The sequence below is a fragment of the Micromys minutus genome (genome assembly GCF_963924665.1).
Source record: "Micromys minutus genome assembly, chromosome: 1".
NCBI lineage: Eukaryota > Metazoa > Chordata > Mammalia > Rodentia > Muridae > Micromys > Micromys minutus.
In genome coordinates this window covers 60278239-60417279 of record NC_137969.1, presented here as the reverse complement: position 1 = coordinate 60417279, position 139041 = coordinate 60278239, and the positions used below count along the sequence as shown (strand labels likewise).

Below are 139041 nucleotides of genomic sequence, written 5' to 3'. Positions count from 1 at the left end.
ATTATAGCTAGAAAGTAGAGATGTGAAAAGACATCAAGGTAAACACATAAAACAAACAAGTTGGCAAAAGAAGGCTGAAAACACTTCTCCACTAGGGCTTTGTGTAGCAAACAGAATATGCTCAAGCATAGCGTATGGCGTCCATATTCAAGAGAAAGTAGGTGCCATGCAAATCACCTACGAGAGTCAGGAGATTGTTGAGGCAGGGCTTTTGAACATGCCTTTCCCAGCGTATTAGCCCACTCTCGAGTGTCTTTCCTTTCCTTAATAAATTATGTCTATGTCTATGACCAACCATCTGTCCCTGGTGCAGCTCTTTCTCCTGGATCACAAGAACCTGGACATTTCAGCCCCTACCCCTGGAGTCTGACATACTCAATAACACTCCAAAAGAACTGAAGCAGAAAAGCACATAAGAGAATTTTAATGTGCGCTCTTGCTTTGGTGTATGTTTAGTGCTCTGCTCTAGGTGTTTCCTGGACACCAGCAGGAACAGGGTAACACTGACAATCACTGATGTTACCTGGTGTATGTTTAGTGCTCTGCTTTAGGTGTTTCCTGGACACCAGCAGGAACAGGGCAACATTGACAATCACCGATGTTATCATCGGGGACCATCTTGCTTTGTCCATGGAACTACAACATTTCCACCAAGACAACTTAAGACAAACCTTTACCTTAAGATACATTTTTCTGCCCCCCAAATCTACTCAATTCCAAATAGAATTTTGTTTGTACTACTTTACCTTGGCTTACGTAGCTGGTCAGCCTGAGGACAACCCTGAAGAAAACATAAAAGCTTCCAGGGGGCGGGGCGGGGGGCAACCACTTCCATGTAAAGCATTCACTGTGAATGCTTCACAGTTCTTTTTCCAGAAAATCATACTGCCGACTCAAGATAAATGAGATACTAGAACCAGCCCACTGGAATAGAGCCTTAAATAGTGTGTTCACACTGCACTGCGGATAGCATCACTTGCTCCGGGAGGCCTGCTCTTCTTAGCCCTTTTCAGGACAAGCCATACAAGCTAAGAAACTGGAATTAAGATAGAAGACTCTTGCAAACTCACCAGGCATTTCCTGTACCTACCAAGGCCCTCTCCCTCCCGCATTCCAAGCATTCACTTGTAGTCTCTGATGAGGACTCCTAGGCCTGCCTTTTATCTTCTTATTGTTCCAAAGTAAGCTGGACAGGGAGTTTGAAATGCATACTGCATTCTACACACTTGCAGTTGATCTTCGAGCAGACTGAACACAGGCCTGGGCTTTTCTTCATAAATATTCGAATCTGCGACGTCACCTGGTGAGCCAAAGGGAGCCAAGATGAAGGGTTCTGCGTAATACTGGAAGAGTGTGAACACGTTTAAATCTAAGTCGAGTGAAGCAACATAAACAGAGCTCAGAGCTGTTCTGCATGTGACGTCATGGGAATGCAGGCCAATGGGCTGGTGTGGTAGTTCACTGCGTATGGTAGTGGTAACTTCCTAATGCCTGTTGAATGGCAGTTATATCCATCAGAGTTCTCCAGGGAAACAGACTCAAAGGGATTTATTTGGAGGCACTGGCTCATATACACATGGGCCTGGCAAGTCTCAAGTCTAGACAGCTGGTTATTGGGCTGAAGAAACAGATAACGTTTCATCCTGTAGTTTCTGGGTTTTCCATATGTGTGTCTAATGTATTTTGATCATACCTAACCCCATTATCTTTTCTTACCCATCTCCCATACCTCCCTCTGGACCCCTTCTTCCAAAAAGGAAGGAAGAAAGAAAATGGCCTCCTGTTTTCTTCATTATGGCCCACACTGAGTCTAAGTAGGGTCTACCCCTGAAGAAAAGCCATCCCCGTCACCATAGCAGCCATTGATTTCTAAGAGCTCCTTGGATAATGGTGGACACTTAAGTGTCTCTCCCCTATCCATGTTAACAGGCTTGATTGTGTGCAGGCCTTGTGCTGGTGACCAGAGGTGCTGTGACGTCGTGAGTGCACTACCCATATCCTGTCTTGAAAACAACACATCCCAGCACTCCTCCACGTTCTCCAGTCTTTCTGTTCTTCTGCCCCCTCTGCCATGGGACTCTCTGAGCCTTGAAAACAAGGGATGCTCTGCCTGTCCCAGTAAGGGCTGAGTGCTCCACAGCAACTCGTTCTCAGAATTTTGACTAGCTATGAGTTTCCTCATTAACTGACACCCACTGCAAAAAAATCAGCTCTCCTGCTCAAGAGCAGAATCAGCCTGTAAGTATAAACATAAACGTTAGAGGACTGTTTGGCAACATGTCTGTTTACATGCTACAGTGTTGAGATACACTCCCTCCACCAAACTCTAGCTTTGCTCCTCAGAAGCCTCCACTAACTGTCTGAGGCCCACCCAAACTATTGAACATGACTGCTCTTACCTAAGTCAACTGACTGTAGATCTTAACCATTATCTATAGAACGTCTCTACAACCTACATCAGTACCCCAAAAACCTGGGTTCTGGAGCCTGTCAGGGTGATGCATGGAACTATGTAATGGGTGGCCAACACTTCGGAAGCAGAGGCAGAAAGACCTTGAGTTAGAAGTCAGCCTAGACGACTTGCTTGGTCATTTCAAGAAGAAAGATGTATCAACCATCCCAGCAGCCAATAAGGAAACTAGATATTTTAGTCAGTTGCTCCAAATTTGCATTAGTATCTCCATATACAATTTCAGGAATCAATTTGCTGATAATGTGAAGAAGAACCAGTATCAATATATTCTTAGGAGCCAACCTGCCCATGGGAAGGAAGATGCCATTTTACTCAGACAATAAAATTATGTTTCCTTCATCATAACCAAAGACTATCATGAATATTTAATATAGGCTATATTTACAACAAAAGCTTACCCAATTCTGAATAGAATTACTAGCCTATGGGCAGCCTTGAAGAAAACAGATAAAATTCCAGAGAGAAATGACATCTACTTCCTTTCAAGTAGTTTTTCCTAATAAATACTGCCCGTCTGAATCATCAAGATCATTGGGACCACCCTCCTCCCCTCGTGTTCTTAAGGGGAAACAATGAGATGTTTCCCTAGAGAGCTCCATGCTTTCCCATCTCTTGCTTGAAAGAGCTGTCTACCCTGTGTGCTAGCTGGTGACAAAGCTCTATAGGGAACTTGGGTATGAAAATGGTTAAAGGTATGCCTGTCTTCACTCAGCTGCTGGTAAAAGAAGTAATTATATCTTACAGTTGGAAATGGTACAATTTGGCAGGGGATAGAAAATTTTTATGGGGATAATTGAAGGGCATCGTCACCAAGCAACCTGCAAAGATGAAAAGGCTTAGCTCTTCTTGGCAGGACTGCTCATTCTGGGAAAGGCACTTGAATGATTTATGTTGGTGATAAAGAAAGGATGCCTGTCAAGGAGCTTCTCTGATCACCTTAGGCTTTCTGAATCGTTACTCTGAAGGTTAAGGTTTGGGTTGCTCGATCATTGGCAAATTAACCTTGATTTGACTATGTTGCACACAATAAAATATGTTAATAAATAATCTAAAATACCAACAATCAGTCACTTAAATTATGAATTCAGAAGACTTAGAAGCATCAGAAGTGTACTTCTCACAATTCTGGAAGCTAGAAATCTCTAAGTATCAGTGTGGTCAGTATATGGGACAATCCACATGGGCTGATTCTGGCTTCTTATAGAGACACAAATCTCCTTAAGAGAGACCACTATGGCAACCTAATAATCTCCCAGGGCCACACCCCTAAAACATCACACTGAGATTGAAGTTTTAACATTGAGTCCACATGGAAGCTGGATTTGTGGGAGAAAGGCGGAGGCACATCAGTCCCACAGTTAACTGACCTGCAAACATTCACTGACCTCATGGGGAAGCATTCTCCCCTCTTTCATAGACAAGAAAGGTAGAGCGTGGGGATAATGTTTGCTAGGCAGAGCTCACTTCTCCACCGAACACATGCAGGCTTGTGTCTCGGTTACTTTTCTACTGTTGTGATATAACACCACGATCAAGTTAACTTACAAAATAAAGCATGTAATTGGCTTACCGTTTCAAAGGGTCGGATGTATAGCAGCAGCAACAGCTGAGAGGGAATATCCTGAGACACAGCCAAGAAGCAGGGAGAAGGGGTGGGGAGGGGGAGAACACACATGCACTGGGACAGAAGTGGGCATTTTAAACCTCAGAACCTGCCCCCATGGCATACCTCCTCCAACAAGGCCATACCTTCTAGACTTTCCCAAACAATTCTACCAACTGGGGACCAAGCATTCAAGCATATGATTCTATAGGAACTAGTCTCATTCAAACACCCACAGCCTAGTTCCCTAGAACCATCCACAAATCTTTATCTGGTAAATAGATAGTTTTATTAGAGAAGTAAAAAAAAAAAATTACTAGAGCTTATTCTGAAAGAATAAGAGTAACTAAATCAAGTATAGATTTTTGCTTTGATATGACATCTGAGGCATATGTAACTAATGCTTAGCTGTGAGATGTAGCCCCTGCTGCTATACCATAAAACCCTCAGATCTACTTCCCTTAAAACAAAACAGAGCATGTTGGATAAAGAACTAAGGCTGCCTAGTGAGGACAAACTATTCAAACCCACAAAAAGAGGATTTCATTCAGCTGCCTATTTATCAGTTTCTCTAGTGAAATGAAACCAATGGGGTGAAAGGATAGGTAGGTAGGGGATATGTATGTATGTACATATGTATGTACGTATGTATGTATGTATGCATGCATGTATGTATGTATGTATGTACATGAGTGGGAAAGTAGATAGGTGGGTATGTATGTACATATGTATGTATGTGAGTGGGTAGGTACATAGGTAGGTGAGTAGGTGGGTGGTGGGTAAGTGGGTAGGTGGGTGGGTGGGTGGGTAGGTGGGTAGGTAGATGTTATTATAGGGAACTGAACATGTATTACTATGGAGAAAGGGCTCACTTGATCACAGAAGCCAGGAAAGCCCACAGTCTGCCACCCGCATCCTGAGAATTTAGGAAAGTTAGTGATAGATCAGGTCAATCTGAGTCCAAAAGCTCGAGAATGGTGTGGAATATGGCAAGCAGTGACCTAAGTCCTAGTTCAAGGGCTGAGAATAGGCTGGGGTGGGCAGTGAGTGACCCAAACCCTGGGCCAAGAGCACAAGAAGAGAAGAAATCAGGTCTAAGATCAAGTAGGGAGACGTCAGAAAGGAGAGCTTCTCCATTCTGGACATTTTATCCCACTCAGACCTTTGATGGAATTATGGGGGTCCGCTCCCCGGGACCCTGCTCTTATCTAAGTGCTGGTCTCACTGAAACAGCATCACAGACAGTCTTTAACCTGGACTCAGTCAGCTTGGCACATCACAAATATTAAAGATTATAGTTGTCACAGTGACTTCAGTGTCTAATCATGGCTAAGTGGTTCTCCTCAATTTTCACACAATCCACAGCATTATCTGCTGGAATCATTTTCAGTTCCCTTTCCTGAGAATCACCTTCACAGAGAAAAAGGTCCTACAACTGAATTACTACGGTATGTCTCTACCTCCTCGGCCACAGGACCTGAACTTAGGGATTGACCGAGGAGAGCTATTCAGAATCTGTTTCCTGTATGTTTAGAGCTGGAGCTGAGGTCCAGAACAGTCACTGGTAAGAGGAATTGGAAAAACGAGTTGAGCATTCTTTTGCCTCCCTGCGGATGAAAAAGGGAGGGCATCTGCTTTGGTAGACTGTTCTAGACACTGTCGGGACTTCTCCTAAGAGTCCATGGGATACCTTAGTGTCCTTCCAGAAAGAATCCTGTTTTGTTATACAAGTTAGTTCAAATCGACTTTCCATCTTTTGGCAAACCTGTTTTCCACAGGAGGACACTGAGGTTAAGTAACTTACACAGGGATGGTGGGTCATAGGGTCAGTAAAAGCGGCCAGGATCATATTAATTCTGTAACCTAGTGCCCATCTGGGCCATCAAAATAAAATGCTTCCCTTTCTGGGCTCTTTGGGGGGAAGGGTTGTCCCTCATATACAACTAATCACAACGATGTAGAAGAAGCATAAGTAGAGGAGACAGACAATGGAGTCCCTGAGAAAAAGAAGGAAATAGTTGTCACTGAGGCCTTGGAATCATCTGCTTGTGAGTTATCATGGTCTATTCAACTCACTACAATGTCCATTCCCGCTCCGTCCTTGATTTCATACTTAATTAACTCCAACTCCCTGCTGCTCTCCGAGCTCTGCGTAACCTGTGAGTTACCCAGGTTCTGCTGTCTGGTTCATTTGCTCCATGTAAGAACAGAAGGTCAGTCATGCGGCTACATCTTGCTGGGATCTTGGTTGGAGCTAAGCTTTGTAAAAAACGGTCAGTGTTTCTTTCTCAGAAACCTCTTTTCATGTGGCTTCTCATAACTCCTAAGTCTGGCTTCTTAACAGTCTGGAGCTTTCCAAGAGGGCAAGCCCTGATGTGCGGTCAGAGCTTCAGTTCACCTCCTATTTGCTGCTCTTGGGCTAAAGACAGTCACAAGTGTTGAGTCAGTGTAGGTGGAGTTATCCAAGGGGAGTCAGTGTGGGTGGAGCTATCCAAGGGGAGTCATTGTGGGTGGAGGTACCCAAGGGGAGTCAGTGTGGGTGGAGGTACCCAAGGGGAGTCAGTGTGGGTGGAGGTACCCAAGGGGAATCAGTGTGGGTGGAGGTATCTATCCAAGGGGAGTCAGTGTGGGTGGAGCTATCCAAGGGGAATCAGTGTGGGTGGAGGTATCTATCCAAGGGGAGTCAGTGTGGGTGGAGGTATCCAAGGGGAATCAGTGTGGGTGGAGCTATCCAAGGGGAGTCAGTGTGGGTGGAGGTACCCAAGGGGAGTCAGTGTGGGTGGAGCTATCCAGGGGGAGTCAGTGTGGGTGGAGGTACCCAAGGGGAGCCAGTGTGGGTGGAGCTATCCAAGGGGAGTCAGTGTGGGTGGAGCTATCCAAGGGGAGTCGGTGTGGGTGGAGTTATTCAGGGGGAGTCAGTGTGGGTGGAGCTATCCAAGGGGAGTCAGTGTGGGTGGAGGTACCCAAGGGGAGTCAGGGTGGGTGGAGCTATCCAAGGGGAGTCAGTGTGGGTGGAGCTATCCAAGGGGAGTCAGTGTGGGTGAAGGTACCCAAGGGCATGTGTCCCAGAAGACATGGATGTTGGGGAACTATGGGTAGTTTACAGTAGCTAGTAAGAGTGAACAGCAAATATTTATAGTATCTGTTTTCACGTGTATTATCTCATTTTGTCTAACAATGGCACACAAGGATATAAACGTGTTTTCCAAAGAAGGAGGCTATAAATCATACATCTAGACACCTAAAATCACATAGCCAGCTAAGTGAAGAGGTGAAGTCACACTCAGAACCACTGGAAATTCTATGTTTAATCTTCTAGGATTTGAGTTTTGTTTTTTGTTGTTTGTTTGTTTCTGGTGTCAAGAACGGAACTCGAGACCTGTCCTAGACAAGTGTTTCACTGATTAACATTCCTAGCCTCTTTTTCCAGACTACAAAAATTCACTGATAACAAATTTTAAAAATCTGTTTAAAGGGGTTGGAGAGATGGCTCAGTGGTTATGAGCACTCACTGCTTTTCCAAAGGTCCTGAATTTAGTTCCCAGCACCCACGTGGCAGCTCACAGCTGTCTGATGTCATCTTCTGGTATACAGGTGTACATGCCAGACAAAGTACCCATATACCAAAAATTATGTTTAAAAAAATCAATCATTTTAAAAATCTGTTTAAAATGCTGTGACTAGTTTTAATTGTTAGTTCAATGCAATCTAGAATCGCCTCAGAAGGGAGTCTGTGAGGAATTATAGGTTAGATTGGCCAGTGGGCATGTCTGTGACACAAGCTCTTAACCTGCCTAAGTTGGGGAGACCCACCCTCAAGGCGGGTGTCATGTCCATGGGCTGGTTCCCAAACTTATAAAAAGGAATCTGTCATGCCTGTCTCCATTGCTCTCCTCACTCTGAGAATGTCACATAACAGTTCTCTCAGACTCCTGCTGCTGTGACCTCCCTGCCATGAAGGACTGTAACCTGGAATTGTGAGCTTAAATAAATGCTCTTACCCCAGCTGCCTTGGTCAGATGCTTTCCTACAGCATCAGGAAGGAGACTACGGCTCACACTTCTTCCCAATTGCTGGTTTCTAGTGGACCTCTCAAAGACTTTGCTAATGTAACAATAAAGTTGCCAATTATAAAATAAGCTCGTCTGGCATCAATGGGAGGAGAGGCCTTTGGTCCAGTGCAGGCGCATTGTCCCAGTGTAGGGGAATGCCAAGGTGCTGAGGTGGAGAGGGTGATTGGGAGAGAGTGCACCTTCATGGAAACAAGTGGAGGGGGAGGGGGGATGGGAGAGGGAATAGGATAACATTTGAAATGTAAATACAGAGAATATCCAATAAAATAATTTAAAATAAAATAAAATCAGCTCCAACCAATTTAGATACCTATATGGAAATATACACATTTAAGGGGAAATTATAAATTAAATTTAGATTTCTGGTTTCTACTGCACCTCAGCACCAAGAAAACAAAGAACAAAAAAGACATAATCCCAATCTTCCAAATCCAAAGTTCCATAAGACATTGCTGTTGTGCAAAGCCAGTGCTGACAGAATTTGTATCACTGGAAGGGTGTCAGAATTGGAGCTTACGATTAACATTTTATATTGCGAGAGTAACTAAAATCACTTTCCTTGTTACATACAACTCTTGAATCCTTTGAGAATTTACTCATGAGCTTAGAACCAGATCAAGCTCAGAAGTCCTGCCTAATTGTGCTGTTGCCATGGTAACCAATAGCCAAGGCATGGGATGTGGTGGTAGCTTCTGTTGTTCATCATGAGCTGGACCCAGCCACTAGGCCTTCTCTGGAAGAGATCTTGGCTACCAGGTCCCAGGTGACACCTTTCATTAGGAACCTCGGCATCCTGGACCCATGGTCCTGGTTGAAAAGAAAGAAGGAAATGCTTTACAGAATAGCCAAGTATCTCTGAACCTCCTCTTATAGATACACTCGTGTGAGAAGCTGGGCTTTTTAAGCAATGCCAAGCTTCACACTCAACCTTTTTGCTCCTTGACTTAAGAAATTCTGATTTCGTAGGAATGAGGCAAACACTAAAGAGTGTGGCAGGCCGGACAGGAGGCTTTGGAAATGTGAGCCAATCTCACTTCGGAAGCTCAGTGCAGTCACATGTCTTGATTACCTGGAGGGGGGGGGTGGATATTCCCTACAGACTTCCAAATCTGAACAGCTGGCGGTGCTGGATCGGGTGGTTGTGGGAAGTTTGTGGCCATAGGCCTAGCCTGAGGAAGTCGGTTGCAGGAGGATTAACCAGCTTCCTGTTCCATCTTCCTGCTTCACTTGGTTGTAGACAAACATCCCCACACTCCCGCTGCTGTGGCACCACGGGCCACCAAGCCTTCCTGCTGTTATGGGGCCATCAACCTTTCCTTCCTTAAATTGCTTCTGCCGGTGTTCAGTCATAGCACACAGAAATCTAACTGGCAAATACCCTCTGGTCTCAGAGCCCTAGGTGCCCCCAACAGGACTTCACCCACCTTGGTTTGTGTTCTGTGATACACATTTAGCACACACTGGTGTTTGGATTCAGTTAGCCCAAAGAAGGCAGCAAATCTTCCACTGAGGATCTCACAAGCTGGAAGACAGAAAAAGTGTTTGGGGAAATGGAATCAATTGCCAAGGTGCCAAGAGTCTAAACTAAATGCTTGATATAAAGCCATATTTTTCTATATAAGTTAGCTTATATAGAAATATTTATCTTATTTATCCCCCTCCTCCCGCTGCTACTGACATGCTGAACTTCCAGTGTCACGTGCTGAGTTCTTCTCCTCTCTGTCTTTGTCTTCCTCTGGGTTGCATTTTTCCATGATGCCAGCAAAGTACATAATCCTTTCGGGAGTAGTGTTTTTAATAAGATCCACTCATTTCTGATTCTTACTGCTGGAAATGGTCTTCCTTGACAAGGGTTAGCTGAAAACAGGATGCCCTAAGACAAGTTGCCCAGAGAAACAAGAGGTTTCTGGCTGCTTTCAGTCAAGGTAAAAACAGAATGCAAAAGTAATTGTGTCAGCAATCTGGATTCTTCCCATCTGAGAGGAATGTTGAGTCTGCATCAGAATCAAAAAGATTCAATTAGTAAAAATGGGATATTGGATATTTGGTGACAATGCCCGTGCTGTCACTTGTCACCGAGCCTTGGACAGAGGCCTGGGGGATTGAAAAAGAAACACACATAGACACATACATGGGTCACTCAATAATCGGTGAATGCTTTACTTTACTCAGGACTCCTTTTATAAGGGGTGAACAACAAAGCCCGGGGAGGCCAGGTACAGCCACAAATGTTCAAAACAGGATATTTTCAAGGTAAAGATAGCTCAGCAGAATGTTCTGGGGTGTGGTTAAGAACCACAATGGATACAAGGAAGGAGTTCTTTAGCAAAACAAGTGGGGGAGGGGAAAATAAGGCCCGGCTCCAAAGGCAGGTTACAAAAGTTCCCCCTTTTATATTATATAAAAGACAAATTTGTAGAGGGAAAGTAGAGGCTCAAATGAGTAAAAAGAGAGGCATAACTTTAATTTTAAGCAGCGCCTTGTCTTACGATCAATCTGGGAGTCCAAGACTCTTGCCCGTCTCTGGGTATCCTGCCAGTCTCCAGAGCCCCTGACTTAGGTGAGCCTGATCCCAGAAGGTTGCCTGTCCTTGGCTAACTGCTTGTCGTTATGGCCACAATTTTCCTGTAGTCTAAAATGTTATATTGGCCTCGACTGGCGTCAAGAGAGCGTGCTTCACAGAGGATCCAGGATGGCTATAACAAGCCCCTCTTGCAGTCTCAGCTGCACCTCATGACCTTGTCTTATATGAAGAAGGGAAGGAGCATGGCACCCAGCTCTGGACACTCTGGGTGCTCGAAATAAGCTATGGAGCACAGGCATGGTAAAGGAATAGAGAGTAAAGGTCAAGAGGAAAAAGGTTCTAGCATGTGGTATCGACGAAATCTCTTCCTTCATGAAGGACGTGGTACTGTTGTCTCACTATCATCAATTGAAAAGCTGCAAGTCGACTTCGCAAAATACCTAGAAACCTATTAAAAAGAACTGGTCCAAACATAAGAATATGATAAATGCTGGTCACATTAAAGTTAAGAGAAAAGTCATTACAACTTTTTCTCTATTAGATTAATTTTTTTAAGTCTGTTTCTACAGTTCCCATGTTCTCTGTCCCACAAGGTCTAAAAGCTTGAGGTAAAGCTGCTTGTCCAATCTGGGTTAAAGGCAAGCAAAGGTGGGTCAGGAACAGATGTCCAATACAGTTTCTTGGTCACCATTGTCAGGGAACTCAGCAAGCTCACGGGTCAGCATAATTTTTTGTCTCAACATCAGCAAGTCTCACCAACCACTCTGACAGCTAGCATGCTCTTGCAGCATCCTATGGGAAAAAGCAGAAACACACCCCCTTCCCCCATATTAATTTGTCCCCTTGATCAGGACCATACCATATGCCAGTATATGGATCCTTTCATTTCACCTGGGCATAAGTTTGCCCAGTTGTAGGAGGCCATAGACATTCTTTGACATCCGAATTTTAAATTTTTTTAAATAAAAAAGTGTATGGTTCAAATAAATGGGGATTTAACTCCCCCTTTTAATTTATGAAAATATTATTTTAAAGTTTTACAGTATTTGTATTACAATATCTTGAGAATTATAAGGAATTTCAATAATAAGGGTAATATTAACTTGTCAACAAAGCATCTCAAATGCTTGACTGCAATAGCCAGTTCCATTATCTGTTATAATCTGATTTGGAGCACCAACCATAGAGAAATAAAATAGGGCATGAAAAATTATACCTTTAGTTGTTTATTCTGTTAAAGCAATTGCAACTAGAAAGCTTGAAAAGGTGTTAATATTTAAATAAATATTTTCCATAATTGGTTAGGTATAAATCCTCCAGGGTTAACATAAGAAACCGAGGACATTTAGGAAAATTTTTATAATTTGACGTGTATATTCTCTAGAAATATCAAATTGTTGTCTCAGGCCATTACTATTTTGATGGTAAAATATGAGATTATAATCTGCCTGGCATACAAATCTTTTGTGGCATTGCCTTTATGAAGTGATCCAGGCAACACAGTAACTCTTAAATATCTAAATATGGAACAGTAAGTTCTCCTGAGTTGAGTTGTATTTGAATAAATATTGCAAAACTCAAAAATTGGCACTATAAAAAAGGAATAATTTTAAGCAATCACAAACTATGAGCTATATATTGGCTATCAATTCATAAATTTAAGGTTTAACTAATTTAACATTTAAAAACAGTGGCTACAGCACGTAATCCAATAATCTCTGCTGCAGCAGGGGGAAACTCAAGAGAATGAACATGCGATCCAATTTTATATATTTATTTTCCATAGATGAACCATCTATAATTACATTACCTATAGGTTGCATGCATAAATTTACAGAAAATAAAAAAGCATGCATAGGGAAAAGAATTAACAACTCATCTTTTGAATAATGATTATCAATTGTCAATTTTGCCTGAAAAGTTTGCACATGCAATAGGCCAAATCATTTAGCAATAGCCAATTTAATTGCTGTTTGGAATAAGGAATAGATATTCCATCAGGTTAAGACATTACCTTCAAAAAAGATGTATATATGTGTATATATATATATTCACTATTTTATCATGCAATTCTGTTTTAACAGCAAAGGTTTCATAATAGTATGCTAAAAACTTTAGTCCCCAGTCACTGAGCCGCCGCCGAGGACTCAACTGCCTCCCCCTTGATCCCCCTCGGTTCCCGAGGCTTAGTTCCCCCCCTCCCCCACCTTCTCCCGCAGCCGCCTTCCTCAGGCCATTTCCACCGAGGAAAAGGAATCGAATCATATGTCCGCTATCCAGAACCTCCACTCTTTCGAACGCTTTGCTGATGCAAGTACGGGTGATGACTCGCTTCCTGCTGGCACTGAGGACTATATCCATGTAAGAATTCAACAGAGAAACAGACCCTTACAACTGTCCAAGGGATCGCTGTTGATTACGATAAAAAGAAACTAGTGAAGGCGTTTAAGAAGAAATTTGCCTGCAATGGTACTGTGATTGAGTATCCAGAATATGGAGAAGTAATTCAGCTACAGGGTGACCAGCGCAAGAACATATGCCAGTTCCTGATAGAGATTGGACTGGCTAAGGACGATCAGCTGAAGGTTCATGGGTTTTATGTGCTTGAGGCTCTCTGAAGCTTAAGTGAGGATTTCCTTGCAATGAGTAGAATTTCCCTTCTGTCCCTTGTCACAAGTTTAAAAACCTCACAGCCTGTATAATGTAATCATTTGGGGTCCGCTTTTAACTTGGACTAGTGTAACTCCTTCATGCAATAAACTGGAAAGAGCCATGCTGTGTAGTCTCCGAGTCCCTCATTTAAACAGGTTAAGCAGTAAGCCCTGGCAGTGTCCACCCTGAGACAAAGCAATAACAAGGTTTCAGCCAAACCAGGAACCCCAAAGTCACAGGAGGCTATGTCTGACCACAAGTTCCTTCAGACCCCCTTTCCAGTGTCCCCTGCCCTAGAAAAGTGTCACCACTTGAACAGCCCAGGTGACGGAGAGTATGGGTAACACGGCTCCAGTGTCACTAGAGACAGTCTCCGCCCATAAGAACCCCTGGTGTCTGACCAGGTAGGCAGAATTCAGGAAGAGCCACCTTTCCAGAGAAGTCATGGACATCAGCTCACCACCAGGGTAGTCTTTTTAAGCAGATCTATCCTAGCCAAGGGATCTCGGATCTGAAGGGTAAGGGAACAAATGCATTGGTCGTGTGGCTATCTGTGGAGGCTTCAACTCAACATGAGCCGCTGCCCAGTGCCATGTGAAAGAACAAACTGGTTTTTTGGTTTTCTTTTCCCTTCCAGTTTACTGTTATGTAATGTATTTAAGTTCTTATTTAAATAAAGCTTGTTTTCAGAAATTAAAATAAAAAACTTTACTTTAAAAATAAAAAAAGATGAATTCACATTAATGGTTTCTTTTGCCAAAAGAACTGCTGTGGGTGTGAGGCAAAAATACAGACAGCCAATTACTGATTATAATCTATATAATATCTGCTCTTAACTCATTGCTTTCTCTATATTCTCTGCAAAACTTTTCATCTCTCAGTTAACTGTAGAGGAGACCAGAATTTGTATCTCTGGAGAACAACAGAGGTTTAAGATCTGTGGTGAGCTTAAGGAGAGGTTTTAGTCAGTTAACATCCAATGACTTTTGAAAAATTATATAAAGTAAATTATCTTTATGAATTTGCCTTGCCATGCCATAATTTGACTAGGAAGACTGATAACCCAACTATTTGGCTCCTTTTCTGGAGCAATGACCACTCTCTAAAATTATAAAGCTCATTGTAAAAGCAAAAACTCCAGTTAACAAAACATGTAAACATTGAGGATTAAGTCCCAACTTCCTGCCACTGAGGCAGCAGCAAATCTCTGACACAACACAAGGACATCAGCCATTCCCTGAGGCAAAAAGACACCCATTGTCCCAAGGGCTCTCAAAACCACAAGCTGACACGCCAAAAGCAAACTCTTTACAATCATGAAAATGCAAAGGAATAGTATGGAAACAATCTTTGAAAATTTATGATAATTCTTTGGAATAGCAACTGAAGCAGTAAACCAGGCTGTAAATTCCACAGCCTCAACCCTTCAGAAAGCTGCAGCAATTTTTACCTGTTTGATTTTTACTTAATTACAAATACAGCAGAATTCTAGGGGGAATTAGAAGGCTCAATGTGACCAGCTTTCAATTGCTCCTGCACTAGCTATTGAGTGGCCAATTTTTTTTTCTGAAGCTGATTAACAAATATAGGGACATCACCTTTTAGAATAATTTTATCTGCATGGTGTGCAGGCTTGTCAATTAAAAATATCTTAGACCTGTTTTTTCTTTTCTAGGGGTAACTACAATGGGCTCCTATTTAGCCCTGATTTTGTTTTCTTAACCCTTGGTTAGGCAAATAACCACAATCAAACACTTGTAACATAACTTTATCACTTGGACTATATAAAAGGACTCCCATTAACAGGCAAATTAGAAATATAAGGCTCAAAATATCTTTGGTGATCTTCCTCATCTTCCCAATGCAAGATATCCCTGCTTTGCTCTGGACTCTGACTTTGTAACTGGGTAACACTAACCATTTTAGGCCAAGATTTTCCATTTATATTTAAGGCTAATTCAGGTCTTTCAGCTTTTATAGCTTGCACCCAATATAATCATCTGAAAAGCCAAATCCTTTTCTAGTAGGAAGAGCCTGCATCCCTGTTTTTGGAGTTAATACTGTGTAGGCAGAGACCAAGGTCCGATCCTGAGCTGCCTGGGGTGGCTCTGAAGAGGTAGATCTTTCTATAAGGCCTTATGGCAACCTGACAATGTTCACATTCTCATAAGCCAATTGTTTCACCAAAAGCATTCCAACATTAGCAGTTCCAAACACCTTTTTAGACATTTTAATCAGCCTATCAACGAACTCTTGTAAAAGTTTAGAAAGCAAAACTTAACCCCCAAACAACCTAGTCTCTCCAAAATCCACACATCTTGCACCAGAGTGTATTAGCTTTATGCTACAAAGTTTGGCTGCCAATTTTTCACACACAAACACACAACACTGCAGCTACCAATACCTCAGGAGATACTGTCTCAAATTCTATCTTATTACATAAAATACGACCCAATTTAGAGGTATTTTAGAAACCTGTTTCCCTGGGTTGGTTTATGCCACATGGTGTTGTCTAGAGTGACTTTAACGAAGTTACTAGTTTAAAACAAATTTTCTGTTACTAATATTGCATTTTCAAAATCATACCCAATAACTTATAAGCAAATAATTTACTACCAAGACATGATGAGAATATTTATACCTTTCAAAACCAGTCAAAAGCAAACATGAAGTAACCACACATCTTATATATTTAAACCAGATAAAATTCTCACTTTTTAGCTGAAATTTCAAGGAATGAGCACCTTGTCACCTTCTGAGCTCAGTAAACAGAGATTTTTCTGGGAGAAGCAATGGAACAGCTCTAGACAGAGAAACTGCCAGCACCTCTATCTAGGAGCAGCCAAAAAAATCAGATTCCAGCAGGCCTCCAGCTGAGCTAAACTATTGACTTCAGGTGTAGGGCCCCAAATGCCTGCTTTCTATCTTTAATTTTCCCCTTCTAGACACGAGTTAAAACTGAATCAAGAGACAAACAACCAACACAAAATGTTTTAACCACTTTTTCTTTTGAACGTGAAACACGAGTAACACTCAAACAAAGGAAACATGGACACAAATTGACACTCGTGGATGGATAGACAGCTTGGTGGGCCAAGAGACAAACATACACAAGAGAACTACATGTGTCCACAGGACCCTGATATTTTTCCTAAGGGACCCAGAACCAGAACTAGACATTTCTCCAGTGAGAACCAGACAGCGTCTCCTGACTCTTCGCTCCCGCCTGAAGAACTCTGGAACAGTTTACGTTCTTTTCTTTTTTTCCTCTTTCACCAAACCACCCCAGAAAAGGGAGAGGACTGTTTCCCTGTTGTTTGAACATAGGCTGGAAGGGCTAAAGGAGCGATGATCCTCTCTGGAGAAAAGCCCTTTTTTATTTTTTAATTTACATTTGTCTAATTTCTTTTCTAGGCTCCTAATTTCTTCTTCGAATTTAGATTCTTCCTTGCTTTTGCTTTCACTGTCTCCCGACTCATCAGAGCGACAGATTTCTTTGTCTGTTCATCTTGAACAGTCTCAAAAGATCTTTCCATTTCAGCCTTAATTTCTCTTATTTTAGCATTATCACTTAGGAGAGTATCTTTCACCAACCTCTAAAGAAAGAAATTGGTGACTGCTAACAGTACGGAGGAACTCGTCATCCACATTTTAGTTTCACTTTAAGAAGATTAGAAAATAATAATAACCTTTTAATGGTTTTCCTCCCCCAATATGTCCCCCCTTTTACTTACAATTGCTGGTTCCCAGGAACGATCCTGTCAGGTTTTCCTCAGTTTCCAATCTTGGTGGGACCTCCAGATGACGACGCCAGCGCCATCACTGTCACCGAGCCTTGGACAGAGGCCTGGGGGACTGAAAAAGAAACACACACAGACACATACATGGGTCACTCAATAATGGGTAAATGCCACCCAGGCTGAATCAGACACAGGAGAGAGGATGTTCTGTTAATCAAGCATGTGAAAGGACCTGTGATGAAATGACGTGTAATTGTCATTGCTAATGACAAAATTGGGCTGCATTTGTCGGGAAGCCATAGAGAAAAAGGCACCAAAAAACTTCTGGAGGTGTGCTGCCATTTCTTGCCGCTTCAGTGGACTCGGGCTGATCGGATGATGTGGAGGACATGTGGATGGAGTGACAGAGAGTTTGGCTTGCTGGTACAGCTAGTTGTGCAACACTTGTGGGTCTCCAGTCTTTGCTGCTCTTCACTGATCTTTGCTTCTGGAGTTCCTGCTGGTCCCTCCTGCTGACTGAAGCCTAAGCTGAGGCCTGGCCTGTCTCTGTTTGGTCTTGACACCACTGTGGCCATCCTGACTCCACTGAATTGGACTGCTGGTGTGTCCGTGAAGTGTTTGCCAGTGGATCGAGCTGGGGTGGGGGTGGGGTATACCACGGTATGGAGTGTGGAGGTCAGAAGACAGCTTTAAGGACTTCATGCTCTTTCTCCTTCCATATTGCAGATCCCAGGGGTTGAGCTCAGGTAGTCAGGTTTGGCCACAAGCACACTGAGCCATCTTGCTGTCTCTAATTTTATTATATTTAAACAACGTCTCAACAAAACTGGAAAGCTTTGGTGCTCAGTTACCTCTATTTAAAGCCTTATTACATTATGTACCTGTGTTTATTAAATAATAATTTGGAATGATATAGTACCAAGTTTATATAGTTATTATAAAGACAAAAAAGGTAGAACAATTCTTAGAAAGCAGTGTTTAATAAAAGCTAGCTACTATTAAATATCTATCTTTAGCTTAGTGGTATATATGGCAGGCACCAATGCTGTAAGCACAGTTGTTTTTTTTAAAAAATAATGTTTAATATATTTTAAGATTATATCAGCAAATCCTGAGTGAGATAACCCAGTCACAAAAGAACAGACATAATATGCAGTCACTGATAGTGGGATGCTAACCCCAGAGGCTTGTACTCCCCCAGAAACAACTCACAGACTGTATGAAGTCCAAGAAATAAAGAAAACAAAAACTATACATATATTCATAAAACAAGAGGACTTTGACTATTTCCATGTTGCGTTTTGTTTTGCATGTACTTTACGCTTATTGCAACTAGTACGTTTTCAATGCATACTGTCAAGCCCTTGAAAAAAATCAAGTACTGACTAAAAAACATATTCACATGGTTTTATGTAAAATTTATTTTAATGTCTGAAAAAGCAGTACTGACAAAAATGTATAATTTTAAGCAAAAAATGTTTAAAATCTTTAAAAAAATAATAAGCTGTTAGTCTTTTGTGTAGATGGAAATATCTCAAGAAACACTTCTTGTTATGATTAATAATTTGAGTCTTATTTGTAACAGATAAGAGACCAATGTATTTTCCATGTATTTTCATGTTAAAAAAAAATAAATCTTGTTTTGAAGACAAAAAAAAAAAAAAAAAAAAAAAAAGATTATATCAGCAAATACAGGAAACTAGGCTGATTTGGGATGTTCTCTCTTTTGTTCCTAACACACAGAAATCCTGGATAAATTTAGAGACGAAACATTACATCATAGCTGCACTAAGAAAGGGTGAGGAAGAGGAGGAGAAGGAAGTGAAGGGGGCAGACAGCAGGTGGGAAGATGGACAGATGACAGATGGGCAGGCAGGCAAGCAGACAAACATGCCAGCAAGCATGGACTTAAGTATCAGAAGCAGTAGCTGAAGCCCGGGCAGCTCCTGTAGGTTTCAAAGTGAGATGCTGGCCTTAGGCTGAAATGGTAACAGCACTGAGAGGCCCCTTCAAATCATGGAAGCCATGCTTACAAGGAGCCAGAATGAAGTTACACATGAAAAACTAGGATAGCAAAAGACATCTGCATCTATAACTAAGGAACTGAAAGAACTAGCTCTCCCATGGTCTGAAAAGTAGCAATTTTCTGTATCCCTGGGATACTCTCCTGGAAAATAAACAAAAAACTGAAGAAACAGAACAAAAACAACCCGTCCCCCACCCCCGAACCTGGCTCGTATTACACACCAGGCTCAGAGTCATGGTGTGCCTGACGTCCTATGACTAAACCAAGGAATCAAAAACGATTACAACCCTCAGAACTCTGCCATAAGCCAACACAAATTCAGCCTGAAGTTATTCTTCAATAAGACAGGTATCCCCCTTTCCCCTGACTGGCAGAGGATACTTGGAGTTACTGTTAACCAGCAGGAGTTCATTAGAGCGCTGGCAGCCTTCCTCAAAATGTCCAGGAAGCTGAAAGTCCCTGAATGGGTGGACATGGTTAAGTTGGCAAAGCATAAAGAACTTGCCCTGTATGAGAACTACTCTAAGAGTGTGGCCCTCCAAGTCCTCTATGCCCTGGAGGGGCTGAAAATGGTGGAAAAGGACCAAGATGGGGGCCGCATGCTAACACCCAGGGACAAAGAGATCTGGACAGGATCACTGGACAAGTGGTAGCTGCCAACAAGAAGCATTAGAACAAAGGATGCTGGGTTAACAAATTGCCTCATTCATAAAAAAAAAAAAAAAAAGATAGGGTATCCTGAATCTATGCTAAAAACAACCTCTGATAAGGATTCACTTGTAGAAACTTAGAAACCTTGTGAAGAAGCAAACCAACGTGAGGAAAAATACGAGAGCAGATAAGGAAGCACCAGTGTCTTTGTTAGTCATCTTCCTGTTACTGTAACAGACTATTTGTGATAGTCAACTCAAAAAGATAAAAGGTTTAATTTAACAGATGGCTTCAAAGGGAGAAGAAATCGCTTGCTTCTTGGTGTTCGGGAAGCAAAAAAAGGGAATATGCAAGGTTGATGAATGCTTACAGTGGCCTAACTTCCTTCCACTGGGTTCTACTTCATAAAGGGTTCCACCACTTCTGGACAGCACCCTTGGCTAGAGACTCTATTTTCAGCAAATGGGCCTTTGGGTGACATTCAAGATTTGTGAGCAGACCTGATCCAAGAATGAAGAAAAATAACTGGTTTGATGGTCATGCTTGGTTGTCAACTTGACTACCTCTGGAACTGAAACCCAACAATGGAGGCCACCCTGTGAGGGCTTGTTTATTCTGATGTAGAAAGATCCATCCCTAATGTGGATTTTTGAGGTAGAAAGACCTCCAGATCTAATCTGGGTCACCCCTTGTACTGGAAGCCTATATAAGACATAGAAGAAGAAAGCTTTTGTTTTCTGCCTGCCCGCCCTCACCCTGCTAGCAAGTTCAGTTCTTCACTGGCATTAGAGCCCAGTTCTTCAGGATAATGGCATCTCCTGAAGACCAGCAGAGACATCCAGACTCATGGACTAAACAAATATTGAATTCTTGTGCCTTCCTTTCACGGTCATTGTTAGACTAGCTAGACTGCAGCCTGTAAGTCATCATAAATGTATGTGTTGTGTGTATGTATATATGTATATATATTCATTCTATAAGTTCTGTTACTCTGCAGAATCCTAGCTAATACAAGTGGTAACTTTAAAATACACCTGTTCATATCTGCTTTGTTCAGAAAGAAAAGAAAAACATCAAAAGAACAGGTTAACCTGAAAAGGGACCAGACAGAAATTCTGGAAATCAAGTATGCATTCAACACAGGAAAGTTCTGTTGTAAAGTAATGAAGAAATCTAAGGAAGCTCTCAGAGGATGGAATAAATCTATGCATGTTTAACACCCAAAACAAAAGTTGTGAGATATAAAAACATAGTTAAGAAAGTATAAGAAATGTCTACTGAGAATTTTGAAAGGACTGGGCAGGAAAGGGGCATGTAATCGTTTTCTAATTAATTAAGATATGAGCTAATAATTTCTAAGCATTGTTTAGGAATAGGTTAGACAGAACATGTTGCCTGCTTGGCACAGATGTGAGCAATGTAAAGATAACTAGAAAAAAAAGGAATAAGACTTCATTATTTTATAACTAACTAACTAACTAACTAACTAACTAACAACAACAACAACAACCCCCCAAAAACCCCCAATCACCCTAAAAGAAGATAAGAAGGCCAAGCACAGTGGCTCATGTCTTTATTCCAGCACTCAGGATGCAGAGACAGGCTATCTCTGTGAGTTCAAGGTCAGCCTGGTCTACCAAGTGAGAGTTCCAGGCCAGCTAGTGAGACCTTCTCTCAAAACAAAACAAAACAAAACCCACAAAACAACAAAACCACAAAACAAGACGAACCAAAAGAAGAGGAAAGCCAATGGAAAGCTTGTGGATGAAAATACAAAGGAAAGGAAGGTATTATAAACACACCAGTGGCAGAAGCCAAAGTCACTCATTCTGAGCATCCTTTTTTAAAAGGCTGAAAAACCAGATTTCAGTATGTTATGAATAGTGCTAGCATGATTGGATACACATGTGCGCACACATATGTACTCATGTACAAATCTACCTGTTAATTTATTACTCTTGGTGACTCAAGTAACCATATCTTACTGTTGCAAGGCTGAGTCTATGCCACCAGCAAGGTCAGAGATCTAGAATGTGTGAAGACAGAAGTGTTAAATTCACCTTCTGAGGCAAGCGTCAGAATACTGAACCTCTGAGGATCACTGAGGAGACCCAAGGGGTGTTCCTGTTGTTCCTGACTTAGTGCCAGGGTGTTACAAAAGAGTCTCAGGTAAATGGCAGGAAGGGAGGCTACAGTGAGCACCAGAGAAATAAGTCACCATGTAAATTCGTTAAGACCAACAATATATAAAGCATGACAGTACTGAACACATAAAAATGTGTGCCATGAGAAAAAAAATATAGTCCATGACAATCCAAAGAAAATAAAAAGTAGTTCCAGAAATTAACTCACATGCTCTGTTTTTCTTTCCTCTGTAACTAGTTATCTTTTGTGTTCTCAGCATGAAAACATTTGATGCTAGAAGCTGATAAATTAATCACACTCACCTGAGGCCAGGCTGAGGCCCCGTGTGCACTGACATGTAGTGTTCTTGTGTTTATCTAACAAGGTAGGGCATGTTTGAATCGTGGGAGAGATGCTATATTTACATGGTCAGCATTGACCAAACCTGGTGGCTCCCAAACTCAACTTTGTATTAAAATCTTTTGGGTCTTGATAAAGGTTCCAAAGAGATGCTCTACAGGCCTCTTGGATCAGGAGCCCCCGGGGCTCAGACGCCTGGATTCTGTGAAGCTAGAAGGTAGGTGATCCCAGCTTGCAGGCCAATGTGATGACCAGTGTGTCATAAGAAAAGTGAGCAAAAAAGTAAACAAAGATGTGTGAGAATCATGAGGTGGTGGATTACAGACAGCTTAAACTTCAGGCCAGTTCTAGAATGATCTGTGCATTTTTTTTCCCTTAGCTTTTACTTCTAAGCCTTTCAGCTTCATCCCAAACTAAAAATTTAATATGAAGGTTTAAATAGGGCTTAACGGTCTGTTCGTAGTTGACTCATTCCCGTTGAGACCACCCAAAGACTGATGATGCTGATCACGCATACAGCCTATCTTCTGCTATCACAGCTTGTCCTCTGTGTATGACAGGCTGGTAACAGCTATTGACTCCGTAGAAAATGCCACTCTGTGACAAGAGTGTTTGTTCTGCGCTCACCTGACAACTGTTGGTTTTGGTTTGTTTGTAATTTTTATTAAATTATTTTATTTATTTACATTCCAAAAGCTGTCCCCCTTTGTTGTCCCTCCTCCCCAAGTTCTTCACCCCACTCCCACCTCTGAAAGGATACTCCCCGACCCAGCCACCCACCATTGTTAATTCAGAGGGCTACTAGAGAGACTAAGGTTGGAGAGAAGATTTGTCGTTCACAGCTTACTTAGAGAAGGTTTTTTTCTGCCACCTAGTGGGCATTTGAAGACATGCCACACATAATTCACCTCTTCGAACACTGCCTGTCTTACAGCTTAACACTGATTTTTGAACATTGTGGCAATACTTCTCTTTACACTGATTTCTAGGTCAAATACTTCATGTATGAAACTTTTTAACTCTTTCAGTCCTTCTGAAGACCTTTAATTGTTTCTTAAAAACCTGGCTCTAGGTGATTCAGGGACGCTCCCAGACGCAGGATGTAAGCAGCAGACCATATCCTGTGTCCAGACTTTCAATGGTAGGCTGCCTCTTGGTTATCTCCTTTGGCTCTGTGGCTTAAATATTGTGTGAACTCAGATGACTCTGGAGTTTATATATTCCACATCAGGCTTTTGCTTTGGCTGTATTTCACAGATCCATCTCCTTGCCATCTTTTCTTGGATGTCTAATAGACTTCTTAATCCTGGTTAGACTGGATCAACACACACACACACACACACACACACACACACACACACACAATTTACCCTGGTTGTCTTGTTATCTCAATATATGACAATTCTATCCCTCTAGTATTAGTCAAACTTGATTCTTTAATCAAACCTCATATTAAATATATCAAGAAATTATCTTGTATATTTCCAAAATCCCAAGACTTTCTGCTATTCAACTGTCCCACCCTGGAATAAGCCTGTATTATTTGTAAATGTCTCCTTAGGCTTCCTATATAGTCTAGACTTTAAAAAAGCAACAAAAGCAGTTCAAAATTATTCAACTCTCTGGTCCTGCCACTCCTGTACAAACCTATCCAGTGGATCAGCCAAGTCAAAGCCCAGGCCGTTACAGTGGCTTCTGGGATTGTGATCTGACATCTTGTGCTTTTGCTGTAGAGGTCTTGTTGGGGCATGAGCAGGGTTGTCTTGAAACCACAGCAAGTATGATCACCTGCACTCGACCCTCACATGACTGTGGAGAGGGTGAGGGTAGTCATTGAAGCCCATGCCTGAGACTCCATCCCCACTGAGATGCCCACAGCTGCACACAGTCCTGCCCTGGCTGCACATCTGGGAGGTGGAAAGCTGCAGAGAAGACTGACTGACCTGAGGGCTCCAGTGGTACAGCCCCCTTGAGGTGTCACTCATGCAGAGTCAGCTTTTCGGGGATGAGTCACCCCCTTTCCTGATCACTCCAAGCTGACTTGGATGAAACTGTCTCTTTGACCTACCTTTATCTCTTCCATCTGTGGTGAACAGAAATGGACTACTGTCCCTCAGATCCTGCCCCCAGCCTTGAACTGCACTTCCCTGATGAGTCTTCCACAGCCACAGCTGGCCGCTCTCCCCACTCTTTTCTTTCGACTTGGTACCTTTTGCTTTGGGTCTTTGACTTAAAACACCCTATTGAAGGCTTCTGCCCCACCCCCCTATCTTTCAAGGAAAATTTTCATTCTTTTCACTCAGCCTTTATTCAATGTTGCCTTGGTTTTTTTGTTTTTTGTTTTTTAATATGCTCATTTCATACACATTGCCTCCCTTAAATATTCCTCAAAAGAACAGGGGCATAGGTTATGTTTCCATTGCTGTGATCAAGCACTACAACCAAGGCAACTTAGAGTTTATTGGGCTTATGGGCCAATGGGGGGGGATAATAGAGCCTTTGATAGTGGAGCAAAGGTATGATGGTCTATGTCTTGAGCAGCAGTTGAGATCTCACTTCTTGGCTCAGAAGGAGGCAGAGAACATACTGGGAATAGCATGGGTCTGCTGCACCTAGTGAACCCTTCTCCCAAATAAGATCACAACTCCTAACCTTTCTCAAAGAGTTCTACCAACTGGGACCAGGAAGCCAAACATATGAACCCTACAACAGTCATTCTCATTCAAACCAACACATCTTACTCCCTGGATCCGTGGGTTTATGGGCATATCATAATGTAAAAACGCATCTAGTTCAACTTCAAATGGCCTATGGTCATTCAGGTTCAACACTGAACCAAAGTTTAAAATCTCTGAGATGTCTCTTCACTAACTTGTTGTAAAATCTTATAGCAAATTACATACTTCCAACATATAATGGTACAGAATATACATTACCATTTCAAAAGGGAGAGAACACTGAACCAAAGCAAGACCAAAACTCAGCAGGGCAAACTCCAAATCCCACAGCTGATGTAATCTGATGACACAGGGTTTAGATGGCTCAACTTGCCTGTCTATTAATACTTGTTTTTCATGTGCTGATTTGCCTCATATGTGTCTCTCCCTCATAAATATCCCATCGCTGTGGCATCTCAAGGTTTTCAGTGCAAGCCAGGTTTCATGTCACAGCTACCTGTGTACCCTCACCCTAAATAGTGGGACTGCCCATCACATAGTCCTACAGCAGCTCTCCTTAACCAGAGGACAGTCTACAAACCTTTTACTCATGAGTCCTTCACGACTCCAAGCCAGAGCCACATGGACAAAACTTTCCAGCCCAGCAGCCCACGTGGAATGGAGCCCACTCCTCCAGAATCACATTTACAGCAGCTTCTGTGTGTTGTTGCTCTTTAGGAGTTCCATTAGGCCTTTACTTTCCCAGAGCTGAAGGCTTCTCTGGCTGGGGTCTTGGCGGAGGGGCCTCGTTCTTTATTTCATTGCAGATCAGGCTTCCCCTTAGTTGGCTTTTTTCTCAGCACAAACCCTGGTTGTTTTCCCCCTTCCTTAAACTGTATATTTTGTATTTCTTTCTGTTCTTTCACTTTCTGATAAATTTGCATTAAGGATAAACTCTAATAACCATACAACAGAGTAAATACTAGGTCATCTTGAATCTCCTCCACCAAAAATTTAGATAAAACATTTCAATTTTGCCTCAGGCAAGTTCTTAAGACAAGGGCAGAAAGCAACTGTATGCTTTGCCAAAATATCACAAGAATGCCTTCTAACCTAACGACTTCTATTCTCCTTTAAAACTTCTTGAGCTGGACCTTTATAGTCCAAACTGTCTTCTGAGCTCCTACTCACACGGCCAGGTTCGTGAGAGCAGTAGCCCACTCCCGGGTCCTAACTTCTGTCTTAATTTCCTATTACTGTGACCAAATACCACAGCCAAAGCAACCTACAGAAAACATATCAATTAAGATTCCAGAGGGTTAGTCTGTGACGTCTTGGTAAAATGCTGGGGAAGTAGCTGACAGCTCCCATCTTGATCCAGTTTGAAACCTCAAGCTTGTAACGAATGAAATGCCACCTTCAAGGCCACACCCTTTAATCCCCAAGTTTCACCAACTGGGGACCAAATATATAAACAAACCTATGAGGGCCATTCTCATTCAAACCACAGTTGGTTATGTTTTTCCTAGTTTGCTGCTGTCATGTCTGCCCAGTGATGTTCTTGTCCTGATGTATGGCTGGAACTCAGGATTCACTTATGACTAAATCATGCAATTGGTTAAATTTAATGAGTATGGGAAGGAACTATGGAATGGATTATAAAATATGAACTTGCAATAGTCCTACTTTCTATTTTTAAACAATTTTAGTATTTTTCTTGTTATTATCTCTAATCATTTCAATTATATACCACATACTGGCTTCTAACTTGAAGGAGGAAGGCATCTGACCTACAACCTTACTACTGTTTTCACTTATCATCACATTTGCAAATGGATTGGGTTACAAAAGCAAAGAACCATCATTGAGTAATTTAATCAACCCTCTTTCAGCTTCCACTGTTCCCAATGCAAGACGCTGTGCAGAGGTCTAACATGGGCTGAGCACAACCTCACAAAAAGAACTGGAGCTGTGTGTGCACAGCAGCAGTCAGTGAGAATGTACAACAGGGACATATCCAGTCTAAGCCAGCCATTGTCACTCCCCAGGACATTGGTCACCTGGGATGATCTCGAACCTTCATCTTTAGTTTTAACTATGTGCCTGTGTGCAGTTATGTGACTGTTTCTGGGCATTTCCAAGTTTACATCATGGTAGACAAAACATTACATTGCTTGAAATCCTGGAAGCTCCTTAGGTGTGGCTCAGGTAGCCACAGCTCACAGAATACTGCTTGAACTGGTCATGTGAGCTAGATGAGCTGATTAAAACTGTGCTTGTCACATTAAGAGGTAGTTAAGCACCAAACACAAGCATAAACTGAGTATGCCAAGGGAATTAACTCAGGAAGCAAAGAGCTGACACAAATGTCATTTAAAGTGTCACTGTAGGAAAGAACCTTTACTGTACCAAATTTCTTCTAGCAGACATTGTCACACAAATCCAGTGAATATGTAAGTAAAATGGCTTTTATTTTCATAAATAAAAAGATAAATCATATAAACACTGTACAGAGTAGCATGTGAGCCGCCCTTCCCTGGTATGAAGAACATGCAACATCAATGTCCAGTTTCATCTCTCCACAACCTTCATGCAGTGCTTTCTAGTCGGTGTCTCCTCACGTTCCCAATACTACTTCAAAACCTCATGTTATGGGGTATGTTAGGGTTCCGGGTTACCTCTGCAGTCAACTGAAGACTGCTCATTCGATCATGTGAATATTGCCAACCATGGATTTAAACCACTATATTACTGCCCTTTACAGAAGCGCCGGACATACTACGTGTTTCCATGTCATGAATGGCACCTTAGTCCATAGAAACCGCAGTGTGACCTAGTTAATGAGCACATGGAACAAGTCCTGCAGGCAGAGCAGAGACAGGCAGCAGCAAGTACTAGTTAGTTTTGTCAGTAACTGGCATTTAACAAGTGACTCTGTAGGAAGGACAAAAACTTAAGTACTCTTTTTCTATAGGCAGCAAAATAAAACTTACTGCCCATCAATAGTTACTCCAAGTGTTCTGAAAGCTATAGCCTCAACTATGAGAAACTGCAAGCTGTGATCAACACTGTAAATTATTAAAAACCCTTAGTGATTATATGTAGCTTCTCAAAGGAGTATAAACTATGATATATCATTTATTGACTACAATCTTGATTGACAGGTATAATCTGTTCATTCTTCATCATGAGATATATATTCCTGTTTCAATATTTTATGCAGATTGATGTGTTTCTCACAAGGTTGCTAAGGGGATGCAGTGGTCTACGTATGTGCTCATACACTGTTTGGCACACAATAAGTTCTCACATACATTATTATTCTTATTACGTGAAGCATCTGTCACCTAGAAGAGGAAGTTAACACCCCAGGAGGGTAACTATGTAGGATACACCCACATCTGTTACTTGGTAAAGTATCACACAGCCACCATTCCCACTTTGTGGACAGAACCAAATCCTTTAAGGGATACAATCCACTTTGAAGATCCTAGTTTGGGTGTCTATATCCTAACCTGTTGCTATGGCCTTCAGCCTAAAGCCAAACAATTCTGATAGAATACATATTGAAGAAAACCACGTTAAAAACACAAGGTATACCCAACTCAGGTAACAAAAGACATGTTCTTAAAAAGCATCTAACAAAGCAATTACCAGTGTGATCCAGGACAACCTATCTTGGTTGAGCTTGCAAAGGCTTTCTTTACAACATGCAACATTTTACTTCTTCAAAACATACTTCCATTCCTTTTCTCTCTTTACACAGAAGCACTCTAAATGATAGTACAAAGCTTTACCCCTTAAGTAAAAAATTCATTAGAAAAGGTACTAACAAAAAACAAACAAAAAAACGAACAAGCAAACAAACAAACACCACTGTCTCAGTACTGAGGGTGCCAGGAACAGCGTGGTACTGAGCTGGTAAGTGCAGGGGTTGAGGGGCACAGGCCCATACTGTAGATTTCCAAGTAACTTACACATTCTTGAAGACAGTGATTTCTAGTAATTATAGATTCTGGTTAAATGTAAAGAAAGAACTTGGTCTAAGGTTTTCTGATTTTAACTGTGATTTTGTTTCCCTACCAGACTGAGCTAGATTCAGATCTAACAAGTTGGTGATGAGAGGCGAATTCATCTCTTTTCAAAACATTCTTCTGGTATCAAACAAGAAAAATAAACATTTTTGTGAAAGTAGAAAAACATTAACATGAAACTTACTATCTAGAGTTCAAAAAAGGTCCAACCTCCCATAGACAATCATTAGAGGCATAAAAAACAACCCTTCCAAATGTCCTGATTAAAAAAGCAGAGCCCAGAAACAAAAGCATGAAATGCCTCTATGTTAAAAATCAAGAATAAATAAACTAAAGGCCAAGTCTCTCTGAAGATGACAATTATCCTATGGGCCTCAGAGAAGTCAGAAAAGGTGAACTGACGTCCCGAGGTTTCTCTTATGGACCAGCAGAAATTTCTAAGTGAGTGACAGACATTTTTATGAGACAGAGCACCCAGTGTCTTTCTGAGGTTTGATATCTGGTTCTTTTACAGGTTTCACTTCCTCTTCTGGTTTGGGTTTGATCTAAGGAGAAAGAAAACAAGATAAGTATGCAAATGACGTAGAGAAACCCACAAAGATCTGCTCTACCTCAGACCTTCAAGGGTGCTCCATCTATCTAAGGACATCACTGCACTTAAAATGCAACATCCAGAGGACTGGAATGTGAACTGTGGGCTCCACATCCAGCAGGTACTCTATCTAGTACTATCAATCTTTCTAGGAGGAACAACTCGGTAATGGGACCCTAGCATGTGGAGATAATTTGGGACAATGCAAGCTGTCTTTAAAGGTACTATTTTAGAGGCTTCATAGGGAGCAAAGATGGCTATTTTAAGGAGCAGTTGTATGGGGAGGAAACTGCATAACACATGCAATTTCAAGGAGTACCAGGGCTGTAAGCCTGTCCCCACTCTTTCTGTCACGAATCCCTAGTCTTTTGGTAACTAGGCCTAACACTTGCCATGTGAGCTACCCTTTACCGTGCGTGGGTCTCAGTGAATGTAAAAGCGTCTGCATTACTCCTGGAAGACTGATGGAAGGCTGAAGTTAAATCCAGTCTTCAAATACCCAGTGTCAAAGGAACATATAGCAACATCAACACAGGGCCTTTACTTCTTAGGGAAAGCACTGACAAGTAGTGAGAACAAAACACTGTTGAAAACAATGTGGGTGAATTATATAGAAAACCAGGACACTAATGGCGCAGGGCTACTCCTGAGAACAATCACCAGAGTAGATCGAGCACCATCGTTAGCTCACTGAGAATGTAGACAAATACATAGACCTGCTCTATATGCTTCTTCTCTATAGTCTAGGAGGTAAGGAAAAACCTGTTCTCATACACTGTCATCCTTGGGTCTCTTGGTGAGATCAAATGCAGCCAACGCTTCCGGTGTCCAGTGAGCACTCATAGGAGGAAATTCAAAAGGCACAGGCTCTACCAGCCCATAGTTTGCTTTGAGTTCCAGTTGTGGGGCTTCTGTTGGAATTTTTTGAAAGTAACTGTAAAAGCAATTTCAATAGTGATTTATTCATTATTCAGCAACTACTTGAGTACCTAATAATGTTCAAGGCCTCCAGTGAGTATGACAGTTCTCTCCCCTGAGGCAGTCACATGTGGACAGCTGGTAAAGTCAGGAAGCCCTATCATTCACAGCACGATGCAACGGAAGCTTCCAAGGACAGAAAGAGGGACCATGGCCTGGACTTGGAGGCTCAGTCTGTTTTCAAGGGAAGTGATTAAAAACTGAACCAGACAAGTGAAAAGTTCAGTGTGACAGGAAAAATACAAAGAAATAGGCAGGGAAAGGCACAAAAATACAGTTTGCACACTGATTTACTAACAGTCGTAGTCTCACTGTCTGAAAAAAACAGTAGGAATTATGGGAAAAGTAAAATTTCCTGCTTTATAGTTAACTCAAACCAAAGTGAGAGAGATATGCAAAAGAAGCTGAACACACACACACACACACACACACACACACACACACACACACACACACACACACCTTCTTAGTTAGGGCTTTACTGCTAAACAAATACCATGACCATGGCAATTCTTATAAGGACATTTAATTGGGGCTGGCTTACAGGTGCAGAGGTTCAGTCTATTATCATCAAGGCAGGAATCATGGCAGCATCCAGGCAGGAATGGTGCAGGAGGAACTGAGAGTTCTACATCTTCATCTGAAGGCTGTTAATGGAAGACTCACTTCCCAGGTAGCTAGAATTAGGGTCTTAAAGCCCACACCCACAGTGACGCACCTACTCTGACAGGGCCACACCTCCTAATAGTGTCACTCCCTGGGGCAAGCATATTCAAACTATGACACCCCCAAACAAACACATACTACACTTACATTTCACACCCTGCACACAGATGTAACATGGAAACAAAGTTAAAAGAAAATGAAGTCTTTATGGGAGTGAACTGATGAAATAAACTTTATGTTAACAATCACATTTACATTTAAACCCTATTTTACGACATCATCATATACAGAATAAAAAGCCTTACAAACAATTTTAGCACCAATTTAAAAAGAAAATTAATACTAAATTTAAATGCAATTTAAGACACATCTTTTGGGACTAGAGATAAGAACTGTATTAAGCTGCTACTATTTTAACAATGTGGTCCTAGAGTTGAAGAGTGAGCAATACTCACATGAAGCCATTTTCTCTCTGACATTTGTCCAGGGTGTTCTTCACAAGGCTTCCGAGCTTCCGAAAGAACAAGTGTCCTGATGGCTTGGCCGTTGGCCCTGGCCCTTTGGTTTCCCCATACTCTTTGCACAGGGCTTCTGCCTCTGCATACACTGCCGAGAGGACAACAGTCTCAGAATAATCTGTCCTGCTAGTGACTACTAAAGGGCTTTAAGTCAGCGACATCACTCCAGCTGAACTCACACACCATAAAAGCAACAAAACGACACTATCGAAGGTGGCGTTTTCTCCAGGCTCCAGGGTAAGATTTGTTTTCCTCCATCTTGCCTATTTCCTTTCAAGAACTCAGCCAGAATCTACTCATTCCCTTTAGAATGAAAGCTTTTCTTTTCTTAAAAGGGAGTTAAAATTCTAATTCTAAAAGTCAAACTTACATTTTTCTGCTTCTTGGAGAGATCTGATTGCTTCTCCACATTTATCACTCGCCAACAGAGTCTGGCCATGGTAGCAATACGCCTGGTAAAAGAAACACGTTTTCATATGTTCTGTCTGCACACTTACATGTCAGCTAGGCACTGTTAGTCACCGTTTAGATTATTGATGTAATTCTTTCTATCATTTACTTGAGGTAAGCCCCACCCCATATCTCTGCCCAAACAAAAGGTAGAACTAGGTCCAGCCCTCAGGCCAAGTAGATTTCTAATCATGTTCCAAGAGTAAAAACAGCTAGCTGAAGCTTCTTTTAAAAATCAGGACAGAGGTAAATAAAGGAATAAATTATTTGTTATGCATATGTAAAAGGAAAAAAGTGTTCGTGTGTGTGTGTGTGTGTGTGTGTGTGTGTGTGTGTGTGTGTGTGTGTGTGCGTGTGTCCCCTGCAGCAGTCTGCTGGAATTCAGACTGTGTTCAGGACCCTCCAGCCTCACCTTCAAATGCCAGGGCACGCATCACTACTCTTAGCAAAGACCACAGGTTTTAAGAAAAATGCAACAGCCTGAAAACCTAGTCTTTAAAATCTGTTGATGCAGATACATGGTTTTTGGCAGCAGTAAGTGGAAAACATTATGACATGTAATAGATAAAATACTCAATTCTGAAAAAATGTTTAACTGCCTCTCCCATGCTGACAATCTTGGAACAAGTTTGGTGGTTTAATTAACTAAAAGGCACATACTGGTGGTTTTCACCTAGGTAATATACTCTGTATGGTATACCTTAAGTCATAAGCCAATGACAGAATTAGTGTGAGTACAGAGGGGGTGTGAGTGAGGCAGGGCATTGGAGGTCAGTCCCTGCCTTCCACTGTCTGAGGCAGGGTGTCCTGTTGTTTGCTGTGAGGTATAAAAGGCTAGCTGCTGGTTTCTCTGCCTTGCAGGGCTGCTGGGATTACAGATGTACACCAGCTTTACATGGCTTCTCGGGATCTGAACTCAGGTCTTCACACTTGCTGTGTAAGTACTTCGCCTACAGAGCTATCTTTAGATCATTAAGCGACTTTGTTGTTGTCCTTCCAAATAGACAGGATAAAACAACTGAGAGAATTCTCAGTCTCCAGCCTTTGTTTTAGATATAGCACTTCCAGGTCTATAACTCTACCATTTCCTTCCACCCACTCCTGCTAGTAAACATTTACTGAGCTGTCCCTCACTGGTGAGGCCAGAAGGGGCTGGATGGAGCGCGCTCACTGTCTGCAGGGTTACTGGCACTTACATAAGCCGTGTAGAAGCACATCTTCAAGTGAAGGTACTTTCTCCATTTAGCAGAGTGTGCAGGTTCCAAACTGGACAAAGTATGATCTAAAGTTACATTTTAAAAAGCAAAGTATCATTTCACCCCGTTTCACTGGACTTAGCTCCTGTGTTCTGGTGCTAAAGCAGAATGCTGTCTAGTCTAAACTCAAGCTTTCAAACATAGAAAACAAAACAAAACACTAAATATTTAACAGGATTTAGTTTCCCATAATTACATATTTGAACAATTTAAATACCTCTTAAATTTGATGGCTAATGTAGCTTTAAGTTAATGACAAATGAGAGAGAACTAAGGATTTCAAATGAAGCATTTATATCATAGCTTTAAAGTTGTATATAATATAGCTAGGCACATGGCCAGAAACAACTAACATCCATTCAACCATTACTGAACCTTGCATGAAAAGTACACATTCACTCACTCACATGTCCACATGTGTTCACATACTCCAAACACTTTTTGTCTTTCTTAATTTTAACTCTATTATAACTGTCAAACCTTTCTTCATTTCCTCCAAAGCCTGTAAATGCTGAGCCAGCTCATTCCATCACAGAGCAAGCCCATGTGTGAGCCTGGGAATTTTCTTTCAGAGTTATGATCCAATCAAATCAGACTCAGTATGTTTTGAAATGAGACTAAAAACCACCTTCCTCTTGCAAACCTTCACTAGCATGTCCATACTGTTCAGCTCTACACGACTGATGTCATGTATCTTACATCATGACCTGACTCCTCCGCCAGACTGTGAATTTATTCTTATCTACTCAGCAACTAAAACAGCAACCAGCCTCCAAACAGAAACCTAAGCGTGTTTCTTACATCGCAGGAGCCAAGTCTGGTTCCCACCCTCAACATGTCCTAGTCAAGTTATAAGTAGTCTAGTAATACTTTACTGTCATTATATAATCTAAATAACGTTGAGAATTATGAAATGTTTATAAAGATCGGGGCAGTTGCACACCTTCAGTCTCAGTACTTGAAAGGCAGAGGCATGTGGACTTCTGGAGTTTGTGGCCAGTTTGGTCTACTTAGTGAGTTCTAGGACAGCCAGGACTACACAGAAGACCTAGTCTTAAAAACTAACAAACTAACTAACTACCTATCTACATACATACATATATACCTATATAAGATAGTTCTAAAGGCCATAAAAACCAAAGGCTACATGACTGGATATTACTGGTGAAAAAGTCTATTAGAAGTCATCTAACACATGACGCTCTGGGGACGGATCCAGTGCTCTGCTCCTAGCTATATTTCAAGCTCCTCTTATATTAACTTATAACATATTAATTAACTCACAGGTGTATGTGCATGCTCATGTGTGTGCTATCTATGGAGGCTATTTATCTTGTATGTTGAGACAAGATCTCTTCATTTTTACTTGGAACTAACAGATGAAGTGAGGCTAGCTGGTTAGCAAGCCAGAGATCTCCTTTAACCACTTCTCAGTTCTCAGACCACAAGCCACTGCACTTGGCTTTTTTATGTCCTAGTGACTGAACTTAGGTTCTAATATTCATATGGCAAGCACTCTACCCACAGAGCTGGCTCCCTATTTTTTGAGACAAATTGCCCAGGCTAGCCTTGATCTTACTTTTTAGCCCAGACAGGCCTTGGTACAACCCTCCTACCTCAGCTTCTAGAGCAGCTGTGCCAGCAGGCCTGGACTCTTATTTTAAAAAAGGCCAAAAGCCCAAAGACTTTATTCTAGTGTTGTAATGGGAAATAAGAGAATCTTTTTTCTCCCTAAGGCCTGAGAGTTTGACAACACAGTAAGCTCACCTGCTTTCTGGTAGAAGCTGGCCGTTTCGTATGCAAGTGCAGCGATCAGTCCTGGAGCATGCTTCAGTTCAATTGCTCGGGCGATGGTTACTGCAACCAACACACAGTAATTACATTTTCTGAGTTCACAGCCATCTATGGGGAGTTCAGTTATAATGGCAAAGGCAACCTGATGGTCTTTTTTTTTCAAATTTTCATAGGATTTTTAAAAATAAGTTTTAATTTGACAATTTATAGAAAATATAAATACAAAAAGAAGACACTAATTTTGAGTATCTTTAAATAACTAGCCAATTATTAGCCAAGAACACATGCCACACTATAAAATAGCTTGGCATAAAGAAAAATACTTTCAAAGCACTCCATTTTAGAATATAGAATAACTCCAAAGCTTCGTCAGTTATTGTTTCCTTCAACTGAAAGAGGAAGGCCTCAATGTAAGTTAATGGGTGGGAGAAGAAAAGCAATAAGCAAAAAGTAAGAGGGAAGATGAGTTAAAGAACCAGTGTCTGGGGCCAGAGCAATGGCTCCCAGAGTTAAGAACACATCTTGGCCTTTCAAAAGAACCAAGTTCAGTTCCCAACATGCACTATGGAAGACTTCAGGGGATTTGATGTCCTTTTCTGACCTCCAAAGGCACCTGCATACATAACATACCCCCTACATATGCGCGTGCACATGCCTAAAAATAAATTAAAAAAAAAAAAAAAGAAAGAAAACCCGGAGATTAACACTAATGCTGTCAAAAAGGTATGAAATCAAAAGCCTTTAAGGAGCACTGGCTATAAGGAACTCTCCTGCTGACAGTAAAGGGAATGTTAAAAGCAATAACCTTCACAATCAATTTTTAAAACCTGAAACTTAATATGATTACATCCAAGAATTAAAAACCAATATAAATATTCTTAAAAACAAATAAGCCAAAACACCTTAAAGTATTTAGGATACCTTCTTGAGCCTCGGCCTGGCACTGGATGACATATGCATCGATGAGCCGAGCCTCTAAATCCCGGCCCTTTTCTGCTGGTGTAAGAAGTTTGGGTATATGACTGTCCTAGAGGAAAAGAACAGAAACACTGTTGTCAAAGGTGAAAGAACACCTGATAGGACATTCAAATTAGACTCACTGGGAAACTAAGTGAACAGACCAAGCAGTAGCTGTGAGCACACAGGCAAGGTGAGGTCTTGAGTATTCAAAGTGAACTTTATAAGAACCCAATAGCAAAATTTAGGTTATGGGTAGATTTCTTTGTCAATACAATGTAATGCAAAGGACTTTTATCTCAGAAAGCACTTGGCTGCAATAATAACCGAAATTCTCTTCTGCACCAGTAACTGTTCATCACAGTGAGAACTAATGGAAGAAGAAAAGACTCCAAATCCCACATCTGATCAGGATGAAAAGACACCATAAAGGTGGCTCCTCAGTGGTCGGTAGTTGTAATCAGAAGGAATCAGAAGGGCAGTCTCACAAGAAAACATTATGTTTCCTCCAAGTTCCCATCCCATCTTCACGCTATCTCGCATAAATAGCATGCGATGGCTGGCCGGGCAGGGAGAGACCTGGAGTGCAACCTCAGGCCGGTTCTGTGGAATGTGACTGCTCCTGGCAACTGCAGAGGGCAGTGTGCAACAGCGCAGACATTGACTTTATCTGTTTCGTTCTCACCCACGGTGAAGAGCCGAAAAAGGAAGCAGAATATTATAACTTAAAATTTTCTTTATGAGTCAGCAACGAGCTACTAACACTCAGCATTTGGCTGTAGCTCCCCAATAAGGCAGTGAGTATATAACATGCAGTTCGCTCAGATGTGAGCACTCCACCTCCACGTCTGCACACAGCCAGCCAAGACGGCATCCGGGCTGAATCTGTACAGACATTTCCCTAGACAATGCAGAAGAACAAGTACTCACACAGCACTACACTGTGCTACACAAGCGATGCTTTACAGTGCTCAGGGTGTGCACGGCTTTCCCGCAGAGACCCATCATTTTAGAAAAGGTGCTTGTGAATCCAGACTTGGCTATGGAGAAGTGGAAGGGGCAGGCAGTCTGTTCTTGAACTAGCTCCTGTGACACAATGAGCTCCTAATTCCACCACACAGTTCAAGAGTAACGTCCCACCCCTGCTTTACCTTTAAATGTTTAAAAATCCCAGCTGCAATTTTTAGGCTGCGGTGAACTTCTTTTGCTTCATCTTCTGTTATGCTTTAAGACAGTAGTTAAGTTAGAGGATGGATCTTACTTCGGGAACTAAAAGCCAATACGCTATCAGGACACTGGGGCTGGAGAGAAGGCTCATTCGCTAAGAGCACTCACTGCCCTTGCAGGAGACTGGACTTCCGTTCCCAGCACCCGTGTCAGGCGGCTCACAGTTACCTTTGACTCTAGCTCCAGGGTGACCCCATGCCTCTGGCCTCCACAGAGATGTGCACACACCCACACACAGACACATAATTTAAACGCATTAGAAAAAAACACATTAGTTATTTGTGTTTATTATTAGTTTTCTTACTTAAAAAGAAAAAAAAAACTAACTTGATATTGGAAAAAATAAAAATTATGTGAAACATATTTCAAGACTCTACAAATGAATAGAGACCTTGCCTAGAAATAAATGCTAAACGATCTTCTTTTCTTTCCAGATTGTTCTGTCATAAACAAATACAAATGATTATGAACTTAACACACATTTCAGCCACAGACACTAGCCTGGTCATTTGTATCATTTATATCAGCAAACATGATTCATTTTGAATGGCTGTATACCAAATTATAACTAATTTCCCAGTTTCCTAATTCTGTATCCCTGTTAGTTACTACAACAGTTGTCTCATTTAATTTTACAGTTCTTAAGAAAATATTGTATTTCCTCTGTGTGCATGACTGGAGCTTCCAGGACAAGTGTGTGGGCTCAGTTCTCCCCTTGCATCTTTTGATGGGTTCTGAGCCACACTGGGGCTTGTACTGTCAGGTGGGAAGCACCTTTGCCATGGAGCTCCCTCACAGACCAGTGCTCAGTTCTTTAGTCTTCTGAGCATCTTCTATATGCTTCTGAGCCTCCACAACTGTCTTATGAACTGCCCATTTCCGCCCTTCCTTTCACCCGACTTGATGGTATTTGGGATTATACATCAAAGCTGGAAAGCTCTAATGACCTGCATCTTATTAACTAATTGTTATTGTTTTAGTCTTTGTTTATTGTTTACAGTAGTAATTTAGTTAGTTTGCTTGGTTTTTCAAGACAGGGTTTCTCTGTGTAGCCGTGGTTGTCCTGGAACTTGATCTGTAGATCAGGCTGGCCTCAAACTCCTGGGGGCTGGGATAAAAGGCGTCTGGATACATGCCTGGCTTTGTTTATAGATATTAAATATAGTCAAATATTCACATTTTAAAAATTACTTCTTGGTTTGGGGCCTTAGGTCTACCATGTAACAAGATGAAGGTTTTCATCACAGTGCAGAGGTGATGAGAGGGCTTGTAGCACAAGCTGCCAACCTGGGATCGATCTCTGGAACCACGTAAAAGTGGGAGGAGAGAACATATTCCACAGAGCTGACCTCTGACCTCCACATACACTCCTGACATGTGTGTCCCTCTCCTACTCCAATAACAATAAATAAAAATTTACAAAACAAAGACTAAGCTTCATAACTGTAGTACATAGTATGAAACAATTCTTCTACTAACTTAAACGGAACCTCATAATAGATAGCCCAGACTTAAATTCGGTATATTTAAAAATAACACAGACACATATGACTTTTGCTTTCTAACTTACTTTTCTTTTCCAGCCAATCTTGAAGCATATTTTGTATACCACAGCGCTACATTAAATCCCATGGAAATCAGTTCAAAAACAGCGTCTTGCTGGGCACTGGAATTACAAATGACATCGTTAAGTCCTGTAAGTTCTGATGACATTGCTGGACAAAGCTTACTGTAGAGGAGATGAAGGGTCTTGCTGCCAAGTCTGGTATCCTGAGTTCAATCCCTGGGAGCCCTGCATGTTATTCTTCACATTTCACACATGCATGGTGACAGGCAATCACACACACACATACACTTGAACACACACACCTAATAAAATGCAGTAATTAAAAAAAAATTATGAAGACAGAAGCTGGGGGAAGTCATTCACACCTTTGATCCTTGCACTGAGGAAGCAGAAGCAGGTGAAACACTATGAGTTCAAAGCTAGCCTGGTCTACACAGTGAGTTCTGGGACAGTTAGAGCTAGCTAGCTACACGGTGAGACCCTATCTCAAAAAACCAACAACAAACAAACAAAAATGTGACTGGAACACACGATATAGATAGCTGACAATCTAAATACAGTGGTCCAGCATTGTCTTAGTTTGCTTTCTTTTTGCTAAAATATGCATGCACACACACACCACAACCAACCACCAACCAACCAACCAACCAATCTAACAAAAAAGCCAACTTGGGGGAAAGAAAGGGTTTATTTCATCTTATAGCTTATGGTATAGAACAGAAACTCAGGGCAGAAAGCTGGAGGCAGAAACTTCAGCAAAGGCCATGGTGGAACACTGGCTTGCTCCCTGTGGCTTGCTTGGCTTCTTTTTTATACAACCCAAGACTACCTGCCCAGGATGGTAACATCCAGAGTAGGTTGGACACTCTTCACATGAATCATTCATCAAGAAAATGCCCCACAGGCCAACCTGATGGAGGCATTTTCTCAGTTGAGTTCCCTAGTTTACATCAGGCTGACAAAAGGTTAACCAGCACAAGTATGAACTATGTACTTCACAATAATAATCATGAAAAAGTAGTTCCCAATGCTACACAAAATAGCTTTAGAATGATGTATTTCTGAGACTCATCCTTAAAAAGTCAGAAAGCTTAGGATGGAATCCAAAACATGTATGCGCGTGTGCGAATGTGTGTGTGTGTCCACATCATAAGCACATGTGGACATGATAGGACAACTTGCAGAAACTGGTTCCCTCCTACCATGTTTGTCTCGGGGAGCAAGCTCTGGTCTGAAAAACAGACTGATTACTTAGAGAAACACAGAAAAGGTCCTGGAGAACATTGGTACTGAACATTACTAAAATCCACGTAACATGTTCAAGGACAAAAGAAAGGAAAGTAAGGACAGACAGTGTCTTAGTCCCTGACATTACATCATTTATCGAGCCTACATTGTCTCACTGTGTCCTTCAGTGTCCTTTCTCCTTTACATCGAAGTCCAGTCACCATGGCTGTTCTTGTCAGAGCCTGCATTGTGTCTAGCATGTCTAAACCCAGTATCCATTCTTCCTCTGGCAGCAGCACTCTGCATTTGTGATCTCCAGTCCCTCCCTTCCTGTTTTTACTTCATCCCTTTACATTTACTTACCTACATCCTTATTTATTTGTGTTCTACATGTGCTACAAGACGTGTGTGGAGGTCAAAGGGCAAATTATGAGAGTTGGTTCTCTCCTACCTTTATGAGGTTCTGGGAACTAAACTCAGTTTGTCAGGCTTGGCAGCCAGAACCTTTAAATACTGAGCCATTTTGGTGGCTCCCTTCCTATTTTTTATTAAACAAAGATCTATTGACATTTTAACAATCTAGTTCTGTTTTTAAAAATAAGGTTAACAGCACAATGACCAATTAGTACTAGCCGAGAAGTGGAAAAGCTGTGAAGAGAAGTTCTAAGAGCAGAGACACAGCTTGAAAGGGGACAGAAATGAATCTGGTTTTGGACTAAAAACTAGATGCTATTTAAGGTGTTTAAAGTTAATATTCATATTATCTCAAAAATAAATGTTTGTTTGGTAGAAAGGCTATTTTAAATTTAATAGTATATATTTTAGTTTAAGTCCGTGTTCTAATTAATTTCCCAGCAAGTGAAAATGTTTGTCAGTCTTCTATTTTTCTTCTAGCTAAATAGTTAAAAACAGACTTGGATTTGGGGCGTCATCAGCCCTGCTTACCTTGGAACGTGTCCTTGTAATGTGTCAGTCCACTTGAAATTCTGAATGTATCGTAATTTGCTTTCCTGGGTAGAGTCTCCCACTGAATTTATGAAACCTATACAAAGATGCAATATATTTTAGGGTGGAACAAACATTATGTGTTCTGGTTAAAATATTACTCACTCCTACCATGTGCACTTGGGACTCAGAGGCAGGGAGCTCTGTGAGTTCAAGGCCAGCCAGGACAGAAAGCGAGTTCCTGGATGGCCAAGGTTCCATGTACAGGGAAATCCTGTCTCGAACCATTCCCCCTCTACCCTCAAAGTGTAGTCATACAATTTTACTTTTCCAGGTCCATAATGACACTTCTGGTACCGTTTTTTCCCTTTTACATTTTACACATTCTCCTGGTAACAGAATATAAAACGTGTAAATATCCAGTTTTTAGAATATTAGAAAGACCATGTACCACCACTAAAATGTCACATTCTGAGACCCATGCATTCCAAAAAAAATAGCCTGGGAGATTAATCTGTCTGAATCTGAAAAGTTAAGCGTCTAATTCCACATGGTTGTTTTTTAAAAATGCTTAAGTTTATAGTTGTGACTAACCTTGTAAAAGAGAGAAATACAAGTCTGCCGCATTCTTCATCGTTTCTGGATTACAGCTCAAATCAGTGAACAATTCAAGGAGCCGAGTCCTGGCGGATCTCAAATCACTTACATCAACAGACAGTAAAGTAAGTAAGTCATGTTTCCAAGACTATGCAAAAACAGCCCAGAGGCTACAATGCAAGAACATTGGAACAATACCCACAGATCCACTTAAGTTTCTAGTAACAAGTGATTCAGAAGTTATAAAAAAAATAAACTCAGTCTAATTAAAGGGGCAATGCCAATTGAGCAATAAAACCCAATTGTACAATAAAAATATACAGCAAGTTTGTAAAACTGACAAGGCTGGCAACGCCGCCTGTAATTCCCTGCAAGAAGGAGCCTTAGCTACAGAGCAAGGCAAGTTTCAGTCGCTCAGTCTACTGAGACTTGTCCCCACTAACACAAACAATGAGTGTATTTACTATTCATTCTTCGCTACTTAGCCAATAGTTCTGGGAAAACAAAAATTTAATGTATGTATTATAATTTTAAATAATAATTATTTTGAATTTTTAAATTTGGCAATACTACAAGAATATATATACACCCAGAATATAAAACCATGACCATAGTATAAAATAGCTGAGTTTTCCCCTGCACACTTTCTTTCACTGCACAGAGAGTGTAGCACATCTGCCTTTCCTTCTTGAGATTCCATTACCTTCAGTCACAGTGAGCGCTCTCTCATTTTGTGATGCTCCTCCCGGGTAACGTTTCTTCTCTATGTCTCAAGTTTTCTCTCACCTATAAACTGCTAGTCTTTGGCCTTCTGATTTTCACTTTTGAGATTCCTATTCTCTCTATGTTCAATGACTTCCTCTACTAGATTTATCTACACCATCTCTAATCTACATCCATATATAATCCAGGAAGCAGTGAGTTCCAGAAACCCCATTAGACAGCACTGAGTTAAGACATTTAAAACTGGTGCAAACTGCTGAAGACAAATTTAAACTGTAAACACACAGAATGTCTGGCATAATATACTCTATTTTCAAAGCTGTTTGTAAATGTCCTCATTCTAAACACAAGTCAGTGTGCATGTACAAATGTATGCCTGGCATGTGTGAAAGCCAGGGGTTGGATGTCTGGGTCTCTCACTGAACCTAGAACTTGCTATTTTGGCTAACTTGCTGACCAGGGAACTCTTGGCTCTGCCTGTCTACTTGAACACCTCGTGCCCCAGTGCTGCTGCTCAGAGGTGTGCTTCTTGTCTAGTTTTTTATGTGAATTTTAGGGATCCAAACTCAGGTCTCATGCTTATGCCTAAGTCACATATTTTAAAGGCATGCTTTCCTTAATTTGAACCATTTTAAAATGAATTTACGTTTCTGCATGTTAAACTGTGGGTGAGGGAGCACATGCGCACACACGCACACACGCACACATACACACACAGAGTGGGCATATTTTGCCAATTCCCAATCTAAGGTAAACAATTATGTGAACCTCAGCTCAGTTCAAGTCCTTTCTTCTCTATCGCTACTTTGAAGCCTATTTCAAATCACAGGAACCTCTCCCTGCTAGGAACATAAAACATTTACTGTGTGGCCCATTAACAAGACTCATATCCAATGTTAAGAATCTGTTAAAATATAGAGTTTGACTTTGATTATTAGTGTGTTAGCCCTTCTGGAGTTCACTTACTGATCTAAAATTAAGCATGCAGCCTAGATTACTATCAAACCTTAAATAACACACGATGTGATCTCCATTTGTTAATGATAAAATAAAAAATGACTATAAGCTAATGTTAGGAATGTATAGTATACATTTCTGTACTGACCATGGAACTTGATTCCTTGCACAACCAACAATTCCCAAGCTGCCCCGACACTTACTTGCAAATCTTTGAGGCAGGAGGACCAGCGATCATGCCATAGTAGTTAAAAGACACGGGGGCTGTGGCTTTTAATGGGTTCCTGTGAAACCAATGTGTCATCTTCACGGGATGGGCTCCACAGCCAGAGAAGACAGAAAAGACTAGAAACATTAAGGAGAAAAGAACAACTGACTATTTTACAAGAAATGTACATTTTATGCATAAGCCATTAAACATAAAACATATCTATAAATATAATACACGCCAAGTAAATTTTGTCTTGATAATCTACACTTAGATTATGCCTGTATAAGGAAATTGAAAATTGTGTTTATAATAACTTCAGTGGTAAGATACAGAAGTACAATGATATTTAAACTTTAATCCTCATTAAACAAAAATCATCTGGAGGTCTTGTATGTGTTCTTACCAGTCTTGGGAAGAGCCTAAAATGCTGACCCTTCAGGGCTCCAGACTAACCCTTCTGTGAAGCAAAGCCTTGACTTTGGTTGAATGGCTGCAAACAGGAAGGTACAGGACCAGATGAGTCTTATTTCCTTAACAGAGTCAAATGGATGCCTTCATTACCACTGTCTACTTGAAAGAAATATGTTTTTATATTCATTTTATTTTCCACATATTGCTGGCTGACCTTGTAGAAACTTTCTGTCTCTAATAAATGGATTGGGTGTAAAATTGTTAAGAGTATTTTTATAATAAAATGTAAATTGCTCAGTAGTTTTCATTGTGAATGCAAAAACATTTATAAAACCTCAATGAAATGTCAACTTAAAAAATTGTAGCAAAAAGAAACAAAAAACACATACAAAACAGTGATGTGTGTGTGTGTGTGTGTGTGTGTGTGTTCTTCTCTGAAAGTTCCTGGGCAATGCATTTAGTAAGACAGGAAGGCTCCAAGCCAAAGCCTCACACATCTCATTAGGTTCCATAAGAAATGCAGAAGCAATTCTGATATATGCTATTTAAAGGCATTGCACAGCTTTCCCAGCAGCCTTTGAGGGAAAGTGTGGGGATGGATGGGTACAGTATTCCCAAATACCTACATTATGCACCAGTCTGGTTAGGCTTACTCATGGCAAAACTGGTTTGGGGAAGCACCAGGTATTTAACGAACAGAGAATGCATTGTTCTCTCAGTGAAAACATGAGCAGATTCACTTAAGACTCAAATCATTAAACAAGCAAACAAACAAACAAACCTTTCAGAACGGATCACTAAAACAGCATCTATACAAACCACCTTCAAACCTTATACAAATTTGACACTGGGTGAGCCTACCATACTCTGGAGAAATGTGTGAAAATAAAATTTCCGCGACTGTTTCTTTCAATGACAATACTCTGCTCCATCCCTCAAAAGCTCTGACGACCTAGCACTCCTCGGGTTTCAAGAACTCTGAGGATGGGGGGAGGGGTCGGAGAACAGACACGCCCATCCTCCGGAGCCTGCAGAGCCCCAAGGGCAACCCCGACTCCAGAACGTTACCTGCCAGATCTCCACAAGACTATCAGGCTGGCTGACACAGCCCCTCCACATTCAGGAACTCCCTGGTGCCCCCAGAGCCTACCTGTCGTCTAGACACTGCCCGCACCCACTTCCTGTTTACTGCCCGGCCTCTTCCTCCCGGTGTACTACGGTCCGCCGGCCGCGACCCCACGACCCGCCTTCAGAATCGCGATCAGGCCTTAGGGTGACATTCCGATCCTGTCAACCTCGGAAGGACAGGCAGATAATTGCCAAGCCACTGTCCCACATGTAATAAGCCCTCTAACAGCAGCCAAAGCAGACGCCGGGGAGGAGAATCGGGCAATCTAGCTGCTAATACCATCGATTCTTCCACTGACCATCCAAGGGTGATGGGAGTGAAGGGGATGACCCTTCCACTGAGGTTCAGGAACCAGAGGGGAGGGAGATCACAAGCTCACACGCTTCCTGACAAGCTTACCGGGGACCTCAGAGTCCGTAAGGCCACTCTTCCTGAAGGAAAGGGAAGGTGGGACGGAGACAGCCAGTGAAACAAGGAAGGCGCCGGTAGCACCGAGATAACTGGGCTAGAGCGGCCGGAAGTGGGGCCAGCCGAGATCAAGCGTCACGTGACAGGGGACAGCGACAGCTGCGGAAGCGGCCGAGCGTGTCTCTAAGGGGCGGGTACCGCCGCGCTGTCGTGGCCCTGTCGGTTCTCTCCGTCTCCCTACCCTTTCTAAACTTCGTCTGCGCTTACCTCTCGAGCTTCTGTCTGGGCCCTAGAAAGGGGAGGGATGTGGCCTGGGGTTCCCAAGTCAAGGCCAGATGCCACTGGAGCGATGGCGGCCCCTGCAGATTGGGGCGGCCTCAACCTAACTGGGGCGTGGCTTGGGGCGTGGCCTCGGCAGGGCGGCCGCCTTGGAGCTGCAAAGTTTGGCTGTGGCGGCAAATGGGTTTGGGCGGCTCCTCGGCGGGTGGCGGTGGTGGCCTTAGCGGTTCCTCCTGGCCCTGTTAATGTCAGGGCCAAGCCCGGGGAGGATGGCGCCCTAGAGCCTGGCTTTGCTGGGGTAGGGGCGGGAGGGGGCCGGGGCGGGGACCGGCCATGTCGGAGGTGACCCGGAGTCTGCTGCAGCGCTGGGGCGCCAGTCTTAGGAGAGGCGCCGACTTCGACTCTTGGGGCCAGCTGGTGGAGGCGATAGACGAGTATCAGATGTGAGTGACTAAACGCGGGAGCTGGCCAGGCGGGTCGCCTCCCCTTGTTTCTGCCCGGGTCTCGCATCCCCGCGTCCCGCAGCGCAGGCTTCTTGGGGTGGGGCTCCCGCAAGCACAGGGCTGAGATTCCACGGGCCCCGCTCTGGCTGCTTAGGAACCACCCGTCCGCCCTCCGGGGAAGCTCTCGCATCTTTTCTTTTTCTGAACAGGGCCGGGTCCATTCAACAGGTAGGGGCCCTAACTGGCTCTCTCCTTACTTCCCATCAAGCTTCTCACGGGTCTTAGGCACTGAAGGCAGCCTCCTTTCCTTCTCGTCGCCTCTCCCAGGTTGCCACCCCTCCAGGAAAAAAAAAAAAGATCTGTCTTTGAAAATCTCTAGGGAATACTTCTGTGCTCTCCGCCCACGTTCCGGGGATGAGTGGCCCTGTTCTGCGTGTGTGTCTTCCACTCTCCACGTGTAGGAGAGGAAGGATGTGCTAGCGCGGGAGTAGCGGTTGCCCCTGGGAAGGGCCAGGGATCCATCTCCTATGAAGAGGAGGGTCCCTACTCGATACACTATTGCTCCTTCTCCACCCCTCTTTCTGGTGAGCGGTGTTTTCACAATTCCAACCCGATTTCGTTTTCGATTTCTGGGACTGTTATTTGCTAGGTTGTGAGTCCCACCCACCCTCTCGCTTGACTGCTTTGGGTGGAGTCCATGCAGGATATGAATAGAGGGGAGCAAAAATGTGAATTAATAGACCAGGCACAGAAGCCACCACTCCCTCTTTGAGTCCCTCCCCCTTTTCCTGTGTACAATGTATAGATAGGTAGCTTCAGGGTAATGTGAGGAATGGTTTCCTTCGTCCATCCAAGTCTCATTTTCTCTTTCTGTTGCCTCCCACTAAAGCTTTAGGGATGCTTTTAAAATAAAAACAAAACAAAAAACTGTATAAACATCTTGCTTAGTTTCTTGGACTTCCTACTAAAAGTAACTGCCCATTAAAATGCTGTTGTTTGCGAACCATTATCATTTATTTTCAGTTTTAAAGTAAGTTATTGTTGGAGGTTTCTCAAACTGAAACCATTTTCATCTCCCTTTCTGGAAAGAATACAGGATTGGTTAAAAAAAAAACTCCCATCCCTACAATAGCTACTTGTCTAGTCTGTAAGGGAATTTGGGTATATAGCTAATCTCTGCCCATCTTAACTAATAGAATGGTCTATAGATTCAAAAACCCAGTGCTCTGGGTATTTTGCTATGTTAGAGAACTACTAACATATATTTTGGATTCTCATGTGATTTAATAGTGGCCCACTAGGGATAGAATTTCTTTTTAGAAATTTAGAAAACTGGGGTCACAACGATTGATACCTTTGAAATCTGGGGTGGAGGGTTGTTTGGTTTTGTTTTCTAACTCCAGTGCCTTTTTTGCTGGTATATGAGTTAATAATAAAGTGTTTTGTTTGATAAGACATTGATTGAGAAATTCTGTAAATAAACTGCTCAAATGTTAAGATTCCCTCCATTGTTGGAGAATGCAATAGTCTATACCTTGGTCAGTTAGCTGGTGGGCATCTGTGAGTGTCACCCTCTATACAAATGAAAGCGTCATACGCTGAAATGCAGAGCCACCTCTCACTTGCGATGCAGTGGGACCTAGCAGCTGTTGGTACTGGACAGCAGACCTCCCATTGGAAAGTAAAGGATACCATGTCTAATTGAAATTACAAAGGAGAATTGAATGTGCAGGCTGTTTAGTGGGAATGAGAGTAACTGGCACATGAAATCCTTTGCTGAGTCTCCACACTGACCACTGTACTAGAGAACTGCAGAACAGTCTCCCAATTATAAAACTAAAATATATATATATATAAATATAAAAATAAAAAAAAAGAACAGTCAGATAGTAGAAATGTGGTGATTGGGCCAAACTTTGTAACATTCAGGCTACACATAAGCGAAGCCAAGAATTTACATCTAATTTGCCAGAAATAGGAACATACTGCCTTCTCTCTCTCTCTTTAAGCACACTCTTTGGGAGGAAAGACAGAAGCAAAGGAGGCCAGTTGAAGATTATGATAATGTGAACAAGTAGTCACTAGCCAGATATCAAGAATGAAGGGAGAGCCTTATGATAATGAGGCCTTTTGATTGGGTGGCCATACTGTCTTCATAGTCAACATGTGGAGGCTGGTTTATGGGGGAAATGTTGGAGGGGTTGTTTGTGTACTCTAAATTTAAGAATACTATATTTTGTTTTTAAACTCATATGTATGAATGGTTTGGCTATCACATGTGTGCCTGCTGCTTATATGTGGAAGCCATGTCTATTCCAGGGATTGACTCAGGTAATCAGACTTGGCAGCTTTATCTATTGATTATCTCATCTGTCTGTTCACAATTTTTCTTTTATTTAAAGAACTTTTGTTGTTTATTTTAAATTTTGGTGCTTGGGAGGAAAGGCAAGTTGGAGGTTAGCATGCAAGTTGGAGGTTAGCATTTTCTATACAACCAGTTCCAGGCCAGCGAGAGAGGGCTCCATAGTGAGACCCTGTCTCAAAACACAAAACACTACCACCACCAACTAAAAACTATCGAGACATAACTTGGACACCAGAAAAGTGACACATTTTATGTGTATAATGTAAGGAAATTTTAAGTTGAATTTACCAGCTTGTAGACCTGTCACTACCCTGCATTTAGACCATTTCCATCGCCTCCAGAAGGTTCCTTGTGCTCATTTGCATTTATGCTGCATCCTTGTGTCCCTGACAACTATTCATCTGTGATCTGTTTTCATGGGAGAATCACCGAACTCAGCTTTGTAGTGGCTTATTTGGCATGCTTTTTAAGATTAATTTAGCATGTCTCATGTTTTTTGTTAGCAAGCAGTTATTTTGTGTAAGTGCACCCCATGTTCTGTGTACCCATTCACTACTTAGTGGACATTCAAGTTTTGATTATTATCAGCAATGCTGCCCTAAACATTTCTATGCAGTTCTTTTTCAAAGTTATACTTTATTGCTAATGGGGTGTGTGCACAGGTGCGTACAGGGGCCTGAAGTCTGGGGAGCAGAAATTTGGATCTCCTGGAGTCGGAGTTACAGGAAGCTCGGAGCTGCCTGGCATGGGTATTCAGTACTGAGCTTAGAGCCTCAAGAACAGTATGCACTCTTAACTACTGAGCCATCTTTCCAGCCCATGTAATTCTTTATGTGTGCATGCATTTTATTCCTATCATGAAGATAGATACCAATTAGAATTGCTGGACCTTATGCCAAATATGTGACTTTTAAAAGAAACCTGCCAAGTTATTGTCCAAAGTAGGGATATCATTTCATGTTTCTGCCAGCAGTGGGACGTTCCCTCTGTCCACATATCTAGCATTTGTTACTGTCTAATTACAGCCCTTATAAGAAGTTGTATAGCATACCTCACTGTGCTTTTAGTTCACATTACACAAATGACTAATACTGTTGAGTATCTTTTAATATTTATTTTTTTCTCTATAAGTCTTTGTGTATCATCCAGATCGTTTGCCTGTTTTTTAAACATTGGACTATCTTGCATGTATGAAGTTCTAAGGGTTCCCTGAAGAAGGATAATGGCCATACTAGTTTTTCCATATATCTTGTCTCATATAAAGTTTGTGAAAGCTTATGAATAACATTTTGGGGAAAAGCTTTGGGAGGAAATAAATATGTAGAAGCAGCTACTCTTTTTTTTTTTTTTTTTTTGTCTCAATGGGTTTGTTACTCTGGACTTCTCATGTGAATGGAATCATAGTCTTTTAACATGGCTTCTTTCATTTAGCATAATATTTTTAAGTTCATGTTATAGCATGCTATTTTAATTTCAGTCTTTCTTTTGACTGAATAACAATTTCTTTAAAGATTTTTTTTATGTGTGTACATGTTTTATCTATATATATGTATAATAACACTTGAGTGCCTGGTATCCACAGAGGTCAAGTAGAGGGTTGCTTATCCCTTAGGACTGGAGTTAAGATAGTTGGGAATTGCCAAGTAGGTGCTGAGAATTGAACCTGGCTCATCTGCAAGAGTAACCTGTGCTCTTAACTGCCAAGCTATTTTTCTAGTCTTAGAGACAAATCCCTCACTGAATGGTGTCCCACATTTTATTTATTCGCATATTAGTCATTGGACATTTTAACTGTTAGTATTTTTGAGTTGTGAATAATGCATGTGTGTGTAAAAATATTTCATTTGAACATATATTTTGAGTTCTTTGGGATGTATACCTACTAGTTTAAAATTGCTAGGTCATGTAGTAAGACTGTAGTTAATTATTTGACAAACCACCAATCTTTTCATACGACTGGTACCATTTTTTGTTTTTATGTTTTTTTTTTTTCTTATCAGCTGTGAAGGAGGGTCCTGTTTTTTTTTTTTTTTTTTTTTTTTTCCACACTCACCAATACCTGTTATTTTTTAAATCATGTAGCTACATCTCTGGTTTTGAAAGGTTACCTGTTATTTGGTATGCCTTTTATTATGACCAGTGATATGGATCTTTTCATGTTCACATTGTCTGTTTTTTACATTTCTCAAGAAAAATCCTTATTCAAATCATTTTCCCCAAACTGGACATGTTTGCTCTTTCTCTCTCCCCAACTTTCTTCCCCTCCTCTTTGTCCCTCTCAGTATCCTCGTGTGTGTGTGTGTGTGTGTGTGTGTGTGTGTGTGTGTGTGTGTGTCTGTGTGTGTGAAATGTCAGTCCCTTTTTTTATGCTCTTTAACAAACAAGGTAGTAACATTGATCCAACCTTGACAACACTCAGAGGATCCACCTGCTGTTTGCAGGCATATGTGCACCATGTGTGTGGAAGTCAGAACAACTTGGGAAAGTTGTTTCCTGTGGGCATTGGGAACTGAATTTGGGTCACGAGACTACATGGAAGTCCTCTCCCCAGCCCATAGCTGCTGTTTTCACAGTATGATGATAATTTGGCAATCAGTGATTCCTGGTTTTGAAAGTTGGGATTTTTTTTTTGCCTTCACAGGTAGATTTTGATAAAGTATTTGTACTTTGTCATAGATGTAATTTGGATTTGGACTAGTCAGCAAGTTGTTGATAAATTGGTAAAGCATCTCCATTCAGTACAGCTAGTGGTGCTCAGCTGTAAAGTCTAAATTGGATATCTAATGGTCTTCTGGCTAGTTGCAGAAGGAACTGTTCATGCTGAGGAACTCTGGATTTGTGTTGTGAGACCTCCCCAGCCCCTAGCATTTTACTGTCTTAGCTCCATTTCTGCTCACTGAAATGCTCTGCAAGTAGCATATTTAGAGTTTGTCTCTGAGGGTGAAAGACACTGACATTACAACAAAGCATTGTGCTTTGCTGTATTTGAAAGATTGAGTTGTATCATCTTGCTGCTGTTGAGATAGCTTGCTCGCTTTCAATTCTAAACAATGTTTTCTTCTTACAGATTAGCAAGACACTTACAGAAGGAGGCCCAAGCTCAACACAATAATTCTGAATTCACAGAAGAGCAAAAGGTATAGAAAGCAATCTCTAGGTGCATGTGATTCCCACTGAAAGGAAAGGGCTATAATATTGTATATATGTTTTCAGGGCTGATCACTTGCTATTGGATAAACCAGTTGGTGGGCTCCTCCGTGGGCAAGACTGCCTTGCCCTCAGTATTCCTTAGCTGCCTTAGTACTTCCTGTGGGGCTGGGACCTCATGGGCTTTCCCTTGTCCATTTTGGCATGTCCATTGTTGGTGGGGATGGGTTTTTTGGTTGTTGTTTTTGAGACAAGGTCTCACTATGTAGCCCTGATATCTTGGAACTCACTGTGTAGACCATGATGGTCTTTCACCTGCGTCTGCCTCCCCAGTGCTAAGATTAAATGTATGTGCCACCATGCCTGGAAAACTTAGGATTCTTACTTGAGCCTGTTTATGGTTAGTTCACTGAGCATTCCTTTTAGTTCTCAATAGTCTTGTTATCGTGACAACTGACTGTCATAGCCAATGGAAAGCTGCCAATTGCTTCACTCCTTGGGACTCCCTACTTTGTGGAGTAGGTTTTTTCATGTAAGTTTCTACGTGAGCATCCTGACTCATGATACTTAGAAATCTTCTCCCTGTTTGGAGTCAAACTTAGTGGTAATGAGAATTCAGTACTATATGTTTGTTATATTTTTTAGGGTCCCCTTTCTTTATCTTTTCTCATAGTTGATCTTTTGAGCTATTTTCCTAGGCAATGACAAAGTAAAGTAGCATTTGCCTAGATTTTCTATAGTGTACTAAGTATAAACAATTACTTTTTGAGTGAATGTTAATAATTTAAGTCTAAAGTTAGACTTAGGTTACCTTCAGAGCTTAGTCTTTTTTCCCTTTTTTGAGGGGGGGGCTGGGTGAGGGGTAGGAAGGTTTTGAGGTAGCCCTGGTTGTCCTAGAACTCACTCTGTGGACCTGGCTGTCTTTGAACTCAAAGATCTACCTGCCTTTCCCTCCTGAGTGCTGGGATTAAAGGCGTGCGCCACCACTGCCTGGCTGCTTCATCTTTTTTTTTTTTTTTTTTTTTTTTTTTTTTAAATTATTATTGAGGTGTGTGAGAGAGAACAGTCTTCAGGAGTTGGTTCTTTCTTTCTATCCTCGCCTCTTAGGTTGGCAGGCTTGCACAGCAAACATGGCTATCCCTTCTATTCCCTGAGCCGTCCTGCTCCTCAGTGCTTCGAATTACTGTATCTGGAGTCTGGCATGTCTGGACTTGAGCTACTTTCTCATGTTTCTGCACCGTTTGAGTAGTGCCTATCATTCTGACCTCAAGAGCAGCTGAGGTTAGGCATCCTGCCTTAAAACAGTTGTGAATAACGCCTGTTGTGCGGTAGTGCAATGGTTCCTGCATAAAAAGCTCTTGGTTCTACAAGAAGAAACGTTTACATTTAAGAGTTTGTAATAAAAAAACAAACAACACAATCAAACAATAGGTCCTGGGGGAAGGGGGGACAAGAAAAAGAAGTGGATGCTGTCATTTGAAAATACTTAGTGTATTGATATATCTCAGTACAAGTAGAATTATTTTTTTAAGATGTAAAAGACAGTTAATTTTGTGTCTGTGTGTTTTGCCTGTATGTGTGTACCCAGTGCCCAGTGCATGCCCAGCTGCCCATAGAGGCCAGAAGAAGTTTACATAATTAATGTATCGATATGTCTCGGTGCAAATAGAATTTTTAAAAAATCTTTAAGAATAGTTTTGTGTATAGATGTTTTACCCATATGTCTGTCTGTCTGTCTGCCATTTGCATGCCTGGTGCTGCACAAGTCAGACGAGGTCGTTGGATCTCTGCACCTGAAGTTACAGGTGGTTAGGAGCTGCCAAGTCCTTCCTGGATGGGCCTTGAACCCAAGTCCTCTGCAAGAGCAACCAGTCCTCTTAAATGCCATCTCTCCAGCTCTTGGGGTTTTTTAATATGTAAGAAGTTATATCTCAATATATAACTTTACTCTTTCAAGCCTTTCTTTTGCTCTCAGGACTTGAAGCAGGAGGGTTGTGTCACTTTCCTAAACTGTGGTTTTAGACCGTCCTTGGTTCCTCAGCGGCTCTGACTGTGTCTGACTGAGTATGGCTGTGTCTGGGTGAGGCTGCACAGCTCCCTCTGCTGGAGCATGTAAATGCTCGTGCCCATGCTTTGTACCACGTGGGACTGTCTCATGTCACAGAGGAGCTATGCCTAGTCATTACTGTCCATTTTATATCCTGCACACATGCTCCTTACTGTTTATTATAAATGCGGCTTTGCTCAGTATTGAGTAAGTAAGTCAGATTTGCTTCTGTCAGAACTGCATTATGCTAGGATATTACTGACTTCAGAAACTTTAAATGCTTTGGTAGATTTTGGGATTAGTGGCAAAGACATAAGACAGTGTGGAAGGGTCCATGGAACTGAGCATTTTCATTGGCATTCTTTTTGAAACATTTGTAGTTATTCTTAATTAGTTAATTAATTAATCTATTTTTGTGACAGGTTTCTTTATCTAGTCCTGGCTGTCCTGAAACTCTGTGTAGACCAGGCTAGCCTTAAACTCACAGAGATCTGCCTGCCTCTGACTCTGAGTGCTAGGATTAAAGGCATGCAACCATGTCCATCTATTTACATTTAACTGATGCATAAAGCCAAATCGTACATATTAATGGGCAACCAGATGATTAAATTGATTGATTGATTGATTGAGACAGGTTCTCATTATGTAGTCCTGACAGTGCTGGAACTTGCTACATGCACCAGGTTGTGAGATCTATAGAAAAATAAAGTTTAATCTGTTTTTTAAAAAAATTTGAAGCCTTTTATTGGTAGAAAAAGAATTACCTGATTTTATTTTACATTACAATGTTTTTTTAATTTTCCTCCCTACAGAAAACCATAGGCAAAATTGCAACATGTTTGGAATTGCGAAGTGCAGCATTACAGGTAAGCAGAAGGTTTGTTGTTGTGAGTTTATTTTTAACTTTCTAGTATGATTGTTCTGTGGAAACATTAGGCATTCATGCCAAAAGCTGTGTCATCTCAGAAGAGTTTTACAATTCTGGGAGTTTATCAGTAGCATGCATACTTACATGAGTTAGTTCATTGTTTGTAAACTATAGAAGTCAAAGATAGAACCTTAATTTTTTCCTATTACATTTAGCCTGAATGTTCCAAAAATGCAAAACAAACAAAACCCAGTTTAGCACTTTTCATTTTCTACTTTGAAAGCAAAAAAAAGATTTTGAATAATTTTAAATATTTGGTTTTTGCCACTTAAGAGACATGGGATACAGTGAAATCATTGTAGTAAAAAGTTGTAATTTTCATATTTTAAATTTAGTCCACACAGTCCCAAGAAGAGTTTAAACTGGAGGACCTGAAGAAGCTAGAACCAAGTAAGTTTCATTTTCTGATACTCTTGTGGTCTCTTTTAGGGAAATAATTCATTGTAAATATTAATACTATTTAGCATAGATGGTGATTTTCTCTTAATATCTAGTTATATAGCATCTTTTGAGTCCTTTTTAAGTTCCTGCAGTATTTGTAGTAGTTACAACTTGATGTAAGTATATGTTCGCCTTTATTTTGTTTTGGTGTCTTTTATGAAACTAGCTTCTTTGGAAAGCGTTTACAGCAGAGCCCAAGGAAGAATATTAGCTGTGGTTAATTATGCCATCCATCCTGCATGGCACGGAACTCTAGACTGCTGTGGGCCTTGCTAGAAAATACTCCTTTGCTTAGTCTATTTTTCCTTCCTTTACAACTTTCTGAAGGAAATAATTTCTTCAAATATTTTGGTGGCTAAGATGCTGTTCAAAAGGCTGCCAATACTTTTTTTCCTCTTTTTGTTTTTGGCTGGTTCAGATCAGATGAATGTTTGCTTTCTTGAAATGTCTGCAATATGGGCAGAGATGAATATGACAGTGAACCTTAAGTACCAGTGAGATGGGAGTGCACAGGGCACCGAGTGTTTGCACACACGGAGGAACAGTTTTCAGAGCATTGAGAACGTGAAGGGATCTTGCAGCGCTCACATTCTCTCACTGTGTGGCTGAAGAATGGGATGAAGGGACTGGCCCTGCCTTTCTGCAGCCCTTAGGAGCTGGGTGGGGCCTGAATCAGGGGAGCAGAGTTCCTGTTAGTGCAATCCTATTGGTCCTCACACCTTGGGTGAAAGGTAAAAGACCTCAAAAGATAGTTCCGATCAATTTCACAAGCTGCCAACTCCCAGCTCCCAGGGAGTCTGAGAAAGGCAGACAGATGTAAGGTACTACAGGAGGGCAGAGAGCGGACTGCAGAGTCTGTACTAAGGGATCGGGTTTCTGTTGTTCTGTTTGTTGGTAGAGGAAACAACAAAGAACACAGAACAGATCTGCGGTAATTCTGGTGGCTTTTCTACAGTTGTTAGCTGACCAGATTTCATCTCTTCAGAGCAAGATCCTTCTCCATATGGCAAGAATAATGACAAACTGTGTCATTTTAATAGTTTTGGTTACTTTATTTAATGCAGACCATAACCTTTTTGGTATGAGAACTGTAATTTTATACTTTGTACCTGTACTCAGTATATAAAGAAATTCCAATCAAATACTGTAAAAAGTTTTAATTTTTTCTGACCACATTTTCTCATGTCTGGAGCTTTTAGGATTTCTTTAAAAAGCATTAACAAATACTTTATGAAAGCTTTTTTATTAGTAGTTTCATTAAGATGATATTTAGATAGTATAGAAGCGTATTTTCTACTTTGTATTGTCTTGACGTTGCAGCCATCAGCACAGTCAGTTTTAGGATATTTTCATCCCCCTCAACAGAACCCCTGTACTCATGAGCATCATTCACTTCCCTCTCCAGTCCTGAACTTCTCCAATTTCCAGTTCTAGGCAACTACTAATTTAATTTGTCTATAGACTTGTCCACTGTAAACATTTTATACAAATGGAATCATATATGGCCTTCCATAACTGGCTATGTATAAGATATTTTGGAGAAAACCACATTGGTGGCTTTAATAAGAAGATTGTAAGTCTGAGGCTGGTGTTGTTCGTGGTAGAGCGCATACCCTGCATGTGTGAAGCATCCCCCAGAGCCACAAAGAAGCAAACAGACAAATGCACCAAGGTCGCACCTCTCACCAGGGTGAGGGCATCTTGGTCTAAGGAAACCAAATAAGGAAAAGAAATAGGATTCTAGCTTCTTACAATTGCTATTTTCAGTTAGGATTTTTGGGTTTCATTTGCTTCAAACACAGTGTAAAAATCTTGCAGAGGGCTGGGGATGTGGCTTATAGGGATAAGGCCTTGGTTAGTCCTCTAGTGTTGCGTGAGAGGTGAAGGGGAGGGGTAGGGTAGGTGGGATCTTTGAAGATGGTACACTGTTTCCCAGTACCTCTCTGTAAGCATCTTCTGTACTTCAGTGCCTCAAAGAGCTTTGATTGGTTGGGTCTTTTCTTTCCTCCTCTCTCTCTCTCTCTCTCTCTCTCTCTCTCTCTCTCTCTCTCTCTCTCTCGTTCCTTTGTTTGTTTTTAAGAGTTATCAACAGTATGACTTGGCATCTGGAGAAATTCTCTCAGCTGCCTTTTGCTAGTAACAGCTCTGACACTTGTCTGTGCTCTTGTGCTTATGAATATCAGGAATGGGTTTGGGAAATATTAGTCTTAAATGCCATAGCTTTCTATTGAGTTCAAACTCCTGAGACACTATTGATTCGTGTCTCAGTGGAGTATTAGACTAAGAGTGGCTTGTTGTTCCTCTTGCTTGCTTTTTTTGTTTTTAAGGCTTTTGTTTATATTTTAAAGATTTATATTAGATTGTTGTGTAGCTCAATCTTGTTGCAACTTAGCTTCCCAAGTACAGGAATTACAGTAATTTACCACTAACTTTGCCTTTATTTTATTATATTTCGAATTAATATAATGCTTTTTATTTGAACTTTTTGACTTAAGAAGGTTGTTTTATGTCTATCTATCTTATCCTATCTATGTCTATCTTATCCTAAATCTCTGTCTGTCTGTCTGTCTGCCTCTATCTACATATCTATCTATCTATCTATCTATCTATCTATCTATCTATCTATCTACCTACCTACCTACCTATCTATCTACCTATCTAGAAGAGTAGAAGGCTCACCATCTGGGTAGACATCAGGGGATAACTTCTGGTCGGTTTGTAGGAATTGGTTTTCTCCTTTCACTGTATGGGTCCCTGGACCTGACAGCAATCACATTTACACACTGTGATATCTGCTGGACCCCACTTCATACTTCTGGATGATTAACTTGCTGCTTCTCTGGAAAGAGCATAGTTATGTCTACTTTACCTCAGAAGGACCTAACTCTAATTTTTAGTTTATCAAACTTAGGCACTTAAGAGTTATTTCTATCAAATATTTTCTGCATCTCAGTATTTAACTACATTTTAGATAAAATATTCTGAGTCAAGGTTTCCTTTGATTATGCATCTTCTATGGAAAAATAATGACAGAAGCTTTCAATGTGCTGGACTAAGGTGGTTCATTTTGCTAATGTTTTCTTTCCTTAGAAGTTTTTTAACCTCTTGAAGTTCCTGTCTGAAGTTCATATTAAACCTGTGATTGTAGTAATTCTAGTAACTTTTTTTTCTTCAGAACATACGGCTTACTCCAACCTATTTTCTTCCACCCCCAAAACTTCCTTTCCAATAACCCATTGCACCATTCCTGAAAGTTTTCTGTGCTCTCCTTAGCCTCAACTAACCAGCTCCTCATCTTGTTTTGAGCCGTTTTTTATCTTCTATCAGTCTGCCCTGTGTTACCCTAGTTTCTCTTTATTCCATTCTTCAGAGTCACTACAGCTTCTGACTTCCCTGTGCATAGTCTATGCAGTGCTTTGTTTATAGCATAAACTTGGCAAGTTTGTGCTGTATTTCATAGATTTGAGTGTCTTAGGAGGGAATCTTCTTACATAGCCTAAGAAACAACCACTCGGAAATGAAAGTAGGTTTCTATCTTTGCCTACCATGAAGAGCTACGTTGCTACAAGAACATGTGATGAATTTCCAAGTGTGTCAAGAAGTACAAAGTGGTGGCAGGTCCATTCCCGCAGTCAGAGGGCTGGGGACACTGAGTTTCAGTAGGAGAGGGCACCAGGGGGGTCAGAGTGCTTGTGAATGCATGAAACTGAAGGCCCTGTGAGTTGTCCTAACTACAAGGTGGAAAACACTTAGTGAAGCCTGGGAAGAGCAAAATGGCTTCGAGTGCAAGACACTTGCCATGAAGCCTGACTACCAGAATTCAAGCTCCAGCACCCATAGTGCAAGGAAAGAGTCTGTTTCCAAAAGTTGTCTTCCTACCCCACAGTGCATGTGCACAAAGTACATAAGAGGTCCCAAGAGACAAATCAGTGAGGCCTGGCCTGTGGAAGCAGCCTGTTGGGAGCATTCAGGTCAAGGACCACAACAGGCTCCCTGGAACTGAAGTTAAGGTGGTTGTGAACTACCCCGAGTGGGTGCTTGGAACTGAATTGTGGTTCTCACAAAGAATAGTACATGCTCTTAAATGCTGAGCCATCTCTCCACTCTTAAATTTTTACTGTCCAAAGCACTGATACCTGAAAAAAGTTGACAAAATGCAAAATATTTGCAGTTATGGTAACACATGCCTGTTAATATTCCACTCTGAAGGATCAGGAATTCACGTCTAGCCTCAACTATGTAGAGAGTTGAAGGCCAGCCTGATCTACATGAAATGCTCTGTTGTAAGGGAAAATATTCTTTGTAACTAATGTAGCATTCAGCTTCTTTTATATGCTTAAGGGTTGGTTTTTTTCTCATCATTATAAAATATGATGATAATGTCTGTGTTATATCTAATATACATGACAAACTCTGCCATCCTTGCTCCTGTTTTTAGTGTTTTCCCATGACACTAAGTGAGTACTTGTTGGTTACTGAGGTAAGCGTTTACTGTAATCATCAAGTTCAGAAGAGCTCTTATTATGTTTTGAAACGGCAGAACTTCTCTGTGAGGCAGGAAATGTAGGATTCTAGTTAGTCACATTGAAAATCTGGGCTGCATATTATTCCCACACAGCAGCACTGGTTTCTGCTTACTCTCTCTTCATCTAACCATCTGGAAGGAAGTAGTGTTCCCTTTGTAGGATTGGGAAGGTGCGTTACTTAGCATAGTTAGACAAGCCTTAATCGCTGGAACTGTAGGGCTGGGTTTTATTTAAACCTAGTTTGGTCTTCTGATAACTCTATTTTTTTTTTTTGCTTGTAAACTTTGAATTGTTTGAAGAAGCCAGACTCAAGCTGGATGTGGTAGGTTATGTCTATTCAAGAGGCTGAGGTGAGAAAATTGTCATGAGGTCGGGGAGAGGTACTATCACATAGTGAATTCTAGGTTGAGATACTGAGTGAAACTCTCTCTCCCTCAAAAAAAAAAAAAAAAAAAAAAAAAAAAAAAAAAAAAAAAGGAAAGAAAGAAAGGACACCCCCCCCCCCAAAAAAAGCTCTGCTTCCTTTCTGAGCCACTGTTGCTCTTGCTTCTTCTAGAATACTGGACAGCTCTGACCCCAGAGTAGCTGTGGACAGTGCTCTATCCTGGGTCTCGGTATCAGTGTCTTCTCACAGCTTAGTTTTGAAGCACTGTCCCTGTGGACTTTGGCTGCTCCTCTGTCTATGTGTGCATCCTGACAGTGACCACATCTGTCCATGAGCTTCTTCACTAATTGCTATTCATTGTCTGTTTTCCTTGAGTTTGGTCTAAGGTCCAAATGGGAGTTTTTGATGAATGTACGTCTCAGTCTAAAACCTGTCCACAGCCAGGATTCATGTTTGAAGAGTTCCCTTAGGGATAAGCTCTACTGAGTCTAGATCTGCAGTGTGTTAATATATGTAATACAGTTTTATCCTAAGAGAAAAGGATAACTTTTCTACCACAGACCTTTGCAGTTTTATGCCATCAAGGGGCCAGTTTTATTCAAGACAGAATAAAGCATGGTGTGGTGCTCTTCTGCTGTCCTCTAGCATCCTCTGATTTATATGACATCGGGTCTGTTTGTTGATGTGTTTGTTGTCTGCTTCTCTTGAGTTTGGTTTAAGATCCATTTATGAGTTCCTGATCACTGTGTATCCTAGGAGAGTCTAAAACACTGTGGGCAGTAAGTACACAGTCACTAAGAAAAGAAAGATGGTAGAAAGGTATGGGTGAGAGCTAAAGAGAGAATGGAAATCAGTGGGAACTGTGGCTGCTGACTGATCACTGGACTCAGCACACATAGAAGAAGTTGGATAACAACTGACAGTCACTGGAATGTGTCAGGCCATTGCCACTGGTGCCCTCTGGAAGGTAAAGGCTGTGTGTGCTGAGCACCAAGACACAAGAGCCTTTGTATAGCCCATTTCATGCTGTGGATTCACCTACATATAATTTGCAGCGTATGGGAAGCTGTAAGGTTGGGAGGAAAGCACTGAGTTACAGATTTAGACACTCTGTACATACAGCAGCGCCACAGCCAGGACATAGGACCATGTTGTCTAGAGACTTCTCTGGAAGATAAACACTACTTTGTCTGTATCTACAATGTATGGAGATGCACAGTAAGTGTTATCATGAAAAGGAATATAAGTATAACCGTGATAACTCAAACCATACCAGTTTGGTAATATCGAGGAGAAAACTTAAGACAGAGTAAGATATGTTCCTGTGTCTCTCTGGTTGTCATCTCTAATGTCAGTCCTTTAATTAAAGCAGTACAGGGAGAAGGTACTCCATGTCTCTCACACAGGACCTTGTACATAGTAGAAAAGGGTTTGGGGGGCTAATTTTCCTCAGACCTTCTGCAAACAAGTACATAGTGGCTCTTGAAAGATAATCTGGAAATTTAAAAATATATTTAAATGTGCTCGGCAAAATTGACTAAAAGTTAGCTCTCTGAGCTAAAATGTTTGGTTTTCATAGAAAAATTCATGCTTCTTTATCTTTTTATTATAGTCCTGAAGAATATTCTTACATATAATAAAGAATTCCCATTTGATGTTCAGCCTATTCCACTAAGGTATTCATATTTATCTTCTTCCCTTACTGTCTTCTTTATACCTACTTTTCAGATACATCTGCTGTTGCTTTATATACTTTGGTATCATTGATAATGATTGATATCAACATTGGTAACAATATGCCAGCCTCTTAAAATACTTAACGTCCTGTGGAGCTGTTTCGAGGTTTTGTTGGTATGCTGAGCATATATACTGAGCTCATTGGTTAAGGTTTTTCTTTTCTCTCACTCTTTTCCATGTAGACGGATTTTAGCACCTGGTGAAGAAGAGAATTTGGAATTTGAGGAAGATGAAGAAGGTGGTGCTGGAGCAGGACCTCCTGACTCTTTTTCTGCTAGAGTTCCTGGTGGGCCTCCTTACACAGCTCCTCTGATTTGGTCCATGTGCCTTTGCCTTTGGCTAATTTTGTTCCTGTATTCTCTTGTAGTACCTTTTAGTTGTGAATGCCTGTGAATCTTTCAACACAGATTTTAAAACCCCTCTTCCTGTGCAGCCAGCCACAGAGGCAGCATTTAATTCCCATTTAAAAGGTTGTGGCAACGTTGTGAACAGTGAGATGTGTACACAGAGATTCAGTACACACAGCTGCTATTGGGAACTGATCATAGTTATTTTCTACCCACCATACACCAAAATTAGAGGTTTCAGAAGGAAAAAATGTTCACCACAAGCATACTGCTCACACAGACAGTTGAGGTATCAAAGGATGAACAGGGGCAGATGGAAGTCCTCATCAGATCCAAGATCCCAAATGCCAGCCACAGGTCAGCCTGCATTGCAAGTAGGCTTTGCCTTAGGCCCACAGTGTCAGCCTGTGTCTGTAGTACATAATCAGCCTTTAACCAAATTGTAGTTGGTGCACCTTTACCTAAGAGGAATAAAGGGTACACACAGAGCCTTTTTTATTTGTGGAAAAGCTTGGATGAAGATCTTCCTTCCCTGTGAATATAAATAACTTTAGGGAAATCACACATAGTAGCTCTTACTGCTGGTGGTTCTTTTAGGTACAAGACATTAATTAATTCTAGTCTGTTTTGCTTCTGAAAGCAGCTGCTTCTTTCTTTTTTAAAATTTTATTAGATTTACTCATTTTTAGAATTTCATGTAGCGTTTTGCTTGCAAGTATGCGTGTACAGCACATGCATGCCTAGTGTCTGCCGTGCGCCAGCCATTATTATTGTTGTTAAACACAGCTTTACATAGACATTCTAAAAGCACCAACTATGAAAGAAGGATTAAGAAAGTTGACTATCTTAGCATGAACTTTCTCATAGAAGACACAGAGACCAGAGTCTGGGCAGCCTGTGTGTGGTCTGTGTTAGCAGCAGGGCTTGCCGTCTTCTGGGACAGTCATTAGAGGCCTCAGGGGGCAGAAGGACCACGGGGCTCTAGCATGTCAGTCGTGCCTTTCATGTTCTGGCACTGCCAACAGAGGTGTGTTCATGTTGTGAAACTCAGCAAGCCGTATTTAAAATTTAGGCATTTTGGATGTGTGCTGTGTTTTGGTACAGTAGTTTAAAGGAAAAACCCTGTAGAGCTGTTTTCTCTAACATATTAGAGATGTTATAATTTAATAAGGAGAGGACATTTCAACGCCCTCTTCAGAAAGGAGAAAACCTGAATGCATGATTTAATACAGAATGTGTGCCGCCCTGTTGACCTTCAGAAACCAAATGAGCTGCGGCCAGATCAGTGCCTCGCCAAACTTAAATTAATTCTCATAAAGCGCCAGAGAAAACCAAGTGTCTAAGGACTACACAGCACTCCCTGCAGGCGCAGCCATGAGCAGCTTTTTACTAAGGTGCTAAGTTTCAGACTCAGATGGAAGAGAAAGCACACTTACACACTGAGCCATGTTCCGAACCCAGTCTTCAACACAGTCCTGTGTTCCCATTCCTTCTAGTTCTAATTTCTAAGACTAGATCATCCAGAATGAGGAGACAGCAGCATCTTAGGCTGTAGTAACCTACCTAGTAATTGGATCTATGAATATTAAACTATAAAGCAGTAGTAACTGAAAGATTTCCTGGTCTCTGCTCTCAACTCCACCCCTCGCCCTCTCCCCCATTTTTGTTGTGGTTTTTGAGACAGGGTTTCTCTGTGTAGCCCTGGCTGTCCTAGAACTCCACCTGTAGACAAGACTGGCCTGGAACTCAGAGGTTTGCATGTTTCTGTCTCCAGAGTACTGGGATTAAAGGTGTGCACCACTCCTGGCTTGCTTTTTTTTTATGTATATGAATATTATTTATTTTCTTTTCTTTTCTTTTATTTATTTATTTAATTTTTTTTTTTTTGGTTTTTTGAGCTACATGCATGTGTACCATGTTCATGCAATGCCCTCAAGGGCCAGCAGAAGGCATCAGATACCTTTAGACTGGAGTTACAGAAGCTGTGAGCTGCCATGTGGGTGCTGGGGCTTGAGTGTAAGTCCTCTGAAAGAGCACCCACTTATTTTTGTTGCTGATCTATCTTTTCAGCCTAACAAACTTCTCAAGCTTCAAAATAACAGGATTTTTTCTGTGGTTTGTTTTTCTTACAAGTTTGCATTGAAATGTAATGCGTGTCTTTACAAGTAGCACTGAATATATGTTTTATGTGGGTTGCACTTTCTTACTGATTTTGTGCTAGCTTAGTATTAGTCTTCTTTAGTAACATGAACATTTAATGAGCTTGCCTTATTAACTGTGCTTTATGGTGTTTGTGCAATATGGAGTGCAGATTTACCTTGCATATAATTGAGAATTCACAGAGAATTACACCAAGCGGGTGTGGTAGCATATGCCTGTAGTACCAGGGACCTAAGGCCATCCTAAAAACCAGAAAGGAATAAAACCTTGTTTGAGATTGCTAGAAAGCACAGTGTTAATGCCTGCCTGGTTACTAAGTTACAAGGGAGCCTGTTTCTCTCTTCTGCCTGCTGAAAGTAATTTTGATGCATTTTTTGATAGCCTAATTGTTACTGTGGTTCCTTTGTTGCCAGGTACTTTATTGCCTCGGTTGCCGTCAGAACCAGGGATGACGTTGCTCACTATCAGGATTGAGAAAATTGGTCTGAAAGACGCAGGGCAGTGCATTGATCCCTACATCACGGTCAGCGTGAAAGGTCAGAGCTCCGTGTGTGGGTTTCCTTCTGCCAGACACCATGCTGCTTTCCCTTGGAACCGTGGTTTCCAGAGCCGTGGCTGCTGTCTGCAGCACCTCACTTCCATTCATTTACCACATGGGAAGTCCCTGGGAAGGGCTTTTAGTCCTCCAGTGAGTGCTTCTGATCCTTTCATAAATACAGTTTTTAATGTATAGCTGAGACTCACTTTTGCTTTTGAGCTTGCCTTTGTTTCTTGTTATACTTCATCCTTCAGACCCATCTAGGGAGCTGGTTAGCCATGCACACTATCTTAGCAGCAGAGACAGTTGCCAGAATACAGAATTAAGAAAATATCCTCTTCCACAGGTATGTCGTTTGAATCGCCCTTTGATTCCTATAGCAGGTTTCCGTAGGTGAACGCTGCAGCGGAGGTGGAAACAGAGATCAGAGAGAGGGTCTGTCCATAGCATCCAGACGGCAAAGTATGTGATCAGAGTTAGAAGGTGTGACTATACTGGCCGTTCCCCCCACATCACTACCAGGGAAGCCACATGGCTGAGTTCTTTGTTGTTGTCATACATATTATTCAGTACTTTGTTGTCAGAGCACTTGGTCTTTAGAAATAATTAGTACGTGCCAGGCACAGTGGAGCATATCTGTGGTCCCAGTTTCTAGGAGCCGAGGCAGAAGAATTACTTGAGCCCAACTTTAGAGAACTTATAAAAAGACCCTATTTCAAAAAAAATTACTAAAAACATTATTATTGAATCAGTAAGAGTCAAGTCATCATTGTCAAGAAATGGCTGCACAGTTAATACAAGTGGAAAACATGATGCTGCAGTTAAAGCTGACCAGACAATCAGATGTGAGCTGAGATTGAGTGCAGGCAGCTTTCATCACTTGTAGAAATAAACCCAGACCCGTAGCTTCCTTAGTAAAAATTAAAAGACATGTAGCCACAGAGAAAATATTAATAAGCAGAGACCATGATTGAGAGCAGTAATGATGGTTCTCAATCTTTCTAACGCTACGACCCTTTAATGCAGTTCTTTGTGGTGTGCTGACCGCAGCAGTCACATTATTTCTGTTGCTATTCATAACTGTAATTTTGCTAATGTTACCAATCGTAATGTAAATATCTGATATGCAGATGTCTGATAAGTGATCCTCAAAGATGTCATGACTCACAGGTTGAGAACTACTGCTTTAAGAGCGAACCAGTTGTCGAGTGTGAAAAATAATCATACTCTACACATTGTTTGATAGACCATTTATAGAGTGATACAACTTATTCAGGAAGGTATTTGTGAGCTAAATATGGAATACTGAATGATATATATAGTGAGTGTTAAGTCACCTTTGCATGTATGTTGAACTGAAACATGAGTTTGTGTAAATATCTTTAAGAACTGAAATAATCGGATAGGTCTACCAAATTAATATCTTGGGGAATAATAAATATATAAATACTTATTTGTTAAGCTTAATGCAGAATGTGATTATGTGGGGTTTCTGGATCCAGGAAATTAAAGCTATATCCAGTAACTTAGTATACCATCTTGTTGTGGTAAAGTACGTTTTTAGGCAACATAGAAGCATAACTAGAATGTAGGTACAATATGTAAATTTCTTCACTGATGAAACAGGTTTTTTGCATGTTTGGCTCTTTTGGTTTTGCTTGTTTTGTTTGGTTTGGTTTGGGTTTGGCAGTTCTCAGGCTCATCTGACTTGAATACAGCTGAGGGATTCTCACTTAATTCTAGATTTAAGGCCTTTCCAGCCATGCTCTTGATTATTGTTGCAAAATAGCACCAAAGCCCGGCCACATTGCATCAAAGTATATAAGGTCCAGATTTGCTGCACATAGGTGTCCTCCAGAAACAGAGAGTTCTTTCCCTCTTACAGACACGTTTGATCTCCTGCAGACTTACTTTCCCAACCCTGTGGCCTCCCGTGTGGCCTCCTTTGTGGCCTCCCGTGTGGCCTCCTGTGTGGCCTCCCGTGTGGTCTCCGTGTGGTCTGTGAATTTGATTGCCCCTAAGAGGAAACTTGTTTCTCTCTAGATTTGAATGGCATAGATTTAACTCCTGTGCAAGATACTCCTGTGGCGTCAAGAAAAGAAGATACTTATGTTCATTTTAATGTGGACATTGAGCTCCAGAAACATGTTGAAAAGTTAACCAAAGGTTTGTGACCATAATCTTTGTCTTCCTATGGACAGATCTCATTTGAGTATGTATACACAGTGGTCCTGTCATAGTCCACCTCTGCCAGAAGTCAGTGTCACCTGGTTAGTTGAAGAAATCCAAAAAGTAATGTTTTTTAAATGTTGAAAATGGGTGGTGTGTTATCTGGTTGTACAATGGCACTAGAATATACATTCTTTACTATTAACACATTAGGCCTGGGAGATGGCTCGTGGGAGGACCTAAGCTAAATCCACTGCACCCATATACAAACCTGTGTGACAGCCTGCCAGTGCTGGGACATGAGACAGATGAGTGGTTCCTGACGTTTGCTGACCAGGCTCAGTGAGAAACCCTGTCTCAAAAAGCAATGTGGGGGAGCTGGAGAGATGGCTCAGTGGTTAAGAGCACCAACTGCTCTTCCGGAGGTCCTGAGTTCAATTCCCAGCAACCACAGCAACCACATGGTAGCTCACAGCCATCTGTAATGGGATCTAATGCCCTCTTCTGGTGTGCCTGAAGACAGTTACAGTGTACTCATATATATATAAATCTTTAGACAAACAAAGCAATGTGGAAAACCGATGGAGGAAGATACAGACCTCTTGCTTCTGCACATGCACACTGGAGAACTGTGCTTGGCAGCTTTTCTCATGCTAATGAGTGGGTGAAGCTAGAACTCTCTAATCCTTCCTTCCTCGGGCACTGAATAGAAAACTGCAGAACATGCAGCTCCTTAGAGGGAAGATGGAAAAGAGCCACCTCTAGCACAGTTGTATTGCCAGCCCAGCACAAATCCTTACAGTTGTCATTTGCCCACAGACATCAGTGTTCTCTGTAGACAACCTGAGGCTCAGCTGCAGTTTCTGAGATGCCTGGCTCTGTAGGATGTTGTGTGTGAAGTGAACACTTTAGAGAGCATTCCTGCAGCCTCTGTAGAGGTGATGCTTTACCTCTCAAAGCTGGAACTCTGGCAGCAGCAGCCCCCACACTGTGAGAGATAAGCATGGTGCAGTACAGCAAAGTGTTTGTTAAAGTCCTCCAGGTCGTTAACGGACTCCAGAACTTGAAACTCCCTCCCTTAGAAGAGTGTCAAGAGTGTTCTGGGCTAATAAGGAAGAGACTGCAACTCCAAGTGTGCCGTGAAGGAAAGACCGTGGTGGTCCTCACTGTGCTCTGTCCTGCTGATGAACCGTTGAGCCATATCAGGACTTTACTGTTCCTTTGATCCAGTTTTGAACTTAATCTTTAGTCACTGTAGGTGTGTCTGCTACTGGCATAGCAATGAGAAGAGATACCACAACTCTGGATCTAGAAGGGCCCTGTGCTTGGGGAGCCTGACTATTGTCATACTTTGGGGTGAAGGCCAGTGTGCCCATTTCTCCCTCCCCCTCCTTCCAGTGTGTCCTGAGTGACTGGGCTTTTTTGCTTGATTTATGAGGTGCTCTGCTTGCACCTAAGTGCCAGGACCCTTCACACATTTCTGAATGTTGTTAAACATCAGTTAGAAGCAGTATGGTCACTAAAGTAGATGTCTGTTATAGTTTTTAAAGAGGATCCAGCACCACTCTGGCCAAAGCAGAATTAAGTGGCAAGTGAGATAGTTTGCATTATTTTCCATGCTGTGCTTAGATATCAGTTTTGTCTGAGCTGGTGAGGTAACTCATTTCCCTAATCTTAGCTGTTTTTCCCTTCACATAGAGGACATAACTGCCAGTCTCTGTCGATGTATAACAGTGTAACTTCCTCACACTTGATTCACTCAGTGCTTGATTACTGCTGCCTTTTACCCTTCCTTCTACAGCAGCTCTTGATGTAATGTCAGCAGTGGCAGGGGGTAAAACACACCGCTGTGGACTCTGAAGCAGGCATTAGGTGACTTTGAACATCGTGTGACTCTGTTATTTAGATATCAGGGTTTGTTTTAGGAGGAAGCAAAACTGGTCAAGCTTGAATATTTTAAAAGGAACCTTCACTGCCAATCTGCCCAGTACTCATGCACTTTAATTTTAATCTCTAAGACCGTGTTCCTTTTCTGGGATTTTTTTGTTTGTTTGAAAATTTTTCTATTTGTGGTTGGGATTCTATTGCTGCAGTGAAACACCATGACAAAAAAGCAAGCTGAGGAGGAACGGGTTTATTTGGCTTAGACTTCCATATTGTTGCTCATCACTGAAGGAAGTCAGGGCAGGAGCTGATGCAGAGACTGGAGGGTGCTGCTTACTGACTTGCTTTTCATGGCCTGCACAGCCTGCTTTATTACAGCACCAGGACCATCGTCCAAGGATGGCTCCACCCACAATGGGCTTGGCCCTTCCCCGTCAATAACTAATTTTTTTAAAATGCCCTATAGGCTTGCTTGCCTTACAGCCCAATCTTTATGGAGGCATTTCCTTTCTTGAGGTGCCCTTCTCTCAGATGGCTTTATGTCAAGCTAACATAAAACTATCTAGCACAATGGTATATGTGAGTTTGTAATGTGTGGGTTTACATGTTTATGCAGGTATACCTACACTTGTGTGCACATGTACATGGAGGTCCAAGGCTGGCATTGGGAGTATTCTTTATTCTTTTTTGCTCATTGAGACACGTTTCTCAGTTGAACTCAGAGCTACTGATACAACTAGTCTGCCTAACCATTTTGTTCCAGAATTCTGTCTCTTCCTTCTAAGCTGGAATTGGAGGCAGACCACCATGAGTTCTGGGATCAGATGGATTCTGGGGAATCTGGACTCCAGTCCTCACACTTTCATGGCAAGTGCTCTAACTACTGGGCCATCTTACCTTACTCAGTATTCCTTAGTGATTTAGTCTTGCTCAGGAAGGTTTGCTAGACTTTGTAGAATTAGTTGATGTGGAGAAATGTTAGATACAGCAGAGATTGCGGTGGTGTCCCTAGAAGCCAATATCTCAACAGACTATATTTAACAGGTTACTTTGCAGATTATGCAAACCACTGCTTTTTCATAAGCTTCTGGTGAGTAAAGAAAGCTAATTAACATGGAAGGTGCTGCCTGTGGTTTACGTGTCTCTCAATTTCTTAGGTGCGGCCATCTTCTTTGAATTCAAACATTACAAGCCTAAAAAGAGGTTTACCAGCACCAAGTGTTTTGCCTTCATGGAGATGGATGAGATTAAGCCTGGGCCAATCGTAATAGAGCTGTAAGTTTTGGGCAGAGCACATGAATAGAACGTGGGGTCAATTGAGCAGGATATTTAAACAATAATCTTTCTGTTGTGGTTACAGATACAAGAAACCCACTGACTTTAAAAGAAAGAAATTGCAATTATTGACCAAGAAACCACTTTATCTTCATCTACATCAAAGTTTGCACAAGGAATAATCCTGCTACAAATAACCAAGGACTTGTGTGAATTTGACCACTCAGAAACCATCACAGCTCTGTGTAGCATAATCACCCTCCAACAGGCAGGAAATGGGCCCTACCCACGCCAGTTGACCAGCAAGTCTGTTGCACAGCCGGACCCCAGAGCAAAGGTTCAGCGTCACCTATCACTCCTTTGGATACAGGTTTATTGTAGATTTTGAAACCATTTTACTATTCTATTAATTGTGCAATTAATAGTCTATTTTCTCATTGCCACTACTACACTGTTTCCCGGACAGCACTGTTGTGTAGATGTGCAGAACTTCAGACAATGCAGCAAAAAGAATGTGCTAGAGTTTACATGTCTGCCCATTTCTGCTCCAGTCTGCTCTTCTGGTTGAAATGTCACGCTGTGAGCTGAGGTGGGTAGACCTGTTCTGAGGAATTGGACTAGTTACATTGCCTAGCAAAGACTCCTTAGAAGAGACCCAGCCCGATGCCATGGGTCTCCTGCGTAGAAAGTGTGACCCGGCCGGAAGAGAACCCACATTGAGTGTTCCCCAGATGACCAGATTGATTTCCTGGAGAGAGCACATGTATAGTCAGGTGGATTATCTGTTCTTTTCTATTGTACTGCTAATTCTTTCTGGTAGATTCTAGGGTTAAAGTCGGAACCATCTCAGAATAATTACGGATTTTAAAATGTGTTTACAGTATCTTTGACATCGTATCACTTAGGAACAGTTGAGTCAGATGTTGAGATGCTGCAGGGTAACTGCTGCTGTCCTGGCCACCGTGGTGAGACCTGAGACGGCATACCTCTCCTTAGTATGCAAAAATCTGGAAAGACTGTCTATTTTTTTTAATATAGGTAGATAGGATTGTCATTTATTTCCTATTTAGATATACAGTCATTCATCCATATGAAAATATGCAGGCCATTAGTTTATTTTGAATTGACTATTTACTTTTGGTGTAGTAAGGCATAAATAAAACTCTGAGAGCACATGAGGGATGGTTGTTACCCGGAACGTTAAGATTGTGAGGGTCTTTGTATGGGTTGGACATGCCGTGTACTTTAATATTCACTTGTCCGTGAGCAGTGCGTGAGGGGGCCGCACCATCAATATCCGGGCCTGGTTTTCAATAGTATAACCTCATTCACACCATTCAGTAGTATATTTGCTTTTTCAAGTAACCACAATGAAGATGTTTTAAACTTGCCCTTCAAGAGATCTAGTGTTGACTTTCAGCACCTACTAGGTCACTGTGTACTAGATAGATCTTAATAAAAACTATTTCAAGTTCAACCTGAAAAAATCCACAACCAAATTAATCTTGATTGAGCTAATTCTGAATGCTAAAATAATTCCATCTATAGTAGCTCTAGGGGATGGAGATTTTTGCCTTAAGTTAGCTCACTGTCTAACTCAAGCTTTGAGTTGTAGATCCCCTGACTATAAGCTCCTCAGAGGCAAGAGCCACATCTCTGTCATGTAAGGTTTTAAGGTACTTGGCAGTACTCTGCTTGAGGAGTACTTGGTACATTCTGTTTGACATTGCCGACTAGACCTAAAAAGTAATTCCTTAAAAGCTATTATTATTAAAATGCAGCAAAGACTGTCATCGTCCTTTCTCCTTTCTTATAGGTCAGAAGACAAATAGCAAGGTGGTAACTGCACTGATCCTTCACATAAGCATGGCTTATATGGACTACAGACGCCTGCCGTCAGGGTTAAAGCACTTTAGGGAAGCATCATGTGATAAGCTCAGCTTTAATTCAGATCTGAATGACAGGATTGTCTTAAAGCAGTTAACACAGAGCACCCCGCCCCCCATGTCACGCGTTTCCACTGTACTGAGAAATAGCCTTGTCTCTTGCAGAGGTGCTTTCAGGCCGAGGTGCTGCCCCTTCCTAGTGAGCTTTAGTCATTCAACCCAGAAACAGCTGGAGGGGACTTCTGAAACAAGAACTTTTGAAATGGGAGAGTCCGAGTCATCTGAGGTATGATGTCCTCTGTGCCATCTGTGGAGGAGCAGGCTTCTGTAGCGCAGGGTGTCTGATCAGAGGGGGCTAAAGAAAGGCAGTAATAGACTGGCTCAGAAGGGGGCAAAAATGCTACAGCTGGGGTTTCTCCACATATTTCTGTTGATTTTTATGATAAATTACAAGATAACCAAAGGGCTTTAGAGGGCAAATATAATAATTCCGATTATTTTTTTTAAAAAGGCTTAATTTACCTTAACTATTTGTCCGCTTAGCTTGTATAATTTTAATTTTATATGCCCTCTAAACTAGGTAGCCAAGATAGCTGAGGCAGGAAGGTAGAAGTTTGAGCAAGCCTGAACTATCTATATAGGTGAGACCCTATTTTAAAAAAAAAAAAAATGCAAAAATTACAAATGGTATTTTTACTATTTTGTGACATAAAGGGGTTGACAGATACTTTCAAGAAGTTGTGTTTGCAATTTACTATTATTTTTCTGTGGCTAAAATGGCATGTTTTAGGGGCTAAAGAGATGGTTCAGGGGTCAAAAGCACTTTGTTCCTGCAGAGAACCATGGTTTAGTTCTCAGCACCCACATGATGTTTCTCAACTGCCTGTAACTTGAGTTATAGGGATCTAGTGCCCTCTTCTGGCCCCATGGGAACCAGACATGACACATGTTACACATACATACATGCAAGCAAAACACATATGCATCAAATAGGAAATAAAGTTTTAAATTATATACATTATCCTGTGCATTTTCTTTTAGATATAAAATCTTCTGTAACTCTGGATTAGGACCAGGCAGGTTGAACTCTTACTGGAGGATGTACAGGCTCTCTTGGAACTCCTGCATTCAGAGAACCCGTCTTTGTATGGCTTCAATCATTGAAAATTTATTTCACATTGAAGCTTTTGCTCATTTTTTTTTTTTTTCAAAATCTCCAGATTTAACCTCCCAGCAGTGATATGATGCCCTAGGTTTGTCATTACGTCACAGGACTTTATAGAGTACAGTGTCACAGTAAGGTGTTTCACTTTTTATAGCTTTAAATCACTGCAGCTTATATGTAACGTGCAGCTAAAGGTACTATAGTCTGAACTGTTGTTTTAAAGACAGCATTAAAGGGGTGGAAACTTTAAGTATGACACAATACCAGATTCCTAGACCTACCTGACGTATAAAGCAGCAGTAAGGTTTAAATACTAAGTTCTGAAGAGTTATCTGTTAAAGAGTTGTGCCAGGCAGAGTAAGTCAAGCCTGAAATTCCAGCCTCTGAGGAAGCTGAGACAGGAGGGCCATGTTGGGTACAGAATGAGACCCTGGTTCAAAACAGCCATGTAACTGAGCTCAGGCTGTAGTTGTGGACTGAGGATGTACATTTAGTTTTCTGATCTTTTTGCCTCATGGCAGCTTCCTGATTCTTTGCCATATTAGCTTGAAAATTAGCTACAAGGTGAAATGAGAGAAAATAGAATATGCATTTCTAAAAAGAAATGACCTTATAGTCATAGCATATGATTTTTATCGTTTGCCACCCTTCGTGAAAGAATGGCTTTAAAGGCAACAAAATACCGGGTCAAATAATTTTATAATGTAAAAATTTTCTCCACATGCCACAGCAAGTGTGTGTGTAAGTCAGAGAATAGCATGTGGGAGTTGGTTCTCTTCACTAGGTGGGTCCAAGGGACCAAACTCAAGCTGTCAGGCTTGGTAGTGTCTTTACCTGCTGAGCCATTTTACTGGCCCAAGTTTTTTTTTTTTCCTCCTCAGTTTTTGAGATAGGCTATATTGTAGCCCTGGCTGTCCTGCAACTTAGATCTGCCTACCTTTGCCTCTCAGGTGCTGGGATTAAAGGTGTGAGCCACCATACCCAGCTCTAAATAATTCTTGCTAGTAGTACAAATTCATACTCCAAAAATCATTCTCAGGCAATGAGCACCAAGAAAGGGCAGACATGTATAATGAGTGGGGTCTCTGGCTTATTTGAAATAGGAAGAATAGAGAATTCCTTGTAGAGCTTACTGATGACTCTGAAAAACATAGTGTTGTCGCACGGAATGTACAGAGCCCACCACTTCAGTTTCAGAAGTACAGTGTCAGGCTTCCCAAATGATTCATGTCTCATAGCAACCCAAAGAATCAGCAGACACTGGAAAATATTAATAAACCAGGTTTATGAACTATTACTACAAAGAGCTTTAACAACAGGGAACAGTTGATGATCCTTGAGTAAACCTTTTTTTTAGCGTAACAGTCTTTGAGACACGTGGAGCTGTAAACACCTTGCTCTGAATTGGCTGGCATACACTAAACGAAGGCCATGGAAATACGTGTTCTTAAAGCATTTCCACAGGAAATGTTCATACTTTATGATCTTCTAAATCATTTAGCAATCATTACATATGCTACACAAACTAAACACAGGTATTCTTTATTGCACATTTCAAAGTTGGGAGGATGTTCTAGCTTAAGAGGTGATTTTTACTTATAAGGGAAAATAATATATTTTTGTTTGGCTCAAAAATGCAAACTGCCAAGGCAGCTTAGTACTAAAAACAATCTTTGTAAAACAAACTTTTAGGTTTTGATGCCAATGAAATCCTTTCTGTAATGAATAATGCACTGTCCACTTCCTGACTCAGCGATAGAAGTCAAGTTAGGGGGTGGGTTTTGAAGCCTGTGAGTGGTCCTGGACACCGCTTGGGGGGGCAGGTTGGGCTTCCTCTCTGGAGCCTGAAGGCAGTGAGTCTCTTAGAACAGGTGGTGGTGGCGGCGGGTAGTCCTGAGGGCCATGGGCTGGAGGTGGTAATCGGGGACCAGGAATAAAAAACTCTCTTGGACCAAGAGAACCTGGAGGTCTAAATGGTGCATGTCCTGGTAAAAATTCCCGAGGATCAACAGGCAGGTCCCGTTTCCCAGGCAGAACACCTGGTGCATATTCTCTTATGCCTAGTGGTGGACGCATGCCTGGAACTAGAAAACAGTCATATAAATACCAAGTAACATATTTAAATGAGCAATCATTCCAAGTACAGTAACATGTGTACTAATCTCTCAACTCTATAAAATCAAGTGTGGGACCCTGACTGTACTTAAGGCAAATGAAGCTTAGCAAATTAACTTAGAGCCTGTGGCCACTAAGCAAAGGTCAGGTTTAAAGAGTTCTGCTTAATTCCAAGTTTTCTTTTCACTCTCTAACTCTGCATCTCAGAATAGCTCTATTCAGAATAACAGCCATGTCAAGAGGACAGTTGTGAAACACAGTTTTGTTGCAACAAAGTTAAGTGATGTTATATAACTTGTCAATCGGAAGTTCATGTGCCAAGAGAGTCAAGAAGATGAACTCAAATTGATCTTCATTCACTAGGCTTGTATTGTGTTCTCTGTAACCTCTTTTCTGTTTAGTCCCACTGAGAGTGGAGATTTTACCTCTCTCATCTCTATTCCATGACCAGTGGCTTATGCTTCTGTTACAGATGATGACAAGCCTTATATTATAGAACATACGTGTCTGTAACCTACAAAATGTCCTGTCCATCTTTTCCATATAATGTGTCGCAACTGGTGCTCAAGTGCATCTGCAGACAGAATATTGCTGGCTTTCCTAAATGACCTTTTCTAGCCATGCTCAACTCAGTTTAGGGAGATTAGATAGTTAGGAGCTATATGCCCTCAGAAAGTTGAGGATAGGTTACAATGTACTCTCAGCTTTACCCTTAGTTGGAAAGCTCTATGACAGTAACTACTTTAGCAAGGAACAGAAAAGATGAATATGTTTTACAATTAAGTTAACACTGTCCAAATCATCATACCAAACGGTGGAGGAAGTGGGCGAGGCCCAAAAGGCCCACATAGCTGAGGAGGTGGTCCGTATCGTATAGGTGGTGGCACTGGGCCTCCCATGAGAGGCACCCCTGGAAAAGGAGGTGGCCCTTTGGGAGCCATGTTAACCTACAGGAAAGAGGCAATTAAAGATTGGAAATACTTTAACATGACCAAGTGCCAAGACTAGTAAACTGGCACCTATCCAAAGACCATTCAGTGTAACACCACCTCACCCCATGTTGCCAGTGACAACCCAGAGAGGTTAGAAGGATGCTGCAAGCAGTGACTAGGGTTACTGCTTGTCATCTGCATGGGAAAGAGAACAGCAAGAAGACTCAGCTTTGTAAGAATAACTGACAGATCAAGCCATACACACTGCAATCTGTATCAAAAGGAGTACTCTCAAATCTCTCATGACTTTAAGTCCAGATGTATATAGTAAGAATAAAGGGAACATTGGAATATAATGCATGTAAAAAAATTAGAGATATGCAGTTATAACTAAAATTTTAAAAAAGAACACATATTACAGATTGAAAATATATATCTACACAAGCAGTGACAGCAACTATTTGAGGGTTCAGTGGGCCTTTGCTACATTATTCAATGTCCATATCTCCCAATCTGTGTATCTTGCTTTAAACATTGAGCAAGCACAACAAGAAGAGTTCAGCTAATTTATTGGAGGTTACACTGAAAGAGGACAAGCTGGGATTCAAATACCAGGCTCCACTGCAAGGCTGCACTTGACCCCCTCCCTCTGTTAAGTCTCCAGTCTCTGAAGTCTTCTGGAAAGGCATTTAGGGCTCATCCAGACTGCTCTTGGATAAAAAGACTTCTCAAGAGGTGCACATCCCTGGAATCCTGCACTGGAACTTCACAGAATTTACCAGCAGTGCCTTGTACATTATTAGGAAGACAAAGCTCCAGTAATGACCTTCACTGGCTACAACACTGTGTGTGCACTATAGGACAGGAATTCCGTTACTGTGTTAATGTAGTGCAGCAGGCTCAGCAACTGCACTAGTCACACATGTCTCAGAACACACAGTTCTGTGGACAGTCAGCAAGAATGGACACTGCTCAGGACACATGTTTCTGTTTGCAAACAGTCTGATTTCATATCATTCAAAACAGTTTTCATGTACACAAACACGGGATTTTAGTAGCAAAGTTCTAGGTAGATAATGAAAAACAAATCATGTGATTTACTATGACTTATTTCACTCAGAGCTTTCAGCACAAAGCACACAGTGTAGGTTGTAGTAATGATTTTTCACTATGTAATAATAGTTACAGCGAGTGCTCTAACCTGGTTAGTAATTTAACACAACAGGAAAAAGGACACCAACAACCAATCACTGACTCAATGACACTCCAAAGTCATGAGCTGTAAAGATGCTGCCTCTCAAAGATAGTGAGTAGCATGCATTTATAATGTCTATGGACAAACCAAGCAAAACCAGAGGCCATTCTAGCCCTCAATCTCTAAACACTTACTGCTACTGGATGCTCAGCTAAAGGGGCCATGCTCGAAACTGAGGGGCCTTCGGGCTCTTGGGGAACAGTTTGCTTTTAAAGAAACAAATAGTCATTTAAACAAAAGATGAGGAAGAGTCCAATAGGAAACACTCATCTTCATGTATGCCTGAAAGCTTACCTTGCCTTCATCCATGGCCTTAGCAGGAGAAGAGCTCCTGGAGCTGCTGTTCACCACAGGAGGTGGACCTGGGTCTGTGAGAGGCCAGAGAACTGACTTAGACTCACCCTGACTGGTACACTTTGAGAAGAACCAAAGCCCCAAATGCATGAGACTTGGAAATTACTTAGGCCCCTTACCAGAAGCAGAGTGCTTCCCAGATGCCTCTGATGGCCATCGAGGGCGAGGTAAATGCCTGTCCAATGACCCTTGAGAAAGAAACAACAGAGTCATTGACATGTTGTTTTCAGAGGGAATAAACCCGTTGTGCACAGTGCTCAACTTTTAACTAGAAGTCAGCAGTACCAATAGATCTCCTTCTGGTGAGGTAGCACATGCCTGCAATCCCAAAGAGGATTTCAATATACAAGTCACAGTTTATGAAAAGACTCTGAGTATTAAAACTGGAATTGCCTCCATATTTGTAAATTTATTTTCAAATTCTTTTCCTTTATTTTATATGTATGGGTATTCTGCCTGCACATATGTGTATGGTTCACATGTATGCAGTACCTGTTTGGGCCAGAGAGGGTATCAGATCTCCTGGGACTGGAGTTACAGGTGATTGTGAGCAGCCATGTGGATGCTGGAATTGAACTTAGGTCCTCTAGAAGAGGAGCAACTGCTGCTAACCACCAAGCCACCTACCTCTCCAGCTCTAGGAGCTGCCCTAGTTTTAGAGAGAAGCACTAAACTTTATGTTAAGATACTGGTGCTGCAGGCTGAAGATTAAATAGCACTGTGCTGGCAGCAGTTTCCAGTCTGACTTCTCATCTTTCTAAGCATCACAGACAGAATTGGAGTAAGATGACATCTCATATTCCCAGATAAACTTTAAAGAATATGTTACTCTTCAAAAGCACTGCAGGGGAGTACTTTTTATAGGAGAATATGAGTCTTTCTGTCCTACAGAAGAGCTTACAGTGCCCATTTCTCTACAAGGACAGACTAAGACATATTCTCTGTTGGACAGACATGAATTCTAACATGGCAAGTATACACTTGATGTACTGTAGTGCAAAGGAGTATGTCAGTGCTCACCAAATTCACTTCTAGGAGTGTCTCTTCGACTGAGTGTGGCAGAGAGAGGTCTCCCAGGTGGCTCTGCTGGTAGGGGAGGGGAACATTCTCCACCACTCACAGGGGATGGGCCAAAAGAGCCATTCTGGCTCTGTAGACCTGAAGACAGCAATGCGGCGTTACCACTTTATGACAGCCCCCCCCCTCCAGTAAGCTCAGGAGTCTTTCTAGGGCATCAGACCTAATACAGAAGTAAAATTTAATTCACACACATTCCACACCAGAATCCTGCTGCATGTACAAATGTTCCCTACCTCGCCGGGGAGGGTTCTGTGGGTTCGGTCTTCCTGGCATTGGTTTTACAATCACAGGTTCATCTTGCCTCATTGCCATCTTTTGAGTCATCTCCAGTAATCTTGAATATTGAGAAACAATGGACTTGAAATAGCAATCAATTCTTAATAGATACCACCTAGTACTTAAGCACTGTAAAAGCACTGAAAATCAGGTATCAAAGTTCCGTACTTGTGCCTTAAGTTAGCAGCTTCTCTCTTCTCTTCTGCCATGGCTCTCTCTGCAGCACGAGCTTTGAGCTATTGAAGATAGTGAAGAAAACGTATTGTGATTCAGATGTGATAGGCTGAGCACAAAATAAAAAAAGGGGAAAAAGTCCTTACCCAGTTATCATGAGCTTTCTTCTCATGAGCAGCAATCTGAAAAGATAACACATCAAATACACGTTCACTGTTCTTCATAATGCCCATTTTAATATATACTAGCTATCCAAAAAGAAAGAAAGGCTGCAGCTAGTGTATATATAATGTATAATGTAATACAGTTTTTACCTGGTTTTTAAATGAGCGTTCTGTTTTCTGTAATTCTTCTTCCATTTCTTCAATTCGCCGCCTAAGAGTTACATTTAGCATTATCAATTAAAACACAACTAGATAAAACATACAATAATCCAATAATGTTCCCTTAACTCTGGATAGCTACAGTATTAAAGATATCACCAGACATACAAAACATGTTTTATATAGACTTACTCAAAATATAGTATAATCAAATTTTTTCCTGTCATTTCATGGCCAGAGATTCTTACACTATCATTTCCTTAATAGCCTTCAATATATTTTCATAATGGCCTGCTATGAAACTTTGCTTCTACACAAAGATACAAGTGTTTCTTCTTTCTACTGAGCTTTTGAGTGGAACAATCACGGCAGTGATTTTTCACATAAACTGTTCCCATTAAAGAATGACTCTACTGCAGTGCTTTTCAACCTGTGAATGGTGACCCTTTGGCAAACCTCTACCTCCAAAAAGTCTCCTCGCCCTGCTGTCCCAGAGCCATCTGCAAGAAACAAGGGCCTTTAATAGTCCTATCAGTGTGTGGCCTAAGTAAATTTGTTATCATTTTTCATCTGCTAAATTTTTTCCCTCTGTGACTGAATAGACTCACTCACGATTCCGTGCTGTTCTCTTGTACATATTTTCTCCAGTTTTAGAAAGAAGCAGAGAGCTCTGTGCAGAGCCTGAACTTACTTGTAAGTTTTTACTTCCTCTGCAGCCAGAACCACCTTTTCGTCAGCCGCCGTCAGCCTCTGCTCTCTGTCTTGCCGCTCATACTCTTCTTGACTCAGTTTCCTAGGGTCAAACCAATTACAGGTCAATGTCCTTCCTACGGCAGTCGGCCCTTGTGGAACTGTCCTTTCCTATCCTTCTGTTGGTTGTTCGTTGGTTGGGTTCTTTTTGTTTTGGTTTATTTTGGTGGTGGTGGTGTTCTTCTGCCTAGCCCTGGCTGTTCTGGAACTCATTCTGTAGACCAGACTGGCCTGAAACTCAAGATCCACATGCCTCTGCCCCTAGAGCGCAGGATTAAAGGTATGCACCACCAGTGCCCTGCTTCCTAGCCTTCATTAATGTCCAGACAGATGAGGGCATACAAAGTTTTCAAAATTTCCCTTACATCTAGGAAGTCAAACTCTGATCTCTTGGCAAGCCAGAGGTAATTTTCAATGTGTCCTACAATTTATCTTCTAATAATAAAACAACCATAAAAATATTTTACTCTGTGAGTAATGTGTACTATAGGTGACAAAAGCTTCCTGTCCTCAGCAATACCAATAAAGCAGGGCAAATACTTCTTTTTGCCCTGGAAGAGGTACTAATTCTTTTGTATGCTGTCCTGGAAGAACTGGCACCCGTGGAGGTGCACACCTGTGACTCCAGCAGGGCAAGGCAGAGGCAGGCAGATTCCTGAATCTCACTGGCCAGCCAGCTTATGGAATGGATGCTTTTCTAATCAATAACTCAAAAAATAAAGGTGAACATCAAAGAAGGAAAAGATACCCCAATTTGACCTCTGACCTCTACACCCAAGTGCACACACATGCATCCCACATTAAGTACATATAGTACACACACATACAGCAGCAACACCTAATCACAAGCATACACACATACAAAAAAAAAAAAGGCAAGTTATAAAAGAAATCAAGCCCAAAGGGAAATCCAAGGCTCTGCTAACTGTAGACAGGAAAACTGCAAAGAAGCTTTAGAGAGGGTGGCTGTGTATGCAAGGCTAGCAGAGAGCAGTGGGGCCTACTTCTGCAGAGCCATCTCCTTCTGCTGATAGAGCTCATTCAGGATCTCCACTTTCTGCCTCAGAGTTTTGCACTCGTCTTCCAACTCAGCTTTAGCAGTCTGCAGCGAGCTACGGTCATCTTCCAATTTCTTGATTTGGTCTATAAGGGATAAAAATGTGCAGAAGCTTGAGAGGCAGGGCTGAGGGTCAGTTCTGAGAAGTGAGAAGAATGGACGCTGGGACCTGATTATCTGTCTTGCCAATCAAATTTTAAGTTGTCCTAATATGTGAATTTTGTCTCCAGAGAACCTACCTTCCAGGTTACATTTAGTGGACATCGATGCTCTTAGCTTAAGTTGTAAAAGTTTTAGATCCTCTTCAACTATTGAGACTGCAGTTTGTGTCTAAAAATTATAGAACAAAGATCTGGTCTTAAAAGTGAGTCCTAGAAAGGATCCCTGGTACTTCTGGGACTACAGACTGGCCCATACCCGAGAGACATCCATCATCTGCTTAATTCTATTTTTCATCTTCTCACTCCGGTCACCTATAAGAGAAAAGCTTCAGTTGCTTTTTCTTCCTTGCTCTTTAATGACATTTTCATAACTTTATTCAAACACTAATCATATTCAAACAACTGATGAACTGATTTAGAATTGAAAATTTATATGTATAAAGTTAACTACTAGTTTGTGCCATTAAAAAAAAAAATGTCATCCTTGCTCCAAGACAGAGTGCTGTCTTCTCTGAGCCCACCTCAACCTGGACAAGTGTATACTACTTAAAAACATCTAGGCCTTTGTTCTCCCTTGAATCTGCTAGCAGGTATGATTTAAAGCACCCTAGAGGGAGGGAGCAGTTAATACTCAACCTGAGAGACAATTATCAGTTAACAGCTAGCCCCTAGCATCTTGCTATGCCTGCTATGCAACTCTAGCTTCTTACTGCACAGCCTCAGCTGTGATTCCGCCCACCGTAGGCCTCTGAAAACAAGCTGCAAGCCCTAAGAGCAGAGCCACAGAGACTACACTCTGTAAAGATGAGCTCCCCTGGGCAGTTTTTGATACTCAGAGACAAGAGATGACGGAAGGAGCTCCAGTGTACACACCTTGTATAAAATGTCAGTGTTCTTTCCATGCCTACACTATATATAAGGAACCCACGTGGCCCAACACAGGCATCTACAAGTTTATCAGTGTGAGTCCACAGCACTAAAGCTTAGCACAGCTGAAAAGCAGCCTCTGTGAATGGGGATCCAAGTCAAGAGGGCAAAAATAGGCCCAACCTCCCCAAGACAGAGCTTACCTCCCATTTCTCCATTGGCCAGTTCATCTGACTCATTTCCTCCTTTATCTGGATCCTCAGATTCAAGCTCACATTCTAACCGATTCAACTGTGTGATGCAATTATTCAAAGCCTAGAAAAGAAGCAAATGGGTGTAAAAGCTTGATTCTAAATCAGAAGAACACTTGGATTAAGTGTATACTTATGAGAATAAACTTACACTAATATTGTCGTCTTTGTGAGTAAGAGCTACTTCCAAGTCTTTCTGGGATTTCTCAAATGACTTGATCTGTTCGGTGAGCTCAGCATGTGATTTACTCCACTCTTCAATCTGCTGCTGCAACTGAAAAGTCAAAGCGCATAAATTCCTATGTGCAAGGGTACGATGGGCGATAAATGTGTGAGGCAGTGGTGGGAAGCCAGGCTGCTCCTTAGCTTGTCGTTAGGAGCTCGAATCTCAGTGAAAGAAAGGGGGAGAGTGACTTGAACTCTCAGAGCGGAGGTCAGAACATCAGTGTAGTAAAAGAGGTTGACCCAGTTGTTCCAGCATTCAGAAAACTATTGCTAATTCAACTTAATTGGCTTCCAGTACAAATGGGTGAGGACGTCTCAAAGATTCGTAAATCCAGACTCCGGTCATATAATCTTCTCTTGGTCAGTAAAGAAAGTTATTTAAAAATGGTTAAAAATATTTAATATTTGGACATAAAAATTCTACTTGCTGTTTTAAGGCTACTCAAGTTCACAAAGGTCCGGCACTTGACAAGATAAAAGACAAACACCCCAAGAGCTGCTGCAGTTGTGCAGATATCCGCTCTGTCAGGGAAGCAGTCTTCCCTGCCAGCACCCAGCCTGGACTGCTGAGGAGACGGCTCCGGGGAAATGCCGTCACTATGAAGTAAACTTGCCTTACCTGCTCTTTCTTCTTCTTAAGCCTGGCATTTTCTTCTTGGACACGATGGCATTCAGATTTTACGTTCTCTTCACTGAGCTTGGCTTCATTAAGGGCAATTTGAACCTAATATAAAACAGTCCCAATTAGTAAATTAATCCAAAGAAGAAAAGGTATATTTTCTTAACCAAACATCCTGGAGGTTTCATCTTTTACATATTTTATAGCACACCTCAAAATTTTGCTCAACCAGACTAAGACAATGCTTAATTAGGACATAGACAATATTCTTGTTAGGACATAGACAATATTCTTGTTAGGACACAGACAATATTCTTGTTAGGACATACACACGGACTCACCTCTGAAAGTTCTGATGCATTCATCGAAATGACATCCTTCAACTTCTCAATAGACTTCTTGTTTTCCAGTATCTGACCCATGAAACAGAACACAGAGCCTCAGGTCTCAGCACAGTCACTAGTGTTCACACATGCTGACTTTATTTACTCTTTACTGCTGTGATAACTGCCCCAAAGCCACCTGGAGAGCACAGAGTTAATTTCTGCTCACAGGTTACAGCCCATCATCCAAGGTGGTCAAGGCAGGAACCTGGAGACAACTGACAGGCCACAGAGGACTGCTGCTACTGTCTTGTTCCCCATGAATCGCTCAGGGTTCTTTCTTTTAGTTCCTAGGACCACTAGCCCTGAGGCAGCACTGGCCACAGAAATCTCACATCAGTCAAGAAAACTCACAGCAGACTTTTCCACAAGCCAATCTGGGGAGGGCATGTTTTCAACTGAACTTCCCTTTGTGTTAGTTAAGTTGACATAAAACAAGCTAACACACACACTGAAGGATGAAACACTAACAAATGTATCCCATAACAGCCTATGGTTTTGGTAAAAGTGAGGGACCAAGTTTTGGCCTAAGGGAAAAATAAATGAATTAACAATCCAACCTTAGTTACAAGACAATGCAGCACAGAACCACATAAAATGATAAAAGAATGAGTATGCCAATTCAAATTACTGTCATAATTGTGTTCCATCCCCAGTAAAGAAAAATTTTTAAAAAATCTATGCCTAGTTAGCTCTGATCATTTGGGCAACAGAGACACACAGTCATGAGCTCAAAACCTGCCTCAGCTACAGAGTTCAAATCCAGCACAGGCAACTTAGTGAAGACTGTCACAAAATTAACAAATAGAAAAGGGATAGTGTTCCTGTTCAGTGTTAGAACACCACTGACCCTGTGTGCCCAGTGTTAGAACACCACTGACCCTGTGTGAGACACTAGGGTCAAAGAAGAATTTTGAGGAAAATAGACCAATCTCATATACAAGAATTCCAAAAATATATGAAGACATCAGCTCCTCAAGGGTTGGAAAATGTAATTCTTCCCTCTAACTGTGAGCAATGCATAGTGGTTTCCAAATAATACGGTAAACAAAGAGCTGAAAAGAATAATTTAACATCAGAGAAATGTGGCTGGTACTTCATTAGCTGGGCATTAGCTCTGCTGAGGTAGATGACAACAGAAAGCCTCTCTGCTTTCTCTGCAACTATTATGTGAAACTGAAATGGGTTTACCAAAAAAATATTTTTTAAAAAACAGAACAAGATCTAAGAACCATTCAGTGAGGCTAGAACTCAGTTGGTCTACCTGTGCTGGAGGGCTAAGCCCAGTCATTTGACAATGGTCTAAGGTTGAGAACAAAAACACTCTTCCTGTGCCCATAAAAGTAACCCAGGATTACAAGTTAAAATTCTGTAAGACAAACCACAGTAGAGTCAACTTCCATTACTCTGACTTCCACTTGCACTAACAGCATGGGAATGTTGCCCTCACGTAGCATCCTTCAAAAGCCCAATCACATTACCAGTGAGCAGCTACTCTTACCAAGTCCTGGTTCTTCACGTTCTGCTCCCTCTCAGACTCTAACTGAAGACGAAGGCTTTTGGCTTTGTCACCCAAACTTACATTAGTTTCTTCAAGTACCTTGATTTTATCCTCAACAAAAACAAAGATACTAAGATTAGTAAGAATTACTCATTCCATCTACCTTCACTTGTAGAATGCAATTCTCCCCTTAGAGATTTTTACCTTATATTTAATAGCTTCATCAGAGAGAATCATGTTTTGCTTCTTGGTTTCTTGAACATATTTCTTTGACTCCTTGATCTGTGTAAAACAAGCTTTTTAGGATTAAGTTACAACTTAGAATTAACTACAAAATATAGTGCAACCAAAGTCACTTCCAAGTGGATAACCTCCTGCGACAGCTTCCATCTCCAATGGCTCATGGGAAATGATGAAATAAAATATGAATCTTTAAACATCATAAGTGGGATGCTAAGACAATTATTAAGCTGAAATGGAGGAGGAAGCTAAAAGAATAACTATACCTTTTGTTCATAACTTGACAACTTTTGCATAAGTTCTGCATTTTCTTTCTTGATATTCTCCAACTTTTCAGAAATTTGTCTCTCTGTGACTAAAAAGAAGGGAGATCAGTAAGTTTGTGAACCCAAGATGAAGCCAAATGCCCCAGTGTATTAACAACAAAGGCCTGGTGCCTGGCACTGAGAGGAAACCGTGCTCTGCATGACTACTGTGCCCTCAAAGGCAGTCTGTAGTGAGTACAGTAAGGGGGTAAGAATAGTAAACATCAAATGCAGTGTGCACACTTTATGTTTAATTTACAGATACAGAAGTTAAGGAAATGCTATTCCCGGGTCCCATCCCAAAAAATGGGATTCATTCAAATGTCATCTGCAAAGAGAAACCGAGAAACACAAAACACCAGTTCCCTCCACTACCTGAGCAATGTCCACTCAGATACGGATCCGGTGTCTGTTTAATCCTCCACCGTCCTGCTGTCCACTCAGATTCAGTGTGCACTTAATGTGTGTTTGTCACTTGATGAAATCTGCTCTGCATCAACTTGTACAGTTGATCTTCCCATGGTAACTAATCCTGTTCTCCTCACCCCTCAGTCTGCTCTCTGTTGCCTCTCTCAGTTGGCATCACTATGGTTCTACCAGTCAAGCTGGTAGACTAGAGACAGTAAACTTTCCAGGAGTTAATAAAACAATCAGACAGTAGAAATCATGGCATCTACGTCTAAATTACAGAAAACTCACATCAAAAACCATTGCAAAGGGTTAATTCAGAGGAAAAATGAATTTAAATATTTACCTTGATATACTCTACTCTTTACCTAGAAGAAAAGAAATAAAATGTAGTTTGTCGTCAAGTACTTAAATATTATTCTTAATACAGGAGACCCAAAAACAAATGAGAATTTAGTAATAACTTGGTTCAGTATAAATCCATAATATTTAAAAATAAGGAAAGGTTGGGCTGGCACAATGGCTCAGTAGGCAAAGGTGCTTGTCACTAACCCTGACATTCTGAGTTCTATCCTAGGACCCACATGGTGCAGCGAGAACCTGCAAGTTGTGCGCTGATCTCAAATGTATATAAATAAGTAATAAACATAATCCTAAAAGCTTTTAAAAAGACAAGGCTAAGAAGCATTTCAAATGTAATCTGTACTAATATTTCATAAACAGCTTCAACAGATAAAAAAAATTATACCTAAAAGTATGTTTATATATCTATTCCAAGAGCACCCATCTTAAGATATTAGCACTGATGCTTCCTAACACAAGTGGCAACTAGCTTAGTAATAACAACATTTTGTTTACTCTATATCAGCTGACAACTCTGAACAGCTAGAGGAAACTCTAGAAAAAAGTGTTCAGAAGATGTCAAAAAAACAAAATTCAAGGGGAAAGTCTTTTTATTCAGATATATATCTTTCACTCACCAGTTAGCACACTACCCACTGAGCCAACTTGCTAGGCCACCAAATTACTTGGTAACTCAAAATATATTTCTCCTTTCAAATACTACCATTTTTAAAACTGTTTTAGATTTATTTATTATACATATTTAAAAATATCCTGGAAGCGCTATTCAAAGCTGTTTGTGCCTGTTAATTTAGGAATAATGTGGAAGGACTGGGTGATGGGTAAAGCACTTGCCGTGCCAGTGTGCGGGCCTGAGCTTGGGTGCCCAGAACCCAGGGGAATGGTTGTCTATGTTTGTAATCCCAGTGCTCCTACGGTGAGATGGGAGGTGGCAGTGTGAATCTCCCAGAATCCTTCAGGCCAGCAGCTTGCCGTATGTGGTGAGAAACAATTAAAAAAAAAAGTCTCAAAAAAGAGGAAGGCTAGAACTGACACCAGGGGTTGGCCTTTGACCTCCACACATGCACACTCACACACACACAGACACCATAGACACACGGAAAAACTAAAAAACAAGTTAAGAATCTGATAGAGCACATCATCTGACTTCCAAGACTAACAGTGGTACGTGAAAAGGACGTGTTTCCAGAGGAGACAGACAAGAAAGCTGACAGCTAAAATTATTATTCCCATCAGGAGAGCAGTGAACTCTACATCTGTAAAGCTGAGATAGTAACTGGTGCAGAAAGATTTGCTAAATTTACTTTTCCTTGTGAGCACTTACTCTGTAGCACTTGCTAGTCTGGAACACTCTCTATGTAGACCAGGTTAGCCTTGTAGTCACCTGCCTCTGCCTCCTGAGTACTAGGATTATAGGTATATGCTGCAACACCTAGCCCAAATTTCTTCTCGTTAAAAAAAATACCCTTATTTATATGTTTATGTGTAAGGATGTGCACATCCAAGGGCATACATATGTGCATGTGGACGTCATAGGACAGCTTGTGGGAGTTGGTTATCTTCAACCATGTGGTGTCCTGAGCCAAACTGGGGTTGTCAGCCTCAGCTGCAGGCATGTCACCTACTGAGCCAACTTGCTGGGCCACTAAATTACTTTGTAACTCAAATGCTACTATTTTAAAAACTTTAGATTTACTTGTATATGTTTGGATGTTTTACATGCATATATGTATGTGTGCCCCATGCATGCCTAGTGGTTGTAGAAGCCAGAAGTGAGCACTGGATTCCATGGAACCTGAGTTATAGATGCTTATGAGCCACCATGTGACTGCTGGGAATTGTATCTGGGTCCTCTGCAAGAGCAGCAAGTACTGAATCATTATTGAGCCATCATCTCTGCAGCCTTTCCAACACTACTGTTTAAGTGGTGATCTTCAGACCCATCCGCAAGTCATCCATGAAATTCCAATCTTATCTATATAAAACATGTACAATTATCTTGTCATAAGAAAATGCATTCCGGAGCTGGAGAGATGGCTCAGCAGTTAAGAGCAGTGACTGCTCTTCCAGAGGACCTGGGTTCAATTCCCAGCATCCTCATGTCAGATCAAAACTGAATGTAACTCCAGTTCCAGGAGTTCAAACAAACAAAAACCTTCCAACACAGGAAAATGAATGCGTTTCTCTAATGCCACAGCCTTCCGATCAAAGAATAAGCTTTTCTTATCCCATTTTACCCAAACTGACAAGAACAGGTAAGCAGGCAGAAGCAAACCCCAGGTATCTTAGAGAAAAGACCCAGGTTCCAGTGGTGAATGTGTATATCTGAAACACAAATTGTGCTCGGGAACCAAGGGAAGAAAATGTAATGATGTCTTTGGACACATAATCTGTAACTCCAAATGAAAAGGACATATGATCAAACCAGAAACGTTGGGAAACATCTATAAAGAAAAAGGCCCCAGATTGGGAGATGGTTTTAGGATTAAGTGCACCTGCTTCCCTTGCAGGACAGGAGTCTGCCTCTGGCACTCATGTTGGGCGGCCCACCGCCATCTAGAACTCCAGCTCCAGTGTGTCCGATAGGCTCTTCTGGGCTCCTCAGCCATCCACATGCACATGCACATATGCACAGGTGCACAAACATACAATACGTAACAAAACAGCTGAAATGACCTCATTTGCTAGTGTGTGTCACCACACTGTACTGTTTGCAGTGTGTGTGCATGTGTTCATGATTCATTCCACTTCACGCTAAATCACAAGCATTTGCTGCAGCCGGTGTCATTGCAATCATCAGATCCCATTACATGCATGCATATTAGGTGGTTGCCAAGTTCCCACTCCAATAAATACTCTTCCAGGACTGGTAAGGTAGCTCAGTGGGTAAGGTGCCTGCTGCCTGATGTTAGTCAGATGATGAGTTCAACTGTGGAATCCACGTAAATGTAGAAGATGAGAACCAGTTCCACAAAACTGTATTCTGAGCTCTACACACCACTCATGGGATCTGTGCAGGTACACATACAGAAAACACACACACACACACACACATAACTAATAACTAACTAAAAATAAAGACTGTCTCATTAAACACTCTTGTTTAAGATCTTTAATGCATGATCATTTCTTTCAGATAGATTACTAGACAAGGTATCACACTACTTAAGAGGATAACTATTATCCATCCTACACCATTTTTAAAGTTTCTGATACATGTTATTAAATTACTTTTTAGGATGGCTCTAAAGAGTTCCCATTTCTATTTACAGTGTACATGTATCCACTGAACTGTATAGGAGTTTTTTCAAATCAAACTTTCCCCATGAAAATTATAAATACGTTATCTTGTTCTCTTAAGTCTTTATCAATACAAAGATTACACTAAATTATTTGACAAGGTTAGCCAAAATTATAACCATTAATTTGTATTCATCTAGTAATTAAAAATAAATAAGGGGCCAGTGATTACAAAATATTCCATGTATTTTTGAGTCAAGTGATAAGATAATTTAATTTACTTACAACAAGAATAGTTCTCCAGGAGAAAATTGCAAATGAGACAATTCCCAAGACAGCAGTAACGACCACAGGCTGCCACGGCAGTCCATAAAAGTCGGGGCCGGGCTGAACATTATCAGGCAGCGTGGCAATTAGCTGAAACAGATAGATTAGAAATAATGGAAAACCTTAATTTCTTTTACAATAAAACATTCATAAAGAATCCTCATAGAAACTCTAAACCAATCTCCATCAGGTAAGTACTCCAAGCTATCTTCAATAACTCCCACTTCGAGAAATACAGGATATTGTCAGTCTCTAATTTTTTCAACTTATAAGTGTTCTCAAGTAGAGAGTCCAAATACCTTTAAAGCTGAGCATATATTTCCAGATTCTAATAGGCTCTGCTATATTGGGTTTTCTATTATATAGTTTGAAATTCCCTGGATCATACTTTTAGATTTAATTTTTATCATTTTGAAAGCACATAACATGAAAGTTTTAAATATATTAAAAAATCAACTTTTGTGGGTTCAAATAAATCCGGTGTGATAAATGTCAATTCATTATTCTAATATTTTAAGTTACTGGCTACGTTGTTACATAAACAAAAACAAGTGCAGACAGCTCTTGATAACTGGTTTAGAGGTCTCAAATATCTATTCGGCTTGGTGTCTTAGCTCTAACCATTTCCTCAAAGGCAGTATTACACACCTGCCCACTCCACACTTTCACTGCCTGCTAATTATAATATTGGCCCCACCCCCCGACACTGCCGCTAGGAAAGGACTCCACCTTGTAAAACATTGCCTGTCACCACAGCAGCGCCTTCTGAAAACCCAGCAAGCGACCAAAGCGTCCCACATCGTAGGGCCTAGTCCCGCCGGCCTCCCCCTCCCCACCCCACCCTCCCGCTTGCTTCTCCGGGGACTGTCAAGTTGCTCTAGACACTCTACCCAGCACTGGTCCTCCCTCCCGCCTGTCACAACCACGGCCCTCCCTAGGACTGGGGACTGTCACCTCTAGAAGCTTGGCTATGAGGGCTGCATAGAGCACTGAGAGGGGCCCCAGCAGCTCGGGGTCCCCCGGGGAGGCGGTGACAGCAGGCACGGTGGCAGGCAATGAGTCCATCGTGTAGGGGGGCAGCTACGTGGAGACGACGTTTCCAGCAGACAGCACCGAGCCGGCTTTCACCGCTTCCGCCTCGGGAAGGATCTGCTCCGGGGGGGCGGATACTGGGAATGAACTTCGCCTTCCCCTGCCGCGGCACCTTCCGCACTAGGCCTCCGGTAAAACACGTCATCAGACAAGGCCGAGGAGCAACGTCAGCGCACCCAGGAAGCCAGCGAACAGGGGAGTGCGGGGCAGGGGCAGAGGGGGGCGGGGACGGGGCGTGGCAAACGGGGGCGGGACAAGGCGAGGGCGTGGCAAAGCGAGAGCAGGGCAAGGCGAGGGCAGACGGGGGGGGGGGGGGGGGGGACGCTGGAGATGGAGCGTGAAGGTTAGCAGAAGCATTCATTGAGTGAGGAGGTAGAGAAAAGAGCATAGGACTGGGCGAAGGCGGGGGTTGGGGTGGGAGTCCCAGTGAGGGGGAAGGTTGAGGAGCTGAGAAGAAGAGTCCCAAGTGAGTGTGGCGATTGGGGGGCGGGGGCAAGAAGCACAGAGAAAGTGCAAGAGATGGTAGAGGAAGATAGAAGAATAACACATAGAAGTGGATGGAAAGGTCCAATGAGGAGGAAGTGGGGACCAGAGCGCAGAGCAGAACAAATCCAATGGAGCACTATCCGGATGAAAGACGTTCACCTGCCGCAGGGCATGGGGTCAACGTGATCAAGGAGCTATCCAGATGAGGCTTATGGATAGACCCTGGGAAAAGAGAAAGCTAGGGCCGACCAGAACTGGACCTGTCTTGAGGTGCTGAGACACAGAAGGGACTGGTTCTGGAAACCCAGACAAGACCAGGGATCTTTGGATCCCTTCTGAGGGGTATGGATTAGACTGGCTTCTGAATAAGGCCTTCCCTTATGTTCTCTCCAGTCCTGCTCTTAGGGTTCCTTTCTTGACCTCATACAGCCATATGGAGGAATACTGTCATTACCATTCTGTGCCAACATTCTCGTGTTGGGGTCTCTAGTTTTTAAGGTGACTGACGAGGGTAATAAATAGCCCTGAAATTGTGCTCTTAAAGTTGAAGGCAATGGGGGTTATTTAATTGGGGCTGAGGGTGGTGTCCTGAGTTTTGGAAGAATATCCAAATGAAAGAAAACAGTGAGAAGACAGACTCAGTTCTAGCCAAGGAACACAGACCATAGGATAGACAAGAAATGCCAAGAATCTCCTCATACAGTAGGTTCAAGATTGAGGTAGGAAGATTGCTGTGGGTTTGAGACCAAAATGAGCTACAGAATGGGTTTGCTGGGTTACAAAGTAAGACCCTAGTATAGACAATGAATTAAAATAAGAAGCTGGAAGGATGTCTCACCTACTAATAACTCATATTGCTCTTGCAGAGGCCTGGAGTGAGGTTCCTAGCACCCTGATGGGATGACTCACACTGCCTGTAGCCCCAGCTCCAGGGGATTCAAGCCTCTTTTCTGAACTCCACATGCAACTTCGACAATATGCACATACCCTCACACAGACACACATGCGGACACATAAAAATAAAAATAGAGGCCAGAGAGATGGCTCAGTGGTTAGTGTGGCAGTTAAAAGCACTGGCTGCTCTTCCAGAGGACCTGGGATTCAATCCTCAGCACCACAACTGTTTGTGACTTCTGGTCTAGGGGATCTGATGCTCTTTTCTGGCCTCTGTGGATACCAATTATGTACACAGTGCACAGTCATACATGTGGTACACAGACATACAGGTAGAAAAAAAAACTGGCCACATACATAAATAAAAATGAAATAAAAAAGAAAAAGAAAAAAAGATAAGAATGGTAACTCACACTTGCAACACTGGCACTTGGGAAGCCAAGGCAGGAAGATCAATATAGCTTCAAGGGTAGCCTGGGCTATAGAGGTGACTTTTAGGCTAGCTGGGACCACAGACACTGTTGTCTCAAAACACCAACTGTGATAGTAATTGTATATGGTGCTAGGATATGGTTTCCAAGGTACATTAAACAAGCAAAATGGGAAGTAAGAATATTGACCACTGGGAATAAGATTAAGAACTGAATATGTTTAAGGCTCTGATATCATAATCCTTAGAGAAAAACACTCTGCAAAATACCTGGTATAAGACTTGTACTTTCACAGAGAGAGTCTAAAAAACCTGGATCTATTTCAAGCATTTTTCACTTCTATATGAGGAAGTCTTTCAGAACTTCTTCCGACCTTGAAAGCGAATGATACACTGTTGTCATCTGATGCTGACCACCAAGTTAGGCTCTCTGATTTTGTTTGAAGGCTTCCATGAAAAGTGTTAAAAAGCTGGGCATGGTGGCTCACATCTTTAGTGGGAGGCAGAAGCAGGAAGATCTCTGTGAGCCTGAGGTCAGCCTGAGCTACAGAGTTCAGGACAACCAAGGCTATGTAGAGACACCCCATCTCAAAACCAAACAAAAACCAAACCAAAAAAAAAAAAAAAAAAAAAAAACCCTAAAAATTTGAAACAGGATACAACTTTAACTATTCAAAGGATTACTGTGTAGAAAAAGAATTACATCTTACAGAGAGTTTCATATAAAAAGGAATTTTGAGTCAATAAAAAGATGGTCTAGCCACAGGAGAACATGTAGCCCTGACAGGCAGGCTGATACTAAGAATTACTGATGTGTGAAGGAAAGTACATCCTACTGAAGATGGTCGCATTCAGTGAATTCAACCAGTCTCAGAAAGGGAGACATGTTTTCCATTATTTATGGTTCCTAGATTTTAAATAGCTACATAGAGGCATGAATCTATAAGTGATATGGAAATAGAAGTACGACTGTCCAGGAGATTAAAGGGGCTACAAGAATGAAAAAGGGGAGCAGAGAGCTGGTGAGATGTTGTGCATAAGATATTTACTTGTGTATGGAATATGTATGAAACTTCAAAGTGAAATAAATTTAAAAGAAGAATTACTAATGCACAGACTTCAGAACGAATGACATATCAGGAAGTCACTGTTACTAGGGAGACACTGGGCAGTCATCCTCCAAAGTCCCTTCTAAGTGTAAGATTCCAAATATCAGCCAACAATCAACCCGTGAAGCTGACCCGTGGCGCTAATCAAAACGGAACAAGTTACCTTCCCTTCCAGGTAAACTTTGCTCCTTGTTAAAAAACTTAAAACTTCATATTGCCTTGTTCATGGGTCCTCAGCTTTCCCATCTAATTGTAGCTTCACAAGCCCTTGAAAAATCGGGACTGTAACTTACAGGCGGTTCTCACCTTCCACAGGGTGGGATGTGGGATTGAACTCAGGTAGTCAGGCGTGACAGCAAGTGCTTCCCCTGCTGAGCTTTTTTGCTAGCCCCCATATTAGAATCCTTGATTCCTAGCAGATGTCTTGTGTATTTTGGGCCATTAAAGTGCTTTCTGCAGCATTCCCTTTGAGTCAGAATCTTGGAGCACTATGTCCCTTCTTGCCTTTTATATCTATGTCTTCCTCAGTCACCCTACAAGTGGACACCACATCCTGTATCTTATCTGTGTCTCTAACAGACCAAGAAGAGAGAGTCTTGTATATATATCTAGAAATGTGAGGAAGGCAGTCTTCCTTCCACATTCGACCCCTGACTCCTTGAGATGCTCCCAGGACATTCCTGAGCCTGGTTCAGTCACTGAAAGCATCCTCACTGTGGCATTTCAGGGGCATCACACCTTTGCCAGGCACCAGAACAAGCAACCATGGAGAAAACTGAAGACGGGCTGGCTCTGCTGCAGCCTGTCAGGCAGCTTCCTCTGCATTTGCAGGCTATTCAGCATTTTTACACTGCCCTCTGACCAGAAATAAGGAGCAGGAGTGGGAGGAAATTCGAAAATGTGCCGGACGCCTCCCCAGACACTTCACACTGCTGATCGCTTGGCCGTTGCAGTGGGCATTATTTCGAGTTGCACTTTTCAGACAAGGAGGCTGAGATTCAGCGTTCAGTTATTTGCTATTGGACATCTTACAGCGTTTGGCAGAGACAGAAAGGGGAGTCGGGAGGACGGGAAGGAATGAAATGGGGCCGAAAAGCACAGAGGAACTTTTTCTGTATCACAGCTAATGGATTCTGACAGCCTGTGGTGTATTTTCACAGGGTTAAGAGTGGGCTGGAGAGATGGCTCAGTAGACAAAGGTGTTTGTGCCAACACTGATAACTTGGGTTTGGTTCCCGGAACCCATGTGGTAGAAGGAGAGAGCTGACTCCTGCAGGTTGTCCCCTGACTCACCCACATAAACATGCACACCCTCATGCATGAATATAAATAGATAAATGTAAGAACATTTTTTTAAAATCAGAGAAACCATAGAAATGATCATTGCCCTGGTTATTATCCTGATTTGATCATTACATAATGCACACATCTATCAGCTTACCATAACTCACAACTTAAAGATGTACAGTTACTATGTTCCAATTAAATAAGGTTTAGTAATTTACAAACTTTTAAATTAGGATTTTAAACCAGATCTCCCTGACTCAAAACCTTTCCACAGAAAACATCAACAGCAAAACTCTATTATATAAAGCCTCAAGATTACAGGCCCTACAGGAGACCACTGTGACCAAGATGACACTGTGCAATCCTGATATCACTAGGCCTCCAGCATGGTTTACCTAGAAAAACGTCCAATATCCACATGCACCACAAGAGGGAGCTAAATCCTACAAACCTGACTAAACTTCTAGAGATGTTGTTAAATGTCTTACTTGGATCAAAAGGTTAGCTTGCATAAACATTTTGCCATGATAGCTCTTTCTAGGAGATAGAGCTGACCTCCCACTTCTCGGTTCCAAACCTTCTTCCACAGGTCTCCAGCATCCCCTTCTCTCCGTGCTTCTCTAACATGTCCCTTCTGTCCCTGTTGCCCATCCCCCTTCCCCAGCTCACTCTGTTCAACAACAAACCATACTTCTTAAACCACATCTCAGCTAACTCCTAACCTTCTTGCTCCTCTACCAGCTGTGACAAAAAGCCTTATCTTCTCTTTCAAGTGAACATCTCAAGCTCCCTGAGGTACTGAAAGATCCCAGTGGGACAAACCTTGCTTTATAGGTGTGTACGTGCCCAGCCCTGCCAGGGAATAAACTCCTGTGTGCCAACCTAAGTGCTCTTAATTAAGGCCGCCCACCTGCGGCTCATTTCAGGTAGCACCTTCAGAGAATAGGAAGCAGAGTTCATAAAGATATTTTAAATTCTTCACTCTCGGCTCGGATTCAACTTAAAGCATTAGAATCAAGTCAAAGTGGCGGCCCATGTCTACGGCATCAACACTTGGAGGTATTATCCTGAGGATCAGTAGTTCAAGGTCAGCCTTGGCTGCACAGTGAGTTTGAGGTCAGCCTCGCCTATATAAGACCGGCTACCATCAGCCCTCACACATACCTCCTCCATGCAAACACCCCTGTAATCAATTTCTAGCTGAAGAAACTATATCAGACTTACCATTTTACTTAAATAAAGGATGAAGGAATACAGGGGACCAAATGCACTGTCCAGAGGTGGGACATCTGCTGCCTCCTCTGCAATTGTCTCCTGTTGCGTTTGTGTATCACCAGTTATGACAGGACCACCTTCGGTTACAAGACCTAAAAGGGGCAACAGACAGCATATGCTCTTTTATGCTTTAAAAGAATTTTTCTCTTCATTTAAATGTTCACAGAGTACCCCCTAAATATTAGTCACTAAGTGTCATGGTTTAAATATGCTTAGCCCAGGGAGTGAGACTAGTTAGAGGTGTGGCCCTGTTGGAGTAGGTGTGTCACTGTGGGTGTCAGCTTCAAAGAACCTCATCCTAGCTGTCTGGAAGTCAATATTCTGCTAGCAGCTTTCAGATAAAGATGTAGAACTCTCAGCTCCTCCTGCACCATGCCTGTCTGGATGCTGCTATGTTTCTACCTTGATGATAACAGACTGAACCTCTGAACGTGTAAGCCAGCCCCAATTAAATGCTGTCCTTATAAGACTTGCCTTGGTCATGGCATCTGTTCAGAGCAGTAAAACCCTAACTAAGACATGAAGCATAAAACATTTGAAACTCCTAAGGAAAATTACACAGAGAAAAGCAAAACCTCTAGGATCTTAAGTGGATCCCTCAGACCCTCCAGTTATAAAAATAAAACCATTTCTAGTTTGCTTTCAGGTTCCCCATTTTGTCTCCTGGCCACTCAGGGGAATTGAAAACAAAACCCCAAATTCATACATTCTCCATAAAGATGGAAATGCCAGGCAAGGCATGCTTTTAATCCCTGGACTCAAGAAGTAGAGGCAGAAAGATGTCCATGAGTTCAAGACCAACCTGGTCTACAGCAACCAATACTATCAAAAAAAACCATACAGACACAATCACAGTCAGCAATCTCTGGCTTGATGATGGCAGAACACTATTAGATGCTTTAAGAGAGTTGGAAAAGAATGAGTTCTGGGGCCCTACAAGATGGCTCAGTAAGAGTGCTTGTGGCCAAAGTTAATGACCTCAATTTGGTCCCTACAACCCACATGTCAGGAGAACTCTGACTCTTGACAAAGTCTTGCAGATAGACTACACTAAGGCTTAGCATGGCTGTCATGGGGCAGATATTTAATATCTACTATATGAACAGGTGACTACTACATAAAATATAGTAAATGCCAGGAAGGATGGAAAGAATCTTCCAGAGTGGGAACTGGCCTGAGGTTTCTATGAAGGAAGGAAAATCCATTTATATCTGAGAGGATTTCACACAAGGAAGTGATGGGGTTGAGGGTGGATATCAGCTTGGGTTACATGAACCTGGCATGTGTTGTCAACCAACAGCAGTTAGTGAAAGGCTGGACTGGATCCTCTAGGTGTCTCTCCCAACCTTAAAACCCAGTTTTGTATAGACCTACAACTGACAATAGATGACATTTTCCCAGTGAGGTCAGCATCGTAGTGCCTGAGGTGTGTGCACTGGACACCCTGTGGGGGTGGAGGGATCTAAAGCAGACATGCTGTCCCTTGTTCTATATGCGCAACTTTTTCCAACCCTGAAGGTTCTGAGCAAAAGAGCAATGAGTCTCAATGGTACCTGACTTGTTTTCAGTAAACAGGACCTTTCTAAATTAAAGAAGAATTTGGAGAATGTTACACAAGAGTACGGTGTCCTCTGGGACACGGGAGACCCCTGATGTATCATTTCTTCTCGGCTCAGCTAAAGTTCTCTTCACTGCGACATTTCTTACACTATGTGTATTCCCTGGTGAGCAGGGGGTGTTACCCTAGTGACACTGAGTCCTTCATTTCTACAGACTAAGACTACAGCTATGCTTCATGTTCACACACACGTGCACACACACACACACACACACACACACACACACTAATGCTGGAGCTGGCAGTCAGTGCTAACACTAACCTACCATGCGGGAGACCTTGAGTGTGATCCCCAGCACTGGGGTACCCCACAAAAGAAACCCCAGGAATGACATTCCTATGCTACTGTATTGGATAGCAAAACAGCAAAATGAGCATCTATCTGATTTACTAGTGAAACTTGAGTGAGCTATACAACAATTAGAAAGCTGCTAATACCATCATTGAGGATGTTTAGAACAACAAAAGAGAACTCTTTATCTGCCACCAATAGTTACTGTGTGCTGAAATCAAATATTTACAGTTATAAATGGCAGTCCAGTGAAGATTGTCATTCCCTCATTGTTCCCTAAAAGCATAACAGGGAAAGACCTGGATGCCTCATGGGATTTTTAAAAGTTGTATTTGCCTCATTTAGGCAATAAAAATAAATAAGTAAATAAATCTGAATTGTATCGTAGCCACTCAGAGGGATGGGAGTAGACAGGGAGACCAGGACCGTTAAGCTGAGACTGAACTAGTTCCCCCAGCCTTCCCAGGGGAGGGGGGCTACTGCACACATCTTTCTGTCCCCAGGCCAGCACTGCATGTGCTCTTGTCCAGTGAGATGCTCTGCTTTAGGACTTGTGGCCTATGAAGGACAGGAGCTCGATTTCATACTGAAATGGCTTATCGTGGCTGGGCGCAGCCAAGCACTGGTTTGTGCATTGGTGACAGCCCCTAGCTTCATTCCTGTTTTCAATCTCCATGTATCTGAACACTTGCTTTTCCCTCTCACTCGTGGGACATTTTAGAAACTCAGGCACACCTGAACTGGTCTGACTTTCCTACCTTTAAGGATAAATATCCTAGCAGGCCTTCTTGACAACCCACCTCTACTTCATAGAGAAAAACTAGAAAATTTACCTAGATCTATGTCTTTCTCGGTATGTGGCTCCTGAGATACTTCTGAGGCACTTGTGTACCCGGTCACGGGTCGATCCAAGAGTTCAGGCTCTTCTGGAAGCTGCACACTGGTCACAGGTTGATCTAAGAGATTAGGGTCCTCTGGAAGCTGCACACTGATATCTCCTGTGTTTTCTTGTGGGAAGCTGTCTTTCTGGGGTGGCTGCATCTCTGGAGAAGAACACACAAAGAGAGCTTGATCAGAGATCCATTTTGGTTCACCCAACTGACCAGTACTCCATCATCCCCAGCCCAGTGTCCTAGATCCCATGTGCACAGGTAAAAAGAGAAGCAAGAGTTTTAACTTCTCTTATCCTGATTGACAATAACTAAAGCACAGATTTACAAAGAAACCATCACTTCAAAGCATTTCATAAGCGCACACATAACACTTCATTGACTTTCCATGGCAAGCCAGAATATGCCCACACAGACATGCAGGGGAGAATTCCAGTCCAGCAGAGAGTCCAGGAACAACATAAAGAACAGCCTTCTTCATGCATAGGCTGTCGGTCTCATGGAGCCTATATAGAGAAGGGTGTTCTGTGCATGGGCAGCTTGCACAGTGACTTTAGAACACCATTGAGAACTATTGCAGTACTTCCAAGTGACAGTAGCCCATCTCCTTCCCTATGAGCCTGGGTGCATAGCACACTGTGACGCATGGAAAGATCATTTCTTTGTAGCCTCATGTTTTACCCCCCCCCCCCAATTATTTGAATTTTTAATCTTTTATTTTTAGATTCATCTTATTTTATGTGTTTGGATATTTTGTCTGCATGTGTGTGTGCCTTGCACATGTAGTGCCCAGAGGCTAGAAAGAGGGTATCAGATCTCTTAGAACCGGAGCGATAATGGTTGTGAGCTGTCATGCAGGTGCTGAAAATTGAACTCAGGTCTTCTGCAAGAGCAGCCAGTGCTCTTAACCGCTGTGCCGTCTCTCCAGCCTGAATGTTCCATTCTTAACCAAAAGCTTAAACTTAAATTAAAAAAAAGAAAAAAGAAAAGAAAGCTCACTTCTACCAATTCTTGGGAAAGTGCACTCTGGTAAGACAGGTACCTGTCACTATGCTCGCTATCTTCCCCTTCAACACAGTTACTTCCACTTGCAAAGCATGGATACACTGAATACAACACAGAGAGGAACCAGAAACTTATGTCAGGGGATCCTGGGGTCAGGCCAGTAAAGATACACTTCTATTTGTCCAGTGCTATAGGAAAGCTCGTCCTGGCTCTATCCTTGGCTAACCTAACACAAAACCCCTAGGGCCCAGCAACACATACCTGGAGTAAGGTACTGTCCCTAAGAAGTAGGAGAGAACAGGACACCCACAAAAGATGAAAAGTACTATTCCAGCCACTATGAAAATCAAGAAACTAAAAAAGCGTGTCATACGACCCAGCTGTACCACTCCTGAGTGTTCAGTCACCCAGTGGACTCTGAGATGACATAATGCTGAGATACACACACACTGATGTTTACTGTGACCCTAGTCATGACTACTGAGTTATAGTGACAGCCTGGATGTCCAACAACAGAGGGGCAGACAAGAAAATGTGGGACGTGGGAGAATCTTCTCAGTCGTGAGGATGAATGAGGTTATGTCACTTTCAGGAAGATGGAAGCATCTGGAAATCATCACGTTAAGTGAAGTAAGTCTGTCTCCAAAGGACAGACAGCCCAGTTCTTCTCATTTCTGGATCTCGGGATTTATATAGGTATACAAAATCAGTTATGTACATATGACATTAAAGTTGAATGCACCTGCCTAGAGGAACACAGACGGTGAACCAGAAGGGGAGGAAATAAAGAGAAGCATGGTGTAGAGAAAGACCATGCTTGAAGTACATCACCTATTTTAAATGTGATAAAAGAGGCACAATGCTGAATATGTACCTTTGCAAATAAATGCAGGAAGAAATTATGTTCATAAAGCTCCTTTTATAACCTTACATGAAAGCTATACTTTTGGTAAGACCTTTACTTTGTGATTTGTTGGTAATGTATTTCTCATAAAGTTTTTATAATGTTTCTCTTTGAAGATGAAAATCAGTCTCAGCTGTCCTATGGGAGAAAAATTGGTATGGGGGGAGAGGGGCCATCTGCCTTTATGCTAAGCCTAAAAGGAAGCTGGAAGGGGTGGTTCTGTAGGTCTAGACCCTCTCCTATAGAACTGTGACTAGAATTTTACAGACAGGAAATGGAACACTTCAGTATATCCCACCTCCCACACACATCCTACCTCCCACCTCCAGTCCTGCAAGGTTAGAGGAAGGTACTTTACCTTCTCCTGGTCCAGGCCAGCCTTCCTCCAGAGGTGGAGGTGTGACTAATGGGGCGGTCTCCACTCCAGAGTATTGGTACCTGACGAAATAGATCAGGTCTTGTATGTCATCCAACACCTCAGCTTCTTCCAATGGACTGGTCTCTTTTGTGCCCAGGTCCCTATTGGTCACTCGTGTATCAAGCATTTTCTCCGCCATACTTAGAATTAGTGACTCTGAGGCACGGAAGACTTTGTCTAGGACTTTCTCCACATTGTATGGCAGGCTGTCCCGATGTGCTGATTTCAGCTTTATTGACATGTCTTGGAGCAAGCCTTCCAGCACACGAACATCGAAGTACTTCAAGAAACGATAAAGGGACTGTTGGTCGTCCTTGAAGAAGTTATTTATGATAGGCAAGTCTTCCCTTATAGTCTTGAGCACGATGTCGGGAATTTCAGGTGTAGCTCGCTGGGACGGGTCATCCCCAAGGTCTTCAGCATCAGGCCCCTGGCTTTCTGAGTCTCCAAGCTTCATGGTATCTTCTGGCTCTTCTGAAATTTCTTCTCTCCCAGGGTCTTCAAGCCCCAAGGTATTGACTAGTTCCTCGGGGTTGTCTTTTTGTTGGTCATTAGGTTTTTTACTCAGAACAGCTTCCGTGGGGCCCGGAGTCTGAGCTGCTGTCTCCTCATGAAGGCTGTGGACTTGAGGGGGCCTCTGGGCTCTCACATCTGCCTGATGGCTTTCTTCTCTGTCCACCACCACACTACCTGACTCCTTGCCCATCTCACCTGCCTCTTCAGATGTGGTTTCACTCTTCTTTCCAGTCTCCAAAATCATATTAGCTGCTTGTTTGTTTTTTTCAGTGTTAAGATTAAGGGTCCCCAAAATTACTTTTTCAAAAACGTGAGAATTCATTTCTGACCTCCCGTCGTGAGCGCTGGGGTCGTTTTCTCTGGACTGCCGTGCGCTCACAGCGTTCTCATCCTCCAGCTGCTCCTCGGGGGGATAGCTGTCATCGTCGTCTTCCTCCTCCTCCTCTGCTTCTGACCTTCCAGGTTGGACACTCAGCACTTCCGCGCTCTCAGCCTCCTGCGTCCTTTGTATGGCCTTGGGTGGCTCGGCATCAGTTGGGTCTTCCCTGCCCTCTTCCTCCAGAAACCCTGTCTTCTCATTCGCATGCTTGCTGACCACAGCAGCTACGTCTCGCTCTTGTTGCCAAGAAAGATTTCTTCCAGAAATAGGAACTTTCCCTTCCAGTTCTCTTGGGAGGCTAGTTTCCTCTGGAGGGGAGAATCTAGGTTGATTCTGAGTTTTAAGACCTGGTTCTAAAAATCCCGCCTGTTGGCCCGCTGGTGGCCCACTGACGGAACCATCTGGGACTTCCGTACTGTCTTCGGATGCGTCGGGCTTATTATTTCCCATGAGTGGTGCAACCCTCGAGGACCCATGCTTGTTACTTTCCGTCACGGAACTCCCTGCAGCTCTGTGTTCTAATTCACTCTCCAAACCGTCTCTCTGGATCCCTCTGGTCATGTCTTCATGGAGTGTTTCCTTTGAGATATGGATAACTGGTTCTTTTAGACCATTTTCTTTTTTTTCAAAGACTGCTTTTAGTGAAAAGTCTTTGCCCCTTTCAGCAGGTGGTAGAGGGTTGAGCTTGCTACTCTGAGGTCGATAAGCGCTCCCCGTTTCTGATTTGGCAGCCTCTGATTCTGACTCCGGATAGACCAGGCCTTTTCTAGACTCCAGTATTTCCTTTTCTTCTCCTGTGATGACGAGTACTGGGTCTGTTCCTGAGGTCTTTACATCATTTGTTTTGGGCTCTTCTACAAAAAGAGCATCACCTTCATCGCCATGGTCTGTATAGCCAGGTGTTGACAGTGGCTTCCTCTGCTGACTAGAGGAAGGCAACACACTCTGCTCCTCAATAGATCTCTCTAAATTATCCACCCCACCTGGTTTTCCTTCACCTCCTGTAACAATAGAAAAGAAAGTATCCCCCCAGGTTGTCAGTACATCTTCATTGTCATTTCTGATGCCAGGAGGCAGAGTGGGTTCAGCATTATCCTCTTCACTCAAGTTCGGATCCCTATCTGTTAAATATTTCTCTATCATGGGCTTCCCAGGAGCTTTCTCATCTTCATCTGCAAAGGTTAGTAATGGTAGCTCATCAGAGCTGTCTGTGTTCTCCTCCTCTTCATCATCCATTGGGTAATACTCGGCATCCAGTTCTTCACCAAAACCATCTTCTAATGAAGTGACCAATCTGGTTGCCTCATCGTCAGACACAAGGGCATCAGCAGTTGAGCCAAACTTGGTCTTCAGGTCAAGGCTCATTTCTGTTTTCAGGACTTTGTAAGCATCTGTCTTCTCCTGCTCCACTGAGGCAGGAGAACTATTGCTAGTTCTGTTTTCACTTCCTGGCACTTTTAATTTATCGTGCAGGATTTCTTCAAAAGTGTCCAGTGACGACTGAACTCCCTGTGTGTCAGCCGCTGGACTGTTGGCACGAGGGTGGCTCTCCTGAGCTGAGGACTGTCCCCGAAGTTCCTTAGTGCTCTCTGAGAAAGCATCTTCTCCATGCTCCGAATCAACTCTGACCGCCTCGGGCTCAGATGGAAGGTCAAGTTCATGCTCCCAAGGCCCTTCAGGAGACTTGTCTCTGTGCTGAGAAACTTCTTCAGCTTTCTCTGGCTCTTCCGGTACCGAGTCCTCCAGTTCCAAATATCCTAAAAGCTCTCCTACATTGTAACTATTAAAATCATCTCTTCCTCCTTCAGAGCAGACAAAGTCTGTCTCCTGTAAGGGGAAAAACAAAGACATTAGCATCTCAAACAACCCAGTGTCCCAAGAGCAGCTCTTTTTCATACCAGCAACAGAGATGATGCCTGGTTCTGTGAGGGCTTTGAGCCAGTGAGTTTGGCCCCCATCCCTGGTATCTGTCTGGAAAATAATCTGTTCCCCCATGCTGTCAGCTTTATGAAAACAGTTGGAGGCTTCCTGTTGGCCAGCTCTGGTTAGGTAAATCTGTTTTGTGCTACAGTGCAATTATTTCTGTATTCAAACAAACACACAAACAAACAGAACACAGGGTCATACTCTCTAAAAAGCACAGTGAGCAAACAAATGGAGACCTGTTGTTCTCCCTCTGCCCAACCTTGGTGTTTCTGTTTGTTCTGCACTCTTGGTGGCAGTGACTTATTGTCAACGTAACAGCACTGAGAATTCTCTAGGAGACAGGCCTCAGGCCACAGCTGTGAGAGGGTCTAGCCCAAGTTAACTGTCAAGGGAAGACCCACAGTAAACACAGGCAGCAGCATCCAGGGTCCTGGATGACGTGAGAAGCAGAAAGCAACCTTAATGCCGGAATTCATAACTCCAGCCTCTCACCACAGAAGTACAGTGAACAGCTGCCTCATGCTTCTACAGAGAAGACATCCCCCCCATGATGAACTGTACCTCAAACAGTGAGACAAACAATCGCGTCTCTCCTTAAACTATGGTTTTGGTTTTTGCCAAGTCCTCCCAACACCAAGGGAAAAGTAACAGACAGAAGGGGAAGGCAGCTATCCTGTACTGGGCCTCCTGTTTCTCATGGCTGAATGCTCACTTGGTTAACAATCTGTCTGGGGAACTGCAGGACCACACAGCTCTCTGGCCTTTATACCATACATCTCTGCCCACCCAGATAGAAGCAGGCAGAATTACCGGACTGGGGTGTTCTAAGTCTTCATGGATTTCCGAAACATAACTTCATCAGACTTGGAAATATTTGTCAGCTAAGGGTATTGTAGTGACAATGAGAATCTAAAGCAGCGGTTCTCAACCTGTGGGTCTTGATCTGTTTCAGGGTCAAACAGCTCTTTCATAAAGGGTGCCTATCAGATATTCACATTGTGATCAGCAAAATTACAGTTATGAAGTAGCAACACAAAATATGGTTGGGGTCACCACAACACGAGGAACTGTGTTATAAAGGATTAGAGCATTGGGAGGGTTGAGAAACACTGCTTTAGAGGGATGAAGAAAGGTGTCAGAGGGTGTCAAAATTCTCCACTTCTATAATTTCTGGACCAACAGCCAGAAAGCAAGGTTCAGTGGGAATTCCTTTCGGTAAGTTAGAGTTCTCGGCAGCAATTAAAATCTGTCTTTAAGATTCAGATATCGGTGCCAAAGGGATCACATGCTAAGTAGAATGTTAAAAGAGCAACTAAGAGACTTGTTGTCCCCAACCAAACCTTTATGATATTCTGGGGAGACCCGTCCCATGCAGTGAGACTAGTGACTTCCTTCCCTCATCACTGGCATTTTTGAGTCATCGTCTTAAGGTCAAGAGAAGGGTGTCATGGGAAGATGAGAGGGGACAGGGTCCATAGCAGGTGCGGTCTGTCTCCCTTCCTGCACAGTTTCTTTGTCAACAGGGAACCCCAACATGTAAAAAACGATATGATGACCCCTGAGAGTACTGAGTACCCAGTCCACACACTGCCTTAAACCTACAGCCACCCGGAAGCCATGGGTGGTAACTGTCTTGTTTCAAAGCCTCAGAAAATAATCAGTGGGGATGGGGACTCTAGGACAAAAACTTACTTCAGATACAAGAGAAAGTCTGTGCCATAAATGAGTGCTCAGTAGCGGGAGAGCCAGACCCTTGCAGACATGAGATGGCACCTCATATAAAGCCCTTAGCACCGCTTTCCCAGATGTGACATATGCATTAAATCACTAGAGTCAGGGATAAAGAGCCTTTGCAGCAACAGGTCAGCACATAATTTAGTTTGATTAACTGAATCCACTTTCTATGTATTTAAAACACTTACTACCCAATGAGTAATTTTCAAATTAGGACATCTCTTTCTGGTTGTACAATAAAATTGTTTACCTCTATAAGTACAAAGACTTTTTTTTTCTTTTTGTTTTCTTTTCCTTTTGGTTTTGGTTTTTGTTTTTTGGGGGGATTTTTGTTGTTGATGTTGTATTGTTTTGTTTTGTTTTGTTTTTTTGAGACAAAGCCTTAAATAGTTCAGGCTGGCCTTTAAGTTCAGGCCCTTTAAGATGGCCTCCTGACCCTGCTGTGGCCCCCCATCCCAAATATTAGGATTATAAGTGAGTATCATCACACTTGGCTAAGATATTAAACCTTAACTTTCACATACTTAAAAAAAAAAGGAGAAAAAAGACCTATACATCTATAAGTCCTATAAGAACATCAACCTCAATACATTAGACAATTTCCAGAATAATCTCCTGCAAATGCTTTTCAAACATCTCTTATTTTTTAGTGAGTCTGATTCTAAACTAAAGTCTGATGCACAGATGTTGTTTTTCTCCTGTCCAAGCTTGGCCAAAGACTTTCAGAAGAGATGATTGCACTATATAAGCACTGTCTGGGGAAAATGCAATGTCTTGCCTAAAACCACCTTACCCTGGTGCTACCAACACCACCAAACGTTGTCATTGGTTACAAGTGATGAACTTATGAGGCAGTTTGTCACTGAGAACAACTTACATCGGCTGGAATGTGTAGCTCTTCTTTCGTGTATTTATGAAGTACCCTAACCAAATCTTTTGGAAAATATCCAAAACTTTGTCCGACCTATATGGGGAAAAAAATGGGCAAAAAGGACAGATGTCAGTCAAGTTCTGTATGAGAAATACAAAGGATGGGCTTTTAGCAGTGACAGGAACTACTCAGAGACACAAGCTATAAACAAGAGAAATAGATATTTGCTGATAATAATTAACCTGCAATGACTGTGCTGATAAAAATTAATATTGTTAAATCAACAGTTCTCTAAGCCATGGACATGCCCTTTTGTGTATTGCTATGTTAGGAGTAATCAGAGATCTGAATAAGAGAAGCTTCCTGCAGACTGTGTGGTTAACAAGCTGACTTAGAAACACAGTCCCAGGTGATCTCTGGCCAGAATCTAAGTGAGCACTTAAGAGCACTGCTCCTCAACCACGTCCAACAAGTTTCTCTTAAATCTATTCACAGCAGCCATGCTGGAAGACAGTAGAATCAAACAAGACTAATGTGTGCAGCTGTAACAAACAATGCCTGTCTGTTGATACCATACGCTACAGTAGCTTTTCCCAAAACCAGCATTCAGAGGTATTGAGGGCATTAAATAAAATTATGACATAATTTATACTTACCTACTTCTTAGGCTTCAATTCCACATAAAATAAATGCACAGAAATAACCCCAGTCTTTCCTGGCATTCATAACTAAGGCACATAAGTGTGTGCGTGTATAGAAGCTCCATTTGAGAAACTGTCCTTCTCTGGCCACAGTCTGAAAGGAAGCAGGGACCTATTCCCAACCAATAAAAAAAAACAGACTGACAGGCAATTCCACCTTATCACTAACTCTAAAATATTCCCATTCACTAGTGTTCTGGGTCTATCGGGAACCATCTGGAGGAAGTGTTAGTATGAGAACAAAGCCCCAGAGATTAGATAAGAAGGGGTTTTAAAAGCTATGAGCCTCAAAGATAAACCATGAGACTCTAGGAAACCAAAAAAGACTAAGATGAGGATTAAGATACTCAAAACAAGTCATTCTGAAAACTAAGGAGAATTGTTAATTCTGCAAACAGTGAGATTTCAGAAATGAGAGGGGACACTGAGAAGAAATACATTTCCCTTCTGTAGGAAAATTCACTGAGGTTGGACCTAGAAAAGGGGAGGAATCCAGAGCTGTGTGAAGAGGAGAGGGGATGCCCCTCCTTAATGGGTCAACCGAGACTACAGCTCCAGGATCCGACTCTGAGTTCCACCCTTTCCCACCACCTCAGGGAACTCTCAGGGAACCAACCACAGGCCCTCCCAGAGGTAATTCTTCTGTCTAATCTGTCTTCTTCATATCACCCTTGCCGAGGCACTGCTGACTTAATTTGGGGTTGGGGAGGATAGCATCTGCCTTAGGAGGGTCACTTCTGCCTAAGCTACTTGGAGAACAAGTGTAATTAAGTGTTGTATCGTCCTGTAAAGAAACACTCAAAAAAGACAGCAGATAAGACAGATTTGTGTGTGTGTGTGTGTGTGTGTGTGTGTGTGTGTGTGTGTGTTTAACTTGATAGTGAGCTGAGACACCAGCTGGCAGACAAGCAAAGCAGTAAAATGACTGTCACAGGAGCTGGGCAAACAGAGTCCCACCCAAGCATGTACACAGCCACCTGCAAAGATCACTTTCTGGCTGGATGCTGGAAGCAGGGCTTCTTAAGGAGGCAAGGTGAGGGCTGGGACTATAGAGTGCTTACCTGTTTGATATGGAGCACTACACGAATAGTGCGGACCTGTAAGCCCAGCATGAGGAGGTGGAGGCAGGAGGACCAGAAGCTCAAGGCTAGCAGAGTAAGAACTGTGACCCAGACAAAAAAACAGTATGTCTCAAGGTGGAGAGCTAATAGGACAGAGGAAAACATAAAGCCAGCTTATTTATCCAGAAGCCCAAAGGCCAAATGAACTGTGAACAAATGTAACACAGGCACATGGGAAGACTTGCCCAGAGGCAAGACTATCCATGAGAAAACAGCACAGACTCTTCTGTGAGGAAGCCCGTTTGCAGCCACTGGGATGCTGTCTAAATAAAAGGGCTGTGCCCACCATTTGATGCTTTAAAAACCCTCCAGAGGAAGCTGAAATGCTGACAGACAATTTTTTCTCCATAGGGGGTTTCTAGAACCTTGCTCTGTGTTGATCATTTGGTGTTTTATTGAGAATGAACATTGGAGGTTGGGAGTTGGGGTGTTTCTAAGCTGGGATACCCCATGGGTCACAGACCCTTTAGTCAACAACCTTCCATGTACCAGCCCTCTTCAGAAGAAAAGGCCAATTCTCATATGCTTCTCAGCCAGATCACTGCTGGTGAATCCCTTCTTAAACTATACCAGAGCATGGTGAATACAGCCAAGGTCAGCCATGACTGATAGATACTAAGGGGCAAAAAGTGCTGGGAACAGAATCCAAGGGTGACCTTCCAAGCACGAAGAAAAGCAAGGAAAAGATACCTCAGAAGTTACAAACAAACCAAGCAAGAATGCACCAGTGGGCAAAGTGTCCCCATTCTGTGTGTGTAAGTGTATGTGCATGTGTATATACAGGTATGTGTGTATAGTTGAGTGTATGTATGTGCATGTGTGTGTAATGCATGTGTGTGTGTGGTGCATGTGTATGAGTATATTATGTGTATGTTAGAGTATGTGTGGTACACATGTGTGATTGTGGGGGGGGGGGCATGCCTGCATGTGTATGAGTGTATGTGTGTGTGACAGCCAAAGGACAGCCTCCTGTCATTCCTCAAGTGCTGTCGACCTTGTAGGTTTGTTTGTTTGTTTGTTTGTAGTTTGAGATAGGGTCTCACTAAGTAGGCCAGGCTGGCCTTCAACTCACAGAGGTCTGCCTGCTTCTCCTCACGTCTCACCTTGTGTTTTTCTCTCTCTGAGTAGATGATGCTGGCTTGTCTGTGAGTCCTAGAGGTCCACCTGTCCAGTGCATTCCTGACTGTGGCATTATAAACACACCCCACAAAGCTTGGCTTTTAAAAATAGGTTCTGGGAATCAAATTCTGGACCTGACTATTTCCCTAGCCCTGTTTTGGCTTTTTGACTGTCTATTTTTACAGAAAAAAAAGCCATATAAAAACAACTTTAACCCTGCACACCTGAAGCTCTATCTTGCACATGACTTCCCTTAGTAGTGATCACAAATATTTCTTTGTGGAAGCAATGAAAGATTTTTCAGGTCTTTGCCATTTTGACTTATATTATACATGCATCTTCCTATATGACTTTGGAGCAGTAGCCAGAACCACTGTTTCAGAAGTCTCTGCCTTACCCCTACTGTGTGCCAGGCCTGAGGCCTGCTAAGACCACAGAGCTGTCTTCTGTTTACAGTCTAGGAAAGACACCATCAACAACCTCAACTAAAATGATTTAAATCTGCAGTGCTACAAAATCCAACAAAAATAAGAAAATAGAGCTTTCGCCGTTTTACTTACACTTCCAGCCCAAACTTCAGGGGATCCCCCTGCCAGTTTGTAGTAAACATACACATCGTCACCTTTTTTAAAATTCACAAAACGACAGTCAGGGCCCGTGAAGTCTCCAAGAGCTTTACCACGGTACATTAACACTGTATACAGAGATAGAAAAGAACAAAATCATATTAGGATGTCCACAGTCCTCCCCCACACTTTCTAATGTTTTAAAAGATGAGGTGGCAAACATCCCAAGCTGGCCTTTTTTGGTAGCCAAGGGTGGCCCCAGAATTCCTCATTATCCCACCTTCATCTCTTCAGGGCTGGCATTGCTGGCACATGCCAGAGATCAAGCCAGGGTTTTGTGCATCTTAGGCAAGCATTACCAGCTCTTACAGATTTTCCAGGAAACACAAGAAGTCTATTGCAAACAATAACCAAGCCTTCCCAGTACTCTTCTGGAATTAATTTTGGTTCACGTGCTCCAAGTGTCTAAAATCCTTAGAGCCTCATTGCCGCCAATCACATCATCTCCTATAATCAGATGAGGAAAACTATCCAGTTTTCTCTCTGGATAAGCCTGAGAAACCAAATACCATGCACCCACTCCCTCAGATGGCTGGCTGCTCTCAGGTCAACCCTTCATTTTCCTCTCTGATCTTCCAGCCCCCACCCTCACGATCCCCCTCACCTTTTTATCATCATCACCAAAAGCTTCATCTGTGAATGTATAAGTGCAGGTTCAGGTGCTGACTGGTTTAAACATAGCTAACTATGGAGATAACAGAGAGCCAGGAAGACTGCCCAGGAATCCCCAAGGGGTTAATTAAACTTGAACTAACCACTAACAGGCACTACCTGTCAGTAGCTGCAACCGTTTCTTTGCCGCAGTAAACACTGTCCGTTTCACTTGTGGCTAAATTGTTGTCTCTGCACAGTGTCTGGATGAGTTAACAGGGAGGTATATTATCACATTCTATTAGGGGTCCAATCAATCACAAGGCAGTGTTTTCTAAAAGCTAGTAGCATCGACTTATCAGCATTAAGAAGGTTTCTAGCCAGGCCAGGTGGTATAAACCTGTAATCCCAGTAGTCAGGAAGCTGAGGCAGGGGGATCATAAATTCAAGGCTTGACTGGAGTGCAGAGGGAGTTTAATGCCAGCCTAGGTAACTTGGTACAAAGAGGGCCAAAGGCAGTACTCAGCAATAGAATGCTTGATGCTTGCATGCTATAGACAAGGCCCTGGGAGTCAGTCCTCCAGTATGCTTGAGTGCGGGTGCTCTCACGAGGACACATACACACACACACACACACACACACACACACACACACACACACGCACCAGCAAATCTAAAAATGCTTTCAAAACAAATTTTTCTAGAAACAAAATTCATTTGTCAGGAGCCAACAAAACTATGTGATCAAGTGAAAAGTTACTTTCTTATTGAAAACACAGACCTCTGGCTGGCCATGGTGGCACTGTCTTTAATCCCAGCACTGGGGCGGAAGAGACAGGCCAGAGCTCAGTGAGTTCCGGACCAGCCTAATCTATAAGTGCATTCCAGGCCAGCTAGGGCTACATAGTGAGACTCTGTCCCAAAGGAATAAGCAAATAAATAAATATAAATACAGAACTTCCATCACTCCAACAGAAGCATTTGCCAAATGAAATTAACAGTGCATTAAAGGGCAGAGAAAGGGGGAGTGGAAAGTACACTTTGTCTAAAAGCCAATTAGCAATAGTACAAAAACATGTTGTTAAAGTACATCTTCAAGGGATAAACGTGCGTTGAGAGGGGCTGACTTGGTTTTTATAGCTAAAGTAAGATTATTTTCAGTTATGCCCGCATCCTAATTCAGATGAGACTGGGCAAGGAACCTGAGACTAGAGATTCTACTCCGATTGGAAACTGTTTCTGGTTCCCTCAGATTTTCGAGGATGTACAGTAATGTGTCAAGGACAGCCCATGTCTGTATGTACCACTTAGCATTTATGAGTGACATGCACACTGAGTGACACCTTTTCTGACACCTGACACCTCTGTCACAAGCACTTCCTACCAGCAACACACACCTGGGCCCTGCTGCTTCTACTGTTGCCTCTTGTGTTTGATTGCATTTGTTTGGACATGGGCCACTCCTCAAGCTTTACTATGTAGCCTGGGACTCACCAGCCAGAGATTCAGTCCTGAGGCAGCATCAGTGACATGGTCCTCCCAAGTTTTGAGGAACTCGGGTAAGACAGTGCTTGACAGAAAAAAAAAAAAAAAAAAAAAAAAAAAAAAAAAAAAAGAAAAAGAAAAAAGAAAAAAAAAAAAAGAAACTAGAAAAAACACACACTTGGCAATAGCCAAGTCGTAGTAGTACATGAAAGATAGAGTTCACCATGGTGGTTTCACCTTTGTGGTTCATTCACATTGGCCCTAGGTTACGGCTAGGACCTAGAATCTCTGTGACATAAATTACAGGCACCTCCATTTTTCTTTAATGGTATGGAGTAAACCATTCAAATTATGAATTTTGCTTTTTTTCTTCATAATACCAATTGAAATATAAATGATTAACCAGCACTCTTTTTAGTCTTTCAGAATGAATACTTTTCTGTATGTACTGCTTGTGACTTATGAAGGACATCGTCAGTGAACTGAACAGTTGCAGGAGACCAACCTAAAAACAGTATGAATTATTCTGGGTAGGAATGGGTCCCAGCAACATAGGGGACTAAGGAAAAGGCTGGACCCTTGGAGTATTTATTATCACGGTTAAATAATAGCCCTCTTCCAATCCTAACCTTCCCCACGGCCCACCTCCAACCCTGGCACCTCCAACCCAGGACTAGGGTGCGACTGCGCACAGAGAAGAAGGCTGCGGTTCTCAGGTAGTGACAGGTGCAGCAACTTGGCCTCTTTAAGAACGAAAGATTTTTGACCTTCCCACGGCCCTACTTGGGAGCTGGCAAGAAGCTTCTATGCAAAAGAGCAGAGAGGACTGAAGGAGACCTCAGAATACTCTGCTTGCTTGGCCTCGGGACTCATCCTAAACCTAAACTCCAGTTCCTCTGGTTTCAAAGGTGTTGCGAACTGGTCCCAATGCAGCCGAGAGGGAAAGAGGCAGGACCAAGGGGGCCTTCTGGAGGAACCCCGCCATCAATCGGCCGCTGGGTTTGCGCCCCAGATCCCTAAACGCGTGGATCTCGGTCTTGCGTGGACCCAGGTCCCGGCGGCCGGCGTTAAGATGCTCTTGGCTGCAGCATTGGGCTCCCAGGATGTGGGGGCTCACAACCCCATCACCCCGGGAGCCCAGGCGGAGATCGGGGATGAGGAAACAGGGAGCTGCACCCTGGAAACCAGGCTGGGTCTGCGGCGCCCCCAGCCGGGTCAGAGGAGCCGACAGCAAACCGGGCAACAAGTGGTAGGCACGGCCTCTACTGCAGGGCTACCGGGGCGATTGCCGAGTAGAGCACACCCGCGCGGGCTCCGCCGGCCTGCGACCCCCTAGGCCAGTGCTGGCTGTGGGACTCCGACCCGCGCGGCCACCGCTGCCACCCGGGAACCGGCCGCCCGCCCCGCCACCCCGCACTCACTGCTGCACTCAGCGTCCGCGCACACTTTGAAGTCCGAGAAACGCTGTCCGGGGCTGAGGTCCGGCTGGCCCGGGACCCACCAGAGCGCCCCGAGCAGGAACAGCCAGAATAGCAGCCCCGGCGCCGCAGCCATGTTGTGGCCACCGCGGGCGCGGGTGACGCGGAGGCCGCCGGCGGGCGGTGCCGGGGGCGGGGCAGGAGCAGGCGGTGCTGGGGGAGGCGCCCAGGAGGCGGGCTGCAGCGAGTGACACGTCAGCAAGGGCTCAGCAAGGGATGCGCAGTGACTTGGAGGAGGCCTTGGCGTCCCTCCCAAACTGCTACCTTGACAACCGTCACAGGCACCTTCCCCTCGCCCAATCACGAGCCTCGGCTCCGGCGCCTTCACAGACGACCCTTCGCGTCACCAGGTTCGTCACTCCGCATCTCAGCTAGGCCCATCCCAACAGGTTCTTTCATCTTCCTCCTTCTGATTTCTGGTCCATGCTAAACAGTCATCACTCTTCATCACTTCTTCCAACTATCACACACACACACACACACACACACACACACACACACACACACACACTTCAGACTCCATAAGGTTCTTTGGGACCTCCGTCACATGGCCGTCTTATTTCAGTGGAGTAGTGGGTAAGGTAGTATATTAAAAAGTGGCATCCTTTAAGGAGAGGATTCCTTCAGATTCCTGTCGCTGTCCATAAAGAACAGAAAGTCATTTAGTCTAGCACCAACGTGTTCAACTTCCATCTCCTTTACCAGACTGTAGGCCAGACCCACTTCATGGTACACCCAAACGCCTTCATGTTGCCAACAGCTACTGTCTCAAGGTCTCTCCTCTCCTAAGTCTTCATATAGCTCTGTATTCCAAGTAACATGTAATATACCACAGACTGCCCTGCCCTGCCTCTGTCCCTTTGCCTTGTTTCCTGGCATACTTCCCCTTGTCTGTTAGGCCCACTCAACAAGAGCAACCCCACTCTTCCCACACTACAAATAGCTCCACAGGAGCTATTGTTTATGTAGTGCTGGAGACTGGTCGTGCTCAGCAACAGCGCTGAGCTACATCCCCGCTCTAATTTGTTTTGTTCTCCTGTTCCTCGGTGCCTAGGGAAATACTTGGGACGTGTGATGTGCTCAACAATGACCTGCAGCATGAACCACGGTTCCTGTCTTAGTCAGGTTTCTATTCCTGCACAAAATCATGACCAAGAAGCAAGTTGGGGAGGAAAGGGTTTATTCAGCTTACACTTCCATATCGCTGTTCATCACCAGAGGAAGTCAGGAATGGAACCCAAGCAGGCCAGGAAGCAGGAGCTGATGGAGAGGCCATGGAGGGATGTCACTTATTGGCTTGCTTCCCCTGGCTTGCTCAGCTTGCTTTCTTATAGAACCAGGTCTACCAGCCCAGGGATGGCACCACCCACAATGGGCTGGGCCCTCCCCCTTGATCACTAGTTGAGAAAATGCCTTACAGCTGATCTCATGGAGGCATTTCCTCAACTGAGGTTCCTTTCTCTGTGATAACTCCAGCTTGTGTCAAGTTGACACAAAACCAGCCAGTACAGTTCCCCTCCGATCACACTCCTGATTTAAACAGTCGTTACGAGGGGTACTTAGTGCTCTCCCTTTGGCAGCACCCACAACACCAGGAACAGATCTACAGATATGTTTATTGTTAGATGGGGACATATCTGGCGGAACAACTCCACTCTTAATGTATTTTTTCTGTTGTTCTCGGTGCCACCAGGGTACAGAAGTAAATCAGAATAATTTAAATGTCTTCTTATTTCTACAGAATAGAATTAAATAACATTCCATTGGTAGAAAAAGAAGAAGAAAATGAGATGACATTTTTATTTAAATATAGTTTTACATACAGGATCAGTGTTTCTATTACTGAAATACGCTGTTTAGCTTGTGAAGGTTTTGTTTTTGAAATGTATTTATCTTGCAGAGTTCAAGGGCAAGCTTAAGAGATGGCCCTGAAGGGGGCATGGTTCTGGAAAAGTGGGAGAAGGAGGTGCAGTCTTTGGCAACAGTGTCAGTGGTGGCAAGTCAGTAATGGTCAGACACATTCCATGTAGAAAATCATGGGAAAGTTAGAGTCTGGGATGAAATTCGGTGAAGAGGCTGCCACACAATACAGTGAAGATAAAACTGGACAAAGGGGGTGACTTGAGTTGGGTGACCAGAGGATACATGGAGGGGCCACCTCAAGAAACAGCATTTACCTTGCCTGAAAGTGGGGTGGATGAGCCTATGTTTACAGACCCACCAGTTAAGACAAAATCTGGATATATTATTGTGGTCAAAGGGAGAAAATAAAATCACATGAGACTGTAGAATTTATTTCTCTTTTGTGGGGATGCATGGCAGAGGTTAGAGGATGTCTGGGAGAAATAGTTCTCTCTGTCCTCAACTTCCACCATATGGCTCCCAGGGATCAAACTGATGTCTTTGGGCTTGGTAGCATGTGCCTTTACTCATTGGCCAATTGGTTCTGGAGGTTTAACTTACCTGTGATCCTTTAAAACATGTATTTCTTTCAAGAGACTCTAACTAGTGGATAATGAGAGAAAACTTCTCAGATGTCAACCAGGGTGATAGTGGCAGCTCTTTCCCGCCAGAATGTGTAATTAGTGTGTGAGTAAGCTTTGCTGTTGCTTGTGGCAGTGGAGTGTGTAGCTCTGATTCTTAACAGGAACTCTAACCTATGTGCACTGTCTGCTAACCCTACAAAGGGTTATGTAATATAAAAGTGCACATGTTGTCTGGGGTGGAAAGCTCCCAGATATATGAGATATTGCAGGTATCCTTGGGGATCTGGTGTGTGAATGAGAAGACAAGACAAATAGATCTGAAATAAGCAGAGGCCGGCAGTGTAATACACGTCATGGCAAATTTGCTATGACACCTGTCCAGAGGCAGCTAGCCTACCAGTTAAACAGCCAGGAAGAATCGTCTTATATGGAAAATAAAACTACTCGATATCCAGAAAACAGTGGGAACATTCACTGAGGACTATACCATCTATCGAAGGGGGGTGGGGTGGGAGGAGTTAAAACAGTGGCTGAGGTGAGTTCTATTGAATGGGCTCAAGAGCAGAGTGGGCATCACAGAAGACAGCCCTAGTGAACTACAGAAGTGATATTAGCTCTCCAACATGACACAGAAAGTACCATGAAGAAATGACCCACCAGCACCCACAACTTGACCAGTCCCATATGCATGTAATTAAGGTCCCCGAAAGAGATGGGGGCTCAGAGTGTATGTGTGAATAAATCATGAAGGAAATGTTCCCAAACTGAAGATCACGTACAGATTCGGGGAACTCAATACATCCCAGGATCACGAATAATGATAACACAGTTACCATGCAGTGACTTGCTTAAAACCAGTGGTAACGGAGAAAACTGCCGGGTTCTTAGAGCAGCTGCCCTGAGTACGTAGGACAGAACTGTGTTGGCGGTGGCACACACCTTTGTTCTCAGCACTTAGGCAGAGGCAGGCAGATCTCTTAAGTTCAAGGTTAGCCTGGCCGACAAATCTAGTTCTAGGACAGATAGGGCTACACAGAGAAAAAAAATTTCATTTATTCATTCATTCAAATTTTTAAAAATTAGGAATAACAGAACATTGAGTATTGAGTATCATGAGTTAACAGAGAGGCATGTTATCACATCTTATTAGGAATCTAGTACATCCCAAGGCAATGTTTTCTAAAAGCAAATAACATTGAAGTATCTGCATTAAGAAACTTTCTAGCAGGCCTGGTGATGTAAAGCTGTAATTCAAATATTCAGGAACCTGAGGCAGGATCATGTGTTCAAGAACAATCTGCGCTGCACAGTGAGACTCTGACTTATAAGAGAAAACCAAAAACAGAGCCGAAGGCTCCAGACACTGCTCAGTGGTAGAGCACTTGCCTTGGATGTGAGAGGCCCTTGACTTGCATCATAGTATCTACCACAAACTAAACAACAACAACAACAACAACTACTACTACTACTACTACTACTACTACTACTACTACTACTACTACTACTAATAATAATAATAATAATAATAATAATAATATAGACAGAAGAGCTCTGGTCAGATAAAAGAAGGAAGAATACAATGTGGTAGAGCATTTTCTATACCAAAAGAAAATGAATTCACAGCTTAGATTTGTCTTTCAGAGATGAGGCTAAATCTGTTAATACAAGAATTCAAATAAACTTTCACAATTAACTACAGATTGATCACAGACCTTCCCTAAGTATAAGAAAAGATGGTATAGGGGCAACTTTTCAATCAGGCACTGAACCACATGCAACCCAAGAACAACCTATGTTGACGAAGCTGAAGTGTTCCTCTTCAGATAGAGAACACCTGTTTCAGGAAAGCAAAAAAAAAAAAAAAAAAATTGAGGGAAGAAAATAATGGCCACGTTGGCCCTTGCCCATAATCCTAACACCTGGGAAGTGTGGGTATGAAGATGAGTTTAAAGGCTCGCCTTGACCACACAGTGAGTTCAAAGCTACATGAGGACCTTGACTTAAACTTTTTTTTTTTTTCAGAAGAAAATCAGTTCATACAGCTGGTAAGGGGCTTATACCTAGAATGCACACTCGATTCTTACAGTCCAATAAGAAAAGACAACTTAGAGAATGTGTGAAGGCTAGTAAAGAGACGAACGGATACTCTGTATCGTGAGACTTCAGAAATGTAAAACAGAAGCTGCTTCCAGCTGCTATGCTAAAGAAGACAGTTGCAGTTGCTGGGAAGGGTAAGGAGCAATGGGATCTCACACAGCAGGAGGGACAAGCTATAGACCTGAATTTAGGAACCAAGTCAATAAAATTCCTGGAAGGTGACACAGGACAAACTGTTTGTGAACTTAGGTTTTGGTGAAAAGGACTTGAAATTATAGAAAACACAAACTTGTAAAGAAAGGAATCAGGAAGCTGGATTTAGTCGAATGGAAACTTATACTGGGGTTTCCATAGTCAGTGGATGAAAATACAGGGGCAAATCAAACAGAAGAAAGTGTTTGCAAGACCATGTTTCTAGAGGAATTAGATCTAAAATATATGGGTGATTAATAACAAAGCAATCCAAGTAGAAACAGTGAGTAAAATTGATACACTGTGTATGCATAACTTTGTAAATCACCTGTGAGGTATAAATCTAAGCCACATTGTCACACACACACACACACACATAAACACACACGCTAGAATGGCTGCAATTAACAGGATCGATGATGACAAATGCTGCTAAAGATGAAGACTACTAGAAATCTCACAGCACTGCTGGCTAGAATGTGAATGGTGTACCCAACAGTATGAGCAGTTGGAAAACACCTTGACGATTTCCTGAATACAAAATGCACCAATCCTTCTTTACCCCAGAGAAAGGAGCAAAAGGCCAAGCAAACTTATTAATAAGCAAATAGGTGACACATTTGGGGTAGTGACTGACAAGATGATAAACTACAGAGACTAGAAATAGAGGATCTGTGGTGTGTCATAAGCTAGACAAAGACACCCACGTGAAACTTTACTTAGAGAAAGTGCTACAAAGTTCAACACAGCCAATAGTTGCCTGGTGGCAGGGCAGGAAGGCCAGGTGCAGTAGTTTGAAGGAGAAATGTCCCCCACAGGCACTTGTTTTCTAACACTTGGTCACCAGATGGTGGCGCTGTTTCAGGTGGCTATAGAACCTTTAGGCAGTGCAGCCTGGGTGGAGAAAGCATGTCACTAGGGGAGGGGTTTGAAAGTTTATAATATCACCCCACTGCTAGTTTGACCTTATGATCGCTTGCCACTGCCTTGCCTTCCCACTAACATAGACTTCCCTCTCTAGAACTGTAAGCTAAGGTGAACTCATTCTTGGATAAATGGCTTTTGGTGATAGTATTTTAATCACTGCAACAGAAAGTAATAATATGTTAGATAAGGAGAGGATGGGTGCAGGGAGAGGTGGGACAAATAGAATACCTGACCCCTTTTTTCACCATGTGGTCCGGTTTTGTGCATGTCCATGTCTAAATATGTAAAAGCAGAGTATTTAAAATACTTAAACATGATTGATACCTAAATAAAGTTGGAAAATACGTAAACAGGGTAAATATATACTATGAAATAGAAATGATCAGATTCATCTTTTTTTTTTCTTCTGTAAGTTGGACCACTCTACTGAAATCTGTTGCACAGACACAATTAAAACAAAAACTCCAGATAGCCTAGGGTGCTGGTGGTGGTGGCTTATGACCATGATGCATCCACGCATCAGAGACAGAAGGATTGCTGTGAATTTGAGGCCAACCTGATCTACATAGTGAACTACTGGCCAGCCATGGCTATATAGCAAGACCCTATCAAGAAAGAGCTACTATCTTTTGTCCCCAGACCAGTAGAAGTCTGAGTTCTATCCTCATGAAAAAAATAATTATAAACTACCATATAAAATGCAGTGAGAAAGCAAAGTGTCTTCTTACTGACACTTGCAAATGGCTCCTTACTAAGCATTACAATCCGTGACCAGTATGGACTTGGGGGAAACCTGTACTTCCCTGTAACATGGGAAATGCCTGCGCTGAGGGGCTTGTGAACCAGCATTCACCAGCATTCGAGATGAGAGGCTGCTTTGTTGCCCCAGGAAAAGAGTCTCACTCCTTTCTGGCAGGAGTGTGTGCACTCATTATAGTGTCAGAGAGGATAGCCTCTTATAGATACACATTCTTTACACACCTCTCTGGAGAGACCCTGGCCTCACTACTGAAGCCTAGTCTTCAGTTGGCACAATTTGGGGAGACAAAGCAGAGGCTTTGGTGAGAGAGACGTTTCCTGCAGGCTTTGGGGCTGGTTTTGTCCGGCATTCTCCCTCTCCTTTGTGCCCATTTCCATTTTGAGGCAGGAAAGAGTCTGTCTACTAGTTCTAAAGGCAACTGTCCTGCCCAGACAAGGCTGGAACTCCTGGATCTTTATGTTTCTTTCCCTTCCTGTTCACAGTTCTCCTCTACCCTCAAGGGTCAGGGGTTCTCGTATCACAAATTCTTAGTTTGTACTTTTTTGGCTTTTTGGCTTTCAGAAAAGCACATCTTTTAATAATATATATCTTTTGCTATATATCATCTTAGATACACACACACACACACACATTCTGATATATATATCAGGACCATTTCTAGCTTTCTGTTGTTCACTTTAAGGTTTTTTTTATATTTATTTATTGTTATTCTATGCATATGGGTATCTTGCCTGAAAGTATGTCTGTGTACCACCTATGTATAGTGCCCACAGAAGCCAGAAGAGGGAGTCAGATTCCTAGAACTGCAGTTATATATGGTTCTTGACAGGCCATGTGGATACTGGGAGTTGAACCCAGTGTCCTCTGGAAGAGCAGTTAGTGCTCTCAACCCCTGAGCCATTTTCTATCCCTGTTCTCTCTCTGTCTCTCTCCTGTCTTTCTGTTTTTTAAACAACTCTCTGTATATCCCAGGCTGGCTTTGAGCTCCCTATGAAGCTATAATTCTAGTTGTTAAGCGCTTGTTCTTAATCTACAGCAAAGAAACACAACAATGAACAAAGCAAATCCATTAAAAAAAAAACTGGCTCATAAAAATCTAAAAACAAAAAGAGAAATCACTTCCAGGCACCATGAAGATCAGGAACCTACTGAGGCTATAAAGCACAGTAGGACAACACAGGAGTGTAAGTAAGGCACAGGCTAAGTGAGGGCAGGGATTAGAGATAGAATACTGTGGGGTTCCGGTTTGAGAACCCCCTGCACATCTCACTCCCCCTGTATGCTCATTATCCAAGGTCTGATGACCATACTCCTGACATGGAAACCCTTTAACAGCTCACCCTGGAAATAGTCAAGGCAGAATCTTGCAGAATGCCCTTTATTCTATTCTGTCAGAATGCTTCTCTATTAACAGACCAAAACCTCTTTTCTTAGACAACAGGTCCAAGCTACACTATAGTCTAATGTAATGGGCCAAAAGTACCCCACAGCTGGGAAGAGCAGGTACTGCTGTTTCAGGGGACCTGAATGCCATTCCTAGCAGTGCTGGATGCCTTACAGTGCCTGTACTCTAGTTGCAGGGGACTCAATACTCATTTCTGACCTGCATACACATGCACACACCTGCACACAGGCATGCATGCAGATACACATAATTAAAAGTTATTATCTAAAAAAAAATAAAAGTACCACACTTCTCTTAGTAAGGCTAAAAAATGGTTTTGATTGATTGATTGATTGATTGATTGATTGATTGATTGATTGAGACAGTGTCTCTCTACAGAGCCCTGGCTCTGCTTGAACTCACTCTGTAGACCAGGCTGGACCAGAACTCACAGAGACCCACGTGTGTCTGCTTCCCAAGTGCTGAGAGTAAAGACAGAAAGAACTGGAAAGAAAAGTAAGAGGCTGGAGAGATGGCTTAGCAGTTAAGAGCACTCTGGCTGCTCTTCCAGAGGTCCTGAGTTCATTTCCCAGCAACCACATGGTAGCTCACAACCGTCTGTAATGGGATCTGATGCCCTCTTCTGGTGTGTCTGAAGCCAGTGACAGTGTACTCATATACATAAAATAAATAAAATCTTTTTTAAAAAAATAAAGAAAGAAAAAAGAAAAGGAGACTTCATCTGAGCACATTGAAGGCTTGTAAACACTGAAGGAAGACAAACCATGTGGAGAAGATTATGAATACCATTGAGAACAAAGACAAGAATTTAGACTTAGCAGAGACACAGACAACTATGAGGCCATCAGGAAAGGATTCAATGATAGAAGTGGATTCCAGGAAGCTTCTTGTTCTGAGGAACATAGGAGATTTGTGTTGGTCTGAGCCAGTTGGTATAACTCCCTCCCCACAGTTAAAAAAGCCCCATCCGCGTGCACTTTCTATGGGCATGAATGGAATACAAGGTCGTACTTCCTGCCAGCACACACTATTTGTTCAGCTCTGACAAATATTATTCTACTTTCTATCATACACAGAAAGAAACTCAAACATCTGCAATTGCCACCGATACACGGCTGTGGGCATGGGCTCCTGTTTCCGGCCAGGCCGAATTTACCTTGGCACTGTTTTCACTGAAGCCAAATACCTGGTGTTTTGGAACAAAACAGATATCAGGGTGTGGCCTGGGCAAGCTCAGTCTCCACGAGGCAGGCTGCCTGACTTTGTCCATTGCATTTTCAGATAGGAACTGCCTCCTTAGCAGAACAGCAGCAGCAGAGGCAGGGAGTGTAGATAGCTAAAGTCCTGGACTAGCCACCTGAAGGCCTGGACTAGCCATCTGAAGGGCTGGACTAGCCATCTGAAGGGCTGGACTAGCCATCTGAAGGGCTGGACTAGCCACCTGAAGGCCCAAACTAGCCACCTGAAGGCCCAAACTAGCCAGCTGGAAATCTAGACTAGTCAACTGAAAACCTGGATTAGCCAGCTGAAGGCCTGGACTCGGAGTTAGTTAAAGATAATGAGCCACTAATTCTCCTATGTTCAGGTTCTTTATAAAATTGGGGTCAAGGTTAAACTTGGCAAACTGACTTTATGAAGGAAGTTTGGATGTTGCTACTCCAGAAAATGTTCTTATTCATAGACAGCAAGGCCAAGGATGTACTCCCAAGCTTGCTGGGTAGATCCAAGGCACTGTGAGGAGGAGACAGCAAGAGCCAAGAAAGAGAAATCATATATATTTTTTAAAAATGTGTACATGTGTTTGTCTCTGTGAGTATGTGTGTGTGAATATAGGAACCTATGGCTAGTCTAGGGCATCAGGTCCCTTGAAGCTGGAGTTCCAGGAAGTTGGGAGCCACTTGATGTGGGTGCTGGGAACTGAACTTTTGTCCTCAACAAAATCAGTCTGTGCTCTTAACTGCTGAGCTATCTCTCCAACCCTGAGAAAATTTGTTTTTGAGGGTAAAATACAACCACAACTGACACAGACAAAGGGACAAAACAAACCCCTGGGGGCATTTGCAGTTCAGCTGGTGTGTGCACATAGAATTGCGAATGGCCCATAGAACCTCAGCAGTAAGCAGTCATGCCCCGGGAAAGGGAGAGGTTTTCATGACTACAGTGGAAGCCCATTCCATGTAAAGTCCCATGGAATATGAAATAGTACGAGATCCTTGAAGGGATGGGTGAGTGACAGCAAACTCGTGGCTTAAGGCAGGCTCCATATGTGACCTGCTACTTCCCTGTTTCTGATTCCCCAGAACAGCATGTCCAGTAAAAATATAATCACCAGCTACAAATAGAATTTAAAAATGTCAGAAGTCACACGTAAGAAGTATAAAGTGTTAATTTTTTTCCCTCACAAGACTCTTTGGCTCAGTAATTAGACATGTTTAGTGTCTACATAAAAACTGCCCTGCCATTTTATTCCCATCTCAATTTTTAAGGTAATCTAACATTTAAAAGTGAATCTTCATCTTTTCTAGAGAAACTTTATACTACAAAAAAGCCTATCCCTGTAACCAGAGGACAGACTAAAGGGGTGATCATATCAAAGTCTGTCCTGGTGAATCAATGACTTTATCAAGGTTACTTATAGCAGTGTGGGTGACCCACACGCAGCTACATCACTGAAAGCCCTCCCAAACATGGCTGTCTTGATGATGCAGTCCTGGGGTGGAAAGTCTCTTCCAGGCACCTCCATCTTCACATTTGAGTCTATGTCCTTGGGGAGGAGACCTTTGTGAATTCTGGAGTTTCAGCTTTCCCAGAAATGTGAAGATCATAGCTCTCTGAGTCTTGTGGGCCTTCCTCTAGGAAGAAATGTTTCCCTGGACTGCAGTTACCAAGAGATCCTTAGGGCAAATCTTTAAAGGAGCCTTGTCCATCACGAGAGTTGTCTGTCCTCTCTGATCATGACTGTGCTGTGCTATGATAATATTGGCTGTAAATGAGGTTAGTATGATGGCACACACTTTTAATCTCAGCAATGAGACAAGTCAGGGATGGGGGCAGAGAGATCTTTGTGAGTTCCATGCTGGCAGTTGCAGACCAGCCAGGGCTATATACTAAGACTTTATCTCAAAAAAAAAAAAAAAAAAAAAAAAAAAGAAAAAAAAAGAAAAGAAAAAAAAGAAAGAAAGAAAGAAAGTAAACATGGAATAACTTTCCTTTCCAAGGATTGTGTTGTGCACTCTGAACCATCAACAGATCAATGTGGTTTCTCTGGCACTTGCTCTCATGTTGATCAGGGTATAAGAACAAAGAACATTTTGCCAGGCAGTGGTGGCACATGATTTTAATCCCAGCACTCAGGAGACAAACTGGCAGATCTCTTGAGTTCATGGCAAACCTGTCTATAGAGCAATTTACAGGACATCCAGGGCTACACAGAGAGAAGCCCTGTTTCAAAAAACCAAAACAAGCCCCCCCCCCAAAAAGGTATCTCTTAAAAATACCCCCAAAGTGTATCTCTTAAAAATGCTAAAGCAAAAATCGTAACCTGAATCAAGGAAATTTGATATGCTGGCCATAGCAAGCAGATGGAATCTAGGTATAAGTGAGCTTGAAATCTGGCTGTGGGAGAAACTGGGCTTCCTGTGTTGGTCACAGTCAGTATTTTGGAGGATGTCCAAGGAATCTATGATGGTTAATCTTGACTGGAACTTAACTGTCAACTTGATGAGAATTAGAATCAGTCCAGAAATACACTTCTCAGTATGTCTATGATGGTGTCTCCAGAATTTAACAGACCCACCCTGAACGTGGACAGCACTACTCTATAGGTTGGAGTCCTGGATCGAATAAACAGAAAGCAAGCCAGAACACATCTTTCTGTGATTTAAGACCACTGACAAAATATGAACAACGGCCTCTCACTCTTACCAACACTAATCCCTCGGCAAAATGAACTGGACCATCAGACTGGTGGCCAAAAGAAGTTCTTTCCTCAAGTTGCCTTTGTTATTTTTTTCTTAAAATTTTATTATCTATGTGTTGTATATGTGTTGGTATGTGTACAACATGTATGCAATACCTTTGGAGGCCTGCAGAGGGTACATGTTCTATCCTCTGGAGTTGGACTTAGAGGTGGTAATGAGCTAGTGTGGGTGCTGGGATCCAAATTCTTGTTCTCTGGAAGAGCAGCACGTTGTTGCAATAAATATTAAAAAAATAAAAACGTTTCTGTCTCTATCGGCCCTGAAGTCTCACTCCTCAGGCCCGATTTTAGTTCGGAGCCTCTCACTCCTCTGTCTCTAGATCTGAGCCACCACTACAGTCCCACTTGTCTGTGCAACTCCCTTCCCTGGCAGTTTACTCCCACCTGTTCTCTGCCTCTGTCCCGGGGTGTTTCTCTACACCAAATCCCACAAACACAACTCTGCAGCCTGATAACTTTTCATACAGGTTTATATATCTAACTTTCAGTCCACAAACCCTCTACACAACAAGATTACATCAAATAGACAAAGATATACCTGCCCTTCTATATGAGATACTAGACCCATAAAAATCCCTAATGCTCATAGCTATTTAACACCAATCAATGCCACCTGGGTCTAGCTGGACCTTGAGAACCAATCTTGCCACAACCTTCACCCTCCATCCTCTGACCTCCTCAGTCCTCTCAGCCCTCACCACCTCCCTCGCCCCACCCAGTCACTGGCTTTCCTTTATTTTAATAATTAAAATGGGAAGGTTCAGCTGGAGTCATATGACTAGGCAACACTTCTTTTAATTAACATTAAAATTCAAACAGCTTCAGGACAATCTACAGCAAGTGACCTTAACTTCTGAGCCATCCATCCAGCCACACTCTCCAGCCATACTTCTCAAGTATTTTGACACATCAGTTAGAAAGAAAATTCCTGCAAAACATAATAGAAACAGATCCCATAACATGGTTGGACCCTCAAGAAGACTAACCTTAACCTATCGTCTCAACAAAAGAAGATGGCTATCAAGTTACCGAAATCTTTGACAAAAGATGAATTCATATAGGCTGTAGAACCTTCTCTCCTGCCTCTTAGTATCACTGCCTGCTGCTGCAGCTGGCTAACTGTACTAGTTTTATTTAGCTAATCTATTCAAAATGTCATTTCCACTTGTAATAAATGTAAAAATATTAATGAGCTATTTTACACCCTTTTCTTCATTCGAAGTTGTAGTTGTGTTTGTGTGGGATTTTGGGGTACAGAAATACCCCGGGACAGAGGCGGAGAACAGGCAGTAGTAAACCACCAAGGGAAGGGAGTTGCTCAGACGATTTGGGCCGTGGCGGCTCAGACTGGGTTCTAGAGGTGCGTGGGGCTCCGTATCAGGGTCGGTCCTGAGGAGCAAGACCTCAGGGCTGGTAAAGAGATAAACAGTTTTTAATTTTTAAATATTTACTGCAACACGAAGTCTCTGAACTCCAAATTTTACCTGAACCTTTTAACATAGCTCAGTTCTGATTATCCATATTTAAATGTGGCTATAGCACTAGAAAATGACGATGAAAATTTAACTCTAGGGGCTGGTAGGATGCCTCCTACTGTTAAGTATGATAATATGAGAAGTCCACTAAGAGACCAATCCACTGATTAGTTGAGACTCTCAAAGATCTGTCTCTGGAAATACCATCAGATATTCTCTGCCTAGGAATTTTAATACAATTAGATTGAGCATTAACATTCCTCTTTAGAAAAAAAACAATATAAACTTCCTATAATCTATAAATGTTCACAATAGAATTAAACCTTACTAGATTGAGAAAAAGAAAGGAAAGGAAAAAAATGTAATTGAAAAAAGCCATGAATAATAAGACTCTGTGAGATGATCCACATTTTAGAATTAGCTGAAATAAAATTTAAACTATTCCATAAACTGGGAGTAGCTGCCCATGCCCTTGATCCCAGCACTTGGGAGATAGATTCAGGTGGATCTCAGTGAGTCTAAGGGTAGTCTGATCTTCACAGTGACTTGAGACAGCCAGAGATACACAGCAAGACCCTGTCTTGAAAAAGAAGTAAAATCCAAAGGCTTAGAGGGGAGCAGTTATAATGAATAAATAGGGCATACTGACATAGAAGTGAAAAAACGTTTTTTGAAAAAAAAATTCTAAGAACTAAGAAATGTTATTTGGGGGCTGGAGAGATGGCTCAGTGGTTAAGAGCACAGAACATTCTTCCAAAAAAAATTCTTATGTGGCAGCTTACAACTGTCTGTAATCCTCTCACAGACATGAAGGTATAATACCAATGCACATATAATTTTTAAAAGAAACAAAGTATTTTTGGTGAAAAAAATAAGAAAATAAGCCATCACAAGATTTTGCACTGTCAACCAACAAAGGATTAATTTGAAGATAGGCTAACAGGAATTATCATGTCTAACGATCAGAAAGAAAAAAACAATCCCGAATTTTATTACTAATATCTCATAGTAAGTGGCATTACAAATATATGGTTAGGAGTCCTCAAAGTGTTTGAAAGCTGAGACATAATTGAACAGAAATTTACTGAAGGCAAAAATTGTTCAAACATTTTCCCAAACAAACAAGAAACCGATGGGTCTTGGAGACTCAGTGTATATAAAGTCTAATAAAACACACACACACACATAAATCAGGACACTACTGCCAAAAAGTAATCAAATAGGGGAAAAACGAAAGCAACCCGAGACAAGCAAAACACTGCCAATCAGTAAAAAAACAGTTAAAGTTTAATCTTATTGGAAATGAGACTAAAAGTCAAAGGGAATGTTTAAAGAGCTGAAAGGGAAAAAATGCCAGCCCAATATAAATCTTCTTCAAACTGAAATGAAAAAGGGGACAACAGCAACAGGACCTTGCTCCCAGCAATGCTGAAGCAACCTCCAGAGAGAAAGTTGACATCTCTGTGTGGAGACAGATCAACACTTACTTTATACTACGTAATAAATTTAATGGTGTAAAAAAAATCATGTACTTCTCTCTATTCTATGGACTTAGAGCTGAATGGTCTTCTATGGACTACCAGTTGGGATTGCTCACATGGCTATAAGTTGGGTTAAAAGAGCTCCATTCCCTTGTTTGGTGGCTGTGTTGTGTGGTGGCGAAACTGATCAGAACAAACCTATCTCTCAGCTAAACTATCCAGTCATGTATCCCAAACTTGCTGACAGGTGTCCTCCTTCACAATAAAAGTCCAAAGTACAAGGCATCTTAAAGCTTCGGGCTAGCATGGGGTAGAATGTCACTTCCTGTCATATTTTCTCAGTCATCGTAGACACTAAGTGCCTACAGATAACCGCCATTTATCATACGGTTTGAGCTGGGAGTTTGTGCAGGGCTTAGCTTGCCTTTGAAACACCCCTGGTCAACTGGAACCACTCACATAGTTGCATTCAGCCAATAACTGCACTAAGGTCTGCGGTGACCACCTTTTAATCTTCTTCATGTGTCTGGAGGCAAGCCCCTGAATGATGGCTGTGCTTCCTGTCCGGTGCTAATATGTCAAGAGCTCTTTATACATCTGGCCTCTCTCTCTCTAGAAGGCTAGCCTGGGTTTCTTTCCATGGTGGATCAATGTACCAAACAAGGAGGGAAAAAGTGAAGTCCTCCCTTTTAGAGCAGTCTTTCCCCAAGTCCCAGCCTAGGGTAGGATCCTAGCCCCATGTGTTTCAGGAAAGTTATGGTTGGATAAAGGTCTTCTCTACATCTACACTGCCATGCAAGTTGGCTCTGTGGTCATTCTTTTATTTTTGTTATATTCTCTTTTATGAAAGTTATTTGTGATGTTTTCAGTTGCTTGGTTGTGTGAAGCTCATTTTTTTATACTAAAAGGGTTCATAGGAATAATATTTTCCAAGACACTTTCAAAGCTTTTAGAAGATGTAGTTTATCACCATGACTAAATTGCTCCTTCAAAAAGCAGTTGTATTTCCCTCCGCATTGCAACACAGAATCTTTAAGACTGGAGTCTAGAAAGCTGCTGTGTACGCTCCTTCCCAACATTTTCATCCAGAACTGTACTGTGGGAACTGGAAGTGGTATGGGCTGCAAGTGGTTGGTAAGGAATAGAGAATGGACTTTCTCGATTTTATCTCCTAATGTCAAGAGATGTTTGAAAACTTTGACATCAAGACATCCTCCCACCTCTTTGAGACACGGTTTCTCTGTGTAGTCCTGGCTGTCCTGGAACTCCCTCTGTGGACCAGGCTGGCCTCAAACGCAGAGATTGGCCTGCCTCTGGCTCCTGAGTGTTGGGATTAAAGTCACTCGTCACCATTGCTGGCATTTGCCCTTTTTTATGAGCATGAACAAAATCAGCTGAGTCATTTTGATGAACCAAGCTTCCAGCTGACAAGCTAATCATTATCTCGGTGTGTGTGAACGCCCCTCCTTGACTACATATTTAGTTCAGCTTTGCCTGTAGTTAAGAGGACAGGCTTAAAGGCCAGGCGTGGTGGCACACGCCTTTAATCCCAGACTGGATTTCTGGGTTTGAGGCCAGCCTGGTCTACAGTGAGACAGCTAAGGCTACATTGAGACATGGTCTTAGAAAAACAAAAACAAAACAAAACAAAAACTCAATGACAAAAAGAAGAGGCTTAAGGGTAAGGACCAATGGCACAAATAATTTTTTTAAATGCCTATGGGTACTGCATATTGTTTATATAGAAAACACAGACTGAAATATTCATCGAATTAAAAAAAAAAAACCTTTTCATACAAAGTCTTTTTTTTTTTTTTTTTTTTAAATAGACTCTTTGGTTTCCGTGACGCACAGATTGTATTCTCGATCAGTAAATTCAGTTTCAGAGGAGACCATGACATATCATATGTGGCCTTCAGTACGAACATTTTTTTCTTCCAATTTCTTTAAAGTTGCTCCCTTTAGCTTTTACTCAACAATGCTTCTTCACATCACTGGTGTGTCCACTTAACGGACAGTCCTCCGAATAGTATTTTCCCATACATCTCCGGCCATTCACTTACCCATACCCCCTTTTCCAAAATAATTCCACTATCCTCTCTCTCCTGAAAGTCCAGGCCTAAACCTACAATCATCCATGTCGAAAAGGAAAAATGGATTCTTGCTCAAACTGCGAGGCACCAAGTCACCTAAATCAGATGCTAAAAGTTGTAATAAAAATACTTTTCAAAGCAGCAACTGGAATCGGTTATGCGTCCCTCGCCACACTCGATTTTGCGATGGAAGTCTTCCAATTTCGTTAAGGCTCGGGCTAAGTTGTAACTCTGGCGCAAGCTTAATTGTAAAGCTGGGCCAAACTAACAGGGAGGGGGAAATGAACATTCATTTCTGGGTCTCGTCCCCAAACCCTGCAGCTTTCCCACAGGCCACGGACGTGTGGGGGCGTGGCCACGCATGCGCGCTACTCGAATGCCTGCCAGGCTGGTTATGAGCAACCTCACCGGAAGCGCTCGGTAACTGTTTCCGGAGAGGGAGTTTTCTGTGGCAGTGAACAACGTGGGCCTCTGGAGCTTGAGTTTAGCTGCTCGCGGGGATCCGTGCACCCTGCGCTTTCAGTGAAACTGGAAGAGGTGTGTGAGCCTCCTGCTTGTTCCTTCTGCGGTTTTCTCTTGACTTTCTGTGCTCTTGGGTTCTAAGACCTTAAGTTCCAGGGGCTGCGAACTTTTGGTTACCGTGGCAACCGCCACCACGCCAACCTGCACCTCGCCAGTTTGAGTCTTTGAAGGCCAAGGAAGGATTTGCTTTACGTCTCCTTACCACATGTGGTGCGTCGTTTTCTAATTCAGGTGCTATTTTAAGCTTTTTCGCGGAACTGTTTTTAAAAGGCTTAATCTGGATTTAAGACGGAGAAACATTTGAGGCTGACCAACTCTTGGGAGATGGCTCAGCAGGTAATGGGCGATTACTGTCACACCGGGTGAGTTCGACTCCCGGATCCACGTGGTAGAAGGACCCCTCTAAATTATTCTCTGACCTCCACGCGTGCGCGGTGGCTTTCCCCAATAATAGACAAAGTGCAGTGTTTTTTGTTTAAATCGTTTGTCAGCAGGCTCCGAGTTTGATCTTCAGCACCGCAGAAAACAAAAAAAGCAACGCCAGTTGGATAAGGCTCAGGGTGTACCGAACTAGGGTAACGTAGGATTGCAGAAAGGAGGGACAGTCGGTGGAATTTGTAGTATCCGAAGCTTCAGTGTTTGATAAATGCGCAGAACAAGGGTCTTGAGCATTTTGACAGCCAAATCCATGCTCAGTGGCATATGGCTGTTTTTGTAGAGACATTTCTTTGCCATGCCCCCCTGCCGATCCCCTTGCGTTTTTGGTCATTTCGGTGAGTCTGTGTGCTCTGGATTTCCCAGACTTGCCTTCACAGTTTACCAGTCCTAGCGTGGAAGGAAATAAGGTTGCTGCTATGATTAAGTTAGATAACTTACGGGCTAGTTATGTGGTTAAGTTCCGATAAATACTGGCTACTACTATGACTGCACTTGTGTTGTGCGTTCCTGTTTCTTTCCGTAGCTTGAGCTTATTACTTTGCAATTAAGGATGTGTCGTTTCTGTATGTACTTGATGCATAGCTGTATGCTATTTAAAAATGGATTTTTTAAAACTATTTTTATTTATTTTATCTTCTGTGTATGAGCGTTTGCTTCATATATGCACACTACTCTGCTTGTTGAGGAGGTTGTTGGATGCCCTGGAAGTGGGGTTCCAGAAAGTTCTGAACTGCTGTTTGGGTGCTGGGAACTGAACCCAGGTTGTCTTGAGGAACAAGTGCTCTTGACTGCTGAGCCATCTCTCCTGTCCTCACTCTTTTTTTTTTTTTTAAAGTGGAACTTTAGTTTCAGCTATTGTTGACACAAACAGATTCAGTGCATACTCAAAAAGACAAAAAAACCTGACAGGTACAGTGAGTTGCTACTCAAAATGATACTTAGCAGATGAAAAGGTAGCTTCTTTTCTGTACAGCTGAGTTGCCTTCGGATTAGCATGTGCTGAAACTAACTGATACTTTCAGTCTGGAAGAGAGAATGAGTGATTTCAGTGAAGAATTGACCAAGCTTGCTGTGGCAGAGGACCACCCAGAGACCCCGGGCTCCTTTAATACAAGAATGCATTTCCCATGGCTTCAGAAGCACATAGAAGCTGTAGGTAAGTAAACCAGCATGGGGGCCTTTCACTTTACCACCAGGCAGTGCTAGGAGTCAACACCCAAGCTACTTCGTTCTCTTTATTCCACTTTTTGTTTTATTTTATTACTTTACTTTTATATTTTATCTGTTGTTGTTGAAACAGGGTCCTGCTCTTTTGTCTCTGGTTTGCCTTGGGCTCACCTGTGTAGCTCAGGCTGGATTAGAACTAATGGTTGGTCTCTTGCCTCAGCCTCCAACTGCGGGGATTACAGGTGTGAACTTTATAAGGTTAGATGGGAGGTTTTCCCTTTTCTTTCATAGAGCTGTAGACAAAAAGATTTATAAGCAATCAATTTTTTTTCTTTTAGCTTTTTTTTTTTTTTGCGTTGGAACTAATAATACATAGTCTATATTATGGTAGATAGATATTTATTTTTAGATTTTTAGTTCCTTTTAAAGAGCACTTATATCAGCATTGGCAAAATATTGGGGATATACAGAAATGATGAAGAAAATGTGATTGCTCATTGAGGAGCACATGCTTAGGAAGGGCTGAGGAACTTTCTGCTGAGCTGAACGGAAATAATTCTTTATAGAATTGATGACGTACCATGTTTAAAAAGCTGTTTTTTTTTTTTTTTTTTTTTTTTTTTTTTTTGTCTTCATCTAATGGAGTGCAGACAGGGTTTTTCATGGGTTAGCTTCTGTAAGAGTATGTAAAAACATAGTGATCGGTGTGCTGCCATGTCATACAGACCTTTGAACACACAGGTACACCAGCACTTTTCTTTAGGCTTTTCTTGGCTCCTAGAATTTAGCTCTCCTTTAAAAAGAAAACTTCATTTAATTTTAGATCCTCAGTAAATTCCTACCCTGGCATTTTCATGCAAGGACACTCTTTTTGTTTGTTTGTTTGTTTGTTTTTTTTGAGACAGGTTTTCTGTGTAGTCCTTGCTGTCCTGGAACTCTGTAGACCTCGCTGGCCTTGAACCAGAGATTTGCCTGTCTCCGCCCCACAGCTGCTAGGCTTTAAGTCGAGCGTCACCTTGCCCAGAGAAATTAAACTCTTAAATAGTGATCTAAGAAAGCAAATCTGGTGTGTCCCATCTCAGATCCTGTGCTTTTAACCAGAGGAGGTAGATGGAGCTCAGCCTGAGAGCAGTCTTCCATTAGGCAAATAAAGGCTACTTATTTGAGCAGATATTTTGCCAGTTTTCTGGGCTAGTTGCCAGGGGTTGTTGGCGATTTGAGCAGCTTCTGTCGTTCTTGTCTGCTTCAGAGAGGCAGCGGAAGCAGAGGAGTCTCCATTTCTAATTAGCTTTCGGGTAATTCCAGTACTGCTCTGCAATTCTGACAGATTTGAAAATCATCTGACTTGCAAAGGGGCAGTGTTAGAATCATTCACTCTGCCGGCCCCATCTTCTGCTGCAGGTATTAGGTATGTTCGGCTGTAAGGCCAAGAGCCCTGGCACAGCTCTCTAGAAGGTCAGTGTTAGGGAGGAGTGTATAAGGGTATGGGCGTGCACGTTGACTATGTGCTCTTTTTGTTTGTTTAGGGGACGCTGGGGCTCCAGTCCAGGGCCTTGAAGTAACTTGTATTGCCACTGAGCTTCAGCTCTGCCTTGCCTGTTTAGTTGTCTGTGTGTGTATGTTAAACTAGTTTGCTTTGCATGTGTACGCATATTTATGTATGTGTGTACCATGCATGTGGTACCCACAAAGGCCAGAAGAGGGTGTCAGATCTCCTGGTCTGGAGGTCTAGGTGATTGTAAGCTGTTTGACAGGTTCTGGGAACTGAATTCTCAGGCCCTCCTTTAAGAGTAAGTATGATCTCAGCCGAGCATCTGACAGTCCGCCCCCATTGTTCCAAAAGCACCCTCTGGTCCCGATCCACTTGCTTAGAGTATTCAGCTGAATGAGTAGACTCAAGCCAGGGGTGATCAGGCAAACCTGTACTCCAGGGCTGAGACAAGGCAGAAGAGTCCCGATGCATACTTTGCTGCAGAGCGAGTTTGAGGTCAGCCTGGGCCATGCGAAGACCAGGAAACTAGGAATAAAACAAAAACAGAAAGAGAAAAGGAAAGAGACTGCTGGCTGATCAGGACCTGTCAGAAGGGGAAAGGAGCACCAGTAAACCTGTGTCCTTTCTAGTGTAACGAAGCCCGGGTGCCCTTCCCTGAGTGTCAGTACTTTACAGGACCTAAGCTAGGCTTGCAGGTTCTTCTAATCTTTTACTATCACTGAATTACTGGAAACTTGATCCTTTGGGGGAAAAAAGCTTCTCTTGGGGCTTTCTGAACATTAGTAGGTAATAAAGACTATTTCACTAGGATAGCATTGGTGACTTCTACCCATTTTAAATCCTGGGGCCTGTTTCCTTGGAAGGCTCTATCCAAGTTGTTAGTTAGATAACTGGTAGCACGCGCGTCTCATATGTAAGATTTCACTTGTTTGTTTCTCTGCAGACTTCCTGTACATGGTCGATGTTCTTTGCACTCAGCCCTGCCAGCCTCTGTAGCGCTCAGATACACTCATGTGTCCGAGTAGCCAGCTTGGGTTTTTAATTCTCCTTTGAGTTTCTACATGAGCTAGTTTCAAGAGTATGGAAAAACCGAATGTATCGAAGCGGTGGCTGCTTGCATAAGATCCACCTAGGACCACCTGCCAGCATTCTGTAGTGGGTTGGGAGGCCTAAAACTAACACTGTGTGGCAGGGTTTGTTTTAAGTCAGTAGGCCTGGTACTGGCGTAGGCTAGGTCAGTAGGACCCACTGCCCTTGTTAAACCTTGTGGTTATTGAGCACAAGGAGTGAGTCAGTTCGAGTGATTCTCCTCTGTTCCTTTCTACAGTGACTGGAGGGAAGAGGAAGAAGGATTTTGCTCAGACGACGAGTGCTTGTTTAAGCTTTATCCAAGAAGCCCTGCTGAAGCACCAGTGGCATCAAGCTGCAGAGTATATGCACAGTTACCTGCAGACCCTGGAGGACTCAGACACCTACAAGAGACAGGCTGCCCCCGAGGTACACAAGTGTCCCTCTGTGGACACAACACTGGTCATTTTCCATAGCCTTTGATCTCCTGCCTCAACTTCCTGCATATTAGGATTCTGCCACCGAGCCTGGCTTAGCCTATTCCTTCATGGTCAGTTTCCATTGTGTGGACTGCCACATATCATGCATGCATTCATCAGCGGGTCCCCGAACACTCATGTATGTGGTATTGCATAGTGTTTTCTTTAATTCCTTTTTGATAAATACTAAGGAGTTTTATAGTGTGGGTTATATTTTTAATCTCTTAATGTTCTACCAAGGTTTTTTAACCAAGGTGAATTTGCCGTTTTTTATTTCTACCGGCAATATTTAACATTCTGATTTCTCCGCATTCTTGTTGGCATCATCATTATTTGAGACAGTCTGGATCCCATGCTGGCCTTGGACTCAGGTTCCCAGCAGCCCTCTCTCTAAGCCTCCTGAGGTGGGAGGCTTGAGCAACCTGGCCATGCCTGTCTTTCTTCTCTTTTTCCTTTGATACTTGAAGTTGTGAAGCAGTGTCTCCTCATGCCATGCTTTGCATGTCCCTATTGACTCTTTATGCTCCTCTCCTAGTGAAGACACTAATGGCTCCCCGTCACTAGAGCAGCAGCCATGGTCCTCCCTGCTGTGCTCCTCCTTCCCCATGTGCCTCTGACCTCATCCCTTTAGCAGGCGTCCTCCTTTCCTGTCATTTCCTTTACTTGGCAGGATCTCTCTTCAGCCATGGCTGCCCTCATTCAAGGCCCCTTTAAGCGACTTACCCATCCCTACTTTTTGACCAACACTTCTGATGTCTTGTTTATAAAAAGTCAGGTGTGGGGGTGCGCACCTTAGCCCCAGCAGGGGGAAGCAGAGGCAAGGTTTTCTTTTCTCTTTTAAAGACACTTGTTTTTATTTATTTACTTTAGGTTGAGAGAGAAGCAGATATTTGCTTCCTTAAGAAAGCAGAGCTCAAGTTCTGTCACCAAAATGTGGTCTGAGAACAATACATCATTAAAATTCATCCTTCCTAATAAATGTTCTTAGATGGACATCCTAAATGAACAGCATGTATACTCAGTGTGGGTGACATTTCAGGGAATATGGGCGTGTCTGTCTGCATTTCCATGAAGAGGGAGGTGGTGCCCGGCAGCCAGCACTGTAGGAAGTGCTCTCTGAGTTGCCCGTTTTAGACCAGGTTTAAGTTTATATTTAATATGCATCTTAATGGGGCCTTTTAAAGAGCATTAATCTAACAGTGGCACTGCTGTTCTTACCTGGTATAGTGGTTTGAATGAGGATGCCCCGTAGGCTCTGACATTGAATACTGGTTCCCTTTGGGGGCACTGGTTTAGGAGGTAGAGCCTCCCTGGAAGAGTGCCTGTCACCAGCAGCTCTCCGAATTAAAGATCCATGCCATTTTTAGTCTGCTCTCTCCTTCGTGTTTGCCATCCAAGGTGTGAGCCTCTTGCTCTTGCCCTCAGGGATTAACTCTCTGGACGTTAAGTCTGAATATTGACTTCCTTGTAGAAGTTGCTGTGGTCGTGGTGTTTTACCTCAGCAACAGAAATGTCACCAAGTACCACAGTGTTTTGAGACGTGATTATCACCCAGGTAAGAATGCTGCTTTACCAAGTGACATATGGCAGTGGTGGTTTCCATGGAGAGTAATTATAAGTTGCTTTTAAATATTATAGTCAGGAAAAACAAAGTGTTGTAAGAAGAACCTGGATGAGGTGAGGATTTATTACTTTGCTGTTTCTGCTTTGATAGATCATTTGGAAGCTTGGAAGTGAAATTCTATTTTACCACCCCAAAAGCAATGTGGAGACTTTTAATAGCTTTGCTGACCGGATGAAAAATATTGGTGTCTTGAATTATTTAAAGGTGAGAATATAGACTTGCAAGCTTAGATTTGTAATGTGTGTTTGTTTTAATTGCTTGTATCAATGCTAAGACAGAACATCACAGGAAACAGCACTTCTTCAGTGTGATTTGATTTGAACCCTCAGTGAGCCTCTGGCTGTCAGAGCAGAGGCTGCACTCCACTGTGCACACAGGCAGGATCCTCACAGTTGTGACTTACCTGAACTGAGCTGGCGGCTTTGAAAACAAAACAAAACAAATCACCCTGTGAACAAGTTAGGAACTTGAACATCTTCAAATGTTGTATGTAATGTTCCAGATGTTTGTATAGAACCTTCTCTCTGAATCTTATCTTTAAGAAAATTTATTTATTTTATAAAACATTATAGCTCACAAAATATCACATATCATAATAATATATGATGAATACACAATCTTTTTTTCCTTTTTTTTTTTCTAAGAAGGACT

At 42.3% G+C, this 139041-nt stretch overlaps 4 protein-coding genes and 2 pseudogenes across 10 annotated transcripts in view; 4 read left to right on the top strand and 2 right to left on the bottom strand.

The window, feature by feature from the left end:
• The first annotated feature begins 12938 nt into the window (after positions 1-12938).
• On the top strand, positions 12939-13582 carry LOC308422938 (eukaryotic translation initiation factor 1-like; annotated as a pseudogene). Its single transcript has one exon. The product of its transcript is annotated as a eukaryotic translation initiation factor 1-like (transcript).
• A 4145-nt stretch (positions 13583-17727) lies between these two features.
• Positions 17728-19764, top strand: LOC308426865 (small ribosomal subunit protein eS19-like; annotated as a pseudogene). Its single transcript has 2 exons — positions 17728-17740; positions 19359-19764. The product of its transcript is annotated as a small ribosomal subunit protein eS19-like (transcript).
• Positions 19765-27346: 7582 nt separating this feature from the next.
• On the bottom strand, positions 27347-45899 carry BROX (BRO1 domain and CAAX motif containing). 3 transcript variants are annotated; one of them, XM_080909862.1, is made up of 14 exons: positions 45798-45894; positions 43986-44072; positions 43575-43716; positions 41689-41795; positions 41095-41191; positions 38926-39021; positions 37280-37352; positions 36093-36198; positions 35145-35234; positions 33318-33403; positions 32042-32123; positions 31609-31759; positions 30284-30443; positions 27347-29462 (listed from the first exon to the last, which is right to left on the bottom strand). In XM_080909862.1, exons 3-14 carry the CDS (start codon positions 43673-43675, stop codon positions 29376-29378), a joined length of 1236 nt encoding a protein of 411 aa, XP_080765988.1. In that variant the 5' UTR covers positions 43676-43716; positions 43986-44072; positions 45798-45894; the 3' UTR covers positions 27347-29375. The 3 variants fall into 3 exon arrangements, with proteins under 3 accessions (XP_080765988.1, XP_080765989.1, XP_080765987.1); XM_080909863.1 differs by lacking the exon at positions 43986-44072 and having other exon boundaries at positions 45798-45899; XM_080909861.1 differs by lacking the exons at positions 43986-44072; positions 45798-45894 and adding an exon at positions 45522-45616.
• Positions 45900-46119: 220 nt separating this feature from the next.
• On the top strand, positions 46120-73099 carry AIDA (axin interactor, dorsalization associated). The gene is made up of 10 exons (XM_080910056.1): positions 46120-46252; positions 51685-51754; positions 54624-54677; positions 55075-55129; positions 61704-61767; positions 62011-62114; positions 64749-64871; positions 66917-67039; positions 70084-70201; positions 70287-73099. Exons 1-10 carry the CDS (start codon positions 46143-46145, stop codon positions 70381-70383), a joined length of 918 nt encoding a protein of 305 aa, XP_080766182.1. The 5' UTR covers positions 46120-46142; the 3' UTR covers positions 70384-73099.
• A 1369-nt stretch (positions 73100-74468) lies between these two features.
• On the bottom strand, positions 74469-114781 carry MIA3 (MIA SH3 domain ER export factor 3; the record flags this gene model as incomplete). 3 transcript variants are annotated; one of them, XM_080929689.1, is made up of 29 exons in its annotated part: positions 74469-75336; positions 76176-76314; positions 77689-77760; positions 77849-77922; positions 78028-78096; positions 78929-79066; positions 79222-79322; positions 79433-79500; positions 79585-79620; positions 79753-79813; positions 80453-80554; positions 81516-81654; positions 81808-81898; positions 81986-82041; positions 82800-82911; positions 82999-83121; positions 83692-83796; positions 84033-84104; positions 85576-85686; positions 85780-85857; positions 86082-86170; positions 86875-86896; positions 90417-90548; positions 96981-97123; positions 99775-99984; positions 102099-104880; positions 107591-107677; positions 111086-111219; positions 114649-114781. In XM_080929689.1, the coding sequence occupies 29 exons, from the start codon at positions 114779-114781 to the stop codon at positions 75020-75022; spliced, it is 5796 nt and encodes a 1931-aa protein (XP_080785815.1). In that variant the 3' UTR covers positions 74469-75019. The 3 variants fall into 3 exon arrangements, with proteins under 3 accessions (XP_080785815.1, XP_080785816.1, XP_080785817.1); XM_080929690.1 differs by lacking the exon at positions 77689-77760; XM_080929691.1 differs by lacking the exons at positions 96981-97123; positions 99775-99984; positions 102099-104880; ... (1 more) ...; positions 111086-111219; positions 114649-114781 and adding an exon at positions 91413-91660 and having other exon boundaries at positions 74477-75336.
• Positions 114782-132254: 17473 nt separating this feature from the next.
• TAF1A (TATA-box binding protein associated factor, RNA polymerase I subunit A) overlaps positions 132255-139041 on the top strand; it is a 17395-nt gene continuing 10608 nt past the window's right edge. Inside the window, exons 1-4 of the mRNA XM_080933338.1 lie at positions 132255-132332; positions 133583-133716; positions 136547-136716; positions 138481-138594. Coding sequence (XP_080789464.1) covers positions 132328-132332; positions 133583-133716; positions 136547-136716; positions 138481-138594 — 423 coding nt within the window. The 5' untranslated portion in view covers positions 132255-132327. The remainder of the gene's footprint in view (positions 132333-133582; positions 133717-136546; positions 136717-138480; positions 138595-139041) is intronic.

Bases quoted from the DNA above. Each gene is read 5' to 3' on its own strand.
- AIDA (XM_080910056.1), top strand. From the start codon at position 46,143: ATGTCGGAGGTGACCCGGAGTCTGCTGCAGCGCTGGGGCGCCAGTCTT. The intron at 54,678-55,074 runs GTAAGCAGAAGG...TTTTAAATTTAG, and splicing joins TGCGAAGTGCAGCATTACAG to TCCACACAGTCCCAAGAAGA. The intron at 55,130-61,703 runs GTAAGTTTCATT...TTTTTATTATAG, and splicing joins CCTGAAGAAGCTAGAACCAA to TCCTGAAGAATATTCTTACA.
- BROX (XM_080909863.1), bottom strand. From the start codon at position 43,675: ATGACACATTGGTTTCACAGGAACCCATTAAAAGCCACAGCCCCCGTG. The intron at 35,235-36,092 runs GTATCCTAAATA...TGTTGGTTGCAG, and splicing joins CCAGGCCGAGGCTCAAGAAG to TAACCATCGCCCGAGCAATT. The intron at 33,404-35,144 runs GTGAGCTTACTG...ATGTAACTTTAG, and splicing joins CAGCTTCTACCAGAAAGCAG to ATCATACTTTGTCCAGTTTG.